The sequence below is a fragment of the Zonotrichia leucophrys genome, chromosome 15 (assembly GCF_028769735.1).
Source record: "Zonotrichia leucophrys gambelii isolate GWCS_2022_RI chromosome 15, RI_Zleu_2.0, whole genome shotgun sequence".
NCBI lineage: Eukaryota > Metazoa > Chordata > Aves > Passeriformes > Passerellidae > Zonotrichia > Zonotrichia leucophrys.
This window is the reverse complement of record NC_088185.1, coordinates 12,694,064-12,804,791: the sequence shown is the minus strand read 5'-3', so window position 1 is coordinate 12,804,791 and position 110,728 is coordinate 12,694,064. Positions and strand designations below refer to the sequence as shown.

At 60.9% G+C, this 110,728-nt stretch overlaps 13 protein-coding genes and 1 pseudogene across 15 annotated transcripts; 8 read left to right on the top strand and 6 right to left on the bottom strand.

Annotated features, from left to right (window-relative positions):
* Positions 1 to 4,462: 4,462 nt before the first annotated feature.
* SLC35E4 (solute carrier family 35 member E4) lies at positions 4,463 to 9,014 on the bottom strand. The gene is made up of 2 exons (XM_064727003.1): positions 8,132 to 9,014; positions 4,463 to 6,884 (listed from the first exon to the last, which is right to left on the bottom strand). Exons 1-2 carry the CDS (start codon positions 8,730 to 8,732, stop codon positions 6,457 to 6,459), a joined length of 1,029 nt encoding a protein of 342 aa, XP_064583073.1. The 5' UTR covers positions 8,733 to 9,014; the 3' UTR covers positions 4,463 to 6,456.
* A 563-nt stretch (positions 9,015 to 9,577) lies between these two features.
* Positions 9,578 to 13,075, bottom strand: TCN2 (transcobalamin 2). Its single transcript, XM_064726811.1, has 10 exons — positions 12,214 to 13,075; positions 11,561 to 11,750; positions 11,441 to 11,488; positions 11,228 to 11,361; positions 10,974 to 11,132; positions 10,723 to 10,898; positions 10,341 to 10,515; positions 10,059 to 10,251; positions 9,776 to 9,897; positions 9,578 to 9,686 (listed from the first exon to the last, which is right to left on the bottom strand). The coding sequence occupies exons 1-10, from the start codon at positions 12,269 to 12,271 to the stop codon at positions 9,625 to 9,627; spliced, it is 1,317 nt and encodes a 438-aa protein (XP_064582881.1). The 5' UTR covers positions 12,272 to 13,075; the 3' UTR covers positions 9,578 to 9,624.
* A 341-nt stretch (positions 13,076 to 13,416) lies between these two features.
* PES1 (pescadillo ribosomal biogenesis factor 1) lies at positions 13,417 to 21,184 on the top strand. Its single transcript, XM_064727001.1, has 15 exons — positions 13,417 to 13,530; positions 13,887 to 13,966; positions 14,247 to 14,400; positions 14,477 to 14,586; positions 15,291 to 15,462; positions 16,795 to 16,884; positions 18,076 to 18,192; positions 18,314 to 18,391; positions 18,759 to 18,848; positions 18,998 to 19,128; positions 19,256 to 19,381; positions 19,476 to 19,660; positions 19,746 to 19,918; positions 20,276 to 20,443; positions 20,711 to 21,184. The coding sequence occupies exons 1-15, from the start codon at positions 13,507 to 13,509 to the stop codon at positions 20,795 to 20,797; spliced, it is 1,785 nt and encodes a 594-aa protein (XP_064583071.1). The 5' UTR covers positions 13,417 to 13,506; the 3' UTR covers positions 20,798 to 21,184.
* Positions 21,185 to 23,994: 2,810 nt separating this feature from the next.
* Positions 23,995 to 30,532, top strand: GAL3ST1 (galactose-3-O-sulfotransferase 1). Of its 2 annotated transcripts, none has more exons than XM_064726975.1 (3): positions 23,995 to 24,299; positions 26,994 to 27,127; positions 28,354 to 30,532. In XM_064726975.1, the coding sequence occupies exons 2-3, from the start codon at positions 27,003 to 27,005 to the stop codon at positions 29,495 to 29,497; spliced, it is 1,269 nt and encodes a 422-aa protein (XP_064583045.1). In that variant the 5' UTR covers positions 23,995 to 24,299; positions 26,994 to 27,002; the 3' UTR covers positions 29,498 to 30,532. The 2 variants fall into 2 exon arrangements, with proteins under 2 accessions (XP_064583045.1, XP_064583044.1); XM_064726974.1 differs by lacking the exon at positions 23,995 to 24,299 and adding an exon at positions 24,846 to 25,770.
* A 1,797-nt stretch (positions 30,533 to 32,329) lies between these two features.
* LOC135454779 (uncharacterized) lies at positions 32,330 to 34,442 on the top strand. The gene is made up of 7 exons (XM_064727239.1): positions 32,330 to 32,467; positions 32,903 to 33,086; positions 33,221 to 33,335; positions 33,511 to 33,590; positions 33,857 to 33,951; positions 34,048 to 34,128; positions 34,213 to 34,442. The coding sequence occupies exons 1-7, from the start codon at positions 32,365 to 32,367 to the stop codon at positions 34,440 to 34,442; spliced, it is 888 nt and encodes a 295-aa protein (XP_064583309.1). The 5' UTR covers positions 32,330 to 32,364.
* A 397-nt stretch (positions 34,443 to 34,839) lies between these two features.
* MTFP1 (mitochondrial fission process 1) lies at positions 34,840 to 37,199 on the bottom strand. Its single transcript, XM_064726823.1, has 4 exons — positions 36,976 to 37,199; positions 35,698 to 35,825; positions 35,403 to 35,626; positions 34,840 to 35,044 (listed from the first exon to the last, which is right to left on the bottom strand). The coding sequence occupies exons 1-4, from the start codon at positions 37,106 to 37,108 to the stop codon at positions 34,969 to 34,971; spliced, it is 561 nt and encodes a 186-aa protein (XP_064582893.1). The 5' UTR covers positions 37,109 to 37,199; the 3' UTR covers positions 34,840 to 34,968.
* Positions 37,200 to 37,666: 467 nt separating this feature from the next.
* SEC14L2 (SEC14 like lipid binding 2) lies at positions 37,667 to 42,838 on the bottom strand. 2 transcript variants are annotated; one of them, XM_064726732.1, is made up of 12 exons: positions 42,740 to 42,838; positions 40,620 to 40,695; positions 40,492 to 40,535; positions 40,280 to 40,339; positions 39,991 to 40,179; positions 39,149 to 39,244; positions 38,943 to 39,003; positions 38,785 to 38,868; positions 38,555 to 38,661; positions 38,341 to 38,480; positions 38,089 to 38,258; positions 37,667 to 37,991 (listed from the first exon to the last, which is right to left on the bottom strand). In XM_064726732.1, exons 1-12 carry the CDS (start codon positions 42,791 to 42,793, stop codon positions 37,861 to 37,863), a joined length of 1,212 nt encoding a protein of 403 aa, XP_064582802.1. In that variant the 5' UTR covers positions 42,794 to 42,838; the 3' UTR covers positions 37,667 to 37,860. The 2 variants fall into 2 exon arrangements, with proteins under 2 accessions (XP_064582802.1, XP_064582803.1); XM_064726733.1 differs by lacking the exon at positions 39,149 to 39,244.
* Positions 42,839 to 46,719: 3,881 nt separating this feature from the next.
* Positions 46,720 to 51,291, top strand: RNF215 (ring finger protein 215). Its single transcript, XM_064726909.1, has 10 exons — positions 46,720 to 47,007; positions 48,037 to 48,168; positions 48,430 to 48,501; positions 48,573 to 48,658; positions 49,297 to 49,351; positions 49,744 to 49,848; positions 49,975 to 50,091; positions 50,171 to 50,308; positions 50,435 to 50,537; positions 50,654 to 51,291. The coding sequence occupies exons 1-10, from the start codon at positions 46,720 to 46,722 to the stop codon at positions 50,674 to 50,676; spliced, it is 1,119 nt and encodes a 372-aa protein (XP_064582979.1). The 3' UTR covers positions 50,677 to 51,291.
* LOC135454617 (coiled-coil domain-containing protein 157-like) lies at positions 51,162 to 56,377 on the bottom strand (annotated as a pseudogene).
* Positions 56,378 to 59,402: 3,025 nt separating this feature from the next.
* Positions 59,403 to 59,841, bottom strand: LOC135454616 (coiled-coil domain-containing protein 157-like). The gene has a single exon (XM_064726910.1). The coding sequence runs from the start codon at positions 59,652 to 59,654 to the stop codon at positions 59,403 to 59,405; it is 252 nt and encodes an 83-aa protein (XP_064582980.1). The 5' UTR covers positions 59,655 to 59,841.
* Positions 59,842 to 60,031: 190 nt separating this feature from the next.
* Positions 60,032 to 75,307, top strand: SF3A1 (splicing factor 3a subunit 1). The gene is made up of 16 exons (XM_064726928.1): positions 60,032 to 60,195; positions 62,187 to 62,299; positions 63,339 to 63,543; positions 65,458 to 65,715; positions 66,881 to 66,955; positions 67,473 to 67,623; positions 68,447 to 68,640; positions 69,216 to 69,333; positions 69,429 to 69,614; positions 69,914 to 70,035; positions 70,218 to 70,460; positions 71,345 to 71,555; positions 72,252 to 72,406; positions 73,338 to 73,439; positions 73,589 to 73,660; positions 74,656 to 75,307. The coding sequence occupies exons 1-16, from the start codon at positions 60,130 to 60,132 to the stop codon at positions 74,755 to 74,757; spliced, it is 2,373 nt and encodes a 790-aa protein (XP_064582998.1). The 5' UTR covers positions 60,032 to 60,129; the 3' UTR covers positions 74,758 to 75,307.
* Positions 75,308 to 77,718: 2,411 nt separating this feature from the next.
* On the top strand, positions 77,719 to 88,669 carry TBC1D10A (TBC1 domain family member 10A). Its single transcript, XM_064726888.1, has 9 exons — positions 77,719 to 77,965; positions 81,013 to 81,112; positions 84,156 to 84,263; positions 84,445 to 84,551; positions 85,200 to 85,314; positions 85,528 to 85,593; positions 86,574 to 86,763; positions 87,045 to 87,199; positions 87,373 to 88,669. The coding sequence occupies exons 1-9, from the start codon at positions 77,766 to 77,768 to the stop codon at positions 87,763 to 87,765; spliced, it is 1,434 nt and encodes a 477-aa protein (XP_064582958.1). The 5' UTR covers positions 77,719 to 77,765; the 3' UTR covers positions 87,766 to 88,669.
* A 1,327-nt stretch (positions 88,670 to 89,996) lies between these two features.
* CASTOR1 (cytosolic arginine sensor for mTORC1 subunit 1) lies at positions 89,997 to 95,540 on the top strand. Its single transcript, XM_064727100.1, has 9 exons — positions 89,997 to 90,177; positions 90,289 to 90,359; positions 92,525 to 92,718; positions 92,804 to 92,936; positions 93,625 to 93,748; positions 94,281 to 94,394; positions 94,480 to 94,562; positions 94,682 to 94,776; positions 94,855 to 95,540. Exons 1-9 carry the CDS (start codon positions 90,065 to 90,067, stop codon positions 94,918 to 94,920), a joined length of 993 nt encoding a protein of 330 aa, XP_064583170.1. The 5' UTR covers positions 89,997 to 90,064; the 3' UTR covers positions 94,921 to 95,540.
* An 8,549-nt stretch (positions 95,541 to 104,089) lies between these two features.
* LIF (LIF interleukin 6 family cytokine) lies at positions 104,090 to 107,118 on the top strand. Its single transcript, XM_064727006.1, has 3 exons — positions 104,090 to 104,108; positions 105,719 to 105,897; positions 106,052 to 107,118. The coding sequence occupies exons 1-3, from the start codon at positions 104,090 to 104,092 to the stop codon at positions 106,487 to 106,489; spliced, it is 636 nt and encodes a 211-aa protein (XP_064583076.1). The 3' UTR covers positions 106,490 to 107,118.
* The last annotated feature ends 3,610 nt before the right edge of the window (positions 107,119 to 110,728 follow it).

The following is a 110,728-nucleotide window of genomic DNA, read 5'->3' as shown; positions in this document are numbered from 1 at the left end:
CTGCTGGGCTCAGTGACAGCCAGGATCCGGGGCATGGGGACACACAGGGGTGAGTCAGTCTCCACTGGCTGCTTGGCCTGATGGAGCACCCTCCATGTTCCCTACAGGAATAGAACCATGGAACCATGGAATCATGCAATGGTTTGGATTGAAAGGGACCTTAAAGTTCATCTTGTTCCACCCCCTGCCATGGGCAGGGACACCTGCCACTACCCCAGGGTGCTCCAGGCCCCAGTGTCCAACCTGGCCTTGGACACTGCCAGGCATGGGGCAGCCACAGCCTCTCTAGGCCTCCCCACAGTCACAGGGAATACTTTCTTCAAAATATGCAGTGTAAACCTACTCTCCTTCAGTGTGAAGCCATTCTTCCTTGTCCTGTCTCTCCAGACCCTTGTCCAAAGTCTCTCTCTATCTTTCTTTCTCTCTCCATCTTTCTTGTTGGCTCCCTTCAAGTACTGGAAGGCTGCAACTAGGTCACCCTAAAGCCTTTTCTTCTCCAGGCCAAGCTATCCCAATTACCTCAGCCTTTCCTCACAGCAGAGCTGCTCCATCCCTCTGCTCATCCTGGTGTCTCCTCTGGACTCTCTCCAGCATCCCCAGCTCCTTTCTGTACTGGGGCAGCTCTGCAGGTGAGGTCTCACCTGGGCAGGTATAGAAGTGCAGAATCGCCCCTGCCCTGCTGCCCACGCTGGGGCTCAGCCCAGGGCACAGTGGCTTTCTCCACGGTCCAATCCTGGCACCCCAGCAGCAGCTCCTGGCAGCAGGGCCAGGCCAGTGCTGGTCCAGCACCAGCAGATCTGGATGCTCAGCTCTCCAGCCAGGATGGTGCCCCACGTTTATGGAAATGGAGTAGGAGAAACTCTGCTGCTCTGAGTACAAACGAGCTGTTGTGACCTCTTGGCAAGAAATCCAGGGAAAGCCAGCAGCAGTTCTCCCAGAGCCATGCTGGAGCTCTGAAAATAAACTCACATCTGAGGAGCTGGAACATGAAGTCTGGGCTGCTGAAAGTACAGAGGATTTGAGGTACCCCATGAGTAGTGAATTTTACTATTAATAAAATCAGCACAGTTTTCACATCTCATTTGTACCAGGGCCTTGACAGGCACTCCGAGACCACCACGTGCTCAGGGAGTGTTGTTTTATTCCAGCACAAAATGTGCTGCTGAGGCAGGACAGCAACTTGCTGTGAGTCAGGAGACTTGGAATGTCACCAGCACTTGTTTTTCCTAACTGGGATACAGCTTTGGGGTTTGAGACAGCAACTCAAAGTCCTGTCATCTGCTGCCTTCCAGAGAGGGAAAGAAGAGCACAGGCTCCAGCATCTCTGGTTGGGAGAGACCCAAAGATGTCACCTTGCTCTTCCCCAGCTTGACTGCCACAACTGTTTTCAGAAGGTGGTTGGGAGATCCATGGTTGTTGTTCCTGCCCATGGCAGGGCATTGGAATGAGATGAACTTTAAGGTCCCTCCCAGCTCAAATCATTCCATGTCTTATGATTTGAGCAAGCTGCTCCTTGATGGTGAAGAACCCCATTCCTTGGTGGGGTCCCACAGCTCCAAAGGATGTGAGGGGCTGGAGCCAGGTGGGGGTCAGGCTCTTTTCCCAGGGAACAAGAGGCAGGACAAGGGAAATGGCCTCAAGTTGCACAAAGGGAGGTTTAGGTTGGATATTAGGGGAAAATTCTTCATAGAAAGGGTGGCAAGGCACTGGAACAGGCTGCACAGGGCTGTGGTGGAGTCCCCATCCCTGTAACTGTTAAAAATATGTGAGTATGTGACACCTGGGGACATGGGTTATTGCTGACCTTGACAGTGCTGGGGGAAACAGTTGGACTTGGTGATCTTAGAGAGCATATCCAACCTTAACCACCCCATCTTCCTCTGATTCTAAGGCTTTTAAAATGTCTTTAAGCTCCTGTGATTTCACCTTTTAGAAACTCAGCTACTGAGCCAAGAGCCTGCTCAGGGCAGGGCAGGAGCCTGTGACACAGAGCCAGCCCTGAAGCCAGCAGTGAAACCAGCAGGGAAGCCACCAAATGGTCAAGGACAAAGCCTGAGGGGGATTTTTGGGTGCTGGAACAGAGGCTCAAGGGAGCTGAAGGGAGGCTGAGGGGTCATCCTGTCCATCTCCTGGCCTCCAGTCTCATCTGAGCAGCTTCAAATGCCCTCAGCTCTCTGGGCTGGGCTATCCTACAAGGAAAAATGCAATCTTCCTACATCTACCCTAAAAAAGGCTTTGCCATAATTCCAGCTCCATAGCCAGGACAGTCCCTGACACTGTTTGAGGACTGGGATGTGGGAGGTCTGAGAGCACAGCTCAGCACATCCCAGAAGGATGCAATTTCCTGGCTCAGGCTCCCCAGCTTAGCAAGTGTTTGTCCCTGCTGCAGATCCCAGCCCCTGCTGTGCCAGGGCAGACAGGCCCCAGGGCAGCAGTTAATCCCTGTCCTGAAACAGAGATCATTTCCACGCTGTGCTCCCAGGCACACTGCAAATCCAGCCTGGATTTCCTCTCCCCTGCATGGGCACACGCTGCTCCTGCTCCAGCCCCATCCCAGCACGTTCCATCACCACTTCCAGGGAAGGGTTCAGTGCTTCAGAGCAGATCCATGGAAACTGTCTGGCACAATGCCATAGCTGCCCTGTCCCACTGCACTCGGGTTTATTTCCCCCACCTTGGACTTTCACATTTCACTGGAACTCCTTGATGGAGAGGGACTTTGAGCAAGGGTGTGGAGGGACAGGACACAGGGAATGGCTTCTCAGAGGGCAGGGGTGGATGGGATTTTGGGAAGAAATCATTCCCTGGGAGGTGGGGAGGCCCTGGAATAGGCTACGCAGAGAAGCTGTGGCTGCCCCTGGATCTCTGCAAGTGTCCAAGGCTGGGTTGGATGGGACTTGGAGCAGCCTGGGATAGTGGAAGGTGTCCCTGTCCATTGCAGGGGATAGGATGAGATGACCTTTAAGTTCTTCCACCCAAAGCATCTTGTGATTCCATGATTCCTTGTCAGCCAGCACCTCCAAGCATGTGGAAATGCCCCCATCCCTCAGAGCTGTGACCCCTCCTCAGAAGGAGCCTCCCCTCCCTATGCCCATGTGAGGGCTGTGCCCGCTGTTCCAGCTGGGCTGGTCCTGCCCTGTGCCAGGGGCTGCTCTCCAGGAACGAGTCCCATCTGCTCCCTTCCCAAAATCCCCAGGGCTGGGATGCCTCTCCCTCATCCAGCCTGGCCGGAGCAGCACCAGGCTCAGCACATGGGCAGCTGTCAGAGGGGTGGGAAACCCAATCCTTGCTGGGGCTGGAGCAGAGGGATAACACCAGGCTGAGATCATGGCCTGGAATACCCAGAGAGAGGGTCACCACAGCCAGCCACCACTGCTGGGCTTTCCATGGCCAACACAACCCCAATCTCAGCAGGAATGCTGCCCTTGAGCCCCCAGCACTGTCACCACTGCACAGGGACACACACAGACACACAGGGAGCTGCAGGGCACCGGGAGCACCACAGGGCACTGGATCCAAGGTGGGGAAGGCAAAGCCATGGATGGAGCCGGGAGCCAGGCAGAGCCCAGCGCCAGCAAATGAGTCAGGGGGCTGGGACAGGCAGGAGCTCCTGAGCCGGCCGTGCTGCAGGTGGCAGCTTTGCAGCTCTCCCTCCTCCTTCCAACCTCCCCGCTGTGGAACAGCCTCTGGAATGTGAGCCCGGAAAGCAAACACGCTGCCGGCCAGAGCAGGGGCCGCTGGCTGATAACTGCGGCCCTTTGTGTTCCTTTTGGGATGGGCACCGCTCCAGCCGCACCTGGGGCACCCTGGCAAAGGTGGCAGCACGGTGGCACGCTGGGCACACCCCGGAGAGCTGCCCGCCCTCACCCGGGTGCTGGGGAGGAGCCGCTCCTCGGGTGCGGCTGGAAACAGCCTCAAATCCCTGCCCTAATCATGGAAAAACATCGCTGTTCGGGAAAGAGGGCGGGAACCAGTGGGGATTTTCCGGGGGAAGCGGGGTTGTGTTTTTGTGTTCAAGTGAGTCACCAGGCTGAGAGGGGTGGAACAAGCAATACATGGTGCGACTTTTGGGGCTGTCCTGGGCAGGGCAAGGAGCTGAACTCGATGATCCTGGTGGATCCTTCCCAACCCAGGATATTCCATGATTCCATGACTCACGGGACAGGATGCTCCAGTGTCATGGCACCCCAGGGCAGGGCAAAGCACCCAGCCCTTTTCCAGACACTTGTGGTCAGTGACTGCTCTCTGTGTCACTGCACTCCTCCCGTGTCCTGTGGGGTGTCCCAGTGCCAGCCCTGGGGCTGCCCAGCCACAGCTGTCCCGGCTGGAGCTGGAGATGCTGGACACAGCTTCCCAAGAGCTGCCACATCCTGAGGCACTTCTGTGCCTCACTTTGCTATCCCTGCACGAGGTGCTCCTCCCTTCCTTCCTTCTTGGCCAGGAGATCGCTGGGAGCCAAGGGTGGAGTACAACAAAAATAGAGCTTTATTTTGGGACAAGTGCAATCGGAGCTGGGTCCTTCGGCCCCGGCGTGGGGATACAAGTGTGGCAAGGCCACCACGGGCCTGGCAGCGGTGCCAGGCACACACACCGGGTGTCCCTTTGCCATGGCATGTGCTGTGTCACAGCCCAGCACTGTCCCGTGTCACAGCCCACCACTGTCCTGGAGCGATGGCAGCGGGTCCAGGCTGCTCCCGTGCCCTCGGCTGGGCTCTCACCATCTCTGCCACGGATGCCAGTCTGCAGCGAGCTGGGAGGGATGGGGACAGCTGTGGGGGCTCAGGGGCGTGGTGGGGACAAGGACAACATCGGCAGCACCACCGGCGGCCCCTGGGATTGTCACGACACGGTGGGGACAGGGACAGGAGAGGGGACACACCCGCCCTGTCCTGGGCGTTCGGTTCGGCCACGAGAACCGAGAGTACACAGAGAGCCAGGGGCCACTCCAGCCAGCAGAGCTCAGTAGTGACACACACACAGACACACAGACACACAGCCAGACACACAGCCACGTCTGTTTGCCCAGGTGGGACAGCAGCTGGATGCACGGAGCTGTGGATCCAGAGCTGTGCCAGAGCCACGTCCCTGGGCCCTGTGTGCACACAGGGACATGTGCAGAGCCAGTGCACAGCGGGACCTGCCAGCAGCACACACCTGCACACACACACACACACACACACACACAGCTGTGCACGCCCAGCCTGCACACACCAGCACACGTGTGCCACACAGACACTGTGCACACACCTGTGTACGGCCTGGGGCAATGCACGCGTGCCCACAAGCACAGACCTGCTTGCACACAGAGCCTGTGCACATCAACATGTGCACACTGACATGTGCACACCAATGCATGCACACAGAGCCTGTGCACACCAGCACGGGCACACCAACACATGCATACAGAGCTGTGCGCACCAACATGTGCACACCAACACATGAATGAAGAGCCTGTGCACACCTATGTGTGCAGTGTCATACACATCAACACAGGCATGTCCCACACAGGGCCATGCTCACACCTGCAGAGCCTGTGCACACCCACAGGCACAGAGCTGTGCACAGACCCACTCGCACCCAAGAGTGTGCAATTCCACACACGTGCACACATCATGTGTGCACATCAGCACGTCTGTGTGCACAGTGCTGTGCTCACCAGCACACCTGGACACTGTGCAAAGCAGGGTGTGTGCACTCACTTCTGGGCACACCAGAAAACACAACATGCAAACAAACATGCACACTGGCACACGTGTGCACCTCAGCAGCTGTGTGTGCACACAGAGCCGTGCACACTGGCACACACATGCACAGTCACACACACACTGGCACACACACGTGCAGAGGAGTCACACACCCTGGGCACATGTGCACAGTCACACACACCCTGGCACACACTGCATAAAGTCACACACACTGGCACAGAGTCACACACACGTGCAGTTACACACCCTGGCACACATGTGCACAGAGGAGTCACATTCATTGGCACACACGTGCACGGAGTCACGCACATGCACAGAGTCACACACACTGGCACACACATGTGCACAGAGGAGTCACACTCATTGGCACACACATGCACAGAGGAGTCACACTCATTGGCACACACGTGCACAGAGTCACACACATGTGCACAGAGGAGTCACACTCATTGGCACACACGTGCACAGAGGAGTCACACTCATTGGCACACGTGCACAGTCACACTCATTGGCGCACACGTGCACAGTGACACACCCTGGCATACACGTGCACAGAGGAGTCACACTCATTGGCACACATGTGCACAGTTACACACCCTGGCACACACATGTGCACAGTCACACTCACTGGCACATATGTGCACAGAGGAGTCACACACCCTGGCACACACGTGCACAGAGTCACACTCATTGGCACACACATGCCCAGGCTCCCCCAGAGCCCTCCCGGCCCCTCACCCCCCGTGGGTCCCTACTCGTGCCGCGGGTGCCGCCGCAGCCCACAGAGGCCCCAGCAGGCGGCCAGGAGCCGGGGCTGGTGGTACAGCACCATCCCCGCCAGCGTCAGCGCCACGCCGGCGTAGCCCAGCGCGCCCAGCCGCGTGCCGAACAGCAGCCACGACAGCAGCAGGTTGCCCACCACGGTGAGGCTGCCCAGCAGGTGCAGCGTCAGGGCCGACGTGAGGGACAGGAGGCAGGAGGTGGCCAGGTTGTAGAGGACGGAGCCCAGGCAGCTGAGCAGGACGCAGCCCCAGAGCGCGGCGTCGGGCCGAAGGACGCCCTGCCACGAGGGGCCCAGCTCCAGCGCCACGGCCGCCCCGAACAGCAGCACGAAGCTGGGCAGGGACGTCAGGCCCAGCAGGGACAGCGCGTCCAGACGGTCCTCCTGCAGCAGCACACCTGGGGGGACAGGGGACGCTCAGTGGGACATCCCACGGGAACACCCACCCGCCGCAGGGACACCCACGGGAGACACCCACCCACCGCAGGGACACCCAGCACCCATGGGAGACGGAGCAGTAAAGGGATCCCAAATGTCACTGGGAAGGGGAAAATGAAGAGGGGCAGGTCCTTCCGTGGGCTGGGGGTGCCCTGGTTTGGGGAGGTCCCAGTTTAGAGGTTCCCTGGTTTGGATGTGTCTCTGTTCAGGGGTCCTTCATTTCTGGGATTCCTTGGTTTAGGGGGTGTCCCACCCCGGATTCCGAGGGTGTCTGCTTTCCCAGGTGCCTGTGTTTGGGAGGGTAGGACAGGGCAGCTTTCCCAGCCTGTTTTAGAATGTTTGTCCCCATATGCCCCCCTCCAGGTCATCTGAGGACAGTGGGAACAGCAGGCACAGCAGGGCTGGCTGCCACACACAGACATGTCCTTACCCTCCCCAGGGCCACTGTCCATGTCCCACCAGGGGTGAAAGGGTGACAGAGCAGAGATGACCAGTGGTGTCCCTTGGGGGGCCACAGCACCCCACTACAGCCACGAAGCCCTTGGGGTGGGCACAGGGTTCCATGCCAGAGCCTGTCCCCACGGTGCCCCGAGCCACAGGCTCCAGAGGAAACACTCCCTTCCCCGCCAGAACCATCCCAGCTGGCTCCTCACTGCCATGTGCCACGGACACCATGGCCTGGGTGGCACTGTGGCCACCCTGGGAAGGGGGGACTTGCAGGGAGTCCACAGGGATGGGACAGGCTGGGTGACCCTGAGCCAAGCTAGGGCACCTCCATCCTCTCTGGCCCAAGGACACCACAGGGACACCAATGGTGTCACCACTGACAAACTAAAGTCAGGTCACCTCAGGGCACAGCCACAAGCACAACAAAGTCCTGAGAGGGGCAAGGGTGGCTCTGGGGTGATACAAGGGTGGTACCAAGGCCAACAGGGACAGCAGGTGGCACCGGGACTGGGGTGAAACTGGGAGCCAGAGTGCCACCACAGTAGGGGTGACACCGTGGCCACGGTCAAAGCACAAAGGAGGCATTAGGGTGACACCAGTGATAGGGTGAGGTGACATTGGGGCTGGGATGACACCAGGGTGCACAGAGGGTGGCAGGACGAGCAGGGAGAACCCCCAGCATCGGAGGTGGCACCGAGGTGCCACCAGCACCCCTGCGCCCCAGGGGTGGACATGCAGGACAGGGACAGGTGGCACTTACTCTGCTGGATGGACTTGAGGGCGCGGAGCACGGTGGCGGCCAGCAGGAAGCCGCAGCCGGGCTGGGAGAAGCAGAGGCCGCCGGCGATGCTGCAGGCGGCCCCGGCGCACACCGGCCCCATGGCCCAGAACTGCAGCGGGTGCGGCCGCCGGCCCCCCAGCAGCCCCAGCAGCAGCGTCACCAGCGGCGTGGTGGTGGCCACGGCCTGGGCCACGTCCAGCTGCACGTAGCTCAGGCCCAGGTTGCCCAGGGCCACGCTGGTGCAGAAGGTGAGGCTGAGCAGGTAGATCCTGGCGCGGGGCCGGGGGCCCGGAGCCCGTGCCCAGCCCAGCGGGTAGCCCACGGCCACGCCGGACAGCATGTGCAGCGCCGAGAGCAGCAGCGGGTAGCGGAACCCGTGCGCGGCGAAGATCCACTTGTTGAGGCCGGCCATGGTGGTGCCGGTGCCCAGCCAGGCCAGCACGCTGAGGGTCAGCGGCAGCGCCGGCCCCGGCGGCCGCCCCCCGTGCGCCTGCCCCGGGTCGGGCTTCCAGGGCCGCACGGTGCCCGCGCCCGCCGCGCTCATCGCGGCTTCATCGCCCCGCCGCGACCGCGGGCACATGGGCACCGGCTCCGCCGCCTCCGGCCGCCCCTCGCCGCTCTGCCCCGTCCTCCCTGAGCCCCGCGATGGCTGCCGGTGACAGCGGCGCTGGCGCGGCGGCGGCCGCGCTGTCCCCGGGTGGCGGCCGCGCTGTCCCCGCTGCCCGGGTGGCGCTGTCCCCGCTGCCCGGGGCTGCTGCTGGCGGGGCTCAGCGCCGGGCTGGCGGTGCCATGTGCCGGGAGGCGGCGGCGGCGGCCGGGGCGGGCGGAAAGTTTGGTGATGGCGGGAGCGGGGGCGGAGGCTCCGCCCCGCGAGGGCAGCGCGTCACTGCCGGGCGGGCGGGGCACGGCGGGCACGGGCACCGGGCACCCCCGGGGCACTCATTGGCACACACATTTGCACCGGCCCGCAGCGCCCTCCGTGCTGACAGCGGCGCCGCTCCAAACCCCGCCCGGCCCCGGCGCTGAGCCCCGAGCCCGGCCCGCCGCTGCCCCGGGGGTTTGGGGCCGGGTTAAACCCAGGGGGAGTCACAGATGTGCAGATTTGGGGGTGCCCCTCGGGCACTGCGGTGCCCGAGCCCTGGGACAGTGGGGGCTCAGTAACCCCGGAGGAGGATCCAGCTTGCTGAGGACGAACAGCGCTGACTCGAACTCCCCAAATTTTTGGCTGCCCCAAAAATGCTTTGGACACCCCAAAAACGGCTGCTCCCAGCGGCCACCTGCCCCATTCCCGAGTGGGATCAGGACTGGAGGAGCTGCTGGTTTTGGTGCTCCTGTAGGACACAGAGGATGGTGTGTGTCCCCTCCTCGTGCCCCGGGCAGATTTGGGGTGCTGGCCCACGGAAAGCAGGAGGCAGGGAGCCGGCAGATCCTGTGCCCACAGTGGGGGTTTCATTGCCATCACCCCCCACCCTCTACCACTCGCTGAGGCGCAGGATGACGGTCGCCCCATCCGGGGGTCTGTACTCGGCGATACCTGTGGGGACAACAGTCTGGGGTGAGACAGCAGCCACGGGGCTGTGGGGACCCCTGCCCCCTCCCCAGGGACCCCCACCCGCCACTCACCCATCTGCAGGGGGGTGCTGGGCGCAGACAGGACCTGCCAGTAGTTCCGCTTCTCCTGCCGGGCCTCCAGCCCCAGCACCTGGGTCAGGAAGGGGCCCTGGGGGGTGTCCTGGGTGTGGAACCTGGGGGTGGCACAGCGGGCTCAGGGGGGCGAGGCTGCGGCCTCGGCACTGCTGGGGGGGCACAGAGCGGCTCCAAGGGAGGTGTGAGCTGGGAACGGAGTGAGCCCGGCACAGGGCACAGGCGCAGGACACATGATCACCACAGGGTGACTTCCACACACCTGAATTCCCGGGGGTCCAGCGCTGCAGCCGCCTGCAGCACGTCCAGGAGGGAGGCGGCGGCGGGCACGGGCACCAGGCGGTCGTAGAGCTGGAGGTCATAGCACCAGGGCAGGGGACACTCCACCACCAGCTGCACCGTCTTGTTCCCCGGCACCTCAGGCAGGGGCTCCATGTCCAGGGGTGTCAGCGTGTCTGCGGGAAGCCACCACAGCACTGGTGACACGCAGCCACCCCTGTGGTGACACCGGCGCTGACCCCAATCCCGTTAGCCCAGCTCTCACCTGGCTCCTCCCCGCAGTGCCTGGAGGCGATGTCCAGGTAGGAGTGGCCGTGCAGCACCGGCAGCACCTGGGCCATGGTGGCGGCGGTGCCAAAGGCTTCCAGGTTCTCCAGCAGGGCAGCCATGGCCTGGCCGAACGCCGGCTCCGTCTGGCACTCGCCTGTGGCCAGGAACACCTGGGACAGGGAGGGATGGAGGTGGTGGGAAGAGGGAGGAGTGTTGGGTACCTGGGCACTGCATTGCTGAGCATCACCTGCCCCATGGCAGCTGCATCTGCCTGGGCACCCACATCTGCACCTGCACCCACACTCAGATCTGCAGACCCACTTCCCCCCATGCCCATTCCCAGTGCCAGCCCAGATGTCCCCTCAGGTGACACCCACCTGCAGGGCCCACGGGGTGCTGTAGATGTTGCCGATGATGCCGTCGGGGCCCTGGGCCTTGGCCATGTTCCTGCTGGCCTCGTGTGCAGCCAGCCGGAGCTTGGCCGCCAGCTCAGTCCCCACCAACCTCCTCCGCTCCAGGCAGGTGAAGGCCAGCGCCAGCACGGCCTCGGTGTCTGCAGGGACAGCCCGGTGTCACCCTGGAGTCACACACTGCCAGGGTGCCACCGCCTGTCCCCAATGGCCCTTACCCACGGTGTTGCCCCCGTGCCCGAGCTTTCCGTGCTGCTGGGCCGTGAGGAGCCGCTGCACCACCTGGTCCCGCACGCGCTTGCGGTGCACGCACAGCGCCAGCACGCCCAGCCCGTACTGGTAGTAACTGGTGACGGGGTGGCCTCGCTGCTGGGAGCCTGGGGACAATGTGGGGTGTCACCAGGGTGAGCTGGTGCCTCACGGCCCGACATGTAGTGCCAGGGGGGCACTCACCCCGCAGGGACACCCTCACCTGTCCACTCCTCCTCCAGGTAGTACTTGAGCCATGTCACCAGCGAGCGGTGGGGACTGACAGGGGGACAGGTGGCCTGCAGCCCCAGCAGGTACAGCGCCAGCCGCCCCGTGTGTGGGGGCTCATCCGTGCTCCTGCAAGGCACCGTCACCTCCCAGGACACCGCCCGAGGTGCCACCGGCCCCGAGGGGACCCCGGGACACCCACACTTACATGCCGCGCTCAGCGTCCCACCGGGAGCGGCCGTAGCCCTGCAGGCTCCTGCGGGGACAGAGTGTCAGTGCGGGGGACAGGAGCATCCCCAAAGGCCCGAGGGGGACCCCGGGCACCCACCTGCCGTAGGGGTGCTGGAAGTTGTCCTGCAGCCGCTCCAGGTAGCGCCGCTCCAGCCGCGGGTGGTGCTCTCGGGCCAGGCGCAGGGCCAGGTACACGGCGGGGTCCGGGTCCCGTTCGGGGTCCCCCGCCAGCCCCAGCAGCCGCGCACTGAGCGCCCGCACGGCGCCCCCCGAGCCCGCCGGGGGCTCTGCCCGGCCCGGGAGAGGCAGCGCAGGTCAGGGGCCCCGAGAGGGCCGAGACACCCCCCGGTACGGCCCTGCAGCCCCACAGGCCCCCCAAAGCTGTGCGGGGCCGCGGCGGAGGGACCCCCAACACCCACCCATCCACACACCCCCCAAATCCCATAACCGCCAGATTTCCCACCAAAAAAAGAGGAAGAAACAAGGAGAGGTGACATGGAACAGGAGCACAGAGAACCCGAGGGGGTGGCGGGGTGACACCTCCGTCCCATGAGGGGGTGGGCACGGCTGGCTCCAGGCAGAGGAAGAGGCGGCGGGGGTGGGGTTGGGGGGAGCTGAGCCCCGGAGAATTTGTCACCGAGGCGCTGGAGATGGGGCTCATCCCCCAGCCCCGCTCCTCGGGGACCCCCGAGCTCAGGGCGAGCCCCGGCCGGGGGTTCCGGGCAGGTTGGGGGCCGGGGCCGCACTCACCGCAGCAGCGGGCGGGCAGCAGCGCGGGCAGCAGCAGCAGCAGCAGCGGCAGCCCCATGGCGGAGCGGGACAGGGGACACGGCGGGGACAGCCGAGAGAGACGGGACGAGCCGGGAGCGGGGACAGCACGGGAAGGTGTGGCGAGAGGCCGTTTCCGCACAACGGGGCCGAGTCAGCACAAACGGGGCAGAAGTTGTGCTGAGGCGCGGCCGAGGGGAGCGGGGACAGCCCGGGGCAGCCCGGGACAGCCTGACCGGGACAGTCCGGGACACCCTGACCGGGGCAGCGCCGGCGGCCACAGCTCGAAAATAGACAGGGCTGAAACCCGGCCAAACCCGGCCCCTGGAAAGAATTGCCGTGCTCGCCTCCAAGAACGATTTAATTGAGAAAGCGGAGATGGATCAGCAGCTCCCGGAGCCGCGGGACGGGCGGGGAGGGGCACGAACTCCCCAAACATCCCTAAAGCCAGGGGTGAGGGAGTCCTGAGCCCCGAGAGGTGACACTCCCCTGCCGGGGGGTAGGTGCGGTCCTGAGCCACGAAAGCGAATCCCCGAACCAGGAGGGGACCCGGGGCCGCGCTGGGCTCAGGTCCCGCCAGCCCGGGGACACCCGAGCACGGAGGAGGACTGGGGAGCCGCTGGCACCGAGACCCCCCCGTGCCCGCTTGTTCCTCAAACACGGGCCCCGCTGTGGCCCCAGGGACCACAGGAGGGCAGCGGGACTCGCAGGCCCGGGCAGAGACCCGCGGCAGCCATCCCGGTGTGTGACCGACCCCTGAACCCAAGTCGGGCCTGTCCATCCTGCCTCGCTATATCCCGGCATGCTCAGCGCCAGCACGGCCTCACTGTATCCCAGCATGCCCAGTGACCCTGCCTCGTTGTATCCCGGCATGCCCTGCGCAGCCCCACCCCCGTAAATCCCGGCATGCCCCGCGCTATTATGCCGTGATATATCCCGACATGCCTCGCGCCTCCCTGCCTCGCTATATCCCGGCATGCCCCGCGCGGCACCGCAATTTCCCAGTGCTCTCTGCGCCTCAGGACCCCTCCTGCTAGGGCTCTGGGCTGCCCGTGACGCGCCTGACTAAGTCCCCCCTGCCGCCTGCCCCGGCCCGCCCGGTGCCCGCTTTGCTCTCGGTGCCCGCCTTGTTCTCGGTGCTCAGGCCGTTCTCGGTGCCCGCGCGGGGCGGTTTCGGTGTGCGCAGGCCCGGCGGCGGGCGCAGGCGGGCCGCGGGCAGCGCGGGGTCCTGCGCTGCGCGGGGCACGTGGCGGCAGCGGCGGCGGCGCTGGAGCCATGGGCGGGCTGGAGAAGAAGAAGGTACCGGGCCCTGCCCGCCCTCCGCTCACCGCCCGGCGCCTCCCCGGGCCGTCCCTTCCTTCCCGCTCCCTGCCCTCTCCGTGCCCCCCGGTGCTGCTCCCCCGGTGCCGCCTCTCCGGCCGCGCCGTGCCCCTGCAGCCCTCCCTGGCGGCGCTGCTCGCTCCCTCTTCCGGTGCCCGGTTCCGCTCCTGTCCCCGCGCTGGCCGTGCCCGGTGCCCCCTTCCAGCCCGCCATGCCCCGGTTCCCGTCCCTCTCCCTGCTCCCTCTCCGCTGCCGGGGGTCCGGGTGGCCCCGGGCCGGTTGCGGGGCTCCCCTCCGCCCCCCCGAGCTCCCCCAACGCCGCCGTCTCTCCCCAGTACGAGCGCGGAGCCGCCACCAACTACATCACCCGCAACCGGGCGCGGAAGAAGCTGCAGCTGAGCCTGCCCGACTTCAGGTGCGGCCCTTGCGGTGCCCCCCTTCACCCCCTTCCTGCGAACCCTCCGGTGCCCCGAGCTCCCCCGGTGCCACCCCGGGCAGCGAGGGGCGGTGGAGCCCGGTGTGGGGATGGCCCTGGGACGGCCGAGCTCCTCCCCGAGGGGTGGCCCTGTCCCTGCAGCTGCCCCGGGTTCAGGCTGCCGAGTTTGGGGTTCCCCCTGCATGGGAGGGGTCTGGGCTGGCCCAGGGGACACAGAGCAGCCGTGGCCCCCCTGTCCCAGCGCTGTCCCCGTCCCCAGGCGCCTCTGCATCCTCAAGGGGATTTACCCCCACGAGCCCAAGCACAAGAAGAAGGTGAACAAGGGCTCCACGGCCCCCAGGACCTTCTACCTGCTCAAGGACATCAAATTCCTGCTCCATGAGCCCATTGTCAACAAATTCCGGGAGTACAAGGTGAGTGTCCCCCCCGAGGGGCCCCCCTGGGCTCTGTCCTGGCCCACAGAGCCCCCATGTCCCCCTGTCCCCACAGGTGTTTGTCAGGAAGCTGCGCAAGGCCTATGGCAAGAGCGAGTGGGGCACTGTGGAGAGGCTGAAGGACAACAAACCCACCTACAAACTCGACCACATCGTCAAGGAGAGGTGAGGCAGCCCTGGCTGAGCCTCCTGCAGCACCCAGCCCTGGGCACAGCACTGCAGGGACCTGGAGCTGCTGGGGAGAGAACAGAGGAGGCACCAGAGATGCTCCAAGGGCTGGAGCTCCTCTGCCCTGGAGCTGTGGCTGCCCCTGGATCCCTGGCAGTGCCCAAGGCCAGGCTGGATGGGGTTTGGAGCAGCCTGGGACAGTGGGAGGTGTCCCTGCCATGGCAGGGGTGGCACTGGATGGGCTTTAAGGTCCCTTCCCACCCAAACCACCCTGGGATTCTCTGGTCTTCCACCACATCCATCCCTCTCTGGGAATCCACCTCATGTACAGTTTCTGGATTTATTGGTGGAATTTTGTGTTTCTGGGCTGGAGAAGAAGGAATGAGAGAGGAGCCAGCCATTCTGGGTGGCTCCAGGAGAACACAGGGAGCTCCTCTGCTCTCCCTGTGGGGTGCTTTCCTCAGAGGGCTGGTGAAGGGTTAAAGCTGCCAAGGCTCTGGTGAGGGAGGGGACACAGGAGGGAGGAAACCTCATAACCATCCTGAATGAGGCTGTTCCATCACTCTGTCCTATGCTGGGATGTGCAGGTGGATGCTGCACAGCTCCCATTCCTTCCTCCCCCTGGCTCTCCCCCAGCCCCAGCAGCCTGTGCAGGGCTCTGGGGCTGGCTGTGACCCCCGTGTCCCCCCCCCCGGGCACAGGTACCCCACGTTTGTGGACGCCCTGCGGGACCTGGACGATGCCCTGTCCATGTGCTTCCTGTTCTCCACCTTCCCCCGCACGGGCAAGTGCCACGTGCAGACCGTGCAGCTGTGCCGGCGCCTGGCCGTGGAGTTCCAGAACTTCGTCATCGCCTCCCGCTCCCTGCGCAAGGTGCGACTGTGGGGACAGCCAGCCCTGCCTGGGGACACTGGGGGGACAGGGCAGGGGGACACTGCAGGGACAGCCAGCCCTGCCTGGGGACACTGCGGGGACAGGGCAGGGGGACACTGTGGGGACAGCCAGCCCTGCCTGGGGACACTGCGGGGACAGGGCAGGGGGACACTGTGGGGACACTCAGCCCTGCCTGGGGACAGGGCAGGGGGACACTGGGGAATCAGGGCAGGGGGACACTGTGGGGACAGCCAGCCCTGCCAGGAGACACCAAGGGGTCAGGGCAGGGGGACACTGTGGGGACAGCCAGCCCTGCCAGGAGACACCAGGGGGACAGGGCAGGGGGACACTGTGGGGACACTCAGCCCTGCCTGGGGACAGGGCAGGGGGACACTGGGGGGGTCAGGGCAGGGATCCACCGGGATGCCAAGTCACAGATCCAGCCGGGGTGCCAGGGCAGGGATCCACTGGGGAATCAGGGCAGGGGGACACTGGGGTGTCAGGTAACAGATCCTATTGGGGTGTCAGAGCAGGGATCCCACTGGATTATCAGCTCACACATCCCACTGAGGGGATCAGGGCAGGGGGACACTGTCATGTTGGGTCACTGATCCCACCAGGGGGTCAGAGCAGGGATCCCACTGGATTATTGGGTCACACATCCCACAGGGGTGTTGGGGCAGGGATCTTACCCGGGTGTCGGGACAGGGATCCCACTGGGGATACAGGTCACAGATCCCATTGGGGTGTCAGGGCAGGGATGTTGTGATGGTGTTCACAGGGGTATTAGGATGAAGGAAGAAATGAGGATCTGACTCCATGTTTCAGAAGGCTTGATTGATTATTTTATGATATACATTATATTAAAACTATACTAAAAGAATAGAAGGAAGGATTTTATCAGAAGGCTGGCTAAGAGTAGAAAAGAAATTACTGACTGACTGAGACAGTCTGAACAGCTGGACTGTGATTGGCCATTAAGTAGAAACAACCACATGAGACCAATCCCAGGTGCACCTGTTGCATCCCACAGCAGCAGATAACCATTGTTTACATTTTGTTCCTGAGGCCTCTCAGCTTCTCAGGAGGAAGAAACCTAAGGAAAGGATTTTTCATAAAAGATGTCTGTGTCAGGATCCCACTGGGGGGTCAGGGCAGGGATCCACTGGGGTGTTGTGTTAGGGATCCCACTGGGATACCAGGTAACAGATCCCACCAGGGGTCAGGGCAGGGACCCCACTGGGATCTGAGGAACCTCCTGCCAGGGGCAGGGTGACAGTGACAGTGACACAGCAGCATTCCTCCTGCTGAGCCCGTGCTCTGTCCTGCCAGGTGTTCCTCTCCATCAAGGGCATCTACTACCAGGCAGAGGTGCTGGGGCAGCCCATCACCTGGATCACCCCCTACGCCTTCGCCCACGACGTGAGTAGCTGGGGAGAGCCTGGGGATCACCAAGGGGTGAGGGACTGTCCCGTGGCACATGGGACACACACATCACGGGGCCTGGCTGCAGAGGCACGTGGGGACACAGCAGCTGTCACCCCAGGATCCCCGGGGCTGCCGGTGCCAGTCTCCCCAGTCATTCATATGTCCTCAATCATTAATGTGCTCCTTTATCAGCCATTAAAGATTAACCTGTGGGAGCAGAGGGAAGGGATGAGTCAGACCTGCAGCCTCCCCAAAGGGATTCTGCAGTGTCTCCAGGGCATGGGGATGTCCCTGCTGTGCTGGGACAGCTTCCCCTGAGCCTTGGCAGGAGCTCACAGCACAGCAGGGCTCTCTCCATTCCCTCCTGCCATTTCCAGGGCTGAGCACGATTGGGGTCAGGTTTTGTGGTTTTATGGTTCTGAATCATAGAACCCTGGAATGTTATTAGTTGGAAAGGACCTAAAAGTCCATCCCATTCCACCTCTGTGATGGCAGGGACACCTTCCACTCTCCCACAATGTTCCAAGCCCTGCCTGGCCTTGGGCACTGCCAGGGATCCAGGGGCAGCCCCAGCTGCTCTGGGCACCCTGTGCCAGGGCCTGCCCACCCTGCCAGGGAACAATTCCTCATTCCCAATATCCCATCCATCCCTGCCCTCTGGCAGTGGGAGCCATTCCCCTTGTCCTGCTCTTGTCCAGTTCTGTCATACCATGCACTCTTCACCTTGAGGAGTTGGAGTCCCTGGACCAAACCCCAAGGTCCCCATCCATGGTGGGATGAAGTGTTCCATGTATCCAGGCATGGAGGGATGGCAGCAGGACCCTGGGGGGAGCCTGCAGAGCTCTCCCTGCCCAGCGTCTGGTGGTGGCTGTGACATCTCTGCACTTGGGGCAGGTTTAGGTTGGTTTTCAAGGAAAGGCTTTTCCTCCAGAGGAGCCTGCCCAGGCTGCCCAGGGAATGGGCACGGCCCTGAGGCTGCCAGAGCTCCAGGAGCCTTTGGGCAGCACTGCCAGGGATGGACAGGGTGGGGGTGTTGGGGGTCTGGGCAGGGACAGGAGTGGGACTGGATGATCCTGTGGGTCCCTTCCCAAATGGGGATATTGTGTGATCCTTCTCCCTGTGTGTGGGATGGGCCTCTGTGGAGGGGGGTCCTTTATCCCTGTGTCCCATCCCGTGTGCTGGCAGCACCCCACAGACGTGGATTACCGGGTCATGGCCACCTTCACCGAGTTCTACACCACCCTCCTGGGCTTCGTCAACTTCCGCCTCTACCAGTCCCTGAACCTGCTGTACCCCCCCAAGGTGAGCCCACCCGGGGTCACTGTGTCCCACCCTGCCGTGGTGGCAACTGGATTGGTGGAAATGAGAGATTTTTGGGATATCTGTGTTTGGGAGCTGCCTCCTCACCCCTTTTCCTCCCCAGATCGACACCCAGGCTGAGGATGAGCTGAAGCCTGCAGAGGGCAAGGAGTACGCCATGGATTCAGAGAGCTACCTGGAGGTGAGGGACACTGCTGGCACTGTGAGCTGTGGGGACACTGTGGCCTTCATGTCCTGCCCACAGCCCTCCTGGCGTGGCACTGAGGGACAGAGCCAGATCCCTGCAGAGTGGAGGGGCTGATCCCAAACTCCCTGCAGGGTGGAGGGGCTGATCCCAAACTCCCTGTTCCTGTAGGACAGAGCTGGGCTGGGCCTCAGGCACCACCAGCCTCCCCCTGCATGGCCAGGGACCTCCCAGAACCCCATGCTGGGGATGGGGCCTGGAGGAGCTGAATTCTGTCCAGGGCCTGGCTCTGAGAAATCCCCTTCCCCCGTGGGGATGCCCCTGTTCCCACCCCTGGATGTGACTCCGTGTCCTCTCCCTGCAGAGGCTCTCGGCTCTGAGCTCCAGCCTGGCCCGGGCAGTGGCTCCAGCCCACGAGGACGAGGTGGAGATGGATGAATTCCCAGTGGAAGGGGTAAGACCCTGGTGGGGGGCTCATGCCTGGCCTTGGGGGATCCTGTCCCGTGCCCAGGCTGGGGGACAGTTCCTGAGACCCCTCTTGGCCAAGGGGGCCTCCGAAAGGGCTGTGTGTGGGGAGGAGGCTGAGGGCTTTGCTCTGAGCAGGAGACAGCAGAGCTGATGGACGCCAAGAAGAAGGAGCAGGAGGCTCTGGAGAAGCACAAGAAGCTCTTTGAGGGGCTGCGCTTCTTCCTCAACAGGGAGGTGCCCCGGGAGCCGCTGGCCTTCGTCATCCGGTGCGTGGGGGCAGCCCTGGCCTCCCCCTCTGGCAGGACTTTGGGACCAGCCACCCAATGTCCTGTGGGTGGGGTGACCCTGAGGGTCCCACCTGCCCGTCTGACCCCTCGGTGGCGTTGCCCACAGGTGCTTTGGTGGCCAGGTGTCCTGGGACAAGTCCCTGTGCATCGGTGCCACCTACGACGCCAGCGACCCGTCCATCACCCACCACATCATCGACCGGCCCCGCCTGGACAAGCAGGTGGTTGGCAGGTGCGTGGGGCAGGGGGACCCTGCCCACAGCAGCCATCCCACAGCTGACCCACGGGCTCCAGAGGCTCAGGTGTGTCCCCTCTGCCCCACCCAGGTACTACCTGCAGCCCCAGTGGGTTTTTGACTCGGTCAACGCCAAGCTGTGCCTGCCCGTGGCCGATTATTTCCCCGGGCTCCTGCTGCCCCCGCACCTCTCGCCCTTCGTGACGGAGAAGGAGGGTGACTACGTCCCTCCCGAGAAGCTGAAGCTGCTGGCCCTGCAGAGGGGAGAGAATCCAGGTGCTGAGAGCCCCCAGAGGAGTTTGGGAGCTGGGCTGTGCCTACTGCGGAGCATCCCAAGGGTAACGATGGTGTCTCTTTGTAGAGGAAGAGAGTGAAGAGGAGGAGGAGGAAGAAGAGGAGGAAGAGGAAGGTGACAATGACAAAGAAGAGGAGGAAGAGGAAGATGAGTCTGAGAAAGAAGAGGAGATGAAATTACAGAAGATAGAAGAGCAAAAGATGGAAGAGCAGAAGACTCAGAGCACGCAGAGCAAAAAGGTGGGAGCCCATGGTGTCACTGTCCCTGCTGGGGGGTGTCCCTGTCCTGGGACCGCTGGGATACTCTGTCATGGAATGGTCTGGGTTGGGAGGGGCCTTAAAGCTCATCTTGTTCCAGCCTCTGCCATGGGCAGGGACCCTTCCCGCTGTCCCAGGTTGCTCCAAGCCCCGTCCAGCCAGCCTGGAACACTCCCAGGGGTGCTCCTGGCCCCCCACTCATGAGCTGCAGCTGCCATCCCTGTGGGGGCCTGGCTGTGAGGGCTGTGCCTCTCCCTGGCCCGCAGTGGAAGGGCTGGAAATGCCTTTCCCATGGAAGGAGGGGATTCCCGGTGTCCTGAGCTGCCTGGCTCCCCACAGGTGCTCCCTGTGAAGGTGACAGCGGGGAAGGTGCGGCTGGAGGACAAGCAGCGCCTGGAGCAGGAGCAGCAGCAGGAGGAGAAGCGCTTGGCCATCATGATGATGAAGAAGAGGGAGAAGTACCTGTACAAGAAGATCATGTTCGGGAAGAAGCGCAAAATCCGCGAGGTACGGAGGCTGGGCCCTCACCTCGTCCTGGGGCGGGCTCTTCCCAAACCCACTCATTCCTTCCACCCCTCTCTGTCCCTGGTGAAGGGTTGAGGTCCCTGCCAGTGTCCCCAGGCAGGCAGAGCTCCCTGTGTGCCCTCCCTGTATCCCAGCCCTGATCCCGGTCCTGTGGGGCCCATCCTCCATGTGCAGCTGGAGCTTGGGTGGGTCTGAGGGCTCGCAGCCCCTCTCCTGCTCTGACTGGGGGTCTCGGGGGTCTCTCCCCAGGCCAACAAACTGGCTGAGAAGAGGAAAGCCCACGATGCAGCCCTCAAGGAGCAGAAGAAGAAGAACAAGAAGGCGCGGCAAGCGTGACGGGGCCGAGGGCTCCTCGATGGTTTTCCACTGTTCTTTTGGGTGGAAAACCCCTGGCTTTGCTCCTGGGGCAGAAATGCTGTGTTTGAAACATTTCCCATCTGTAAATCCACCTGCTGCTCTGCCTTTGCCCCGCTCCTCTCTGCGGAGTCGGTGTTACAAGGACTGTCCTCTCCCTGCTGGTGCCACCTCTGTGTGAGGAAGAGGAGGCCAAGGAGAGCTCTGGGATCGTTCCATGTGAATTTGCACAGCCCTGGCTGCTGGAGCCTGGCTCCCAGAGCTCCCCGGGGCAGAGGAGTGTGGAGCCCAGAGCTGCTTCCCAGTGTCCACACAGAAAACCATATTCCCCTGTATTTTTATTTTTAATTAAAGAAGGTGATGCTTTTCTGGTGGTGTTTGTTGTCTGCTCCTTCTGCCTGGGTGTGGGGGAGGTCCCTTAGGAGGTGGTGTGGACATCCATGGCTGGTGCCAGGGTTGCTGATCCTGCTGGATGTGTTCCTGGCACCAGCAGTTACCCGTCAGTCCTGGGTTTTCCCCCAAAAACACCTTGGAGGCACCACAGCTGGGGACAAGGTGTCTCATGGGATTTATGGGCACACCTTTGTCCCCAAATGTGGTGAAGGCTCTGTCTCACTCTGAGGAATTTTTGGAGGACATACCTGGCACTGCCATGGCAACACAGAGAGGATCTGGAGAGAGACAGCCCCTGGAAGGGAGTGAGCTCAGACAAGAGCTGGGAACACCCAGACTTTCAGATTTCGTTTCTTTTTAGTTTCTTTTCCTAAATATTTTTTCCTTTTTTTTTCTTTTTTAAATTTTTTATTTTATTTAGGTGCTTTTCTCTTTTTACTGTTTCCATTCTCCCTGTTTTCCATTTCTTTCTTTTTCATTTTTTTGTCTTCTCCTTTTTCCTTTTATTTTTATTCCTTTTTATTCCTTTCATTTTTTCATTTTATTTTTCCCCTTCACTCCTTCCCCTGCTTTTTTTTCCCTCCCCCTTTTTTTTTATCTCCTTCCCCCTCGTTTCTTTTTCTTTATATATTTTTTTTCCATTTCAGAGGGAAGCCTTTTCCCTTTGTTTTCATGGTTTTCTCCTTGCTTCCCCCTCTCCCAAGAGAAGCAGGACCAACCCCTTCTCCCTTTTTTTTTACCTCCCTCCCTCTCTTTTTTTTTTTCCATTTCAGAGGGTTGGAAGGCTTTTCCCTTTGTTATCATGGTTTTCTCCTTGATTTCCCCTCTCCCAAGAGGAGCAGGACCAACCCCTGGGGCAGCCCCAGGGCTGGGGCTCCCCTCAGAGCAAGAGAGCCCAAACGGGGCCTTAAACCTTGGGAGCTCCTGGCCCAAACAAACAAATCCTGACCCCAAACAAACAAACCCCAGTTCTAAACAAACAAATCCCAGCCCCAAACAAACCAACCCTGGTTCCAAACAAACCTCAGCTCCCAAAACCCCGGCCCCAAACAAGCAAATCCCAGCCCCAGGCCTCGCTCCCAGGCCAGGCTGAGGGCCTGGGCCGGCCGGGCAGGGCCGGTGCCAGTGGGCACAGACTGGTCTGGCCGCCCGGAGCCTCCCCAGCCTGTAAAGGCTGTGTCCAGCCAAGTGTGACCCCTCAGTGTTGTCACCCTCAGCCTCCTCACCCAATCTTGAGGATCCACAGCTTCCTCAGGATTCACGGCTCCGGCCATCATGGCTCTCAGTGAGTGCTGCTTTGTACCCTCAAATCTGGGGGGGACAGGGACAGGGGTGGGTGTGAGGTGGTGGAGCCCTCCTGGTCACTCTGTGGGGCATGGTGGATGTGGGGATTGGGGGATTGCGGCTTCCCAGCTCGATCACATCGTCCCCAGGCTGTCAGCATTCCATGGCTGAGCTGCCACATACCGGCCGCTGCAGCTCTCTTCTGGCTGCAAACCCTTTACAACCCATTCCCCAGAAAATGGGAAACCTGGAAATACTCTGTGACCCATTCCAAAAAAAAAGAGGAGAGGGGAAACCTTTGCAATCCATCCCCTCAAAAGCATTGGGGAAATCTGGAATCCCTTCATAACCCACCCGCAAAAAGGGGGAAACCTGGTATCCTTCTGTGACCCATCCCAAAAAAGAGGGAGAAACCTGGAACTGGGAGAGGTGCCCTGCAGAGGAAGGGAGGGACAATTCCACAGCAAATCCTGTGACTGTGATAATGGTCTTCATCCCTCCTGTTGCAATGATGATGATGCTGATGATGGTCATGAAAATTGAGGTGTTTTGGCTTTTCTTGATCCAGGAGGGTTCCCTGTGCAGATTACCCTTGTGTGGGAACTGATGAGGCCAGGCAGGATGGGGCAAGAGCTGCCAGCTCACTGCAAGGTGATGTCCTCAAATCCTTTAGGGACAAGCTCTGAACCCCAAACACCTCCAACAAGGATGGTGAGCCCCAGGCATGGCCAAGGGGGTCAGCCCTTGCTTGGGGCCCCAACGCTGACACCACCCCCGTTAGTGACAGAGACTAAGGGCAGCAGGAAGAGCCAAGGCTGCATCCAGGAACACAAGAGCCCCTTTTCCACCCTGCCACACGCAGGGTGATGGACCAGTGACAGGGCTGAGCCCTCCTGGTGCAGCCAGGGCACCCTCTGGGCACCCAGTCGGCCGCTGTGACAAGAGGAGCGTGGAAAGGCCGGTGGCACCGTGGTTGTCCCACACTTGTCACACCAAGGTTGGAGATGCTGGAATATTGCTGTCATTAAGGCCATAAATCCATGGAAACATAGTGGGAGGGAGAAAAGAGGGCGGGGAAGCTGCGGGAGAATGAAGGGGAGTCGATGGTGCGTGGCCAGGGTGCCCCGGGGAGCAGGCGGCTGGGCCGGGGTGCGGGAGCTCCCCAAACCCCGGTGAGCTCTGGCTGAGCGAGGTGACAGCCAGGCCAGGAGCCGTCCTGTGGGACCGGGAGGAGGAGGAGGACGACGGTGGCTGCCGAGAGGTGGGTGCGGCCGCCCAGGGCCAGCCATGGTCACCCAGGGCTGTGGGGCCGTGCCGTGCTGGTGGCAGGGAGCCGAGGGGCCGGCAGTGGGGCCCGCGGGGACAATGTCCCCGTTGAGGCCGCGGTCACAGATGGAGACAAATGTCCCCGTTGTTCGCGGCACGGGCTGAATGGCTCCTCTGTGCCCCGGCAGTGGGTGGGGGCCGGGTGCCTTGGGGTGGCCGCAGGCACCCAGGGCCGGCCCCGGGGAGCCGGGCAGTGCCCGGCCGCAGCCCCGCGTCCCCCGCCAGCCGCTCCCACTGCTATCCCCTTCCCCCTTGCCAGGCCGGAGACCCAGGGCCGCGATCCCGGTGATGCCATAAACGGCGCCGTGCAGTGGGGAGGCTTTGGAAAAGCCGGCATTTGCGGGGAGCTGCCCGGGAAGAGCTTATTCCATGTCGGAGCAGCATCGGCACCCCCGCCCCGTGCCGCCCGCTCCCCCGGCACCCCGGTCAGCGCAGGAGAGCAGAGGCACGGCCCAGCGCCTGCGGTGCGGGACAGGAAAAGGTGATGGATACTGCGGGGTGAGGGGGTGCTTGGAGGGTGGCAGGATGGGGAGGGGGCAGCACGATGCTCGTTGGGAGGCAGTGGGATGCTGAGGGGGCCACAGGATGGTAAGGAGGTAGTGTGATGCTTGAGGGGGTGTTGGGATGCCTGGAGGGTGTTGGGGTGCTGGGGGGCAGTGGGATGCTCAGGAAGCAGCTCTATGGGGCAGGATGATGAGGGGAATTGTGTACCCATGGGGCACAGAGGGGACAGGGGGGTTGGAAGCAGCATGCCCGTGTGGGATGGGGCCTGTGGAAAACAGCGTGTCCATGGATTTGTGGGATCAGGAGCAAGCAGGTGCATGCGCCTTGTGTAAGGCAGGGGCTTGGCCCTATTAAAAAAATTGATGCTGTAGGGAAAGCCCAAAAGCAGACTCTGGAGTGCCCCCAGGGAGATGGGGAGCTCCTGGGACACAGAGAGGGGGCTGCAGGGCTGGGTGGCCTGGCCTGGCCTGGCCTGGTGGTACCCCTTGAGGAAATGCTGGGTGCAGCCGTGCTCTCCAGCTGGGCATCTCAGCTGGCTGGCGCCACGGGCACACCCCACCCGTGGGAGCCCCAGGAGAACACCCAGTGCACCACTCTCTCCTAACGAGCTATTAATAATTAAGCTGCTCACTCAAGGCAAAGTCAATAGAATATTTGGCTGGGGAGTGTTTGCCAGAACCACCCCTGGGAGGCAGGCAGAGTGGAGCGAGGCATCCCCTTGGCATCCCAGAGCTCTGGAATTTGGGGCTGTGTGGTCCTGGGGGCCTGGTGGGGTCCCATAGGGATCTATGAGGGTCCATTGAGACCCATCTGGACTCACTGGGATTCATTGGGACTTATCAGAGGGGTTTATGGTGCCATTTCACTCTCTCCTGTGGAGCTGGTGCCAGCAAAGCTGGTGCCAACTTTGCTCCCTCTTGGCAGCACCCACAAAAGTGGGTGTCACTCCAGCCCTCTCAAAGGGCCAGTGGCTTTTCCAGGTGGTGCCAGGCAGTGACTGTGATGGAATCACAGGCACCGACCGTGTAAAGCCGAACTCCAGCTGCTCCTGGAGCCGTCTGGCAATTCCCACCCACACGGTGCTTTTGGGATACTGTCAGAGCCACCTGCTCCCCCCGTGGTGTCACCGTACACCCCCACTCGCTCATGAAAACCATTCGGCAAGAGGCTGGATGCACCAGCCCGGCCTGATCCAGCGCTCCCGGCTCCAGGGGAAGTGGGGGGCGCTTGGATGAGCTTTTGGGGTGCCGCAGGTGCCCCTGTGGCAGCTCCCCCCCTGCCCGCGGCGCTGTGCCCAGCGCCGGCCGCAGCCCGGGGCTCCGGTTGCATTTTCCATTCATTATTCATCGAGCTGGAAATCTCGGCGGCACGAGGCGATCCGAGCCGGGGGGGCCGGAGCGGGGCAGCGGCGGCAGCGGCGGCGCCCCGGGATCACGGCGGGGCCGGGGGTGAGCCGGGAGCGGGGGGCTCTGGGGCTGGGATGTGCCGGGCTGCGATCCGCGGCTCGTGGCAGGGGGGTTTCATCCCGCCGGGATACCCGCGGGAGCTCTGGGGGGTGATGCGAGGCGGGGGTGCGGGGCCGGGGGGTATTTTTGGGGGTGTTACGCAGTGGGGGCGCAGCCAGCCTTGGCCGAGGGGCTCCGGAGGATGGGGAGAGCGGGAGCAGCGGGAGCTGGGGCGGGCAGGGGATGCTGCGCCCGCCGCTAAATGGGGGTGCAGGGCCGGGGGGGCTCAGCCCCCAGCTCGGGGGGGCTCCAGGGAGCGGAGCTGTGCTGTGGAGTGCTGCGGTCACGAGTGCCGTGTCCCCGTGTCCCCGCGTCCTGCCGCAGGGGACGGCGCTGCTGCAATGCGGTGTCACAGTGAGGGTGACCCCCGTGTCCCGGGAGGAGGGAGGGGACAGGGATGGGGGACACGGGGGGAGCGCTGGGGAGGGGGCAGCGGGCACAGGGACTCTGTGAGCGTGTGTGTGTGTGTGTGTGTGTGTCTGTGTCTCTGTGTGTGAGCATGGCTGATGTGTGTGCACATTTTGTGTGCGTATGAATGTACACATTGAGGGCTGTGTGTCCTGGCGCACACGAGGGGACGGGGGTGTCTGTGTGTGCCCTCTGTGTGTTTTGTGTGTTTGGGGATGCCATGCTGCCTGCACCTCTCTGTCCCCAGTTCCGTGTCCCTGGCCCCCACCTGGGGCTGCTGAGTCCCCCAGTGCTGCTGGCAGGGCCGAGAGGCCACATTGGGAGGGTACTGCAGCACCCAAACCATCCCGAGCTGCTGCAGCTCCTGCTCTGGCCTCCAGATTTTCCTGGGAAAATGGATCCCAGCACCCTCAGGGAGCACCTGCTGGTGCTGGTGGTGTCCTAGTGGAGAATGGCCTCTCTGTCCCCCAGTTGCCCGCTCTGCCCCTGGGCTCTCCATGGCTCCCCTTTCCCCCAATCCCAGCCCTGCAGCCTCTCCCACCCTAGGAGTCACTCGGTTTTCCCAGGGCGGGCAAAGGTTGGCAGGGCGGGCAGAGCCGCTGGGTTTGTGCCATAGATGTGTTGTGGATCACGCCAGGCACGAGTGGGATGCCTTCCTGGGAATTGCCATGCCTGTGACACGTCCACGTGCCTCGCTGGAGCCACACACCCCCAGTCCCCGTGTCCCTGGCACCAATGTCTCTCCTCTCTGGCTGCAGGTGACCAGGATGCTGTGGCATGGGAAGCCCTGGAGGTCCATGTGCAAGGGGCTGGTCCTGGGGACCCTCCTGACCAGCTTCATGTTGCTGCTCTACTCCTACGCCGTCCCCCCGCTGCAAGTCAGCGTCACTGAGTGAGTCTGGGGTCCCCACGTGCCCCCCTGCAGCTCAGCCTTCCTGTTCCACACCAGGAACCCCCAGCTGGACATGGAGGACATGGAGATGGCCCTGGGGCTTTCCAGGCCCTGGTGGCTTCACACCAAGATGTCCCCTTCCTGCAGTCCCCAACTCCTGGCAGGGCTGGGGACACCGTGGGGCACTCAGTGCTCCTGGGTGGAAAGGGGAGGGAAAGGGAGAGGAGAGAGGAGAGAGGAGAGAGGAGAGAGGAGAGAGGAGAGAGGAGAGAGGAGAGAGGAGAGAGGAGAGGACTCAAGTCTCAGATTCTTTCACTGCTCCACAGCACTCAGCTCCTGCCCGTGCTGCCTGTCATCAAATTTATCTCCAAGCTTGTAAACAAGGTCCACGTGCCTCACAAACCTGGCGCTGTTGGGTGGGGATCCTCATCAAGGATCAGTTTGGCAAGTTGATTACAGGCGTCCAAAGTCACTCGACTTTGTGGGCTCTGCCCGCTGCCTCAGGCAGCTCAGATAAGGTCCCTTGTGTCCTCACATGTTCCTCCAGGGCCCATGAACTCATCTGTGGGGCCAGGCTCTGGAATCATTTCCCTTTTTGCTGGGAGCTGAATCTTTCTTGGATCCCACAAAGTGTTGAGGGGTGCCAGAGCTCCACAGATCCCTTGAGGGGTTTGTGACTCCTGTAAAGGGTTGAGAGCTCCCAGACCTCGTCCATGGAGGAGTTCATGACTCTGTGAGGAGTTTATGACTTCTATAAAGGATTGAGAACTCCCAGGCCTCCTCCATGGATCCTACAAAGAGCTGAGAGCTCACTGGCCCCCCTGCATGAATCCAGGGTTGAGAGCTCCCAAGCGTCCTCCATAGATCCTACAAAGGGTTGAGAGCTCTCATATCCCATACAAATATTATCAGCTCCTCTCCATGGAGTTGTGGCCATGGAGAGCTCTCCTTGATGCACTTTTTGGCATCACCTCCTCCAGGACCACCATGGCCATGCCCATGGAGACCCCCTGCTCTATTTCCATTTCCAGAACCCATTCCCAGGCACAGCACCTGTCCCCAGGTCCAACACCCATTCCCAGGTTCAGCATATATTCCCAAGGCCCAGTACCTATTCCCAGGTCCAGAACCCATCCCCAGATCCAGCTCCACCAGCACAGAATATCCCAAATCCTTCTAAGTGCCAGTGCCCCTCACCATGGTGCTCCACCTCTTCTCTCACCCAGGATCCCCGTGCCCTTCTCCTGCTCCTCCCACCTGGCCCAGGCTCCATCCCTGTCCAACAGCTCGGGCAGCGCCTCGGGGTGGAGCTGCCGGCCCAAGCTCAACGTCATGTTCATGAAGACCCACAAGACCGCCAGCAGCACCATCCTCAACATCCTCTTCCGCTTCGGGGAGAAGCACCGCCTGAAATTCGCCTTCCCCAACGGCCGCAACGACTTCTACTACCCGTCCTTCTTCGAGCGCAGCCAGGTGCAGCACTACCGGCCCGGGGTGTGCTTCAACATCATCTGCAACCACATGCGCTTCCACTACGAGGAGGTGCGCAAGCTCCTGCCGCCCGACGCCACCTTCGTCACCGTGCTGCGGGACCCCGCGTACCTCTTCGAGTCCTCCTTCCACTACTTCGGGCCCGTCATCCCCCTCACCTGGAAGATCACCGGGGAGGACAAGCTGGACGAGTTCCTCCGGGACCCCCAGCACTACTACGACCCCAACGGGTTCAACGCTCACTACCTCCAAAACCTCCTGTTCTTCGACTTCGGCTACGACAGCAGCATGGACGCAAACAGCCCGCTGGTGGAGGAGCACATCCGGGAGATCGACCGCCGCTTCCACCTCGTCATGTTGCTCGAGTACTTTGATGAGTCACTGGTGCTGCTCAAGGACCTGCTGTGTTGGCAGCTGGAGGACGTCCTCTACTTCAAGCTCAACGCCCGCAAGGGCTCCACGGTGTCGCGGCTGACCCCGGAGCTGTACGAGCAGGCGACCGCCTGGAACCTGATCGACGCCAAGCTCTACCGCTACTTCAATGCCACCTTTTGGCGCAAGGTGGAGGCCTATGGGAGGGAGAGGATGGCCAGGGACGTGGCCGAGCTGCAGAGGGAGAACAAGAAGATGACCAGCATCTGCATCGACGGGGGACACGCCGTGGACGCCAGCGCCATCCAGGAGTCCTCCATGCAGCCCTGGCAGCCCCTGGGGGAGAAGACCATCCTGGGGTACAACTTGAAGAAGAAGATCAGCAAGAAGCACCAGAAGCTGTGCCGTAAGATGCTGACACCTGAAATCCAGTACCTGACTGACCTGGGGGCCAACCTCTGGATCACCAAGCTATGGAGCCACGTGCGGGACTTCCTCAGGTGGTAGGGGCTGGCGGGTGCCCCGCTCCCCTGGGGAAGAACCAGGTGCTTTCGTTTTTGTTACTCATGGTTCTCTTGGTTTGGAACTGGCTGGAGGCTCTGGAGCCCAGGAACTTTTGGGGGGACCCTCCATCACTTTCCTGCAGAGCACCAGCTTGGGCAGGAGAGTGGAGACTCTGCCTCTGTCAGCGGGGTCAAGGACTGGGGGGTCCAGGGGTGGTGTTTTCCTGCAGGATCCACTTCTTCCTTCCCCATGGAAAAGCTGGAGGAGGGATTTATGAAGGATGTGGCTTTGTCACAGCGAGTGCAGGACATCCATCACCAGGTTGCTGGGTGCAGGCAGGGATGTGCTGGGACAGAAGTGCTAGAGGGTTTCCCTTGCCCGGGGTGGGCAGAGATGCCCACAGGGAACCCAGCCCTCCAGGAGCTCCTCAAATCACCCCACTGAGCCCTGGTTTTGGGGTGTGGGAATGTCAGAACCTGCTGCACTGCCTCAGCCCTTGGGTGTGATGAGTGCAGCATGTTCTCAGCCCACCAACAGCTAGGCTGTGACCTAGAGGCACCCGGAGCCATTTGGAGATTGGAAAACCCATCCCAAAAGCCCCGGCCTTTATCAACAGGTCCCCATGGCAAAGGGCACACCCTCACTGCCCCCCTTCGTCCCAGTTAGAGGAGCCCGTGGCCCTGGTCCCCACAGGGGACATCCCAAAAGGCCAACAGGGTCTGGTGACAACTGGTGTGGGGAGGAGATGGGAGCGGGGGCAGTGGGACTGTCCCCATGATGCCATCCAGGGCTCGGTGAGGATGCTGAGGGCAGGGGCCATCCCCAGTGCCCACCCTGCCTTGGGGACAAACCTCGTGCGTCCCAGCTGGGCTGGATGACACTGGTGACACCACGTCCCACTGAGAGTGGCCCTGGCTGGGCACAGAGGTGGCACCTGTGGCTGAGCCATCCCCCAGCAAAGGGACCCCCATTGTCCCCCTACCTGTGTTCAGCTCCTTCTGTAAAGACCAGAAATAAAAAAATAATTTACTTTTGTAATATCATTGTATATTTGGTAGTTTTGGATATAAGGATGGTCCAGCTGGTCTCCAGCCATCTCCTCCTCTGGGATGGGATGGATGAGGCGAGGATGTTGTCACAGCCACAGCAGGAGGCTCAGCCAGTCCCTGCTCCTTCTGGGAGCTCCCCAGGGTCCTGGCACCACTGCCCCCTTCAGTCCTGGGGTGGGGGGCCCCATGTCACCCAGCAGTGCTGAGGAATGAGACCCTCAGTGCGAGTGGGGTGCCTGGGTCTGTCCCCAGTGTCCCTGCTGGGTATGGGGGACACCCCCATGGTGTGCAGGTGCCCCCAGGAAGGTCTGCTGGTTTCACAGGGACAACAGAGCCATGGGACCTGCCATCCCTGGTGACACAAACCACTGATGCCACCGTGTTCCATCTCTGCTGCTGGTGGGGAGCACCCCATTTCAGAGGTGGCCATGGGACTTGCACTGGGTCTTCTCCACGCTCCCTCTGCAGCCAGGCCACCAGGACAGCCCGCTCAGAGGAGACTGTGGGGGTGTTGGGGCTGTGATGGGGACACCTGAGGCAGGCAGGACCCAGGGACACGAGCACTTCAGCAGGTCTCTGTTCTGGCTGTGACCAAGCTGCTGCTCCCACGTGGTGTTCCTCTCCAGCAGAGCTATGATGGGACAAGGAGGGGTGCTGGGGACTGGGACCCTCTGGTGGGACCAGGATCACCCATGGGATCCTGACAATGGTGGGGTCCAAACTGGGGTGGGCTTAAGAACCTTGAGGTGGGACCAGGGACATCCAAGGGACAAAGGCTGAGTGATGGGACCAGGCCATGTGGTGACCTGGGATCTGCTTGGATCAGCACCATGTGCAGGAGTACAAGGACATGGTGGGAGCAGCACCATGCACAGAACCAGGACTGACTGGTGGGGATGGGACCTTGTGGTGGGATCTGCACCTTGCTGAGGACCAGGACCACAACAATGGCATGGGAGGCCCAGCATCACACCTGGGACCAGGACTAATTGGTGGGTATGGGATCATGCTCAGGACCACCTGCAGGAACAGTCTGAGTGGTGGCACTGGGGCTGTGGGATGGAATGGGGACTGGAAGATGGGCACAGGCTCTTGTGGTGGGGCTGGGAAGGTGTGAGAGGTGGGACCAGCCCCAGGTGTGGGGCTGCTGATGGCTGCAGAGACCCAGCAAAGCCCCCAGCCCCACCAGTGCCAGCTGGGACCCATTGACACCCAGCCCCAAGCCCATAAAGACCCCCAGCTGGTGGGGTGGGGATGCTGCTCACCGGGGATGGAGCTGTGCTTGTTGGTGCTGCTGCGTGGGGCTGTGCTGGAGGTGCCAGGTGACCAGGGCTGGGGTCCCCCTTCATTCCTCCCACTGGCTGTCCTGGGGGAGGTGGGTGGTGGATGCCCCTTGCTTTGCCCAGTGCTGGTTCCTGATGGTCACCTGGGGGCTGGCCAGGGTAGAGGAGCCTTCCTAAAATGATCCCAAGCTCTGAGGGTTGGGGCAAGGGGCTGCCAGGAGCTCCCCTGAGGTCCCAGCAGGGCTGGTGGGCCCTGGTTGGGGTGAGGGGGATCACAGGCACTGTGGGCTCTGTGGCTGGGCAGGGTCACGGTGCTGGGAGTGCTCCTGGTGCATTCCTGTGGTGCAGGGGTGGGGCTGGGCACAGAGGAGCCCCTAATGTGCTCCTGGGTGCTCTCCCTGCCTTTGTGCTGCTGTCCCCAACAAGTCCTGGGGACACCTGAGGACCTGGATGTCCCTGCTGTGTCTGGGACATGCTTCTGCTGGCTCAGCCCTTCCCTTCCATGGCTCCAGCTGCCTCAGAGCCCCCTGGTCACACGATGACAGCTCCAGTGATGCCCTCAGGCATGGGGACAGGGAGGGTTCCTGCTCACCCCCATTCTGAGGAGCCCATCCTGAACTTCACCTTGAGGCTCCTGGATGGTGAGTGCAGGAAAACACTGGGGGTGAGACCATGGGATGGGTCCAGCCAAGACCCAGGGCTCAACCAGCAGCAGTCAGTGCCTTCTCCTGGCTGGCCTCAGGACTTGGAGCACCAGGAAAGGTGGCTGTCCCTGCAGGAGCTCGCCCCTGTCCTTGTGGAGGGTGTAGGGCTTTGAGATGTTCCCAGTGCTGTGCCTGATGCCACAATGGGGTTTGGGCTCAGCTCTGCCCCCATGGGTGACATGGTCCCTCTCAGCTCCATGGGGAGTCCAGGAAGCTCTGGAGAGCAGGGAAAGCAGGACTGGGGGACAGAGCCAGGATGGGGGGTGGGCTCTGAAAGGGGAAGCTGTAGGGATGGTGGTCTGGGATGTGTCTGGTGCCCTCACCTCTGGTGGGACAGGTCTGGGGGTGTCACACTGAACCCACACTTCCCAGAGGACTCCAGTGCCACTCCAGAGAAGCTGCCAGTGCTCAGCCCTGGCTCTGTGATCCACCTGGAAGCCAGTGTCCACTTCAGTCCCAGCATCTCCATGAAGATCCAGGCGGATCAGTGCTACTGGACCACCACGGAGCAGCCAGGACACTCCAGGAGGGTCTTCATGGTGGTGAACAGCTGTGGGTCAGTGCTGGTGGGGCAGGAAGCAGGGGCTCCTTCTCCAGCCACCCTGGGGTCCTGCAGGACCTCCTGATGGAAAGGGATGTCCAGAGCCTGGAGACAGCCCTGGAATGTCCTGTGTCACTCTCCTGCCACAGGTGCCTGCACGGGGAGAAGCTGGGGAAGGTGTCTGTCCAGCAGCAGAGAGGGGGTTCTGTCCTCCAGCTCTCCATCCTGGCCCCCACGCTGGAGGGGGAGCCCAAGGAGGAGCAGGTGAGGTGGGGATGATGCCCTTGCTGGTGGGATGGAGGTCCCAGGGAGGGGCATGACCCAGGTGTCCCAAAACATTGTCCATCCTGAGACATGGTGCTCCTGCTGGGGTGGCCTCAGCCCCACGAGGTCATGCAGGAGAGCAGGGTCCCTGAGGAAGGACGTGGTGCCTCAGCAGGTCTACGTGCACTGCCTGCTGATGGCATGGGGACAAGGACGTGCCACCAGGTCCTGCTTCTACAGCCACACCATGGCCAGGTACGCTGGGTGTGTGGGGACACAAGCACCCCATGGGTGTGCTGGGGACAGAATTCACCTTTGGGAGACCAAGTCACCCCACTGTGGTCTGGATGTCACCTCTTATTCGATGGCAGATGGTGGCATCGCCACAGGTTCCAGCTCCCCCATGCTGCAGAGGGATTGTGGAGATGCTTGGAGACATCTCCTCTGGGACAGCACCATGTGGGTCTTGTGGTGGAGTCTGGGGACCCCTAGAGCCACCACCCAGTTCTGTCCTCTCCCAGCTGGCACAACGCAGAGGACCCTGTCCAGAGTACCCCATGCCACTGCTGTGACACCGGCTGTGCCGCTGCTGACACCCTCCATGGAGACATGCCAGGTACCAGGGCTGGGACAGGGTGGCCCCAGGTTGTTTTGGGGCCTTGGGAGGGCTCCTGGACCTGGGCTGGACTGCATTGGTTATATCCTCCCACAGCATTCCCAGGAGAGGGGACACTCCACCGGGAGACTGTTGGACCAGTGCTGGTGCAGAAGGAGAAGCTGCCATGGCACAAAGGTGAGGGACACCCCAACACTCTCCCATGTTCCCAAAACCCCCACCCCTTGTGGTGACCCCCAGGTGTGTTTGTGCTGTTCCCAGCCCCGTGCCGGATGGTGAAGAGGCTCCTGCTGGCCCTGGTGGGCAGTGCTGTGCTGGGGGGGCTGCTGGGGCTGGCCCTGACCACCAGGCACCTGGGCAGGGCCCAGAGGGGACAGCAGCCACCGAGGCACAGGTGTCCCTTCCAGGCTGAGCTGCAGAGCGTGGTGGGGGCCCTGCTCCTCAGGGAGACACAGAAACAGATGGGGCCAGAGCCTCCTTCTCACCAATAAACGTGGTTTTGCTTTCTCTAAAGCTTCTCCTGGTTGGTAGTGTGTGGATGCCACCAATGGATGGAAATGTGCTCCAACACTGGCAAGACACATCTCCAGGTTCCTGTGGCTTCCAGGTGTTGTGGCATCGTCCCAGCCTGCGGTGTTGGAGGTGGCAGCTCCTGGCTGCGTGGATTTTCTGTCCTTTGCGACCATGGATGTGGTGGCAGCTCCTTGGGGACAGTCCCCAGGATGTCCCATGAGGCTGTGGAGGTGCAGAAGGTTCCAGGGTGGGGACAGCAGGGCTGCTCTGGGCAGGTGGAGACCCCTGAGGGACTGGGATTCACCCAGACTCATCTGTCCCCCAGGTTATGACATGGCCTGGCCTTGGTGGCACCTCAGCATCACCCATCAGGGGTCATGTTTGAAATGGTTTATTAGGACCAGTGTGGGGCAGGGTGGCCACTCTGGGGGTCACCAGAGTGAGAGGTCACAGTAGGTGGGTCACAGCAGCATGCCTCAGTTTCCCCAGTGCATGGGGAGGTGCTCAGTGGGACGTCGGGGGCTCTCCTGGTGCTCCGTAAAGCTTGCGGAGGCTGGAATCCATCAGGAAATCCACAGTCCTGTGGCAGGAGAGGGCGTCAGCGGGGCCCGGGGGTCTCTGGGGCAGGGATGTGGGATGGGTGGGGCTGTCCTTAATATCCCCTGAGACACCAGCGCCACCAAAACCAGGTTTAGCACAGCCTCACTGTGCTAATCCCGGCTCAGCTCTGGATAATCCCTGTCCTGGCAGGGACATGTCCTGGCTGGACCCCAGCAAAGCCCCTTTGGAGTGGAGACATCCCGTCACCACCCTCTGCTCCCAGCCCCAAGCAGACAAACGTGCTCCATCCCTCCAGGCTGTGGGGATGATGGGGTGGTGGCAGCGCCTGTCCCCGCCCCAGGGGTGTCCCCAGCCCCGGGGGTGTCCCCGTTCGTTACCTGTCGATGGGGGTGATGATGAGGGGGATGGCAGCCAGCCCCAGGGCCGTGGTGGTCCAGCGGCGCACGGGCAGGGGCCAGCGGGTCAGGGTCCCCAGCAGGGCCAGCGAGGCGGCGCACAGCCGGTTGATGGTGAAGCCGGGGATGGCCACCGAGGCCAGGCTCTGCCACACGAACGTGTCCACCACGGCCACCCCCACGCGCGTGGGGTCCTGCGGGTGGGCCTGGGGGGATACGGGGGTCAGGGGAAGGGCAGGGATGGATGGGCTGGGGGGTGAGATAGGGTGGCACTCACAGTGGCGGCTTTGCGGCCCTTGTCGATGGCGTCGGCGGTCACGTAGGCGGTGGCCACGCCATAGCTGGCCCACACCACCGGCACCGGTACCAGCGGGCGGAAGGACTCGCCCACCTCGTTGGCATAACCTGAGGGGAGGGTAGGGTCAGGGACTGGCTGTCCCCATGTCACCCCTGCAGGGTGTCCCAGTGTCACCGGATGGATCTCGCACAGGGGGTGTTTGTGGTGCCTGGGTCCGCTTGGACCCGCTGTCACAAGGACAGCTGGGCTGGGGGTGCCTGCTGCCAGGGCTGGTGTCTGTGACTGCCCAGTGCTAGTGACAGTGCCCACTCTGGGCTCTGTGTCTGTGCCCAGTGCCTGGCAGGAACCAGTAACTCTCCTGGTGTCCAGTCTCCATGCACAGCGCCAGTGGATGATGCCACTAGCCAGTGTCCGTGCTGGTGACAGGTACCTGGTGCTGTGCCATGCCAGTGCACAGTGCCAGGGCCTGCTGCGTGGTGCTCATATCTGGTACTAGAACCCTGTATTGGTGCTGGGTGTGGTGCCCAGTACCACGGACCCAGCGCACTCTATGGTACCAGTGCTGGGTGTCAGTGCCCGGTACCATGGGCAGCGCCCAGCACCTGGGGCAGTGCAGAGCAGAGCGTGGTGCCTGGTACCCGACACAGTGTCTGGTGTCACGTTCCTAAAGCAGGGTTGTCAGTGCCCGGTTCCTCATGTGGTGCCTGATGTTGGTACCCGGTACCAGTGTCTGGTGAGTCAATGCCCGGTCCCCGGTGTTGGTACCCTGTGACAGGGGCCGGTGCCCAGTATCACTGCCCCGTTTGTGCAGCCGGTACCCGATGTCAGTGCCCAGGTCCCAGTAGTGGTATTTGATGTTAGTGCCCAATGTCAATGCCCAGGACCCCGTGCTTGTACCCGGTGTCAGTGCCCGGTGCTGGTACCCGGTTTCCGGTGTCAGTACCCGGTACCCAGTGTCAGTGCCCGGTTCTCGGCGCTCCCGTAGCTCCCGGCGCTGGTACCCGGTGTCAGTTCTCTGTACTCAATGTCAGTGCCCGTTTCCCGGTTTCAGCATTCACTGTCAGTGCCCGGTTCCCGGTGTCAGCGCTCAATGTCAGTGCCCGATGCCGGTACCCGCTTCCCGGTGTCAGTGCTCAATGTCAGCGCCCGGCTCCCGGGGCCAGCGCTCAGTGCCGGTGCCCGGTTCCCGGAGCCAGCGCTCAGTGTCAGTCCCCGGTGCCCGGTGTCAGAGCTCGGTGCCCGGTTCCCGGTGCTCACCCAGGTATCGGACCCACGTGTCCCGGTACAGGTCGGGCTCCTCCTGCCCCATGGCGCGCGCCACCGCTCCCGCCGCATGCCCCGCCCCTGGCGCTACGTCACCAAACCACGCCCACATAATGTTGATTTGCATGGCCCCGCCCCGTATGTTACGCTCCTGCTCCGCCCCTCGGGGCCGCGGGATGGCGGCGGGGGCGTGGCCTGGCCGCGCACGTGACCCCGCGGCCTTGCGTCAGCGGCGGTCAAGGGGGAGGGGCCGGGGCTGAGGGGGCATCTGTGGGGCTGGGGGCAGTTACGGGTCTGGAGGGGCAATTGTGGGACTAGGAGCCAATTGTAGGTCTGGAGGGGCAATTGTGGGACTGAGGAGTGTGTGTGGCTGGGGCAGCTGGATGGGGTGGTTGTGGTACTGGAGGCGGTTCTGGGGCTGGGTGGGTAATTTTGGGTCTGGGGCAAAGTTAAGGGGCAGGGGGGAGCAGGTGTGAGGCTGAGGGGGCAGTTGTGGGGCTGGGAGCAGCTGGGGTGGTTGTGGTACTGGGGGCGGTTCTGGGGCTGGGTGGTAATTGTGGGTCTGAGAGCACAATCTGGGGGGAGCTGGTGTGAGACTGAGGGGGCAGTTCAGGGGCTGGGGGCAGTTCGGGGGCTGGGGCAGCTGGGCTGGCTGCAGGGGCAGCCACAAACGGAGCAGACCCCGCTCAGTCCATCCCTTTACTCCCCAGCCCAGGCAGCAGCAGCGGTGGGTGCGGCACCCACATAAGGCACAGAGTTTGGGGGGGCTGCGGGCGCCCGGCCCCGCTCGGCCCCGCCTCAGTCCGGCAGCCCCGGGGCTCAGCCCCGGCTCCATCTTCCCGCGGGGCCGTCCTGGGGGCGCGGTGCAGCCCGGGGGGCTCAGGGGCTGTGGTTCGGGGACTCCCCCTGGATCTGCTGGGCCGAGGCGGTGTCGGGCAGCAGCACCTCCACGCTGTAGCTCACCTTCTTGGAGTGGAGGAAGCTGTAGGTGTTGTCGAAGCGCAGGACATCTGCAGGGGGACAGGGGTGTCAGGGTCACGGTGGCTCTCAGGGACTTGTGAGGGACAGGGGGGTCCCGCAGCGGCCCGGGGAGGGCTCGGCACTCACAAATGCCGGGCGTGGAGCAGGTGAGGGAGCCGTCCTCGGGCACCATGTGTGCGTTGTAGCGCTGGTTGGGGAGCACCTCGGTCATGTCGCCCGCCCGCTGCCGCTCCCCGACCTTAGTCTTCAGGTACACCCCGAAGCCGATGTCGGCGCCCTCGGAGCGGAACTGCCACCTGCAGGGAGGGCACAGCTGTGGCGGGCTGGGGACACGGGGCTGTCACCCACCCGCTCCCCGTGGCGCAGAGCCGCCCTCACCTCAGCACGCAGCCGGGGAAGAGGATCTCGTACTCGACCTGGTGGGACGAGCCCCGGTTGACCACGACCGAGTGCTCGTACTTCTGTGCCAGCTGGTCCCGCACGTAGTAATGCTGGGGCACGTCCCCCCCGTAGTTTATCTGGAAGGGATGGAGGATGTGAGGTGGGGGAACTGCCCAGCCCCCCTAAAGAACCCCACGGGGGCTCCTCCTACCTTGCTGGAGCACTTGGGGTCCCCATCAGGGTCTGTCAGAGTCCCCCCGTACTCCACCGGGATCTGCGCGGGGTCAATGTACTTCTGCAGGACCTCCTTCCAGTTGGCTGGGGGAAAGGACAGTGAGTTTGGGGGGGCTGCAGGTTGGAGTATCCCCCCTGGGTGGGGTGATAGCAGAGGGGGAATGCAGTCCCTCCATTTGGGACATGCTGGGGAGGGTCAGGACTCACATCCCAACACCACGACCTTCTTGCGCGTGTCCTCGCTCAGGAAGTGCTTGACCAGGTTGTAGGCCACGGGGAAGAGCTTGGGGGCTGGGGGCAGAGGGGGGTGTCAAGGGGGAGTCAGCATCTGGGTAAGGGCAGCAGGACCCCAGGGCCAAACTCACCCTTCACAATAAAGAGGCGCTTGAGGGACTCGGGGTAATTCTCCTCGAACATGGACAGGATCTGCAGATGGGGGAGCTCATGTCACCCATGCCATGCACCCAGCAGGACCCACCCAGAACTCTGGGGAGTGCAGGGACCTGCTCCTGCATCATCCAGGGACCAGCCCCTGTGGTCCATGGGAAGGGGGGTGGGCAGGAGCCCTCACCTCCCCATACGTGTCCACAGCTGGCTTCCAGAGGTGCTTCAGGCCCAGGCCCTCACAGTCGTACACCATCATCACCATCTCAATCTTCTTGCCCAGCTGGGACAGGAGGATGAGGGGGATCAGGCAGGACTCACGGGGAGGTTCAGGGATGGGGTGGCCCCAACAGGCTGGTCACACCAGCCAGAGCCTCCTCTTAAGCGTTGGTGTGGGGAGAAGGGGCACCGTGGGAGCTGGGACAGGGACCCAGGCTGAGGGACAGCGGGGACATGGACTGGTGGGGATGGGCGGGATGCAGAGTTGTGGGGTGGGAGTGTGAACCAGAGATGGACATATGGGGTTGGCAGGGACATGGTCCAAGGTTGGGGTGGACAGGACATGAACTTGTGGGGCTGAGGGAGGTGAACTGGACATGGACCTGTAGGGCTGGTGAGCGAGGACATTGGCTGGGAGAGATGGAGCAGAGATGGACATATGGGGATGGACAGGACGTGGACCAATAAGATTTATAGGGTTGTCAAGGACATTGTCTGGTAGGAATGAACCAGAGATGGGCTGGGGAGGACTTTGAGTTGAGGGACAGAGGGAAATGGACAGGACAGGGACCTGTAAGATATATAGGGCTGTCAAGGACATTGTCTGGTAAGAATGGACCAGAGATGGATATATGGGGCTGGGGAGGACATTGAGTGGTGGGGATGGGCAGGACATGGGCTGGCAGGGACACAGAGAGAAGTGGACAGGACAGGCACCCATAGGGCTGGGGAAGATGATGACTGGTAGGAGCAGACCAGATGTGGACACATGGAGCTGTTGGGGCCAGCAGAGTGTGGGCAGGTTCCCACCTTTTCACTCTGCTGTTCACACGCCAGCCGGAGCAGTTCACAGTCCCGGAACTTGTTTTTGATCAGGTCCTGCTTGGAGGCGGAGAAGAGCAGCCCCTTGCCGTCCAGCGGCCCGATGATCTCGTAGCGCACCGGGCTGCCCTCGCGGTCGTAGCCACACAGCCCGCCCGACATGTACTTCCGAATCACCTGTGGGGGTACCGGGGCTCAGGGCACCTCACGCACACCCCAGGGGACTCAGGGGGACGGTCCCCTCCAGGGCCACCCCCGGGAGCCCAGGGACACTCACCTCAGGTGGCTCCCAGGCGAGGATGTTGTCGGCGTCCATGTGCTTGCGGAGCTCGACGTGCTGCAGCGGGGGCAGAGCGGGCCAGGGTGAGACTTGGGACAGGGTGAACCCCGTGGGCTGGGGTGGTGCCCCTGGTGGCCCAGGGCGTGGGGTCCCACATCAGGTCTGTCCCAGCACAGCGGGGTGCCCCAAAATCAGTGTGCCCCTCTCACCTTGCGGAGCATCGCCTCTGCCTTGGCCAGGTCGAAGGAGCGCGCTGCAAGAGAGCAGAGCAGAGAGCTCAGACCCCGCCAGCCCCACGGGGGCTCCCCCCACCAGCGCTGCCCCACTTTGGGGTTACCTCGGAGCCATTTCAGCAGGAAATAGTCGTCCTGGGAGGGCAGGGAGGGCAGCACGTCCTGCACCTTCTCCCGGAACTGCGGGGACAAGAGGGACAGTTGGTGAAGGGGTTCCTGATCCTCCCCAAAAACCTCAGGGCTGGAGGTTTGTCCTTTCCTTGTGCCCCCCAAAAATCATGCCAGCCAGGACTGGGACATTGCCAGGGGAGATGGCCACCCTGTGCCCCTCCCTGCCCCACATGCAGCCAGGATCAGCAGTCACCTGGCAGGGGACTGTCCCCAGGCCCACTGGCATATTCTGAGTGTCCCCAAGCCCTTGCATAAGGTGTGTGGGCTGTCACCACCCTGCTCCTCCCAGGGTGTCTCACAGGGACTGGGTGAAGCAGTCCCCTCCAGGGGTGTCCTTTGGGATGGATGGAGGCTGTCCCCTGTGTACCCCTGCCCAGTGACACCCCAGTGGGCCACAGCCCCCCTGGCACAGGCAGGAGGGTGCCAGGGTGCAGGGCTGGGGGGCTGGGAAAGCTGGGGCCCCTCAGAGGGGGCACTGCAGGCACCAGGCAGACCAGGCCCTGCCAATGGCATCCCTGGGATGAAGCCAGTCACCAGCAGATTGCCACATGTCCCCGTCTCAGTGACACTCCAATGGGTCACAGCCCCGTGACACAAGCAGGAGGGTGTTGGGGTGCAGGACTGAGGGATTTGGGGTCCCCTCAGGGAGGGACCAAGCAGACCAGTCCCCACCAGTGGCATCCTTTGGGATGGAGCTGGTCACACTGTCCCCTGCTGTTTGTGACCCCCAGTGGGTCACAGCCCCCCAGCACAGGCAGGAGGGTTTTGGGGTGCAGCATTGGGAGGTTTGGGGTACCCAGAGTCTCCTGTCCATGTGGCCCCGCTCACCCCAACCAGGCCACAGCTCAAATCTCGGTACCAGCCGAGGCCCTCCCCTTAATGAGCCTGATTAGCTTATCTCCCGCTGAATTTAGGGGTAATTAAACCCGGGATTAGCTCCTTCACCCTGGGACAAAGCCGGTGGTGGTGGACGAACGGGTTCGGCCACTCGCCTCCGTCACTCGCCCAGGGCACGGCTGGCACCGGGCACGGTTTGGGCACCGTGCCCCACGCCTGCCCCTGCCCCCCGTGCTGGCACCGGCAGGGTCATCGCCCGCCAGTGGAATTTGGCTGGGGCTGAAAGGCAGCGATAAGATAAAGGCACGGGGGTGCCCTCTCGGTGCACTGAACCCCGATAACAGCTGGCACCCAAACCCCAGCGCCTGGCAGGGGTGGCCGTGGTGGGTGACAATCAGCGGCCCTGGGTGTCCCCGGGCCTGCAATCCCGGCGGTGAGGGCAGGAAGTTTTCCGGTCCCATGGGAAGGGTGGAAGAAGAAAACGGGCTCGGCGGAGCCCAGGCTGGTGGCACAGCCGGGATGGTCCTTCCCTGGTGGGCAGCACCTCGGGGGCTCAGCCCTGGGACTGGGCTCCAGGGTGGCATGGAGGTGGCAGAAGGGCACCGTCCCAAGGGCCCGCAGTGAGACAGGAGGTCCCCGAGTCCCGGGGAGGATGGGAAAGGGATGGGGGCCCGCCAGAGGGATGGTGCAGCCGGCGGGACCGCCAGGACCCACCCAGGACGGTCCGGCCCTGTGGGCAGTGCCATAGCGGGGCTCGGCCCGCGTGTTTGGGGTCCGGGCTGAGGGATGGAGGCAGCGGGAGCCTCCCGGGGCCGGGTTTGGGGGGCGGGGTGGAGGCTGAAGGCGATGGGACGTCCCCGGGGCCGGGAATCGGGGTGAAGCCGGGGGGGTTGGGGTGCGGAGCCCCCCGGAGGCCGGAGCGGAGGTGATGCCGCGAGTTTGGAGCCGGGGATGTGGGGGCTGGACGAGGCGGTGGGAGCACCCCGGGGCCGGGAGCGGGGGTGATGCCGGTGGGTTTGGGGTGCTCTGGGGGGCTATGGAGCCCCCCGGGCCGGGAGCAGAAGTGCTGCCGGCGGGTTTGGGCTGCGGGGTGGGGGTGATGCCGGTCCCGCGGCGGATGCGGGCGCACATCGGGAAGGACAGCCCGGCCCCAGCCCCGGTCCCGCTCCCGGTCCCACTCCCCCCGCAGCTCCCCGGCCGCTCCGTCCCAGCTCACCTGGGCCAGCACCTCCGCCTGCTGCGGGCTCAGGTCCCCGACGCGGCCGCTCATGGTGCGCTGCGGGCGGCTCTGCCCGGCCCCGGCGGCCGGGGAGGCTTCGAGCACCTCCCCGGGACCGCCCCCCGGCCCGCCCGGCCCGGCCCGGCCCGGCCCCCGCCCACCCCCGTGGCCTTGGACCCTGCCCGACCCCTGCCCGCCCGGTCAGCGCCCGCCGCCGCCCCGGGGTCGGGGATCGGGGTGCGGGGGGTGATGGAGGCAGGGGGGATATGGGGACACAGAGGGGCTTGGGGACTGTAGGGGAGTGGGGGGGCTGTAAGTTATGTGGGGGGTATGGGGGGCATGGAGGGGTATGGGGGGGTATTGGGGTATGGGGGGCATGGAAGGATATGGGGGCATGGAGGGGTATGAAGGGGAATGGGGGCATGGAGGTGTATGGGGGCATGGGGAGCACGTGGGACATGGAGGGCTGTAGGGTATGGGGGCTATAGGGGTATGAGAGCATGAGGAGGCACAGGGGGGCTTGGAGACTATAGGGGAGTGTGGGGGCTATAAGTGATATGGGAGGGTATGGAGGACTTGGGAGGGTTTGGGGTTTATAGGGGATATGGGGGCATGAGAAGGCTTAGGGTGTATGGGGAGTATGGGGGCATAGAGAGCCTTGAGGGTAGGAGGGACTTGGGGACTGTAGGGGATGTGTGGGGTAGGAGTGCATGGGGAATATGGGGGATGGGCAAAGGGGGGCACAGGGGGCCTTGGGGGCAGGGGGAACAGGGATTTGGGGGGGCAAAGGAGAGATGAGTGTAGGGGGCTCTGGGGGTTATGGAGTGTGCAGAAGGGTGGGGGCTCTGTGAGAGTTTGGAGGACACAGTGGGGTGGAGGGGGTGTGGGAGGACATTGGGGTATGGAGGGAGATGGTGATATGGGCCAGGTGTCAGGAGAGGGGACAGCAATGAAGGCAGTGACAGGGATGGGAGGTGGAAACAGGGATTGAAAGCAGGGCAGGGACAAAGTGAGAGTGGAGGGCGGCAGGGACTGGGGCAGGGTGCCAGGTAGAAGGGACAGGGATAGGAGGTGGGGACAGGGACAGGTTGAGGGCTCTGGTGCAGCAATTGGAAGATGGGGATCAGGAACAGGATGCCCATGGGGCTGTGTGTGTCCCATGGATGTCCCACAGAGCCTTGTGTCCCCCATGGACACATGGTTGTCCCAGAGAGCTCTGCATGTCCTATGGAACCCTATTTAACCCTATTTATCCCCTGAAGCTGTGGATGTCCCATGGGTGTCCTGTGAAGTTATACATGTCCATGGATAACCCATGGAAACATCCCGTGAAACCATACATGTCCCTGCGGGCTGTGGATGTCCCACAGAGCCACCTGTGTCCCATCTGTGCATGTCCCAAGGAGCCATTTATGTGCCATGGAGTCATGTGTGTCCCTTGGAACTGGGACCCATAGATGTCCCATGGCGCCATCCACGTTCTGTGACCCATAAATGTCCCCTGGAGCTGCAGATGCCCAGGAAGCCACTCATATCCCACTAACCTACGGATGCTCCACAGAGCATTCACACCCCTCTATGTCCCCTCTGTGGGGCAGCTCTGGCAGGAGCCACCCCCAGGCCCCATTTTGGTGTTCCCCCCACAAATCCACAGTGTCCCCACACTCCAGGCTGCTCCCGAGCCAGCCGTGCTCCCGGCTGTTGTTTATGGCACAGCCAGACCCGCTGCAATCGGGGTTTCACCGTGTGGTTAAACCGGCTCCGGCTGGGAGGAGGGATGTGCCCACCCTGTGATTACACCCCCGCACTTCAACCTGGATGGGGACACGAGGGACACGGGGACACACCCAGACCCATCCCATGGCACCCTGCAGCCACGGGAACCGGGTCCCACAGCCCTGAGTCCCGTTCCCAGCATGGCCCCTGCCAAAAGCAGGTCAGCCTGGGCCCATGCCGCAGCTAATCCAGCCAGCAAATCCCCCGCAGGCACATGGGCTGGGCACACGTGGCCACAGCAGGGCCGGGATGGGGCACCCAGGGGTCAGATGGGGCACCCCAGGGTCAGGATGGGGCACCCAGGGGTCAGGATGGGGCACGTGGGGGTCAGGATGGGGCACCCAGGGGTCAGGATGGGGCACCTGGGGGCAGGATGGGGCACCCAGGGGTCAGGATGGGGCACCTGGGGGTCAGGATGGGGCACCTGGGGGCAGGATGGGGCACCCAGGGGTCAGGATATAGCATGTGGGGGTCAGGATGGGGCACCCAGGGGTCAGGATGGGGCACCTGGGGTCAGGATAGGGCATGTGGGGGTCAGGATGGGGCAGGTGGGGGTCAGGATGGGGCACCCAGGGGTCAGGATGGGGCACCCAGGGGTCAGGATGGGGCACCCAGGGGTCAGGATGGAGCACCCAGGGGTCAGGATGGGGCACCCAGGGGGCAGGATGGGGCACCCAGGGGTCAGGATGGGGCACCTGGGGGTCAGGATATGGCACCCAGGGGTCAGGAAGGGGCACCCAGGGGTCAGGATATGGCACCCAGGGGTCAGGATGTGGCACTGGAGGCTGCTGGACACCCCCCAGGCTGGGGGTGCTGAGGGGTGTCTGGTGCAGGGGGCAGTTGTGTTTTGGTCACTTGGGTGTTGGTGTGTGTCCATGTCACCCAGGGTGCCCATGTCCCTGCCTGTGCCATGGCTGTGGCTGCCCATGTCCCTGTGTCCCCATGTGTCCCTGTATCCACACATGGGGATGTGGATATCTGTGTCCCCGTGCCTGTTCCTGTCCCTGTCACTCTCCTGATGACAGTTGGTTTCCTGGTCCCTGAGTCCATCTCTGTCCCTGTCTTGCTGTTGCTGCCTGTTCCCATTCCCAGTTCTTGTCCCTGTCTTGCTCCCGCTCCCAGTCCCTGCCCCTGTTTCCTGTCCTCCTTCTGGTCCCTCTCCCTGTTCCCATCCTGGTCCTGGTCCTGGCCTTTTCCCCGTGCTGATCCAACTTCCTGTTGTTCTTTCAGTGCCTCTCCTTGTTCCTGTTTTCCACCTGGTTCCTGTTTCTGTTCCCACCCTGGTCTCATCCTTGTCCTTGTCCCTGCCCCATCCCTGTCCCAGTGCTGGTTCCCATCCCAGTCTCAGCCCTTTTCTGTGTTTAGATCTCCATCCTGGTCCCAATTCCCTGTCCCTGTCTCTCTCCTGGCCCCTGTCCTCTTCCTGGTCCCCATCCTGGTCTCTGTCTCCATCACCTTTTTTGTCCCTGCTCTGCCAAGTGTCCAGCTTGGGCATGGTCCTTGTCCCCGTCTCAGTCTTGGTCCCTGCTCCCTGTCACTGCACCTCTCCTGCTCTCTGTCCTCATCCTGGTCTGCATCCCCATCCCCATCTCCATCCCCCCAGCCCCTATCCCTGTCCCAGTTCCCGTCCTTATTCCTGTCCCTGTCCTTATCCCGGCCCTTGTCCTGGTCCCATCCCGATCCTGGCCCCTGTCCTTGTCGTGATCACTGTCCTTGTCCCAATCCCTGTCCCTGTCCCGATCCCCATTCCGATCCCTGTCCTGGTTCCCATCCCAATCCCTGTCCCTGTCCCCATCCCAGCCCTTGTCCCGATCAATGTCCCGGTCCCGTCTCCATCCCGATCCTTGTCCTTGTCCCAGTCCCTGTCCTTGTCCTGATTCCTGTCCCTGTCCTTGTCCCCATCCCAGCCCTTATCCTGATCCTGGTCCCGGTCCCCATCCTGATCTCTGTCCTTGTCCTTGTCTCAATCCCTGTCCTGTCCCAATCGCTGTCCCGGTTCCCATCCCGATCCCAGTCCCGGTCCTTGTCCCTATCCCGATCCCGATCCCGTCCCGATCCCGATCCCGATCCCGATCCCGATCCCCATCCCTGTCCCGCTCCCGGTCCCGCTCGGGGCTCTCGGGCTCCCCCTGCGGGCGGTGTGTGTCGCGGCGGGTCCTCCCCGCCGGCAGGGGGCGCTGCGGGGCGCGGGGCGCGCAGCCATGGCGGCGGTGCGGGCGGCGCTGCTCGCCCCGCTGCTGGCGCTCGGCCGGGCCGGCTCGGGGCCCGCCACCCCCGCGCGGGTCGAGGTGGCCGTGTCGGGGCCCGGGGCGGCGGGGCCGGACGGGGACGGGGCCGGCGGCGGGGCCGGCAGCGCGGGCGCGGTGCCCGGCGGCTCGTACACGCTGCGCGGGGCCGTGCTGGGAGCGGGGGGCGGCCGGGCCGGGCCGGGCCGGGGCGGCCCGCGGGGGGAGCGGGAGGAGATGGAGATCCGAGGCCGCCTGGTGCTGGTGAGCGCGGGGAGACGGCGAGCGGGGCTGGGGTGCTGCTGGCACCGGCCAGGGACTGGGAGGGGAGAAGTGGGAACCGGAGGGCGCTGAGAAATACTGGGGGGCAGGGGAACGGTGGGGACTGGGGGCACCGGGAGACACTGAGGGGCTTCTGGCTGTGGGGCTGCGGGGGTGGTGTGGGGCTGTGGGTGCTGGGTGGCGGTGATGAGGGGGAGCGGTGGGTGATGGGTGGCGGTGATGAGGGGGAGCGGTGGGTGCTGGGTGGCGGTGATGAAGGGGAGCTGTGGGTGCTGGGTGGCGGTGATGAGGGGAGAGCGGTGGGTGCTGGGTGGCGGTGATGAGGGGAAGGCGGTGGGTGCTGGGTGGCGGTGATGAGGGGGAGCGGTGGGTGCTGTGTGGCGGTGGTGAGGGGGAGCTGTGGGTGATGGGTGGCGGTGATGAGGGGGAGCTGTGGGTGATGGGTTGGCGGTGATGAGGGGGAACGGTGGGTGCTGGGTGGCGGTGATGAGGGGGAGCTGTGGGTGATGGGTGGCGGTGATGAGGGGGAGGCGGTGGGTGCTGGGTGGCAGTGATGAGGGGCAGCGGTGGGTGCTGGGTGGTGGTGATGAGGGGGAGGCGGTGGCAGCTCAGAGACATTGAGGGACCAGGGCAGTGGCAGGGCAGCGGTCAGTGGGAGCGAGGGGTCACTCTGGGCCGGTGGGTGCTGGGATGGATCCTCGGGCACTGGGAAGGGAATGAGGCAGAGGAGGAGAGGGAGCTGAAGGGCACTGGGAGACACTGGGAGGCACTGGGGGGTTGGTGGGGAGGCCCAGGGACGCTGGGGACTGACCAGGGCAGGCAGGCGCAGCTCGGGTGTGCCAGCAGCAGGGAGGAGGTGCCCACAGTGCGACCAGGCCGTTTTCCCTCTGTTACCCACTCTGTCCCCACACTGTGCCCAGCTCCCCAGGACCCCTGGGGCATGGGGTGCTTTGGGGATGCCCTGAGCCTTGGGGTCCATCTCAGCTCTCCCTGTCCTCGCCACCCACCCAGGTGGGTGATGTGGAGCCGGAGCTGAGCGCTGCTGACGGCTGGATCGGGGTGGTGCCCGTGGGCACCGAGGAGCCGGCCGAGGGCCCCCGGGGTGCCAAGGAGGAGTCCTTCACCACTGCCGTTGTCACCAAGGTGATCCTCTGTGTGACCCTGTCCCCTGAGGGCTGCCGTGGTGTTTGCAGGTCACAAACCCACAGGGGTGTCACCTGGGCTGTCTCCTGGCCAGATCTGGGGGGTCCTGGTCTGTGCTTGGTGACAGCTTCTGACCCCTCTGGGGTCCCTTGTGACCCTTCACCATGGCAGAGATGTGCTGGGTGCCTCCTGCAGCAGGACAGGAGCTTGTTGGGGACACAGCCCTTCTGTCCCCTGATCGTGTCCCTGCTGTCCCTGCAGATGAAGCGAGCCCTGGTGCTGGGGGCCTCTGCCCTGCTGATCCTGGCGCTGAACCAGAACGCCATCCGTGAGGTAGGGCAGTGCCAGGGCGGGGCCGGGCGGGCTCTGCTGACCGCTGACCGCTGCCTTCCCTCCCGCTGCAGCTGGACGTGTCCCAGCTGCTGGCCAAGCCCGTCATCGTCATCCAGTCCTCGGACAATGTCACCAGGCTGCTGGGAGCGCTGCTGCGGTATGGCCTGGGCTGTCCCCTGCCTGGCCCCTGCCTGCTCCCTGCCTTGTCACTGCCTTGTCCTTGTCCTTGCTTTGTCCCCCAGCAGGCTGCCCCCCACCCTGGGGTCTCTCACTCAGCCCATCATGTTTGCTGGGGGGGTTTTGAGCCATGCCAAGGCCAGCTGGGGCTTAGATGTGTTTCTGGGGGAGATCTGGGTCAGATCCAGCCATTCCCCAGGGTTGGAGCCCTTCCATGGGTCCCCAAGTGGTGGCTGGCAGGTGGCCTCAGCCAAGAGCTTTAGGACTCTCAGTAGAAATTATCCAGATCTGTTGGTTCCTGTTGGCATCGCCATCCCCACAACCTCTGTGGGTGTTTGTTCTCACCACCAGCAGCAGTGAGACCCTGTCTGTCCTCCTGACATGTGGGACATTGGGATTGCTGCCATGGTGTCACACGTGGCTGGAGGGAAGAGCCCTGTGCAGGGTCAATGGGCACAGCTGGCGAGGGAGGGTCTTGCTGTCACCTCCCCTGCATGTTCCTCTGGTCCCCCTCGGTCACTGCCCATCCCTGTGGGGAGGGGGTGCTCCCTGGCACGGGGGAGCTGTGCCCAAATCCTGCTGTGTCCATGGAATTGACACTTTGCTCTTTGCTCACAGTGGGCTCCGGGCCACGGCAAAGATCACGTACCAGGCAGTGCTGCTGGAGAACCTGGTATGTTTGTCTGTCCTCCTCTTCCTCATTCCGCCAGTGGGAGAGCAGGGCATGACTGTGCCCAGCCAGACTTCTCCGATCCATGGGAAGCAGGAGCAGGGAGAGGGAAGGGAAGGGAAGGGAAGGGAAGGGAAGGGAAGGGAAGGGAAGGGAAGGGAAGGGAAGGGAAGGGAAGGGAAGAAGGAAGGGAAGGGAAGGGAAGGGAAGGGAAGGGAAGGGAAGGGAAGGGAAGGGAAGGGAAGGGAAGGGAAGGGAAGGGAAGGGAAGGGAAGGGAAGGGAGCCTGTGGGAACAGGGCAGCTGGCAGCAGCAGTGTTCCTCCTCCTGGGACACGTGTGCTCACACTGCTGGACGCTGCTGTGGCCATCAGCAATGCCGTGTCCTGCCTTGCAGGGAGTCACCCTCACGCTCTGGTCCACCTGTGGCCTGTCCCGAGGGGGCCTCTACGGGGAGTGGCAGGGGGTGATCTGCCCTGGGGAGAGCAGCTCGCAGGTCCAGGTATGGAACTGGGGCTCCAGTGGGGCTGGGAGTGGGGCTGGGAATGGGGCTGGGAATGGGGCTGGGAATGGGGCTGGGAGCAGGGCCAGGTCTCCAGCTCCTGTGCCCACAGTGCTGTCCCCACAGAAGTACCTGCAGCAGCTGTGGAACACCATCCTGCTGATCGCCCTGCTGCTCTGCACCGGCGTCATGGTGCAGGCCCAGCGGCAGTCGCGGCAGGAGCTGTCGGAGCGGGATGCCGAGGTGGGAATGTGGGAATGTCTGTGCTGTGTGCCATGCCCGGGGGGTTTGGGTGGGCTCTGACCCTCGGCTCCCCCCACAGCTGGACCTGAAGCAGCACATCCGGCGGCGGCTGCTGGCGCTGAAAACGCGGCGCTACCACCCTGGGAAGCCGCCCCGGAGCCGCGCCTGTGAGATCGACAGCTGTGCCGTGTGCCTGGACCAGTTCCACAAGAGCCAGGTGGGACTGCAGCCCCCCCTGGGCCGAGCCTTGGTCACTGCTGGGGCTGGGGTGTCCCTGGCAGGGGCTGGGCTGTGTCCCCGGCAGGGGCTGTGCTCACACGTGCCCTCCCTCCCCTGCTGGCAGTGGCTGCGGGTGCTGCCCTGCTCCCACGAGTTCCACCGGGACTGTGTGGATCCCTGGCTCCTGCTGCAGCAGACCTGCCCTCTCTGCAAGCGCAACATCCTGGGTGAGAACCGCCCTGACACCCAGCTGAGCCCCCCCTGACCCTGGGCACAGCCTGGGGAGCACCTGGAGCCTGCCAGGCTCCCTGTGCCAAGGCTGTCTGTCTGTCCTCCCTTGCAGGGAACTGCTGCACGGACAGCTAGCTGGCCCGAGGACACACTCCAGGGACAGACCCACGGCTGCTGCAGGGACTGGGAGGGGGCAGGGGGTGCCCAGTGAGAGGCACTTGCTGCCACAGCTGGGTTGGTGTGGCTGTGCCCATCACAGTGCCCAGACTCTGGAGAGGGAAGGACTTTGGGCTCTCCTGCTGGGTGTGAGTTGAGGGGTGGGGGGTCCAGATGGGCAGTGTTGGGGAGGGAAGATTGGGGCACCCATGGGTCTAACAGGTTGGGGGCTGAGGCAGGGAGAGCCCTGGTCCTGCTGTGCTCTTGCCCTGCTCACAGCAATTTTTCTAAGTCTTGGGTTTTTTGTCTATTTTCTGGTGGCCGTGGCAGGGTAGGCAGAGCATGGCTGCAGTGCCAGCCCCTCTGGGAGGTGGGTGACAGCTCTGCCAGGGCTGGGGCTGGCACGGCTGTGGTTGACTCATGGCCTCACCATGGGAGGGCAGGGGTTGGATGCTTTATTTATAATAATAACTTATTAGAAAGGATGGCACAAGCCAGCTGCAGAGCCAGCACGGTCACTGGGGACACACTACGGGTCCTGCCCCACAAGCTGCAATGTGGCACGTGTCCATCCCTATTAAACATGGAGCAAGGGCTGCCTGTGTGGTTTTGTGGGGCTTGCACGGGGCTCATAGTGCTGGGGAGGCAGCTCAGAGGTCAGGGCCAGCCTGTGCCAGTGGCTTGGTGGTTCCCAGCCCCTCGGGGCTCATAGAGGGAGAATTACTTTCCCAGGCTGTGGCTGTGCTGATGGGCTGAGGGTGGTTTGGACTCCTCTCATCCCAGGCCAGCTCTGCTTTCCTCTTCCAAGTGTGGCCACATCCCAGGCCCCTCTTGGGACTGGTTCCTGGCAGGAGCCAGCACAAACTGTGCCCTGGCATCAACCTCAGGGCTCCTGTGGGGATCCAGCAGCAGCGTAGCCAAGGGTGACTGATCCCAGTGCCCAGCAACGTCCCTGGAGCAGCTCCCCCAGGAAGCAGGCAGAGCCCAGCTTTCCCTTCCTGACGCACCAAGACCCAGTAACGAGGTCCCCTGGGCAGGGCAGGTGCTGCTGGTGGAAGTTTCTGTGTCAGGAAATGCAGAGTGATCCGTGTTTATTTGCGGTGAGCCCCGGTGTGCAGCGAGGGCAGGCTGAGCCCCAGGCGGCGCACTGGGAGCGACAGGCAGGGTTTGGCCTGGGGGGAGGGCTCTGCCCGGAGTCTGTTGGAGTGCTGGCTGCTGGCAGCTCTGTGCCAGCCCTTGTCCGCGCATCCTGGCAGCCCTGGGCTGTCCCCGCTGCTCCCGCTGCTGAGCCGCCTGCAGGGGGGAGCAGTTACAGGGGAGGAAGGGCAGGAACCTGCCCCAGCCCCTTGCTCTGGCTCCTACTCACCCACTGTCCTGCCTGCTGGCTGCCCTGAGGAGCTGGGACCCCAGCTGGGCCTGTGGGATGAGCTGGGGAAAGGAAGAGAAGGTGAAATTTCCCCCCACCAGCTTCAGCTCCAGTCACGTCCCTTGGCCACCACAGCTGGTGGCACAATGGCCACAGTGATGGAAAGGAGCTGGAACCAGCCCCGGGCACCTCAGGCAACACCAGTTAAACCACAGCAACCTCCCAGCAGCATGAGGAGCTTGGGCTTGGCCCTCCCAGGGTCCCCAAAGGATGTCTGGGGGCCGTGGGGTGGTTTTGGGGCACCCAGCTCACCTTGAGCACGCCCTGCTCGGCTGCTGCCTTCACCTTGGCCAGCAGAGCCTCCAGCTGGGTGTTCTCCCTCTCCAGCACCTCAATCCTGATCTTGTTGGCCTGGAGCTGACTCTTCATGTCCTCTGTTAAGTTCCCACTGCCTGCAGACAAAATCCAACAGAGCCCAGCCTGCTGCTGCCTGTCTGCTCAGAGGTGTGGGCACCCCTCCTGCCCGCCCTGGGCACGGAGCAGTGGCACAGCCTGGGGGGTGGCAGCTGGGACCCAAGCCTGTGGGCAAAGGAAGCTCTGCCATGTCCTGATCCTGCTCAATGTCCTGGCCCCGATGTGGGATGCACAGAGGCACACTGGGATGGTCACAGCTTCACACGGGGTCTGAGCCCTTCCTGGGTGTCAGTGGGAGTGTCTGGGGCCAGCAGGATCCCCTGGGAGCTCTGGAGACCCCAAGGCACAAACCCATCTGCTCCCTTACTCTCAAACTGCGTCTCAGTGGGCGTGTGGAGATCAGGGAAGAACACCAGGAGCCTTTCCCGCTCCCTCAGCTCCTGTGCCTGTTCCTGCAGCTGGGATGTGTTGGCCTGCAGCTCCAGGATGGATTGCTCCAGGGATTGCTTCTCCTGCTGCAGCGTGTCCAGCAGCTCCTGCATGGCACAGTGGGGAGGGGGTGAAGTTTGCCAGAGTGAGGACTCAGCCCCTCATGGAAGGCTCCCACCCTTCCCTGATGATAAGGATGTCCCATGGCAGTTGGAAATGGACAATGTGCAAGGTTCTAGCTGTGAGATCCCTGTGTGTGCTGGGAGCAGGAGCACCAACCACAAAGTGTGGAACATGTCCAGGTGTCCACGAACAGAACACTGGAGATGTGGAAGCACCTCAAGACGTCCCTTCCTGCTGCTCTCCTCTGCCCTGACTCAACCAGAGCCTTGTCTGGCACAGGGTGGAGGGAGAGGCCTCTTCCCCAGGGAATGCCATGAGGATGTGGCCATGTGGCAATGCCACCCTGGGTCCCAGAGTGCCCCTTCTGGGACAGCTCTGGCTGTGGGTGTGGGCAGGGCAGTGTGTGCCTGTCTGTGGCAGCCCTGTGGCACAGGCTTGTGATCGTATTCACAGGGGTCTGAGGAAGAGGGAAGAGATGAGGAACTGATCCCATGTTTCAGAAGGCTTGACATATTATTTTATGATATATATTATATTGAAGCTATACTAAAAGAATAGAAGAAAGGATTTCATCAGAAGACTGGCTAAGAATAGAAAAAGAAGGAATGATAACAAAGGTTTGTGGCTTGGACAGAGAGTCCGAGGCAGCTGACTGTGATTGGCCATTAATTAGAAACAACCACATGAGACCAATCCCAGATGCTCCTGTTGCATTCCACAGCAGCAGATAATCATTGTTTACATTTTGTTCCTGAGGCCTCACAGCTTCTCAGGAGCAAAAATCTTAAGGAAAGGATTTTTCAGAACATACCATGGCTACACAGGCTGTGTCCCACACCTGGGCACCAGCACTCACCTGCTGTTCCTGGAGCTGTTTCCCACTCTGCTGCTGGCTCTGCTCCAGCTGCTCGGCCAGCCGGGCCTTGTCCTCCTCAGCCTCTCCCAGGCTGGCCTGCATCTCCTCCAGCTCCCTGTCCAGGCTGTCCAGCTGCTGCAGCAGGGTGCTCTGCTTGGCCTGCAGGGACTGTGCTGGGGGTGAGCCCGTGTGGGGCTGTGCCCCCATTCCCACAGCCCTGCCAGGCTCTGGAGCCGGCCGTACCTCCTCGTGCCGGAGCAGGCTCTCCACATGGACCTTCTCCTTCTCCAGCTGCACCCTGCTGGCACTCAGCTCCTGCTCCAGCTGCACCCTGGTGGCACTCAGCTCCTGCTCCAGGCTGTCCCTCTGGCCTGTGAGCACCTGCACCTTCTCCTCCAGCTCCAGCACCTGGCTCCGGGCCACCATTGTGGTGCTCACCTCCTCCAGCAAGGCGGTCTTGGAGAGCTCTGGGGAGACAGAGCCACCATGGCCCAGGCTGGGCAGGGGAGAGAGGCTGGAGGAGCATGGAGGGGATGGGAGGGATGGGGGTGCTCAGCCTGGAGAAGAGAAGGCTCCAGAGAGAGCTTAAGAACCCTTTCCAGTGCCTAGAGGGGCTCCAAAAGAGCTGGGGAGGGACTGGGGACAGAGTGTGGAGGGACAGGACACAGGGAATCGCTTCCACTGCCAGAGGGCAAGGTTAGATAGGATAGGGGGAAGGAATTGTTCCCTGGCAGGGTGGGCAGGCCCTGGCACAGGTGCCCAGAGCAGCTGTGGCTGCCCCTGGATCCCTGGCAGTGCCCAAGGCCAGGCTGGACACTGGGGCTGGGAGCAGCCTGGGACAGTGGGAGGTGTCCCTGCCATGGCAGGGGTGGGATGAGATGGGATTTAACATCCCTGCCCATCCAAACCAGTCCATGATTCTGTGGCTCAGGGGCACCCCATGCCCTGCACAGGCCCTGGCAGAGGGAGGCAGGTCTGACAGGAGGCCTGTGACCCCCCCAAACCTGCCCCAGCATCAGCCCCTTCTGGCACTGGGTGATGCTGGGGTGCTGCTGTGAAGGAGGCCCATCCTCTGCCCATCCTCTCCCATCCCCACAGCTCCACAGCCCAGTCTGGGGGTGCTGGGGGCTGCAGGGCTGTGACACACTTGTGAGGCCAGGGGGAGGGGGATGTGTGAGCTCTGGGTGAGCCCCTTACCCAGCTCCTGCACAGCCACCTCCTTTGCTGCCAGCTCCTCCTTCAGGGCCGAGAGTTGCTCCTCCAGCAGAGCAGCTTCTAAACCAGAACAAAACCTTCTCATTAATCAGTTCCTCAAAAACAACCCAACCAAGGGGCAGCAAGCAGCCACACCAAAGTGTTTTCATCCAGTGACAGGACACACACAACCAGCTCCCACTGCCCAGGACTGGGCTCACAGCAGGGAAAATCCCCCAGCACCTACAAGAAGCACTGGTGGTGGTGATGGGGCCAAGATTTGCCCATGGACTCTGTTCTTCTTCTTGCAAATGCCCCTGGGCCTGGGAGGGTGTCAGCCCAGGACAGAGGGGATGCTGGGAACAGCTGGGGACAGCTCTGTACCTCTCCTGAGCTCATCCTTTTCCTCCTCCAGCCTGGCCACAGCCTTGGAGTGCTCCTTTTCCTTGGCTTTCAGGCTCTGCTCAGCTGCCTTCTGCTGCTCTGCTTGGATGCTCTTCTCTGCCTGCAGCTTCCTGGAGAAGTCCTCAACCTGTTTCTGCAGCTTGTCCTTCTGCTTGCCCATCTGCTCCAGCTCAGCCCTCACGGGGTTGAGCTGCTGCAGCAGCCCCTGGAGGTGTTTGTTGATGCGGGACAGGTCCTTGCTCTGCTCCGAGGCCCAGTAGCTCATGTCTGCTGCAGAGAGGTTCCTTCTCCCTGTGCCGTCCTCCAGCACCTCCTGGAACTTGCTGAGAGCTGAAGGGATGTTCTGGCTCTGGCAGATGCTGGTGATGGCTCTGCCCACCTCGTGGAGGCTGGCCTGGGCGCTGGAGCAGCTGTCACAGGAGCCCAGGGGCGACCCCGGGGTCTGTGTGGGGACACTGCGGGTGCTCAGAGCCGGGCTGGTGCCAGCCCTGGGCTGGGCACTGGGATCTGGGCACACAGAACTGGGCTGGGCATCCTCTGAGGCAGTTCCTGACTCCAAAACTTCTGGCAAGATGGATTTCAGGTGCTCCTGCTGACATTTCCCAACCTGGGGAGCAGAGGGTGGAGTGGATTGCTGTGTGGGGATCTCCCACCTGCAACCCTTCTCCCGAGGGAGAGAGCACAGAACAAAACCAGAGCCCGGATCAAAGAGGAAATGACCCATAAAAGCCTAAATCAGGTGTGGAGATGGGACAGCAATGCAGCCAAGGGACAGTGACTAAAGGGAAGCCTCAGCAGCAAAACCTCCTCCCCAGCTCCCCAGCATCCCTTCTGTCCCACCCCTGGATTTGCCCTCCTGGATTGTTGTGAGACTTTTCCATGAGAAAGATCATTTTGGGGAAAATAAAATGCAAGATGGGTTGCTTTTACCACCACTTATTTCACTGTCTTGAGGCAGCTCAGATCCACAGTGGGATCAGCAGAGCTGCAGCATTTTGGCAGTGGGAGAATATTTATTTCCCAAGCTCTGGAGGCAGCCCAGCTCACTCATCCCGAGGTCCTGGAGCAGGAGGGATGCAGTGGAGGGAAGAGACTCGGGCTGGGAGGGGACAGATGTGTGACACAGGGGCAGCACTCAGAGGCTGCACGCACATCTGGCACATCTGGCGTGGCGAGAAGCACCACGATCCAAACCCGGGGAGGGAGGGGAGGGCAGTGACTCAGCTCATGGGACGTCCCCTGACGTCCCACCTGGTCGCGGAGCTGCTGGCAGAGGGCGCCCAGTTTCAGCATGGAGCTCCAGAAGGTCCTGGCCGTGAGCCCCGCGGACATGCCGGGTCCCGGGCCCCGCGGCGCCGGCACCGCCCGCCCGCTCAGCAGCGCCTCGGCGTAGCCCGTGAAGCTCTGCAGCAGCAGCAGCAGCCTGGGAAAAGGGGAAACACGGTGGGAATGCTGGATGGGACCCCTCCCATCACCCAGACAGAGTGATGGTCCCTGCGTCCCTCCCAGCTCAGGATACCCCCGGTTTTATGGAGTCTTTGGGATGCTTTGTTCCCCATTGTTGAAGATTGCAAGGCAAGATGTTTTCAATTACCATCTGTATGGCAGATTACCTTTGTCAAGTGGGCAGTTTGCCTTATCTCTCTCTGAGTGACCACATTCACACCTCCCTGGGAGGGGACATTGCTGATAACAGCTATTGAATGTCCCTGCATGGCTGATAAGAACTACAGCATCCCATTGGGAGATGTGAGCCCAGAGGGAGGAGCCAAGCATTCCTACCCAGATATAATCCAGAGGTTTTCAGACACCAGCACGGCTTCTCCACTGGATTCCCAGAGGAACAGCAGCTGCCTCTCCTTCCACTGGATCTTCAGAGGAAGAATCCATCCTTCTCTACAGGATCCCTGCTCCAGCAGAACCACCCCTGACACTGCAGGAGGGCTGAGCCACAATTCCAATGGGACTGCCACCAACACCCTGACCCACAGGGTTTCAGGCTGGGTTCTGACTCTGTCAGTGTTGTTCTGATGTAGTACATCGTTTATTTTATCTTTTTTTCTTCCTTTCCCCTATTAAAGAACTGTTATTTTCTGCTCCCATATTTTTGCCTGAGAGCCCCTTAATTTAAAATTTATGGCAATTTGGAGGGGTGGGGAGAGTTCACATTCTCCATTTCAGGGGAGGCTCCTGCCTTCCTTAGCAGACTCCTGGCTTTCCAAACCAAGACACCCATGTACTTCCATGGTGCCAGCACCACGGCCTCATGCCCTGCTGAGCTTTAAAACTCAACTCCTTTCCCTGCTTAGAGCTCCCAGCACAAAGAAGCAGAGCCAGAGGTGGAGCAGATGGGACAGGCTGGTTAAACTGGCTCCCAAAACCTTGGAATCACTCAGACACAGCTGCACTGACAGCCCGGGGAGGCCAAAGCCCCTTTGCAGTCTGAAATAAATACAGCTCTGGTTTAAAAGATGAGCCATTCCCACTGAGCTGTTGGGCCTAAAGTCAGGATTTGCAGCAGCAGGATGCAGGAGGGTGGCATTGGTGCGCCTGGAACTGCCCAGGTGTGGATCACTGCGTGGAGCAGCCATGATTAAGCTCCCCCCAAAGATCTGGGGTACCTGTGCTGCTGCAGATCCTGATTTTAGGGCCAACAGCTCAGTGGGAATGGCTCATCTTCTAAACCAGAGCTGTATTTATTTCAGGCTGCAAAGGGGCTTTGTCCTCCCAGGGCTGCTGATGCAGCTGTGTCCGAGTGATTCCAAGGTTTTGGGAGGCAGTTTAACCAGCCTGTCCCATCTGCTCCACCTCTGGCTCTGCTTCTTTGTGGCCAGTTTGTGCTGGGAGCCCTAAGCAGGGAAGGGAGTTGGGTTTTAAAGCTCAGCAGGGCATGAGGCCGTGGTGCTGGCACCATGGAAATACACGGGGAACAGAGCATCCAAAAGATTTCATAAAACCAGGGGATATCCGAGTTGGAAGGGACCCAGGGATCATCCAGTCCAACTCCTGGCCCTGCACAGACACCCCAACAATCAAACCCTGTGCCTGAGGGCATTGGCCAAAGGCTCCTGGAGCTCTGGCAGCCTCGGGGCTATGATGTGGCACGTGGTGCCATGGGTTAATTGATAAGGTGCTGTTATGTCACAGATTGCACTTGATGATCTCCAAGGTCTTTTCCAACGCAGCTGATTCTGTGATTATTCCCTGGGGAACCTGTTCAGTGCTTGAGCACCCTCTGGGGGAAGAACCTTTTCCTGATATCCAGCCTAATCTCCCTGGCACAGCTCCAGCCTTTCTTTGAATCCCATTTCTGGTCACAGAGATCAGAGCTGTACCCTGGAGGAGCTGCAGCCCCACTGAGCTCTGACCTCAGTGTTCTCTGTTCCAGCTGAACACACCAGGTGCTCTCACCCTCAGCCCTCATTTGGGTGCTCTCTAATTAACACCTTTGAGTCCTCTCTGTGCTGAGGTGCCCAAAAGCTCCCCCAGGACTGGGATAACTTGTCACAGATATCTTTTGTGAAAAATCCTTTTTTTAGGATTTTTCCCCTTTCTGAGAAGCTGTGGCCTGAGCAACAAATGTAAGCAATGGTTATCTGCTGCTGTGGAATGCAACAGGTGCTTCTGTGATTGGTCTTCTGTGAATGTTTGGACTTACTGACCGCTGACGGCAGGGCTGTTCTTGCTTTCTGCCTGGACACAGAACTTTGTTATTGATTTCTTTTCTATTCTTAGCTTGCTATCATTCTGAGAACTTTTCTGTCTATTCATTTTAGTATAGTCTTCATGTAACATATATCATAAAATAATAAATCAAGCCTTCTGAACACGAGGTCAACATTCTCGTCTCTCTCTTCATCCTGCAAGCCTTGCAAGCCCTGTACCAATAACTCAGCAGGTCAGACACAGCTGCCCTTCTCACCTGTCAATGAGCAGCTCCAGCAGCACCACGTGTGCGTGCTGGCTGAACTCTGGCTCGCTGTCGCTGTGCCGGTAGCGCTGCAGCAGCACGGCGATGTCCAGCTCGCAGGACACCTTGTCGGGGAATTTCCACGAGGGGAAGCGCACGGCGCCGGCCCGCGAGCACACGTCGGCGATGGCGGCCTGCAGGTCGCGCAGGTCGGCCCGCAGGCTCTCCATGCAGCCGCGGTGGCCCAGCAGGTGCGCCATGGTGCGGGCCAGGCCCGGGAACAATGGGGCCACCAAGCCTGGGGTGCAGGCAACGCCCTACCCGGACAGGCTGCTGGAGTAACCCCTGGGCCCGGCGGCCTCCAGGAGTGCTGGGGAACCGGAGGGAACCGGGGCGATCGGAGCAATCAGCCGCAGCCGCGGGGCCGGGACTGTGCTAGGCCTCGGCGTCCCAGCCCTGTCGCCATGACAACCGCGCCCCCCTCGCGCCGCAATGGTGCATTCCTGCTTTGGTGCCGTCCCCCCCCTCCGGACTCTAATGGTACATCCCACAGCGGGCTCACTCCCTGTGCCCGCCCACTTCCCCCTGGCGGTGCGTCACTTCCGGCGCGCACGCGCGGCACAGCGCCCGCCGCCGCCATTTCGCCCCAGTCGGTGCCGCCGCCGCTCCGGCCCCAGCCCCGCCCGGCCCTCGATCCGCCCCGCCCGGCGCGGAGCCCCCGGTCCCGGCTCCGCCATGCCCGCCGGACCCGTGCAGGCTGTGCCCCCGGCGCAGCCCGCGCCCCCCGCCGAGAGCAAACCGGTGAGGGAGGGGTGGGGAGCGGAGATGGCGCGAACCGTGAGGGGGGAGCGGGGCCCTCACGGACCGGACCGGGATGGGGGAGCTGCGGGTTGGTCCGGAGCGCTGCAGTGACCCCCGTGCCCCGCTCGGGTGAGACCCCACCTGCAGAGCTGCCCCAGTCCTTGTCACAGCACAGGAGGGACCTGGAGGAGAGCCCAGAGGAGGCACCAGAGATGCTGCAAAGGCTGGAGCCAGGCTGGGAGAGCTGGGGGTGCTCACCTGGAGAGGAGAAGGCTCCAGGGAGAGCTCAGAGCCCCTTGCAGGGCCTGAAGGGGCTCCAGGAGAGCTGGAGAGGGACTGGGGACAAGGGATGGAGGGACAGGACACAGGGAATGGCTCCCAGTGCCAGAGGGCAGGGCTGGATGGGATATTGGGAATTAGGAATTGTTCCCTGGCAGGGTAGGCAGGCCCTGGCACAGGGTGCCCATCCTGGATCCCTGGCAGTGCCCAAGGCCAGGCTGGACATTGGGGCTGGGAGCACCTGGGACAGTGGGAGGTGTCCCTGCCATGGCAGGGGTGAGATGAGCTCCAGGTTACCTTCCCATCCAAACCATGCCAGCATTCCTTGGATCCTGCTGGGGCTGGGCAGGAGCTGAGCCCTTCCCTGGCAGTTCCCAGGAGCTGGGGGAGCTGCCCTGGCTCCAGGAATGATGTGAGGAAGGATTGAAAGTCTGAGGGAGCGTGGCAGGGCTGTGTGTCCCAGCTCCCTCCCAGATCCTTTCTCCCTTGGCCATTTCATGTTCTTTGCAGCCTGAGATGGGAATATCCATCCCTCCTCCATTCCTGAGATGGGAATTCAGCTCCCCCAGGGCTGGAGCTGCTGTCCTGGTTCTCACACAGCAGCATCAGCACTCTTGGAGCTGACAGGGAGCTGCTCTCACTGAGAGCCTTGTAAAGTTGTGATTCCCCCTAAAAACCCAGAGGCTTTTATGCACAGAGGTTACCAAGGCAGCTTGGCATCACTGTTAAATAAAGTATCTCAAGTGTGATGCTGCCCCATCTTTCTGCTCCTCAAGATGATGTTCTGAGGGAGTGGGAAGGAAAACTAGAAATGTTCCTGGTGCCTTTCTCTTAACACACTTTGGTAGGGTTGTGTTTATGGAATGGTTTGCATTGGGGGGGGCCTCAAAGCCCATCCAGTGCCACCCCTGCCAGGCAGGGACACCTCCCACTGTCCCAGGCTGCTCCAGCCCCAATGTCCAGCCTGGCCTTGGGCACTGCCAGGGACCAGTTTGCTCTGAGATCATTTTCTAGCTTGGATTCTCCATGGGTTTTAAGTTATCCCTGGATTTTAAGTTATCCCTGGCTGTCCCTGTTAGGATTATAAACATTTCCAGCAGACCTGTCCTGGTTTATAACAGCTTTTCTTGGAAGCTGCCTGGTGAGGAAAGAGAAGCAGCATCTTTAGTGTCCTGCAAAAGCAGCTCCTGGTTTTACTGGAATACAGAGCAATTCACAGGGAAGGTTCTGGGATTTTAGTTTGGATCCTCCTGTAACATCAGAAAAACACTGTTGGAGATTTTATCTTCAAAACAGCTTCTGTTGCAACCACAATGGCATTAAAATTGTGATTTATTTAATGTGGAGTTAATAACTCAGGTCCCACAGGCCCCTGGGAGGATACAGAACTTGCACAGCTGGTGAGGAATGATGAATTATTCCTGGAATGATGAATTATTCCTAGAAAAAGACTCCTGGCTCAGCATTTAAATACAGCCCTGGGGTCAAGGCTCATACAGGAAAATTGTTGTGCTTCCCATGGAGGCACCTTCCTTGTCCTGCTGTCCCTGAGAATCCAAGGAATTGGTGGGGTGGATGATCCAGATTCTTCAGCCAGCTCAGTGCTGAGGAGGAGGAGGGTGGATGAAGGTTCCTGTGTGCCATTGGGAGTGTTTGGAATGCCTGATCCTGACACCCCTTCACCTTTTGCAATGAAATTATCTTTATTACAGCCAGAAGAGGAGCCTAAAGAGGAGGCAGCCCCAGCCAAGCCTGTGGTGGGGATCATTTACCCTCCCCCAGAGGTCAGGAATATTGTGGACAAGACTGCCAGCTTTGTAGCCAGGTGAGTGGCACTGCTGGTGTCCCTTGCTCCTGGCATTTTCATCCTCCTGCTGCTCTGTTCAGCCCTAGAAGCTGCAACAGGTCCCAGTTTTGTGGTTTTGCATAAAAGATTTTAAGGATTGAGAAAAGAAACAACAATATTCTACTGAAGGGGGTGTAAGACACCCTTTGCTGGAGAAACTGATAGTAAATAAATAAAATCCTTGTTCAAATGTGCAGTGGGTGCTGCCATAACAGGGTAACAGGGCCTGTTCTGAATGATCTGAAGGGGAAACCAAATTCCAGGTGCAAAGGGAGCCTTGGATGTGTTTTAGTGCTAAAATGTGGGGTTTGGTTTCAGAGAATTACTAAACCTGCTCCAGTCAAACCCTTATTGTGTAACTCATCTCCAAAGTGCTGCCAAGGAGTGTTGGCTGCTTCTGAGCATGAGGGACTGTGTTTATCCCTCGGGATTGCAGAGCCCTCCTCTTTTGGAGGAGGTGGAATGTCTGAATGAGGCTGGGAGATATCCAGAGGATTGAAGAGGAACACCCTGTGGCCGCTGGGAGTTTGCTCAAACTGCTCTGAAAGAGCTGGCTCGTGCTTCAGGTGGGAGGAGGGGGTGTCACCTGGGCTGGGGCTCCTGAATGCAGCACTCTGGGCTGCTCAGGCCCTGCACTGGCTGATGTTTACTGCTTTTTTCCCTTATGGTTCTGGAACTGAAATTAGTCTTGAGAACTTGCTAATAGAGCAGATAAAATTGATGTAGTAACTTGTAAACGTCATAACTGTAAAGTTCAGTCAGTGGTGGAAATGGCCTTTGAGTGCAGACACAACTGTGGAGCAGTTGTGAGTGTGAATTTTTAATATTCACATTAAAGACAGAATTAAAAGAACAATTGCATCCAACCTGTGTGTGTCCAACTACTGGGAGAGAAACTCCCCTCATGTGAGAGAGAAAATGATCTTCCAAGGCTGGTGCCTCAGCATGTCCCAGTCTGAAAGAGACATTTACCCTTGAGTTGATGATGATCTGAACAATTTTTCTTCTTGCTCCCCAGAAATGGTCCAGAATTTGAAGCCCGAATTCGTCAGAATGAAATAAATAACCCCAAGTTCAACTTCCTGAACCCCAACGACCCCTACCATGCCTACTACCGGCACAAGGTCAGCGAGTTCAAGGAGGGCAAAGCCCAGGAGCCCTCGGCTGCCATCCCCAAGGTCATGCAGCAGCAGCAGAGTGCCCAGCAGCAGCTCCCTCAGAAGGTGAGGGCTCCTTTTCATCCCTTTGGGGAAGAATCTGCTCACTTTGGAGTGGGGTCACAGCCTGGGGTTGAGGAGGAAGCTTGAAAGTCAAGAAGGAGCACTGGTTGTACAGTTGTCAGAATGCCAGCAGTGACAGGCTTGGAGTTGAGTGTCTGGGGCTTTGTTTTGATGCAGATGTGCATCTCCCAGCTGCTGTTAACTGAAAGCTGTTGGAAACTGCCACATACAGTTTAATTGGTCCATGTTAATTAAGTTAGCTGTGTGTTGTCTTACAAAGCACTTACTCCAGGGATCACTTGGAATGTGGCAGAGGCAAGCCTTGGGAATCCCTTGCAGTTCTGTTTGGCCTTGTTGCATGCAGTTTTGTAGAAGGATCAACCTCCCCTTAAAGCTTGGGGTACAAAATGCTGCTCACCTTGTTCAGCTGTGCCTTTAAACATTCTGGGTGGGAAAAGGGCATGGAGTGAATCCAGGGCTTTTCCATGCTTGGCATGGCCAGCAGCCACACTGCTGGCCCTGGGAGGCCTATAGCAAAGTCCTGATACACTCCAGATTTGTTTGCTGTTGGAACAATATTTTTAATAATAAATTATACCTGATGGTTTCTCATCCTTGTACCTGCCAGGATGGCAACTGGCATTGCTTTCCTGCAGCAGCTGGAGGAAAAAAAATATTCTCCTGTGTGTTTGGTGACTGTTCCTTGCAGGTGATGCCTCAGGTTTTAGCTTTTGTATTTTTCAGATTCTGTTCTGCTTTAGTGTGTAAGTCTAGGCTTCATATTATGGGATGGTGAGCTCTGCACAGAGCAGGGAGACAAAACAATTCCTTCTCTAGCTGGGGACCAGGGACAGATGATCCAAATCTCAGCCCCAAGAGCACAAACAATATGGGCTGGAGAGAGAAAACAAGAAGGATGGGACTTGATAGGCTGGGACTGTAATTGGACAATTAACTCCAATATGCAAATGGAGCAAAATTTATGAAAATGAGAGACCCCATGACCTGTCATCCATTTTGTGGCCATTTTGGGTTGCACTGCCCAAGGTGGGCAGAATCCCTACTTTATCCTTTAGCCCTGTCTTCTCAGGAGTTCACAGTTTATTGCAGCCCTGAGACACGTGAACAGTCTCTGTTTCAGCCCACACATTTGAAGAATGAGTCAGAGCTCTTCAGTTCTTGGTCTCAGAGTTGTTTATTGTGTCTTATCTAGAAAAATTTTTCTCCTGTCCAGCCAAGGTCCCCTCAGCAGGACAGTTCCAGGCACTCTGCCTGCCCCCCAGGGCAGTGTTATCTCTTTATACCACAAACTGTGTATAACATGTTTACAATTACTTCCCAATACCTATCACCTATGTTAGACAGTGAGCTTCTACTCTAAACCAATCCCAAAGTGCCACCATCACAGCAGAAGACGGAGGTAGAGAAGAAAAAGAAGAAAGGCTGGACACACCCAAGTCCCTCCATCTGTCTCAAAACCCTATTCTAAAACCAAAAAACCAGTCCCTGCATCTTGTCTCCAAACCCCTATTCTAAAACCAAACCCAATCCTGATCTTGTCTCAAAACCCTATTTAAAACCCAAAAACCCCAAGTCCCTCCACCTTGTCCCCAAAACCCCTATTCTAAAAACCTCAAAATCTACTTTTTCACCAAGTGATAATTCTATTATTACACTACTTAAACTTCTGTGGCTTTCAGGTCTTCATACAAAGCTGGTAATTTGCTCCATGGGTCATAATCAAACCCCCAGGTGTTCTGGGCTCCGTGCCAGGGTCTCTGAGCCCCCTGGCAGGGTCCTGGCATCTCTGGATGCCCAGAGGGATGCACTGAGCTCCGACACTGCGTGGCTCTGTTCCAGCTCAGCCTGCCAGGGCACCCCAGGAGGTGACAGGGCTGTGTGCTCTCTCTGCTGCAGGTGCAGGCCCAGGTGATCCAGGAGACCGTGGTTCCCAAGGAGCCCCCGCCCGAGTTCGAGTTCATCGCGGACCCTCCGTCCATCTCGGCCTTCGACCTGGACGTGGTGAAGCTCACGGCGCAGTTCGTGGCGCGCAACGGGCGCCAGTTCCTCACCCAGCTCATGCAGAAGGAGCAGAGGAATTACCAGTTTGATTTCCTGCGCCCCCAGCACAGCCTCTTCAACTACTTCACCAAGCTGGTGGAGCAGTACACAAAGGTACTTACACAAAGGTGCTCCAGGCAGGGGATTCCTTCCCTGGAGTTCAGAGGGCTGACGGAGCCCTGCAAACCAGCCAGGCTGGAAATATCCAGGAATCCATCCTTGAAATCCTACTCTTCAGAGAGGATATTGTGCTGAACACAGTGGGCTGTCACCTAAATGTACCACACACTATTGTCATCTCAATAAAGTTTGTTTTCTTTTTTTTTTTAACCTGGAGAGTAATTGGAAGTTTATATAATAATGTATAATATAATCTATTATATTATATTCTAATATAATATTAGAATATAATATATTCTAATATAAAAGAATATGTACAAGTTTATTATTATATAAATATTATATAATAATTGGAAGTTTATATAAGAACATATAGTATTATATAATTATATTCTATAATAATTTTATAATATAATTATATATTATATAATATATAAATATAAAGATATAATATTTATATATCTTTAATATTGTTTTCTTTTATTTATATATCATATAGATTAAAAATAAATATAATATATAATATGATATTATATTATATATGATATACATAATATCATATATAATACACAATAGAAAATAATAATAATATATAATATAATATATTATTGTAATATATTCTAATATATATAAGAATATGTATAAGTTTATATATTATTATATAAATATTATTTATATAATAATAATTGGAAGTTTATGTAATAGAAGTTTATATAAGAATATATTGTTATATAATTATATTATTATATAATTTTATAATATAATAATTACAATTATATATAATATAATGTGATATATAAATATATAATATTTTATTTATATCTAATGTAATGTAATATAATGTAATATAATGTAATGTAGTGTTAATATAAATTGGAATTTTATATTATCATTATATTACGTTATATTACATTATATTGTATATAATGTATATATATATTATATATACATATAATAGGGCAGGGATATACATTTTAATATATATACATTTTAAAGGACAGGGATGAGCAGTAAGTAGTGAGAGGGCTACAGTAGAATAAATAGGATATAGCCCTGGGGGTCTGCTGGTATTTTTAGCAGCGTGGAAAGGGAATAATTGCACTGAAAGAGGCTTTGGCACAAAGAACTGTCACCAACTGTCATGCAAAATGTGTTTCAGATCTTGATCCCACCAAAGGGCTTGCTCCTCAAGCTCAAGAAGGAGGCTGAAAATCCCAAGGAAGTCCTGGATCAGGTATTCCAGAAAAAAATTGAAAAAAAGCTGAAGCATTTGGTTATGTTTTGAATTTTTTCTCTTTGCATGTTTTTGGCTTGTTGGCAGCGAATAGAGAATAAAATGGCTGTGTCACTTGCTGTCACTCAAGTACAGGGGGCTCAGAGTTGCTTTAGGCTGCAGCTGGTGTTGGTATTGGGGGTAGTTTGTGGCAGCACAGAGATCCTGCACGAGCCCATTTCCAAGTGCTTATAGAGTGGAATCCTGGAATATCCTGGGTGGGAAGGATCCCAGACCCCCAACACCCCCACCCTGTCCATCCCTGGCAGTGCTGCCCAAAGGCTCCTGGAGCTCTGGCAGCCTCGGGGCCGTGCCCATTCCCTGGGCAGCCTGGGCAGTGCCAGCACCCTCTGGGGGAAGAGCCTTGCCCTGAGCTCAGCCTGAGCTGCTCCAGCTGTTCTTCCTTTTCATTTGCAAACCAGCAGTGGGATGGCTGTGCTGTTCCTTGTCTGACACCAGGCTCTGTCTGCTCCTGCAGGTCTATTACAGAGTGGAGTGGGCCAAGTTCCAGGAGCGAGAGAGAAAGAAGGAGGAGGAGGAGAAGGAGAAGGAACGTGTTGCTTATGCCCAGATCGACTGGCACGACTTTGTGGTTGTGGAAACAGTTGACTTCCAGCCCAATGAGCAAGGTACTGGTGTTAAATGTTGTCAGGAAATGTGTCCTGAAGCGCCATTTCTAGGCAGACATTGGGGTTTGCAGCATTTTTATCCTTCAGAGTTGAAGGGAAAAGCCTTACACTGACATTTTGCAGGGCTGTGATGGTGTTCACAGGGGTCTGAGGATGAGGGGAGAGACAAGGATCTGACTCCATGGTTCAGAAGGCTGATTTATTATTTTATGGTATATATTTTATTGAAACTATACTAAAAGAATAGAAGAAAGGATTTCATCAGAAGGCTGACTAAGAATAGAAAAAGAAGGAATGTAAAAACAAAGGCTTGTGGCTCAGACTCTGTCCGAGCCAGCTGACTGTGTTTGGCCATTAATTAGAAACAACCCCATGAGACCAATCCCAGATGCACCTGTTGCATTCCACAGCAGCAGATAATCAATGTTTGCATTTTGTTCCTGAGGCCTCTCAGCTTCTCAGGAGGTAAAATCCTAAGGAAAGGATTTTTCATAAAAGATGTCTGTGTCACAAGGCTGTTTTTCTCTGGAGTCACTGATGTTCTCCTTGAAGGAAGTCCAGGACTGCAGTAGTGTCCACTTCTCCACTTCCACCAGGATACCAGATCTTGTCCCACTTTCTAGTTGTGCTTCCATTTATAAGTCACTTTATCTTCATGTATCGTGCTGGTGTTTGTATAGACCCCATCCATTCCCTTCCTTATCCTCTGGCTGCCAAGGATTTTGTTGCCGCTGCTTTCTGTTGAAGAATTGGTATTTCTGTCAGTGTGTGCTGAGTAATGAAATGGGATAGAGAAACAGAAGCTCTGTTTTCTGCATTGTAGGGAATTTCCCTCCTCCCACCACTCCAGAAGAGCTGGGAGCTCGAATCCTGATCCAAGAGCGTTATGAGAAGTTTGGGGAAAGTGAGGAGGTGGAGATGGAGGTGGAATCAGATGAGGAGGATGAAAAGCAAGAGAAAACAGATGAGCCTCCAGCCCAGCTGGATCAGGACACACAAGTGCAGGATATGGATGAGGTAACTGGACAATAGGATTTTGTCCCCTGAAGTTCATGTTGTTTATGATGGTCCCCACTTTCACTGTAAATAATTCTTCAGTTTCTTGAGGAAATGAAATTTCCCTCTGGTGACATCTCCAAACAACCTGTTACTGCCAGAATAAGGTTGTTTTTTTAATGTTTTCCAAGAGAGAAATCGAGTAATCTTGGCACCCAGTGGTGTGGATTTTATATTTCTGTGGTTTTGAGTCTTTCAGGCTATTTTGTGCCCAGAGTCTGGAGCACTGACAGATGACTCATCTTAGCCTCTGCCCACTGTAAGCTGTTTTTCTGGTAACAGGGAACAAGAGTGTGGTTAACTGTGAGCCCCTGTGCACAGGGCTGCTGTAATGTGGAAGCTGAGGAATATTTGCTTCCTCTTCTGGGGCTGCTGAATTTCTGAATCATGGTCCAGAGGAGCCATTGTGCCATAGGTGTCCAAAACAGCTCCATTGCTTTGAAGCTGCATAATCTGTTCTTAAACCCTGTGTAGCATGTTTCAAAAGAATTTGACCACTGGAACTTGGTTGTGATTTCTGTTTCCTTTTCAATAAGGGGTCAGATGATGAAGATGAAGGTCAGAAGGTTCCTCCTCCTCCAGAAACCCCGATGCCACCCCCACTCCCCCCCACACCAGATCAGGTCATTGTGCGGAAAGATTACGACCCCAAAGGTAAATCAAACTGAAAACCCACCTTTATTTCTTCCTGAAGAATCCCAAACCATTTGTTTCTAGCCTGAACCAACACTGTGCTTTTGTTCTCCTAGCCTCAAAACCGTTGCCACCCGCCCCGGCTCCGGATGAGTACCTGGTGTCTCCCATCACTGGAGAAAAGATTCCTGCCAGTAAAATGCAGGAGCACATGAGGATTGGGCTGCTGGATCCCCGCTGGCTGGAGCAGCGCGACCGATCCATCCGGGAGAAGCAGAGTGATGACGAGGTCTATGCCCCAGGTCAGCCTGAGCACTGACTGCACAGCCCCCACTGCCCCCTGAGCAGCACCGTCTGGAATGGAGCTCTCTGTGTGTGTGATGCCCTTTCTGGGAGAGTGAGATGAGAATGCTTGTCAGCTGGTGCTGGCCAGTATCTTTCCAAAAAAACAGAAAGTTGGACTTTAAAAGTCCTTGTGGTCCCTTCTGACTCAGAATACTCTGTCTGAAAAGAGCATCACTCAGCCACTAGGTATCAACTAATAGATCAGTTAGAGGCTTGTTTGTATTCCTTGAGATAAGAATTGCTCTTTTTCCCTCAGGTTTGGATATTGAGAGCAGCCTGAAGCAGCTGGCAGAGCGTCGTACTGATATCTTTGGTGTAGAGGAGACTGCCATTGGTAAAAAGATTGGTGAAGAAGAGATCCAGAAACCAGAGGAAAAGGTAGAGTAGAAGTTGGGAATTTGTGTTCAGTTGGTTGGAGTTCTTTTTATAATAGCTCCCTGTAGCATTGTGAGTCTCAGAGACTTGAGAGTCTTGAATTTTTTTCTTTCTATCAAGCTGCTCTCTGGATTTCTTTGCAGTCTGGCTGGGTTGGGTTAATTTGATTTATTTTACTCTCTCAGGTGACCTGGGATGGCCACTCAGGCAGCATGGCCCGCACACAGCAGGCTGCCCAGGCCAATATCACTCTGCAAGAGCAAATTGAAGCCATCCACAAGGCCAAGGGACTGGTGCCAGAGGATGACAGCAAGGAGAAGATTGGGCCCAGCAAACCCAACGAGATACCCCAGCCACCCCCTCCTTCCTCAGCCTCCAACCCCCCTGCCAGTGCCCAGCCCATCACATCTGTACCTCGCCCACCCACCGTGAGTTCCTGGGCTCTCAGAAGCCAATTACTGGGGCTGTAGTTAATTAGGAGGGGTCCTGATGGAGGGCAAGGGTGCTGGCATGGAAGATGATTTTGTGGGAAGTTTGTGATTTAAGAGTTTGGAAATATCAGAAGAACCTTATTGAGCTTGTTGTTAAAAATGGAATATAATATTTAGGTGGAGTTTTTACCTTAGAGGTATCAAAAAGACTGGGATCAGCTGGGCAGTGGGATTTTGGAGGCAGAGAATATGGCTAAGAAAGGGATGGCTGGGGGCCTGTGTAGGTGTAGAGTGATGTTGGACAAAAGCAGCCCAAGGTAAGGAAATGTTGCTGTAGGACACAAAAGAACACAAGCACACACTGCTGCTTTCAAGGTAAGTTTATTTTCTGACATTTATAGTTTTCCAAAAGTGACAGCGGATTGGAAGGTGACAGTGCCACCTCTCCAATAACACTAGACAAACTAACAGTCTATCAATTTTCTCCTTTTTTATAAAAGAATGCAAAACAATGAGTTATTTACAGAAAGTGTGTAAAAAAGTTCGCTACAAAAATGTTAACATCAGAAAGCTTAGAAAATCTTAAGAAATCAAAGCAACAAGAAGGGGTCTGCTGTGAGTCCCAAACAGCAATTTAGCAGAGGAATTAAGTGCCTGGAGGTCTGATCCCACAGCGGGGAGGGAAGGAGGACCCCTTTAATCTCTTAATGAGGTTTCTGTGCCTGCTCAGAGCAGCTTGGGTTGCCCATATGGTGGGGCCACAAGGCTCCCTGCAAGTTTTATACAGCAGAACCCGTGTTTCTGTGTTCCCCTGTTACTTCACCAGGGGCTGTGGGCAGCCCTGGGCATTCCTGCTGAGCAGCCTCACCTTCTCTCCCCAGATGCCGCCTCCGGTCCGTGCCGCCGTGGTTTCTGCCGTGCCCGTCATGCCGCGCCCGCCCATGACGTCGGTGGTGCGGCTGCCCCCGGGCTCCGTCATAGCCACCCCCATGCCCCCCATCATCCACACCCCCCGCATCAACGTGGTGCCCATGCCCCCCTCTGCGCCCCCCATCATGAGCCCCCGCCCACCGCCCATGATCGTCCCCACAGGTCAGTGCCTTCCGTGGGCAGTTGTTGGTAATTCCTTCAGAGTGGGCTTTGGTTTGGAGCCTTTTCCCCCTGTGTCCTGGTTCTGGTGTGTTACTGGCACTAAGTTGTGTTGTTAAGAGTTTGGGGGTGTTTGGTATGGCTCACCTAGTCCTGCTTTTGGGCTCAAGGCTCTTCCTGCACTATAAAGTGCAGGGAGTTCTGTGGCCCCAGGAGCCTGCACGGGTGAAAATTAAGAATGCAGGGTAAGGAGAAGCTGCCAGCACCTCAGTGGGTGTCACAGCTCCTTACAGAAGCTGCTGCTGCTGAGGAAAAGCTGTGTGCTGGCCCTTTTCCTCATTAGGTGCTTTGAAGTTAAAAAGCATGATGTAAGAAGCAATTCTTCCTTTTTTTCATCTTCTTTTCTTCCCTAACTGGAGGAGCTGGCACCGCTGCCTGCCAAATTGAGAGCGTGTTCTTTTTTTGCAAGATCTGCAGGAAGCTCTCATGCCTTGTTATCTCTTCCTGGAATGCTTCCCAATATAAGAGCTCTCTGAATGTTTGAAGTTTGCATGTTGCTGTTGGTTGTAACTTCCTCCATGTATTGTGGCATTTATTTTCAGCCTGTGCTGCTCTGCTCAAAGCGTTTTTGTTGTGAGGGGGTGTTTGCTGTGCACAGGGGGTGACTGTGGTTGTGCTGTGTGTCCCCATCCGTTGCAGCCTTTGTCCCTGCTCCTCCCGTGGCTCCGGTGCCGTCCCCGGCGCCGATGCCTCCCGTGCACCCCCCGCCACCCATGGAGGATGAGCCAGTCTCCAAGAAACTGAAGAGTGAGGACAGCCTGATTCCAGAGGAGGAATTTCTGCGCAGGAACAAGGTACACGTGTGGCTCAGAGTCCTGGCCTGCTCCACTCCAGCTCCAGAGGGGCTGCAAAGCCAATTCCATGCACAGAGGGGCAAAAATACCTGGCAAGAAAGGGACTGCCTGAGGTGTCTCCTTTCTTTTGTCATTCCTGAGCAAACCAAACTCCTTTGTCTCTTATTGGGAAGAGCTACCCAGGGTGGGATAATGCTCTTCTGTAATTAAGGGCAGTGAGAGGTAGGTTATAATGGAGAGAAGAACTAAAGTTGCTAATGAGCTTTTCAAGAGAGGAGGGCTAAGCTGGAGATGCAAAGAGATTAGAGTATCAGTGCCAGCATGATAGTAGGGTAATGTGGTGTATTCCAGAACAAGGTGAGCTAAATGTGAGCCTCCCTTCCTTCCTGAGGAGTGCCAGTGTTGCAGGAGGAGCTTTAAAGCCTTAGGAAGGGCTGTATGGTTTTTCTGGGAATATTTAAAGTAAAAGAGGAGATTTAGATGGGATTCTGGGAAGGAATTGTTCCCTGGGAAGGTGGAGAGGCTCTGGCTCAGGGTCAGAGAAGCTGTGGCTGCCCCACCCTTGTTTGGATGGGGCTTGGAGCACCCTGGGATCGTGGAAGGTGTCCTGTGGCCATGGCAGGGTGTGGGAGTGGATGGACTTTAAGGTCCTTTCCAACCCAAACCAATCTGATTCTGTGGTTTCGTGTGCACAGAGAAGCTGTCTCAGTGCCTCACACCCTCACCTGTGACACCATCAGTGTGTGTGGTGCTTGATAGATGGCACACAAAAGGAGGAGAAATCCAACCAAGTGTTTTATTGTGGGAGCAGTGGAGTAACTTGTAAACACATTTCAGTGTGTTTACTGAGGAGCCAAGATATGGAAATGAACACTCAGGCTGGAGCTCTGTTATCACAGCCCTGAGAGCCTTTATCTGTGTTTTCCCATAGGGCCCGGTCACGGTCAAAGTCCAGGTTCCCAACATGCAGGACAAGACAGAATGGAAGCTGAACGGCCAAGTGCTGGTGTTCACCCTGCCCCTCTCAGACCAGGCATGCAGCTCATCCCCCTGCCCTGCCCTGCTCCACTGCTGCCTGGCAGAGCAGCAGCTGGGAGCTCAGCCTGCTCCCCACACTGCAGCCCCACGGGCTGGGGAGCAGGACTGGGACAGAGCTCTGAAGGAGCCCTTTGATCCCCCCAGGTGTCTGTGATAAAGGTTAAGATCCACGAGGCCACAGGGATGCCAGCTGGGAAGCAGAAGCTGCAGTATGAGGTGGGTATAAGGTTTTCAAATGCTGGTTGTTTCTTCAGTGCATTCTCTCACATGACCTTTTCAAAAATAAAAATTATAATGTATAATTTAATGCACTCTGAGCTACTGGAAGAGCAAAGGGAATGTTTTTCCTGCAGAGCTGTGACAGATCTGCCCTCTGTTACAGCAGGACAGGTGATTAAATCAGTGGATTTTCACATTGTTGCTGCTGCAGATGAGTCCTCCAAGCTTGGTGTGGCTTTCTCTGAAATCAGCCTCTTGTTTTATTAGAGTTTGTTGTTTTGGTTTTTTTTTTTTTGACATTTAACTGCAGCAGCCTGCTCCCACAGCTCTGCTGTGTGCTCGGGAGGTGGGCGAGCTTTGGAACCCTGGCAGCTCAGGGAAGGCTTTCTCCAGAACAGGGAAGGGAAGGGCTCACTCTCTCTTCTCTCTCTTCCTCTGGGAGCCAGAGCTGTGAGAAAAGCCCCGTTCCTTTTTAATGACTTATTTCCAGTCATGCATGTGCCCAGGCAGGCACAACCTGCTGCCTAAGCAGTGAACTTTGTGCACTTGTCGCCTCAGAGTTCATCTGTGGGCAGATACTCTGTTAACCCTTAACAAGAAAGGGAGCTGAGCTGATTATTTTTAAGGGGAAAAAAAAAAAAAAAGGTGTGGGGAGAGTGGAACCTGGGTGACTCTTTATCTGTGTGTTGTAGGAGCCACATTGTCTATATTGGCTGGTTTAAAGGAAAGACTCCCTGCCCATGGCAAGGGAGGTAGATGGGGGATCTTTAGGCTCCCAAACCATTCTAAGATTCTGTACCCACCTCCAGTGTCCATCTTGGACACAGGAATCTCTCTGGGGGCTTCAAAACCTGCAGTCTCCTCTCATCCCCTGCTCTGAGTGCACAGCCAGGAGGGCTGGGATCTGGGTGGGATTCTCTGGGAAGGCAACACTGAGGTTTGTGCTCTGACTGCTCTTCTGTGTTGTTTTTATCCTTTTCTCCTCCCCTCAGGGCATCTTCATCAAGGATTCCAACTCCCTGGCTTATTACAACATGACCAGTGGCTCTCTGATTCACCTGGCACTCAAAGAGAGAGGAGGCAGGAAGAAATAGGAGGTGTGGAGCCCGGAGATGTAACGTGTCCCTGTTGTAACCCCAGCCCTCCCAGCCCTGTTTCCATTCTGGCCTTTTGGGGGCTGCATCCACTGCCCCCCAGCAGCAGTTTGAACAGAGGGACTCTGACCCCCACTGATGAGAAGCTGATGGAGCCCCAAAATGTGTCAGAGTAGTGCATAGTCTGTAGTGATCAATGCCTTGCTTGAGTGCAGGCTCTCCCTTGAATCCCCTCAGGAAAAGACATCATCAAGGTCATGGCCAGCTTAGTTTAGATCCATCTTTGAGGGATTTATGGTGGCCAGGAGCATCATCTGTCTGCCCTCAGCACTCACTGCTTCATTTAACCTCCTGCTAATTGAAAACTTCTTCTCCACACACTTATTAACCCCCTTGTTCTTGTTCTTTCCCTGTCTTGGATCTTGTCTGGACCCTGACTTGGAAGTTTTTCCTCCCTTGGCATGAGCTTGTGTTGCTGTTCCTGTTATAAAGGTCTGGGTCTGCTCTGGACAGCCTGTGATTTGTTTTAATAAACTTGGATCTCTCCTTCCTTGGATTTGGGGTTTTTAATGGGGATGTGCCTGGTTTCGGAGCACCCGGATGGGGAAATACACCAGGATTTGTAATTAAGCAGTTTACAGTAGGAAATCCTCTTAATTTCTGGGAAAAGCTACAAGAAAAGGGGCTTGTTTAGGTTTCCCTGGTGTTCCTCAGTCATTCCTGAAGGAATGCTTATGTGAGGGGGGGAAAATACTCTGAACTTAGCAAGAATTTTATTGGAAAATGTCATTTAACAATTATATCCTGCAGCTGGAATCTCTTGGTCCTGGAGAGCATCTGGGTCTGGAAAACAGATGATTCCTGGGCCTTCAGTCAGCATTTGATAGAAACACAACCCAGCAAAACTAATCCATGAAATGAGGTGCCCAGGAAGAGCCAGGTGTCTGGAATTTGGGTACCTCTGGTTTTTTTGGGTAACCCAAAGCCACACATTTATTATTATATATATTTTTAGTCATGCTCAGGCAGTATAGGAACATCCTGTTTACCTTATTCCATGCTGAGGAGGGGAGAGAGGGATGAAGCAGGAGGGAAGAGCCTGCATCCTCCTGCCTGTGCCGTGCTCCCCTGGGCTCGGGAGGAAGCCCTGTGCCTGTGGGGAAGGTGGCTGGCACTGGCCCAGCCCAGGTGTTCCCTGGCCACCGTGTCCAGCTGTTGTCTGTGGCAGGTCCCCACATGTCCCTGTCACAGCCTGCTCCCCTCCCTGCTGCAGGAATGCCTGGATGGTGGGTGCAGGCTGCTGCTGCCCTGCAGGAAGGCAGGATAATCACTTCCCTTCTCTCTCCAGAGCCAGACAATAGGTACAGGCCTGGAGAAAACAGGCAGTGAGCGGGGTTTTCCAGAGCGGATAGAACAAAACTGCCAAGGGAGCTCTGAAATGGAGAAGTTGTGTTTGTATCCGGGGCTGGGCTGGGCTGGGCTGAAGGTCACCCTGTGTTCCTCCTCCTGCTGTGCTGGGCACCAGGAGCTCCTGGTGGGAGCTGTTCCCTCCGTAACAGTTCCAGCCAAGCCCCTTTACCGGCACTCCAGCAAGAAAACTTCCCCCTGGAAATCACTTCTGTGGAGCCTTGCCAGCCTGTTTCCATCTAAATCCGAGGGATGAATGCTGCAGCAGACTGTGTGTGTGGAGATCTGCTACAAAACAAGCTCCATCACAGCCTTCCAGTTCAGTGCAAGGACTGGTGGGGCCTGGCTGCCAGAAAAATCTGGAAGTAGCTTGAGTTGCTGATTTTAAGGAGCCTCATTCCCTCTTCCTTTTGGCACGGTGCCACCTTGAGAGGAGTCCTTCCAATACCCCCTGTTCTGGGCTGTGAGAGGGAGGGAATGGAGCTCTGGGCTCTGGAGGAGGGATGGACCTGGCCCTGGCAGGCCTTACCCAGGACAGGCCCCAGCACATCCCAGTCTCCTCCAGATCCTTTGGTGTGTTATTTTTGGGAGAGCCAGGCTGGTTTTACCTGTCTGGGGTGCTGTGGATGGTGACTGTGAGGTGACACAGCGGTGGGATCTGCAGGGCAGGGACAGCTCTGGAGAGGGAAACACATCCCAGTGGCTGCCCCAGTGCTTCCCAGCACAACCCTCCTGCAGTCCCAGTATCCAGCCTTCCTGGAATGCCAGTGCCATCCCAGTACAGCCCCACTGTGGCTGGCTGGTCCTGCTACAGCCCCCTTATACAGGTCCCAGTACAGCTCTGCTGTGGCTCACACTGGTCCCAGTACAGCCGTGTTGTATCTCATACCAATCCCAGTACAGAGCATTATGGCCCATACTGGTCCCAGTACAGCTCATTATGGCTCGTACTGATATAACCGAGCTCGTTATATCTCATGCAGAATCTGGTACAGCCCAGTTCTGTCTCATACTGGTCCCAGTCCATCCTGTTATGTCCTGTACCGGTCCCAATACAGCCCTGTAAAGTCTCGTATTGGTCACAGTCCATCCCGTTATATCTCATACTGGTCCCAGTACAGCTCCATTACGTCTCATACTGGTTCTAGTCCAGCCCGTTATATCTCATACTGGTCCCAATACAGCCCCTTATGTTTCATACTGGTCCCAGTCCATCCCGTTATGTCCTGTACTGGTCCCAGTCCCTCCCGTTATGTCCTGTACTGGTCCCAGTGCCTCCCGTTATGTCTCGTACTGGTCCCAGTCCCCCCCGTTATATGTCCTGTACTGGTCCCCTCTCCCGCCCCAGCGCTGCCCCACTGCCGGCGCACGGAGCCCCGCCCCTCACCGACACCCGCCGGCACTTGACGGACAGCTCTCCTCGTCCTGACGACCAATCAGCTTCGGGGGCGGGCTGTCCTTCCCGCAATCTCGGAGGCTGATTGGTCGAGTCTCTGCTCCCGCCCAATGGCTGTGCAGGGAGGGGGCGTGGCCGGGGCGGGGCGTGGCCGCCGCCGTGTCCCGGCATGGCGGAGCGGCCGCGCCGCCGCTGAGGCGCCGCCATGGCCAAGAGCCGCGGGGGCGGCGGGCCCAGCTCGCCCGGCGGGCGCAGCCTGGCGGGCACCCGCGAGAGCCTCGCCGACCCTGGCGGCGATGAGCTTAGTTCGCTCGGCTCCGACTCCGAGATCAACGGCGGCGGCCCCGAGGAGCGGCGCGTCGATAAGTTCGGCTTCATCGTGGGCAGCCGCGGCGCCGAGGGGACGTGAGTGGGGCCGTGAGGGGGGACCGTGACGGGGGCCCGGGGCCGGGGCCGTGAGGGGCCGGGGGGACACTGGGGCACCGAGGCGCAGAGGAGCCGCCCCAGGCTCGGCCCAGTCGGCTCCGGCCGCTCGGCCCCCGCAGGGCCGGGCCTGGGGCTGGGCCGGGCCGGCCGCGGCTCTCCCCGCCCCGGGGGGTTTGTCCCCGCCGCCCCCGGGCTGGGCGCGGGGCTGCCGGGACCGCTGTCAGGCATCGCTCGTGCCCGCGGCCGAGGCCGCAGCAGCCGGGATGTGAACAAGGGAGCCGGGCTGGGACCTGCGGCTGTTCCGCCGGGAGGAGAGAAGGCTCCGAGCAGAGCTTAGAACCCGTTCTAGTGCCTAAAAGGGCTGCAAGGGAAGCTGGACTCCTGCCTTTGGGCAAGGACCTGGAGTGACAGGATAAGGAAGAATGGTTTCCTTCTGTCAGAAGGCAGGGTTAGATAGGATATCTGGGAGAAATCGTTCCGTTTGAGGGTGCTGGGGCCCTGGCACAGGGTGCCCAGAGCAGCTGTGGCTGCCCCTGGATCCCTGGCAGTGCCCAAGGCCAGGCTGGATGGGACTTGGAGCACCCTGGGACAGTGGAAGGTGTCCCTGCCCATGGCAGGGGTGGTGTTGGATGAGCTTTAAGGTCCCTTCCACCCCAAACCCTTCCATGATGCTGTGATGGCTGTGTGAAGAGCCCCAAAAGTGTTCCAGCTGTCCCATCTCCCTGTGAAGAGGGCGAATGGCTGGGAAGTGGTGTCCACCCCATTTGGGATCGGGAGCTGCCAGCACACGAGGTCAGTGTCTGGTCAGCTCCAGGCACTTACTCCCGTGGACTTTTGGCCTCTGTCAAGCCAAGGAGGCCAGGCCATGGTGTCTTTGCAAGGAGCCCTTGTTGGCAGTGCTGGGCACCATGGTCACCCCGCTCTGCCGGAGGAAACCCTCGGAGGAAGTGAGGCTAACCCGAGGCGCTGGGCCCCAGGGCGGTGCTGACACCCAGGAATGTGCTGTTGCTGTCGAGCTGGTTCGGCGGCGTGTTTGGCGTTTGCCTTCCTGGCCCTGCTTTCACAGCAACGCCCAGAGAAAGTCGGGGTGGCAGTGGGAGCAGCGCGTGGCAGCCGGGACATCGCCTGGAGCACACTCCCTGGGCTTTGCCCACCTGAGTGCTCCGGTGCCAGCCGTGCCTCAGTTTCCCTGTCTGTGAGGAGCACTGTTCACCCCCCGTGGCCTGTGGGTGTTTCTGGGTGCGTCTGTGGGGTGAAAAGGTGCCGGAGGTTGGAATGTTGGCGCTGGGCAAGGTGCATCACTCCGGGTGATAAACCTTGTCCCTCGGCGCTGCGGGAGTGGTGTGGCCTCTCCTTCCCGTGGTGCTGCACCCTGTCCTGAGCACACACCACATTTAGGGGACACTTGTCCTGGCTGTCATTCCTGTGCCTGTCCCTGGGGTGGGTGTCCCTGTCCCTGCAGCAGCAGCTCTGCATGAAGGCCGTGGTGCTGGAGGCCAGTGGCTGCTCCCAAGGGTGCTGACAGTCACTGGGGACTGAGGCTCCTGCAGCACCCCACAGATGGGCTGGGGCCCAATCCTGCCCTGCTCCAGGCCTTTATTGGTTCACTGTCTGTCCAGGAGGGGATGAAGGGGAATGTGTGACCTCCTGCTGTGGCTGCCAGAGTCGGGTTTGCACAGGAAGGGCAGGCAGGGTATCCGAGCATCCACGGAGGGTGTGAGGGCACCGCGAAGGGCCGAGCTGTGGGGATGTCACCCAGCGTGGATGCAGAGCAGCGCATTCCCAGCACAGGGCATCCCGTCACTTCCCCGCCTGGAGTGCCCCCACCCTCCCGCCCGGGCCATATGAAACGCAGCCGGTCCTCGCTCCCTGCCCGCTGCCAAGCAGCCATCAGCTGGGAACAGCTTCCAGTCTGTGCTGGCAGAGCTCCAGCCGGCCCGCAGCCAGCTCCTGCATCCAGCGTCCCGAGCTTCCCACGCCTCGCGGAGCCCCGGCTGGAGGCCAGCGCTGCCTCCATCCCCGTGCCGGGCTGGGGAGCTGCCGGCCATGCCTGGCCGTGCCGGGGAGGGTGGGGAGTCGAGCAAAGCGGATCCTTTGGGAGCGGGTTTGCTCTCGGAACAATCGCGCTCGCCCCGTCCGAGCCGCTGCGGTGGGTGGGACTGGGCTGGAAGGGCTGGGCAGGGCGCGGGGCAGCGCTGCCAGCTGGATGCGGCCCTGGGCTCACCCTGCCGCGGCTTTCCGGCTCGGCATGTGCAGGGAGGGAGGGAGGAGGCAGGGCCTGCATGTCCTGTGGTGGGGCTGGCTGCTGGAGGATGCTCAGCACCAGGCTGCTGGCCTCGGGTCCTCAGGAAGGATCTGACTCTTCCTGAGATTGGCGTGGCCACAGGACAGTGTGGAGCAGAGCCTGGGAAGGCATCGAGTGTGCACTGATGGCTTGGAGGAGCGTCTGCTCTCCTTGGGTGTCCCTGCCTGGGCCTGCCTGTCACCCATCTCTGCACAGATGCGGTGCCACGGGGCTTCAGCATCCCCCCAGCATCCCCCCAGCATCCCCCTGCCTCAGCAGGGTTAAATCGGATTCCCTGGCTAGCCTGAGCCGTTTCTGGAAAACACTCCCCTCCCTCCTAAGGGACCCTGCTCCGGGCTCGGCGCCGGGCCTGGAGCGGCGCCAGGCGTTGGGAGCGCAGTGTGAATGACACGGTGCTCATGGCCCCGGCCCTCTCCGTGTGCAGCTGGGCCTGCCACAGGGATCAGGTCTTGCTCATGCCTCACCTTCCTGCCGTGTCCCCGGGGATGCTGCAGCACGTGCTGTGTGCGGTGCAGGCTGCTCCCGAGAGCTTTGAGCTGCTCTGCTGCTGCAGTGACTTCACTCACGGGTGGCAAGCGCTTCCGGCAGCTGCGAGCGTGTCCTGAGCCCTGTGCCCTGAGGGGTGCAGCCACCTGGGCATGGGGGGCACCCAGGGGGCTTAGCACCCACCATGGGGAGGGCCAGGCACCCACTGACCGGCCTCTTCCTCCCGGTCCCACAGGCTGGAGGAGGTGCCCTTGGAGGTGCTGCGGCAGCGAGAGTCCAAGTGGCTGGATATGCTCAACAACTGGGACAAGTGGATGGCCAAGAAACACAAGAAGGTAAGTGACAGCCATGTCATCTCTGAGAGGTGGCAGTGAGGGACAGCCAGGCACAGCAGTGTCCCTTTGGGGCAGCCTGGTGTCACTGGTTCCCTGCAGAGAGGCATCTGTGTGCCTTTGGGTGATGCTGTTGGCTTGAATGGGCTGTTCGCTGCCCTTGGAAACTGGAACTTGGAGCCCACTTCTGCCTCCAGCTCTTCCCTGCCGGGCTGGAGCCTTCCTAGGGCTTCTTTGGCTGCCTGCAGGCAGCCATGGGAATTGTTTGCTCATGGAAACTTCTGTTCTGAGCATCTTGCAGACCAAAAAAAGCTCGGTGTAGGAAATGTTTGAGTCTGACGCGCGTGACACTGGTCTGTGAATGGGGGTCCCTGGGAGACTCCTGGTGTGCTGGCTCCGTGGCTTGGTTTGCTGGGCTCCCTGATCCCTGAGCCTGCAGATGAGGCAGGAATTGGGATGCAGCAAGTCCAGTCCAGGGTTGCTGCTGTGTGGCTGCTGGGAGCAGTGAGGCTGCTGGCATGGGACAGCAGTGCCAGAGAGTGGCCAAAGGGCCTTCTCCTCATCCTCCTCCCCACGCTGGCAGAGCCTCCTCAGTGTGCCAGAGTGCTGTCCCTACTGGTGAATGACACCGGAATCCCTCATCTGTTTCTTTGCTGCTCTTAAAGGATTTGGGAGAGTTTTCTGGGCCATGGCAGGTGGGCACTTTGTTCCACGGGCAATTTCCACCATTCTCCAGCCGTGTGCCACAGGGTGCCCTCTGGGATGGGCAGAGGGCTCCAGCTGGCACAGCAGCTCCCTTGTGCTTGGCCCGAGCCTCTGGGAGTCTCCATGGGGCTGATGTGCTGTATGGTCTGTCCTGCAGCACAAATCCATGCCTGGAGCTTTGGAGAGGCTGCTCTGGAATGCTGCTCTGTGCCTGTATCCCTGGGGCTGCTCAGGGAAGGCTGCCAGGCCTGGCCTTGGATGCTGTCAGCTATCCTTGGTCTGGCAGGAGCCTGCTTGGTGCAGGTCCCTGCTGCTCTGGGGGAGCTCCCTGAGCCTCTGAAAAACCCCAGCACTTTTCTGGCTGCCTCACAGGGTTGGCAGGCAGCCCGTGGATCCCTGGGCCAGCTCCTGCCGGGCTTGCTCACACCTGCGCTGCTCCAGCATCCCAAACGCTCCCTGCCTGGCCCTGATCCCAGCAGAGCCTGACCCCACATCCCTCCTGGTGCTGCGCTGTGCCAGCACCGCGTGCTGGGAGCAGGGCAGACGTGTGGGTGGGCAGCTCCCACTGCTCTCCCAGCCCGGGCAGAGCTCCAGCTTCACCTTGCTTTCAGCATCCCTCAGCCCAGACACACTCCCAAATCACAGTGGGACTGGGGGGGTGATGGCAGCACCCCACGTGGTCCAAGGGGATGAGCTCTGCTCATCCAGCTCTGCACAGCCAGCTGGAGGGGCTGCCCAACCAAAACCCAGCGAGGCAGTTTCCTTCCTGGCAGCTCAGTCAGCAGGAAGGGGAGCTGGCTGGAAATGGGAGCTGTCAGCAGCCATGGAGCTGCCCACAGCAGCCCTGGGCATCGTCCGCTGTGTTTCCTGCCACACAAAGGGACCTGCCCGTGCAAACAGCCAGTGAGGGAGCAGCAAACCCCCTGGGGAGGTGATGGTGCTGTGCTTGGAAACAACCACCTGCTCCTCAGCTGCTCCAGCAAGCAGGGAAACAGCCCTGGGCAGGCAGGAGAGGATTTGGGAGCTGTTGGCTATTGCTCTCAGAGCTCTGGCACAGCTGGCATGTGCCAGCCGAGCAGGGACATGAGGAGGGGAGGCTGTGCTGGGGTTTGCAGGGTGTTGTGGGGGTCACTGTGCTGAAAGCACCAGGCTTGTGGGGCCCACCTTGCTGCATACCCTGGCTGAGGACTGTGGGGAAAAGGATACATAAGGTTGTGGAGCTGCTGGAGAGAGCCCAGAGGAGGCACCAGAGATGCTCTGAGGGCTGGAGCCAGGCTGGGAGAGCTGGGGGTGCTCACCTGGAGAGGAGAAGGCTCCAGGGAGAGCTCAGAGCCCCTGGCAGGGCCTGAAGGGGCTCCAGGAGAGCTGGAGAGGGACTGGGGACAAGGAATGGAGGGACAGCACACAGGGAATGGCTCCCAGTGCCAGAGGGCAGGGATGGATGGGATATTGGGAATTGGGAATTGTTCCCTGGCAGGGTGGGCAGGCCCTGGCACAGGGGTCCATCCTGGATCCCTGGCAGTGCCCAAGGCCAGGCTGGGTATTGGGGCTGGGAGCAGCCTGGGACAGTGGGAGGGGACCCTGCCCATGGAATGGGTCTTTAATGTCCCTTCCAACCCAAACCATTCCATCACTGTGTGATTTGGGGCTGCTGCTGTGATGAGGAGTTGCAGTGGGATGTTGGGGGCTCTGTTTTGGTCCCTGCTGGTGCAGGCAGCACCAGGGCTAAGCTGGCTCAGCTCCCCACGCAGGGTAGGCACCGACTGCCTCGCCTGGACTTTGGTCCTGGCTGGTGCCCAGTGCCAGGAAACCAGGGGCACAGGAAACTGGGCATGGAGCTGGCTCCAGGGGCCTCAGGATCTGGCCATGCACGGAGGCAGAACCAGACCTGCCCTTCTGCCCAGGATGAGCAGGTGGAAAGGCTGAGACACTTGTCAGGGTGCACATCCCTGCTTTCCATGGCCCCACGGGGGTGTGGGGGGCTGGACTGGGGGTTAGGAGCCTCTCCTGTGTCCTCAGTGCTTCCCATGTGGGACAGAGCCACTCTCTCCCCACCTTGACTCCAGAGTTTGCTTTTCCAGCTCCCAGCAGGATCTGCCTTTGAGGCAGTGCCAGGCTTGTTTGGAGCTGTTTGCAAGCCACAAAGCCTCTGCTGGGCCTCTGGCAGCTCCCCCGTGCTGCTGGGGCTTGACTGCCATTCCAGCTGGCATCCCAGGGGCTCAGGGACACTGCTCCTTGTTTGGGATCAGCAGGGGCCTGGCTGCCCCCTTGCCCCGGGAGTCTCTTTGTTTCCAGCTCTCTGTGTTTGCCCTGACGCTGTGTCTGTGTGTCTGTCCCACAGATCCGGCTGCGCTGCCAGAAGGGGATCCCGCCCTCGCTGCGGGGCCGTGCCTGGCAGTACCTGTCTGGGAGCAAGGTCAAGCTGGAGCAGAACATGGGCAAGTTTGATGTGAGTCCTGCTGGGAGCCCTCCTGCACCACCGGGGAGCGGGCACTGCTGGGGTGGCTCCTGTCACCAGGGAGGGGGCACTGCTGGGGTGGATCCTGCTCAGGCTTGGGTGTATGTTGGCATCTCAGACATCTTGTGGGGGGTGTCAAGGGTGTTGCTCACCCCAGTCTTGCCCTCCCCAGGAACTGGACCTCCTCACAGGAGATCCGAAGTGGCTGGATGTGATCGAGCGGGATCTCCATCGGCAGTTCCCCTTCCATGAGATGTTTGTCTCACGTGGAGGCCATGGGTATGTGGAGCTGCTGTGTGTCCAGCCCTCAGCAGCCATGGATGGGGTGGGCACTGTCTGTCCAAGCTCATGGAGCCACACTCATATCCCCAGTGTCCTCCCCATACTCCCACAGTCACAGAGCATCCACTGGCTGAAAACAGGATGGCTCAGGCCAGCTCTGACACCCAGTGGGGTGGGAATTGCCATGACAGGAGGGCAGAGGGAGGAGGTGGCAGCCTGTGCCCTCCATTTCACCAGGAAAATGCTGCTCCCAATGTGTTGGGGAGCAGCTGTGCCCCTGTGCTTGCAGCTGGGTCCCTGTCTGTCTGTGGGCAGGGTGGTTGTGTCCATGCCTTGAGTCCCAGATCCAGGCAAGATCTGCGCTCTGCTGTGTCCTGCAGCCCTGGGTTTGTGTGGAGAAGGGATCCCAGACAGGGACTGAGCCAGGCTCAGCCTGGCATGCACGGGGAAGGCTGCTGGGCCACATGGACGCCATGTGCCCGGCTGTGTGTGCCGTGTGTGCCCAGCTGTGTGTGCCCAGTTATGCGTGCCGTGTGCCTGCCGTGTGTGCCCAGCTGTGTGTGCCATGTGCCCAGCTGTGCACACCATGTGCCCAGCTGTGTGTGCCGCATGCCCAGCTGTGCCCTGTGCCCGGTGTCCCCGCAGGCAGCAGGACCTGTTCCGGGTGCTGAAGGCGTACACGCTGTACCGCCCAGAGGAGGGGTACTGCCAGGCCCAGGCGCCCATCGCCGCCGTCCTGCTCATGCACATGCCAGCTGAGGTACGGGCACGCGGCTCGGGGACAGAGCTGGCACCTCCCGGGGGGTGTGGGGCCCCTTGGGGAGTGCTGATGAATGGGGTGCCCACCTCAGGGCAACCCAAAGCACCCCAGGGGTGCTCTGCTGCTCCCCACCCTCTCCCGTGGTCCCTGGGAGCAGGGAGGGGGCTGCAGGGATGTGCTCTGGGTGCTCACCTGCTGTCCCTTGGCTTGCAGCAAGCGTTCTGGTGCCTGGTGCAGATCTGTGAGAAGTACCTCCCTGGCTACTACAGCGAGAAACTGGTGAGTAAAGGGCTCATGGTGCTTTCAGCAGTGGCAGGGACCTGCTGCATCTGGTTTGGGGCAAACCCCAGGATCAGTCTGGGTTGGGGATGAAGGGATCAGGAGCACCCTGGGGAGAAGGACTTTGGGGTGCTGCTGGATGAGGGTTGGCCACACCCTGGTTGTGTGTCCTGGGCTGAGCCCCCCGTGTGGGCAGCAGGGGAGGGAGGATTCTGTCCCTCTGCCCCACCCAGGTGAGACCCCACCTGCAGAGCTGCCCCAGCCCTGAGCCCAGCATGGGAGGGACCTGGAGCTGCTGGAGAGAGTCCAGAGGAAACCATGGAGCCCCTCTGCTCTGGAGCCAGGCTGGGAGAGCTGGGGGTGCTCACCTGGAGAGGAGAAGGCTCCAGGGAGAGCTCAGAGCCCCTTGCAAGGCCTGAAGGGGCTCCAGGAGAGCTGGAGAGGGACTGGGGACAAGGGATGGAGGGACAGCACACAGGGAATGGCTCCCACTGCCAGAGGGCAGGGATGGATGGGATATTGGGAATGGGGAATTGTTCCCTGTGAGGGTGGGCAGGCCCTGGCACAGGGTGCCCATCCTGGATCCCTGGCAGTGCCCAAGGCCAGGTTAGACTGGGCTTGGAGCACCCTGGGACAGTGGAAGGTACCACGTGGCAATTGGGTGGAATGTGATGAGTTTTAAGTTCCCTTCCAACCCAAACCATTCCACGATACTGAATCTCCAGGCCAAAAACTTGTCCAGCTCCTCACCCTGCGAAATAAAGGGTCTGGGGAGGGGCTGGGTATCCCCAGAGTCTCCCTATTGTGCCGTGGCTCCCAGAAGCATTTCACATTCAGGGATGGGGGTCTCAGTGCAGCATCCATGGGACACAGCTCTGCTCTCATATCAGCTGCAGAGGGTTGGCTGCCCCTGCTGGGGGGCACTGGGGGCTGATCCAGGGCTGGGGTGCTCACTGGGATGCTGCTCCCTGTCCCTGCAGGAAGCCATCCAGCTGGACGGACAGATCCTCTTCTCCCTGCTGCACAAGGTCTCACCTGTGGCCTACAAGCACCTGAGCAAGCAGAAGATCGACCCCATCCTGTACATGACGGAGTGGTTCATGTGCGCCTTCTCCCGCACGCTGCCCTGGAGCTCCGTGCTGCGCGTCTGGGACATGTTCTTCTGTGAAGGTGGGAGCTCCCACCATCCTCCTCCTCATCTTCCTCCTCATGGGGTGGCTGCACTCCCCACGGCCATGGGACCTGTAGCAGGGCAGCTTTGGGGCAGCCGCATGCCTGGGGTGGAGGTGGGCTGTGTTCCTGGGGCTTAGGAGGTGTGTACATCCCAAATTCTCCCTCTTGCATGTCCTGTTAGTGGGGCAGGGATCTGCTGTCCCACAGCATTTGAGGGACATGGTGGCAGTGTCACCCTGTCTTGCCTGGTGCTCACTGCCTCACGTCTCCTCTTGCAGGAGTGAAGATCATCTTCCGGGTGGGCCTGGTGCTGCTCAAACACACCCTGGGCTCCTCGGACAAGCTCAAATCCTGCCAGGGCCAGTATGAGACCATGGAGAGGCTGAGGGCCCTCAGCCCCAAAATCATGCAGGAGGCCTTCCTGGTGCAGGAGGTGAGGTGCTGGGGGCGGTCTGGGGGGCCAGTGCTGCCATCTGGGCTGTCCCTGGGTGGGCGGAGCATGGGCAGCAGCTGCCAAAAAGTTTGGTTAGCAGTGGCCTGTGCCCTGAGGGGGATCCCACAGCCAGCCCCGGTGGCGCTGTCGCTGATGGCCAAGTGTCCCCGCAGGTCATCGAGCTGCCGGTGACGGAGCGTCAGATCGAGCGGGAGCACCTGATCCAGCTGAAGAAGTGGCGGGAGACGCACGGAGAGCTGCAGTGCAAGTCCCCCCCGCGCCTGCACGGCGCCAAGGCCATCAGCGAGGCGGAGCCCGCGCCGCGCAAGGCGCTGGAGCCCGTGCCCTCCATCATCGTTTCCCCCGGGCCCGCCCCCGTGCCCAAGGCCCGCAAGAGCAAGGAGAAGAGCCGGGAAAAGGGCCCGGCCAGTCCTGCCAACGGCCCCGGGGCCGAGGGCAACGGGGCGCCCGGCACGACCCGGGAGCTGCTGCACCCCCAGGTCTCCCCCCACCACCAGTCCAAGGAGAGCCTGAGCTCCCGGGAGAGCGAGGACACGTACTTGTAGGGCCCGGCCCAACCCCGGGCAGCCGGGCTCAGCGGGGCTGCGCACGGACCCGGGCGCGACGACACCGAGGGGGACCCCTGGCACCCGGCGCTGGGGGCTCTGAGCTGGAGGGATGGGACAGGGGGGCCGTGAGAACAGCGTGGCCCTCTCGGGGCATCCGTGGAGCTTGGCCAGGTGTGGTGACCAAAGGGGACACCGTGGGTCTGCGCTGGGTGCCCACCCCGCAGGGTGCTGGCACCACGAGCGGTGGGAGCCCGGGCAGGGGGTGGCTGAGCCACCCGAGCTCCCTCCCCACACTGGGGGGCTGGGCTGCCCCTCGGGCCCCTCTCCCCGTCCCAGAGCCCCTCGACCCATCACCCCCCGGGTCCCCCCTGTGGCCCCCACCCTGCGCCAGCCGGGCAGCCCCAGCCCCGGCCCCCGAGCACTTAGGCCTGGCACAGGGCACTGGGGGTACACGAGGAGCCCTGGGACCCCTCGCCCCCTCTTATCTAGTGAGGATATATCAAGCTGTAGCCCTTTATGTAGTACCCAACTTACCTACTCACTGAGCCTATTTATTATTCCTCCGAGGCAGGACAGGGACCGAGGCAGGATGCGCTAGAGGCAGCGGGATTTGATGCCGAGTTTTGGGGCTAAAGCCCCCCCATCCCATCCCCTCCCACCCCCAAGTTCCCCACAGCTCATGGGGAGTGTTTACCCTGCCAGGGCTCACCCCACCACTGCTGCCCCCCCTGGGCCCCAGCACAGGTGAGACGGGGTGGGTGAGCAGCAGCCAGGTGCTCCCTGGTTGTGGGGTCCCCTCTGCCCCCCCTGCCCTCCCGAGGGTGGGTGGTGGGTTTGTAAAATAAAGCGGGAAAAGCAGTTTTGTACAAAGGGGTCAATAAAGCGAGTGTGTAAAGGCGCAGCCCCGGCTCCCACTCTCTTGGCCTGGGATGGGGGTGGAGGGTGGCAGGAGGCAAGGGTGGTGTCACCTCACACTTGCTGCACCAGTACCAGCTTTGGGGGGCACCTGGACCCTACCCATGGTTCTCTGTCCCTGGAGGGCACCCTCCTCTGCATCCCATTTGCACTGGGCACTGACCCTGGCATGCAGCCTTCCCTGGCTCCCATCTCCCCTGGCTGCCCTTGTCCTGGGGGGCAGGTGCTGGGCAGTGTCCTGGGAAGGGCCACGCTGCTGTCACTACTCTGTCACTGCTCTGTCGCTGCTCTGTCACTGCAGAGGGTGGCCCAGCCCTGCTGTCTCACCCAGCCTTGGGGCTGCCCGTTTGAAGTGGAATGGGAGGAGACGGAGACCTGCCCCAACTTGTGATAGTGGTGGCTGCCCAGTGCCATGGGGTGCACTCCCGTCCCAGCACCCAGGCCTTTCCCCCTCTCCCACTGTCACAGCCACTCTGTGGCCGAACAGAGCCAGGGAACCCCTAATTAACCATGACACCCCAGAACTCAGCTTCCCATCCAAAATGGTGCCCAGGCCATCTCTCTCCTTCTGGCAGGCAGGAATTCTGTCCAAACCTTCATTCCTCCCTCCAGAACTCCCTTTTCCTGGGGGTGGTTCTGGTTTGGTGAATGTTGAGCATATGGGGCCCGGTTGGGTGCAGGGGCTGGGGGGTGAGATGGGGTTGGCAGCGCCTCCCAGAGGGTCTCCTTGGGCACCCCCAGGGCTGCAGTTCGGGGGTACCCCGGGACTCGAGTTGGAGCTGCTCCAGACACCCCGGGAGGCTGAATTTGGGTGGGTTTGGGCACCATGGAGTTCTGTACTGGGGCTGGTTCCGAGACTCCGGTGCGGCTATCCCGGGACTCCGGTGCGGGCAGCCCGGGCCTCTGAACCGGGGCTGCTCCCGAGGCGCCGGGCCCGGCTCGCTGCCTCTCTCGCGGTGCGGGGCGGTGCCAGGCCCGTCCCGGGGCGGTGCCGGGTCGGGTCCCGGGGCGGTGCCGGGCCCGTCCCGGGGCGGTGCCGGGTCGGGTCCCGGGGCGGTGCCGGGTCGGGTCCCGGGGCGGTGCCGGGTCGGGTCCCGGGGCGGTGCCGGGGCGGTCCCGGCCCAGGCAGGCGGTCTCAGGGCGGTCCCAGCGAGATGCGGAGCGTTCCCGGATCGGTCCCCGGGCGATAAGGGCGGTCACAGGGCGGTGACGAACGGAGGCAGGGCGGTCCCAGGGCGGTTCCGGGGCGATGCGAGGCGGTCCCGGGGCAACGCGGGGCGGGCCTGGGCCGGTCCCGGGGCGATGCGGGGCGGTTCCGGGGCGGGCCCGTGTCCGCCCTTATAGCGGCGGCGGCGGCGGCTCCCGGGGCGGCGCGGCCGCCATGGACCTGCACATCCTGGAGCACCGGGTGCGGGTGCTGAGCCTGGCCCGCCGCGGGCTCTGGCTCTACACCCACCCGCTGCTCAAGCTGCTCTTCCTGCCCCAGCGCTGCCGGTACCGGCCTCCTCCCCCCACCCTCCTCCTCCTCTTCTTCCCCCCCCGACTCCCGGCCCCGGGAGACGCTGGCGGTTTTGAGGTCGGCAGCACCGATTTTTTCTGCTTCAGATGCAAGTTCTTCAGCCTGACGGAGACCCCCGAGGACTACACGGTCATGCTGGACGAGGAGGGCTTCAAAGGTACCGAGCAGGGCGGGCTGGCACCGCGGGCACCAGTGTGCGCGTCCCCAGCCCGGCTCCGCGCCTGGGCCGCAGGGAGCGAGTCCCGGCTTGTGCTTGGCTCCCTCGGAACGTGCCCGTCCCGTCCCCTCGGCGCCTGCGCCGGGGATGTGCCGGCTTGCCCGGCGTGGCTGCCCTCGCTCCGACAGCCCCTCCCGGGCAGAGGTGCCACCCCCGGCTCGTGGCACCGGGCAGAGCTGCCCCCGAAGCCCCGGTGCTCCCGGCAGGCGCAGGCACCTCCCGGGATGCCCGCGGGCAGCGCTCCAAGCTCTGGCAGCGCTCCTGTCATCATTCCCGCGTCCGATTTCATCCCGTCCCTCCTCCCTGCGAGGGCCAGCTGGAGCTTTGGCAGAGGAGGGCAAAGCGCAGGCCCAGCCAGGCTGGCAGGGTGAGCCCTGTCCGGCAGCAGGGTCAGCTTTTGGGGTGTCCTGGGGCGGTTTGGTCCCTTCCAAGCCGGTCCCTGTCCCAAGGAGGTGCCATTGGTGACCCGGCGTGTGCCGTGCATCACCCTCGCCGCCAGCCCTGCCCCGGTACCGGCCCGACGGGCCGAGCCGGAGGGTCCGGATCCCGGCCTGTCTCCCCACGCCCAAACCTTCCTGCCTTGGCCGTGACCCAGGGAACGAGGGGCAGCGCTCCGGCCACGGGCACTCACGGCCGGGTCCCAGGCTCAGCTCCTTGTGCTGTGGAGCGGGACCGTGTCCCGAGCTCTTCCCGCTCCCCGAGCCAGAGCTGTTCCCCATGTATTGTTTTATTTTGGGGCCTGCACACAAATATCCCTCAATCCCGAGGGGAGGGCGGGAAGTGCTGAACAATGGCCCCGCAGTGCCCTGTGAACCCCCCTTGGCTGGGGGCTGCCGGTGTCCCCCCGCTGCCGGGCTGGAAGGGGACCCCCAGCAGAGGAGAGCTGCGCCCCCCATTCCCTTGGGATCAGGATAAAGCCCTGGGCTGGGTGACACAGGGACAGCGAGGTCTCCTTGCATTCAGCCTCGCCCAGGGTGGTGTTGAAAAGCAATTAAACGCTGAGCTCTGGGACAGGTCCCCATGTCCCCGAGTCCCTGTCCCGCCCCCCTGTTCCCAGCACTGGGCGCTGGGCCGGAGCCGAGGCTGTTCTGGCGCTTCCTGCACAGGAACAGGCGCTGGGAACACCCGCCGGGCCCTGGATCCGGCCCCGCTCCGCCCTGCCCGGCCGGGTTTGGGAGCGGGGTGCAGAGCCTGTCCCCTCAGGGGTCCCCTCAGTGCGTGCTGGACCCCCCGTGTGACATCCCCCCCACCACTGGTGTGATGGGTCTGGGGTCTCAGCCGGGCTTGGGCACCGGGTGCCCACGGAAGGGCTGGGGGCTTGTGTGACCTCCCATGGGAGCTGCTCCCACCTTTCCTGCATGGGAGGAGGGGACTGGAGACCCCTGGGGGCCCTGGCCCGTCCCGTGCTGGGAAGGGGAGCCCAGAGAGGAGGGGACAGCCTGGCCCAGTCCTGGGGTGCCCCAGCAGTGCCAGCCCCGCTCCTGGGCAAGAGGGTGGGAGGCAGGAACAGCTGGCCTATGCCCACCCTGCCCACACCAGCAGATCTTTGGGAAGCAGCTGTGCCCCTCTGCCAGCCTGGGCTCTCTCCACCATGTGCTGGGACCCCCAGGGCAGTGGGGTGACCCTCCCTTGTCCCCTCCAATGCCCTGTGTGCATCCCTAACATCCCTGGTGATGGGCATGGGGCTGGGGGCTCTTTGGGGGTAGAGGATGAGCTGGGCAGCCCCACGGCCCTAGTGGTGCTGGTTTTGGGGTGCGATGCCAACTCCCCTGCACCCAGCCTGGGGTGCTGGCACAGGGAGGAGAGAAACCCCCCACATCTTGGGGTTTGGGGAGCTTAGCCTTGGCCCCCCTCATCCCTATGGCCAAATCCCAGGGTGGAGCAGCTGAGCCCTGTCTGGCTCATTCCACCTGTGGATCTGCACCCCCAAACCAGCATCCCCACACCTGGGGCTGATCCCAACCAATGTCCCACACCTGGGGCTGGTCCTGCGTGGGGGCTCAGCCAGGGGACAGTGTGGCACACGGTGCCTGAGCTGGCCCTGGCTCTGTGGCTGTGCCCAGCCCTGCAGAGCCACCCGCCTCAGTGTCCCTTGTCCCCTGCAGAGCTGCCGGCCTCCGAGTTCATGCAGGTGGCAGATTCCACGTGGCTGGTGCTCAGCGTGGTGTCCAACGGGCGGGAGCCCCCCGGCTGCCAGGCCACCGGTGTCACCAAGATCGCGCGCTCGGTCATCGCGCCGCTGGCCGAGCACCACGTCTCGGTGCTGATGCTCTCCACGTACCAGACCGACTTCATCCTGGTGAGTGACACAGGGCACGGGGACACCTGGCTGGCTGTCCCAGGGCCCTGAGGAGAGTGGCAGTGCTGATCCCGCTCCGGGGCAGGTGCGGGAGCGGGACCTGCCCGTGGTGATCCACACGCTGGCCGGGGAGTTCGACATCTACAAGGAGGAGGGTGGCGAGTGTGTCCCTGTCACCTGTGATGACGTCAGCAATGGCTTCCTCAAGCCCAAGCCACGTGAGTGACACTGGGCTCTGTGTCCCCTGGGGCCACCCAGGTGCTCCAGCACAGCCCATGATACCCATTTCCTTGAGGGGCCTCCAGAGCCACCCTGTCCCAGGGCCACCCAGTCCCCAGTGAGATGATCCAGATGCCACCAGTAGAACCCACATCTTTGGGGGACCTCCCAAAGTGTGGCCCTGTCCCCAGACCACACTGTCCCAAAGTCATCCAGTCCTTGCCAGGGTGCTGCTCCCTTGGGTGGTACCCATATCCTTGAGGGACCTCCAGAGCCACCCTGTCCCCAGGGCCACCCAGTCCCCAACGAGATGATCCAGATCCCACCAGTGGAACCCACATCTCTGGGGGACCCCAAGGCCACGCTGTCCCCAGGCCACACTATGCTGCTCCCATGGGTGGTTCCCACATCCTGGGGGACCCCCATGGTCACCCTGTCCCCTGCCAAGGTGCTCCTGCTCCCACCAGTGGTACCTACATGTCTGAGGGACCCCACTGCAGATGCTCCAGTTCCCACTGGAGATGCCCATTTTGGGGCCATCCAGTCCCCACCGAGATGCTGCAGCTCCCAGCCGTGGCACCCACATCCTTTGGGACTTGGGGCTGCGGGCGCGGTGGCCACGGGGTGGCACTGCGGGACTGTCCCCGAGCTGTCCCCAGGCCTGACGCGCGGCCGTTCCCCCGCCAGCCGCCAGCCCCACGCTGCACCCGGTGCAGAGCCCCCAGACGCGCTTCTGTGTCCTCACGGTGGCCCCCGACACGCTGCCCGCCATCGCCACCATGCTCATCGACGTCCTCTTCTACTCCCACAGGTGAGTCCCGGGGATGGGGACGTGGGGGTGGCCTCTGGCCTGGTGCCACCTGAACTGCGGTGACTCTGCTCCCTGCCATTGGTCCCAGCGGGTGTTCAGACTCTGGGTGTGTTTTCCAAACTGGTTTTGTCACCCACAGTGAGGGGTGGGAACCCTGAGGTGACACGAGGGACAAAGCCACCATTGTACCAAATCCCAGTGGGAGATTAAAGCAGAAGGGGGTGGGTTTGGGAAAGGCAGTGGGAACGGTGCTGGGGGGAGGGAATGCTCCTGTTGGGGTTCTCAGTGTCCCCTGGGATGGGGTCCCTGCTGGTGCCATGCTCCTGCTCCAGAGTGACCCTGTCCTTTTGAGAGTGCCCCAAAACCTGGTGTCACCTGTGAGCTGCAGACCCTGTGGGGACACCTGCTCCTGTCCCTCTCCCCCATCCTGCAGCACCCAGCACGATGCTCAGACACCCAGAGCCACCACCAAACCCTTCTCCTCCCCATTTTGGGGGTGTGACCCCTCTGTGTGTCCCCTTGTCCCTCGCAGCCCCCCGTGGGATGCAGCCCCTGGCAGCCAGGACCTGGACTCCATCACCTTCTTCTCCTTCTCCCTCATCGAGGGCTACATCTCCATCGTGATGGATGCCGACACCCAGAAGCGGTAGGTGCCACCCTGGGGCTGTCTGTCCCTCTGTCCCTGGCTCTGGGGGCTCGGGGAGGGGGTGACACTTGCCTTTGTCCCTCAGCTTCCCCAGTGACCTGCTGCTGACCAGCTCCACGGGCGAGCTGTGGCGCATGGTGCGCATCGGGGGGCAGCCCCTCGGCTTCGGTGAGTGTGCCCGTGCTGGCCGTGTCCCCTCCTGTGCCACTGCCACCCAGGGGGTGCTGTGGGGCACTGCTGTCCCCGCATGTCCCCGTGGCAGTGACCCGAGGCCCCTTTGTCCCCAGACGAGTGTGGCATCGTGGCGCAGATCGCGGAGCCGCTGGCGGCCGCCGACATCTCGGCCTATTACATCAGCACCTTCAACTTCGATCACGCCCTGGTGAGCCCTGCCCCTCCCCGGGCACCCCTGCCAGCCTGGGGTGTCCCCTGAGGCTGACACCCCCTCTGTGCCCCGCAGGTCCCTGAGGAGGGCATTGCTGAGGTGATCCAGCTGCTGCAGCAGCGGCAGGAGAGCGGCAGATAGCGGCTGGCTGTCCCAGCGTGGTGTCCCCAGGCTGGCTGTCCCCAGGCTGGCTGTCCCAGCGTGGTGTCCCCCTGCTCCCCACCCCTGTCATTAATTGTTCACTTTAATGATCCCCCAGCACAGAGCCGGGCTCAGTGTCGCTCCCTCTATGCTGGGGCTGTGGTGGCTTTGGGGACGTGGTGGCTTTGTGGCAGTGGGCACAAGGAGAGGGGCAGTCCCTGGTGCCATCCTGTCCCTCTGGCCTGGCCTGGGTGGGGTGGGTGGCCCAGGTGGAGGGGACATGGGAAAAATGCCAAAGAGCAATGCTGTGCCACCGTGGTGCTATAGGGGACAGCCTGGGGCTGATGGCATGTGTCCCCTTGGGAAGGGAGCGCTGGCCACGATGCTCAGGGACAGCCCTGGAGCAGCCCCATGGAGGGGAGAGCACTCCTGGAGCTGGGCTTACCCCTGGCACCTCAAAAATCCCCAAGGGGGCAGTGGGGGGCTCTGGTTCAATGCCAGCCCTGGCTGTCACCTGTCAGGGAGGGGTGACAGTGGCTCCCAGCCCCTCATGAGTTGTATTTTCACATAGTTTTTGATAAGTCAATAAAATTCTTATTATTTTTATTTCTGTGTAGCCCAGGGAGGTTGCTCACAGCTGGTCTCTGTGTTGGTGGCAGGGCCTGGGATGGGACAGGGGGACAGAGTTGGGATGGGACATGGCCACTTTCTCTGCTTGTATTTTGGGTGAAAAAATCGCTTAAAGCTGCAGCCCCCGGCAACTCACTGACCCCGGGGAAACCCAGGCCCACATTTATGCCCTCCCCCTGCCCCACACCAGGCCAGACTGGGGGAAACTGAGGCAGGAGCTTGACCCCAGGCCTGGGGGTGTCCCTGCCACACTGCCACCGTGCCCCCACATCCTCTTCCCTTGCTGGCAGCTCGGCATCCTGTGCCAAAGTGGGGTGCACAAGGGGGGTGCTGCAGCCAGGGGTGCCCCCAGAGGGACCTGGCCGTCAGCCAGACCCAGCAGGAGCCTGGTGGGGACCTCTGCTCCCATCCTGTCCCCAAACCAGGGATGATCCTGGCGGGACCTCTGCTCCCACCCTGTCCCCAAAGCCATCCCCTGCTCTCCCTCATTCCGAGCAGGGCTGTGCCCCCCTCCTGGCACGTCGTGCCCACGTCAGCCCCGGGCTCTTGCAGCCTCCAGCTTCCTGCCAGCTCCACGGGCTCTCTCCTTCCTGTCTCGCTCCCTTCTCCGAGTCATGGGACGCCGCTGACGCTCCCGCGATGAAGAAACTGCTGCTGGCCCTGCGGTCACCGCAGCTATTTCTGTCCCCTGGTATTGCACAGCCCTGGCCACAGCGGGGTGGCCACGCCATGGGGTCCTGCTGGCCCAGCCCAGGGGGTGACAGGGCCATATGGGGGGGACAGGGCCAGCTGTGGGCAGAGAGAGCTCTTCCTGATCACCCTCACGGCAGGGCATGGATGGATGGATGGATGGATGATCATATGGATAGACAGGTTAATGCATTGCTGAACAGGTGGAGGAATTCATGGATGGATGGATGGATGGATGGATGGATGGATGGACGCACAAGTGGACAGCTGGTGAACAGCCTGTTGAGGCAGCCTGAGGGATGGACAAACTGCTGTGGAACAAGCAAGTTCTTCTCCTGGTTCCTCCACCCCTTCAGGACTGTCCTGGGCACCCCCCGGCCCCACGGAAAGGCTGCGGGAGGAGGAAGAGGAGGAGCCGTCACGGGCGGTGGGTGGAGGAAGCAGACTGCAGGTCGTTGCGACTGGGCAGGGAAATTCTGGGAAAACAAAATACTTCTAAAAGTGAGTGAGCGCTGCATCCTTCTTCCTGGAAGGAGCTGTTAACTTCTGCCTTGTGTCCCTGCCCCATCACCGAACTCTCCGAATGCGTAAATTCGGCCAGGGTCACCAAAATCCACGGGATTGCGACACCTCGGCACGCTGAGCGGAGCCATTCACCTCCAAGGAACGGGAAAACCCCTGCGGGTGCGGTCTCCGCCTGCAAGGAAGGGGAGCCCGAGGGGACAGAGGGGACTGTCCTGGCGCTGCGGGCTGTGCCGAGGCCGTGGCAGCCCCAGGGCTCTCCCAGGGCAGCGTTGCACAAGGGACAGCGCTGCCTTGGGCAATACCCGGCGCCCTCGGTGTTCCCGTGGGTGCTGCCGGGCGCAGGGGCTCAGCCTGGGGCCCCCACTTGGTTCAGCGCCCGAATTTGTCACCCAGAGGTGAGGGTGGGTGTGAGCAGGGAAGGAGCATCCCCCGGAGCATCGGGCAGTGCTGGGATGCCGTGCCGATCCCACACCTGCACCTCCCTCCTTGCCAGGGTGGATTTTTGCCTCCCACAGTTGGATTTGGGATGCGAGTCCCCCGTGGTGGCACATGGGTGACATCCCTGTCCTCGCTGCCAGCCGGCCTCTTTTGCATTGGGGTTTCGGGGCAGCCGGCGCTGGTTTCAGTTCAGCCTGCCGGGCGCTGAGGGCGACACCAGCGTCACCCAAAAGGTTTCTGTCCCAAGAACCAGGAGCGGGGGTCCCGCCGGACCCGGGTGGCACCGCAGCCTCCCCGCACGGCCCCGGACTCCCTCGAGGAACTGACTCGAAGAACATCCCCATCCACCCAATCTGCCGGCTCTTTGGGACAGAGCTTCTTCCTTCTCTCACCCTCGAGGGGCGGGGGTTACTCGGGTGCGCTTTTAAAAGCGCGCTTCCCCCTCGCCGAGCGCTCAAGGAAGTGCCTGTGCCAGCCCGGGCGGACACCCTGCCCGGCCATGCGGTGCGACGGGCGGCCCTGGGCACTGCTGGCAGGTACGTGTGTGCCCGGTGTGCCCCCGCGTGTGCCCGTGTGTCCCCTCTCGCGGGGCCCCTTGACCGCCAAGGCAGGTGGCACCAAGGCTGTGCCGCGGCGCTGTCGCCTCCCTCGGGCGCTGGCGGGGACAGGGACGGGGACATTGCCCGCTGTGGCACACGGGGAGCACTGGGAGGGAGGGGATGCTGGGAGGGGACAGCTTGGGGACCGATGGCGGAAGGTCAGGGGTCAGCTTGCCCAAAGGGACAGAGGCTGTGTGAGCCCAGTGCCACATCCGCAGTCCTGTGGGTGACAGAGGGACTGGGACAGTGACTGGCAGAGCCGGACAGCGGGACTGGATCCAGGAGTGTCGCTGCTGTCCCCTCCTTGGCGGGGGCCCGGGCTGCAGGGGGAGCTGCTGGAGCGGCTGCTGTGGTTGTTCTGCACCTTCCTCATCCTCCTCTCGATGGATGGATGGATGGATGGATGGATGGATGGATGGATGGATGGACGGACCCAGCAGGTTTTTGGCGCAGGGCCTGTGGTGCAGGCAGCATTCCTGGCACGGGGGTGGTGATCCTGTGAGAGAGGGCTCTGTCCCTGCACCCAGCGATGCCCCAATGGCCTCTGACTCCCTCCTCTTCGTCCCCAGCTGTCACCAAGGGGCTCCTCATCCTCTGGGCGGTGCCGGGCCAGGGGGGCAGGTCCCCGCTGGCTCCCACCGTGCCGCAGACGCAGGCGCTGGTGCGGCTCATGGCCGAGGACGCGCAGGAACTCTTCACCTTCTACGTGAGTCCCCCTCCCCAGGGCGAGGGGTCGCGCCTGTCCCCCCACAGGGCAGCCGGGGGCGCTCCCCGTGCCGCTTCCACATCCCTGATCCTCAATCTCTGGGCAGGAGAAGGAGCAGCACCTGGACATGCACAGCATGTGCCGCACCAACACCCGCCCCGCGTGGCTGCAGAGGGCGGGCAAGGGGCCCTGGGGGCTGCGGCGGCTGCGGAGGCCGATGGTGCACATGGAGCAGGCGCTGCAGGACATCATCCGCCACCAGCGCGACCTCCACCCGCCCGAGGCCGAGATCCTTCGCCGCTTGAGCAGGACCCACCGGAAGGTGCGAGCGCTCCTCAGCAACCTGGCGGGGCTGTTCCCGACCCCCAGCCCCCGGCCCGGCCGCCGGCCCCTCCCCAGCCCCGCGGCATCCCTCGGCATCTTCCGACAGAAGCTGCAGGGCTGCCAGACCCTCTGGAGCTACGCCCGCTTCATGGCCGAGCGCAGCGCGGAGCTGAGCGCCGGGAGCCGCCGGACGCGCCGGGACCGGGCCAGGGGGAACGGGAGACCGGCCCGGGGCTCGGAGCGGCCCGCACGGCCCTAGGGCAGCCCCGCCGGCACCTCCCGTGTGCAGCTCCATCACCTCCATCCGTGTGAGGCGATCCCAGCCCCATTCCCAGCGTGGAGAGGCGTCCGACGGCCGGGATGCCCCGCGGAGCCGCTCTCGCTCACCGCAGCGAGGGCTCGGACGGACGCACTGACAGCATCTCCGGCTCCTGCGGGGACCCTGCTGTCCCCGAGCCGCCGCTGGGCTGCAGGACAGCCCCGGCTGGCTCTCCCGCACCCCGCCCCGCTTTCCCCGCGATCCAGGTGGTCCCGGTGGAGCCGGGGGTCCCCCGGGTGCTGTTCCCTGTTCCCAGGCCCTGCTGGATTTTCCAGTGATTCAATGGGTCGGCTGACACAGCCTGACTCAGAGCTGCTCGCCCAGCACCCGCCGCTGCCACCGGCGGCTGTCCCCGGTGCTGTCACCCCCGTGCTGTCACCCCGCGGCCAGCTCTGCTCCCGGGGAGCAGCTGGGAGTGCAATCCTGGGTCTCTGCACGGTCTGTGTGTCCCTCTGAGCTCGGTGTCCCCCAGCTCGGTGTCCCTTTGCACATCCCTGTGCCCTCAGTGTCCCTCTGTGCTCGGTGTCCCCCAGCTCGGTGTCCCTTTGCACATCCCTGTGCCCTCAGTGTCCCCTCTGCTCTCAGTGTCCCCTGTGCTCTCATTCATCCCTGTCCTCTCCGTGTCCCCCCCGTGCCACCACAGCCCTGACTGTGCCCAGCAGGGACTCGGCCTTGGCCACTGCACTGTGACAGTGGGTGACAGCCCCCACTGCCTCCCCCCTAATTTATACATTATTATTTGTTTCTGTCTGGTATTTATTGATCGTTAGAATTAATTTAACTCCTGCAGCTTGCAGAAGTATTTAAGGATGTTTCTAATATATAAATATCTATTTTATTATATTTTTTGTACAGTGTTAAAGTATGAACATCAGAAGGATTTATTTATGAATATTGATATTTTTGGTACACACAGAGAAGGGCAGTGCCCCCGCCCATGTGGCACTTCTTTATTTTTGTACAATGGCAGAAGGAAATAAAGTGCTGCCACTGAGACGCCGTGTCCCTGTGTCCCTCTGTCCCTGTGTCTGTCCTGGTGGCTGTGGGCAGGGAGAGCTGAGCTGTGGTGGCCAGGCTGTGCCTGGTGTCCCTGCCAGGGCACAGGGGATGTGCCATGGGGTGGTGTGGGGCATGTGGGACAATGCAGTGTGACAAATGGCATTGGCACAAGCTGGATGTGGCCTGTGGCATGGCAAACAATGTGACACACGAGGGGATGTGGCACAGGACGCAGTGTGGCACAGGGCATGTGACATGACAGGCTGTGGTGTGCCACCACAGGGGATGTGCCATGGAATGGCACAGGCCACACGACACCTTGTGCCACATGTCCCAGCCCCGTGTGGGCCACCACCACAGCCACGCTGAGTGCAGTGTCCTGCACTCTGCCCAGGGCCACCACGGGGACCGGGCCACCCGCTGCCACCTCTGAGTCAAAAATCCCAAGACCTGGTCATGTGTCCCCTGGAGTCACTCGTTCCCTGGTGCCGTGTGCCCGAGCACCCGGCACCGAGCCTGACTCAGTCCTGGCAGTGCCACCAGCACGGCCACCACGGCCAGCCGGGGACACCCGTGCGGGGACAATGTCACCATGAAGCAGCCCGGGCCAGCTCGGTGTGCTGTGAGTGACCGTGGGAGTGACCGTGACGGTGCCACCCCCAGGGGTGCAGGTACGTGACCCCCGCAGGGCTGGGGCACCCCAAGCACGGGGTGACACCAGCTGAGTGTCACTGCAGGGCTGCTGGCTTCTCTGGTGTCCCCAGGGGACACCCAAGGGAACCCACACATGGGAAAAGCTGTGGGTGACACTGCTGGGGTGGCACTGGTGGGCTGCAAGGAGTGGGTTGGAAGGAGTGGGGTGGCACCACTGGGGTGACATCGGTGGGCACAGGGACGGGGGAGGCAGCCCCAACAGGGACCCATAGTGAGCCGAAGGGGGATTCTGTGCCCTCCATTACTGAGCTCTGGATTTCCAGGGTCAGGAGCTCCTGCCCCGCTCAGCCCCTGCTCAGGCCCTGGGAGGGCTCCCCGGGCACCCCCGGGCACCCTTGGGCACCCCTGATCCCACCACAGCCTCGTCCCCACTCCTGGGGGACACCCGGGGCTTTTGGTGTCCCTGGAATCGGGGTGTCCTTGGAATGGAGGGGTCCCTGGAATCGGGGTGTCACTGGAATCGGAGTGTCCCTAGAATTGGGGTGACCCTGGAATCGGGGTATCCCTGCAATCGGGGTGTCCCTAGAATTGGGATGACCCTGGGATCGGGGTGTTCCTAGAATTGGGGTATCCCTGGAATCGGGGTGTCCCTGGAATCGGGGTGTCCCCCTCCATGGGGACGCTGCGGGATGGGGACCAGGAGGGGAGCCAGAGGGGGATAAGGATGGGGCGTGGGGGGCAATTATGGGGTGGGGCAGTAATGAGGGGAGCTGGGGCAGTTCTGGGAGGGGCTGGGGCAGTTGTGAGAGGGGCTGGGGCAGGGGGGCAGTGATGGGATGGGGAAGGGCAGCAGGGGACAGCGGCTGGCTGGGGACAGGAGAGGTCCGGGGTGGGGAAGGGGCAGCTGCAGAGCGGGGATGGGATGGGGCAGTTCTGAGTTGGGATGGGGCGGCGGGGGCAATTATGGGATGGGGAGAGGCCATTCCGGGCTGGGGCAGCAGGGGGCAGCACGGGGACAGGGATGGGACCGGGATTGGACCGGGATGGGACGGAGATGGGAACAGTGAAGGGGACAGGGGTGGGACAGGGACGCGGAGGGGGCAGCATAGGGACAGGGATGAGGCACAGGCCGGGGACAGGGATGCGGCAGAGAGGCGTCATGGGGACAGGGGTGGGACAGGGACGGGGTGGGGTGTCTGCCATGGAGCTGAGGACAGCGGTGGGCAGGGATGCTCAGGGGGGAGCGCTCGGAGGGGCCCAGAGGAGCAGCAGCGGCGGCCTTGGAGCACCCGGGGCTTGTGCTCTTGTCCCTGGGCAGGTCGGTGGTGGGGACGGAGGGGGCAGTGGGGACACTGGGGACGCTGGGGACGCTGGGGACAATGGGGACAGCTTCCCCCTGACCAACCTGCCCCAGGTCCTCCTGGGGCCCCCAAACCCCGCAGGTCCCCCCGGCCCTCAGTCTCTCCTGGCAGGGAGGGCTCCCCCCGGCCCCTTTCGGGCTCCCTCCCTGGGACCCCGCCCCTGTCAGGGGCTCCTCCTGCTGCCCAAGGTGTCTCCACCGGCATTGGGATGTCCCTGCTGCCAAAGGGATCGGGGAAGGGAGATCCTGGGCATCACCTCCCCTCCTGGTACCTCCCGCCCTGGCATCTCCCGTTCTGCCCTCTCCCTGGAGCAGGAATTTGGGTTTTCCCACCGGAGCATCCCCCCTGCACAGGTCCAGTCTCCCCATGAGTTTGCCTTTTTCCCCGGAGGAACCCCATCCTTTAATGCTAACGCTTTTTCCCCAAGGCTGAGCTGCAGGTGGGGACACCGGTGCCACCTCGGTGACCCCACCATGACCAGGGGTCCCACAGCCCTCGGGGGACCCCAGAGCCCAGCTCAGCTCCAGCCTAGGCTCAGTCACCCCTGGGAAATCCAAGAAAGGGGCAAATCCATGTCAACCCCTGCACACAACCCCCCAGGGCGTTCCCTATGCCAATAATTAAGTGCTATTAATTCCTCAGCTAATTAGGTGCGTCAGGCCATCAGATATCCATCAATATGTGATGTGCTTGCTCCCCATATCCCAAAACCACTGGGATGCGGCTGCAGGGAGGGAGATGGAGCCCATCGTCCCCGCCCTCCATAGTCCCCAGCTCATCCCTGGTGTCCCGCTAGGACCAGACTGGGCTAAACTGGGCTGGGGCATCAAAGCCACCAGGCTGCTCCTTGCACGGGGAAACTGAGGCACGCAGCGGCCATGGACCGACCCAGCAGCACAGAGGGGTCTCCTTGTCCCCCTGGCCGTGTCCCCCCAAGGGAGGACGCTCGGGGTCGTGGTGGCTCTTGCGCCACCGTTCCTGGGCTGTCACCGCGGGTTCACCTGCCGGGGCACAAACTGGCTAAACCTGATTAAAGCTTCAGTCCGGCCCCGTGAGGAAAAAATAGAGAGAAGGACAAAAAGAAAATCCATTTAACCTGTTTTGCACCCAAATCGGGCAGCGAACAGCCCCGCAGTGTCCCGGTCCCATGGAGCCCCCACGGGACCGTGACCCAGCGCCCTCCTGTCTGCTCCAGGCCGGGGACAGCCCGGCCGAGGCAAGGGTTAACACTGGGGGGGCCGGTCCGGCCTCTCCCCTGGGTGGGTTTGTCCTTTTTGCCGCAGAAAACCCACCCTTGACTGATAATCCTTGTGCCCGAAGGGCTGAGCCCGCGGCGGGCTGGGGGACACCGCGGCCATCCCGCCGTGCCCGAGGAGCGCGGCGCCCACCGCCCCTTCCCGCGCCCTCCATCCCTCCAACGCCCCAAACCAGCCCCAAACCAGCCCCAAACCAACCCCAAACCAGGCTGGTTTACCTCCTTCATTTCACTGCCTGCTCCGGCGGCCGGAGGGGGCCCGGGGGTGACTGAGCTGAGCCCCGGCCCCGCGGCTCCTCCTGCCCTCGCCTCGACACCCCCGAGCCCCACGTGCGGCCGCGCTCCTCCCCTGGGGGGCTTCGATCCATCCCCCCAGCCCACCGCATTCATCACTTCCCCGACCCGCGCGTAAAACAAAACAAATGCACTGTGTCATCAATTATTTGATAGAACTTTTTATTTCTAAGACTTCCTGCGATGTGAATGGGAACAGCGATACTCGAGTCTCCCAGCCCCCCTCTCTCTCCTCCCCTCTTACAACACAGGAACTCTGCCTGCCGGAGACCGGTATATAAACCCCGAGAAGTCCCCCAGTATGAACATGAATTTCTGAAAACTTCCTCTGCCAACACCAATCCCTATTAAGTCGCTCCCGGGACGTTGCTCACAATGAAGTTCGTACCGGCAGGTAAAAAAAAAAAAATCAAAAAAATCCGACTTTGGGGATCCTATTTCCCCTTCTCCCCCTCCCCTTTTTTCCTCCCCCTCCCCTCCGTTTGCCGGTGATGCTCGGGGGCAGGCGGGGCCCGGCTGGAAGCGCCGCTGGAGCCGGAGCGGGGCTCCCGCCGCGCCGCGTCCCCCCCGGGATGAGCATCTCTGGGAATTGGCAGCGGGAGCGGAGCGCGGCTCTGGCGCGGTCCAGCCAACATCTGGACACTTATATAACTGGAAATGCTTCCAAGGGGAAAAAAAAAAAAAATATCAAGGAGGGGGGGATTTTTTTTTTTATTTTTTGTACTTTTAAATACTTTCCCCCCCCTCACTCCTGCTTATCCTCCTTGTGGGTCTCCCGACGCCTCAAGCCGAGCGGTGCAAGGATGGGGAGGCTGCCAAGTGCAGGAGGGGTCGGAGGGAGCAGCCCCCGGCCCAGAAGCCGTTCTGGGGGTCCCACGGGGCAGCTCCCACCGGGGACTCCCCACCCACCCCCCGATCCCCGGCACACGTGGGGCAGAGCCTGACCCTGCCCAGCTGTGGATGGGCGGAACAGCGGCGGGGGGACAGCGAGAGGGGCTCCGGAGGGGTCAGGGGGTCTGATCCATCCCGTGGGGACGCGCGGGGGAGAGGGAGGGAGCTGGAACACGCCCAGGTAAGTCCTGTCCCACCTGGGCAGGGTAAATAAATCCAGGCTTGGGTTATCCGGCACCGGCGGCACGTCCGAGGCGCTGACAAGTGCGGGCGGCTTCGGGGCCCGTCACGGCCCGGGGGCTTGGCCTGGAGCGCGGGACCCCCACCCTGCTGGTGTCACCCAGGTCACCCAGCGGCGGGGACACCCAGGCCGCCCTCCCCGAGGCTGCCCAGCGGAGTTGGGGGCTCCAGGCCCGGTTCGGCCTCTCCGAGCAGGGATGGATCCCGCTTTGGGGGTTCCCGCCGATCGGGGCTCGCAGCGCCCCGCTCTAGGAGGCTCAGCCGGGGTGACCCAGCTGCCGCAGGCTCAAGGGTCCCCTTGTTCCGCGGCCAGGGATTTCCTGGCTGCAGTCTCTGGCAGCTGCGTCGTCTCTCCCCAGGGCTCCTCGGCGCTGCGCCGGCTGCTCAGACGGGGAAACTGAGGCAGGCGGTGGGGCCGGGGGCGGGAGGAAGGAGGGAGGGCACGCCGAGAGCAGGTTTCCTTGAGGGAGCCCCGCTGAGTCAGCCGGCCCGGGGTGGGGCCTTGTTCCCGAGGCGCCCGGACCAGGATAACGGAGGAAAAAGCTTCTTGCACGTTTGATTAAACACCCCAGGTCGCCACCGGGCCGCTTGCGAAATGTGGGAATGCTGCGGGGCCCTCCGCCGGGAAGGGAGGCGGGGGAGCGCCTGCCGGGGGGCAGGTGAGGGCCACGGCAGCGGGACGGGAGAGCGGCACGGCCGGGACAGAGCGGGGCTTTGGGCATTCCGGCTGGGCTGGACGCACACCCGAGCGGGATGAGGCCCTGCTCCAGCTGGACACCCTCCCCTTGGGTGCCTGGGGCTGGGACCATCCCGGGTGGATGCACCAGCGGCAGCCAGCACCCCAGGGTGACAGCGGCCTCTCTCCCCTCACAGGCGTCGTGCCCTTCGTGGCCCTGCTCCTGCTGCAGAGGCGGCCCGTGGCCGGCCGGGCGCTGCTGGTGAGCGGCTCGGGCTGCCCCAGCCACGGCCTGTGCCGCTCCAACGTGCAGGAGCAGACCCGCAGGCAGGTGGCCGTGCTCAACGCCACCGCCCAGGAGCTCTTCAGCCTCTACGTAAGTGGCGCTCGGGGACAGCCGGGGGTCACGGCCGGGGGGCGGCTGAGCCGCAGGTGCGGGGAGGGGAGGGCTGGGGACACGGCAGGGATGGCGGCACGGGGGACGTGGGGTGACACGGGGGACGTGGGGTGACACCAGCCTCTCCTCGCAGCTGAAGTGCCAGGGAGAGCCGTTCAGCAGCGAGAGTGACAAGCTCTGCAACCCCGCCGGCATCTTCTTCCCCGCTTTCCGCGTCAACCGGACGAGCGAGAGGAAGGAGGTGATGGTGGCCATGTACAAGCTCTTCGCCTTCCTCAACGCCTCGCTGGGCAACATCACGCGCGACCAGGAGGAGCTCAACCCCATGGCCAAAGAGCTCCTCGAGAGGCTCCACAACACCACCAAGACCACCCGAGGCCTCATCTCCAACCTCACCTGCCTCCTCTGCAAGAACTACAACATCTTCCAGGTGGACGTCAGGTACGGGGACAGCTCCAAGGGCAAGAGCGCCTTCAAGAAGAAGCAGCAGGGCTGCCAGGTGCTCAGGAAGTACGTGCAGGTCATCGGGCAGGCAGCACGTGTCCTCCTACCTCATCTCAGCCCTTCATGAGCGCCCGCCCCGCCTGCGCTGCCTCTCTGCTGCTCGCCGGCCCCGCCGCTGCCTCCCCAATTCCCGCCTTCCTATTTATTACCCGGAGCCCCATCCGCCCTCCGGTAATTTATTGGCCCTTGACGGGGTGAACGTGTCAGCCCGGAGCGTCCGGGCAGGGCAGAGCCAGCACCCAGCGGGACGAGGCAGGGCATCCCCGAGGAGCACGGGCTGGTCCCGGGATGTGCCTCAGCCGTCCCCTGGCTCCCACCGGGTGTGGGGAGCCGTGGGGGTGGCAGCAGGGCCGGGCTGTCCCCTAAGGACGGTGTCACTACGGAGAGCACGAGGACAGATGCCCCTGAGCACCATCTGAACGCCTTCGCTTCCCTGGAGAAAGGATTGTGAGGAAGGACATGGGGATGCAGGGACATGGGGACACGCTTCCTCTGCACATTTTGTGTCTGGGCTCCCCTGCAAGGAGCCAAACTGAGGGTACTGGTGGCTGTGCTGGCAGGGGCTGGGTCCCACCGTCTGGGACAAAGCCACCTGTGTGGGACAGTCACCCCACTGTGGAACATCATCCCCCCGCGCGGGCACAGCGGGGCACGGAATGTCCTCTCCTTTGGGAAAGCGCTTTTCCCATTGGAAGGGCTCTGAATGTACTAACGGCCAAGAGCTGGGCTTTGCACGGCTGGATCCAGCCCTGGTGTGGGGGCGTGGGACAAGGGTATGTGGGGACATGGGACACGGGGACACAAGGACATAGGGATGTGGGACATGGGAACATGGGATATGGGGACATAAGGACATTGGGATGTGGGACATGGGGACATGGAGATGTGGGATATGGGGACACAAGGACATGGGGATGTGGGACATGGGGACATGGGACTTGGGGACACAAGGACATAGGGATGTGGGACACGGGGACACGGGGAAGGACCCCAGGCCGGTGGCAGGTGGCGCTGGCTCGCTCCTGGCACCAGAGCTGGCTGTGTGTGTTATTTATTGACTCCGTGGAAAGCCCAGCGTGCACTGAGACCTGACTATTATAGTTTAATTGTTAATAATAATTAATTATTATGATAAGATTTGTGGTAATATATTGCCAGAACTCTATTTAATTATTTATTTTTTTTACACTTATTGCTGTACTTTTTTTAAAATAAACAAATACAAACAGACTGCATTTGGCTGCTTTTCCTTGGGTGCCTTTTGTGCTCACCCTCAGACACCTCTGCTCCCCCAAAACACCTTTGGAACTGCCCCAAAACCCCTCAAGGCATCGCTGTGGATCAGCCCCCTGTCACCTCATTCTTTCCTTCCTTCCCACCTGCTATGGCATGGCTGATTGGAAACATATTTTTCCAGGTGGAGGGAGTGTTTAAATTGACTCACCAGCTGCTCAAAAGTGCTGGGATGATGTGGGACCATCGTGGTGCAGGGATTGTCCTGGCACGGGGAGCATCGTGGTGTGGGTACCATCGTGATGAGGGCACCATCCCAGTGTGTGGGAGCACCTCGGTGTGGGGAGCCCCACTCTGGCAACCCTGGCAGTTCCTGGGGAAGCGGAGAAAGGCTGGGAAGAGGCAGAGGGAGCAGAGTGAGCATGTGCGAGGTGCAGGGGACACACCAGATAAAACCAGAGCCGCTTCCCAGGCTGTGCTGGGAGAGGCTCAGCAGAGCTTTGCCGGGGCCAAGACCACCTAAGGCTGCAGCAGTGGCCGGGTCCTCGCATGGGGCTGTATCGGTTAACAAGGGCCTGATTATACAGGAGACGTTAGAGCAGGATGATGAAATTTTCCTCCTCCTCCGGAGCCCTTGGGCCACTGGCCAAACCTCCCAGGCATGAGACAGCAAGCGGATGAGCTAAGATCCTGTGTGATCATCTCTCGTGTCTCAGAGGAGCCCCGACCTAAAGATCACCACAGAAATTCAGAAGTTGCCCCCTAAGCCCCTCTTCCTCTGCCCAGTTGTGCCCTCCAGCTCCTATGGGGGGTTTCCTGGCATGGGTTTGACCCCAGGCTGGCATTGCCTTGTGCCAGTGGCAGCCTCGTGCTGCTCCAGTGGTGACAGCAGGGCCAGCTGTGCCCATTTCCAGCCTGGCCCTGCTGTCCCTTGATGGAAGGGGCGAATGCCAAAACAGAACGAGCTCCTCCATCCCACACCCAGGGACATCCCTGCATGCCATGGTGTCTCCCCATGCATGATGTGGCTTTCTTCCATCACCCAGCCTGCCGCCAGGGAAGGGATCCTGGCTGTCCCCAGTGTCCCTGCCCTGGAGGATGCCCATTTTGGGGTTGCAGCCCATTTGTGGGGCCCGTTTCCTGCCGGCCCTCAAAGCAATACAACGTCCCCCAAAACACAGGCACTGGACAGGGTATCATCAGTTTAGGGTGGGCATTATGCCCCGGGGCCAGTAGTGCAGCACTTGTCTGACCCCTGACCCTGCAGCTGGGGACACACAGGTGTCCCCATTGTGACCACGGCGTTACGTGGCCAACATTTCCTATGCTGGGAATTCCAGCGCTGCTCATCCAGACGTAGCCTTTCCTTGTGCCAACATGCACATCTCGTTCCCGCCAGGGATGCGGAGGGTGGTGCCAGGGGGTGCCACCCACCCGCCCCGGGCAGCTCGGGGGCTGGCAGGGCCCGGGGGCAGGGCCGGAGCCGGGAGCGGGGCTGGGGACGCTGCGAGCCAGGAGCTGTGCACATCTGGATTTCTCACGCTTGCGTTCAACATCCCTCCTCAACCAGATGGCAAAAATAAATAAATACAATAAATCAAGCCTCCTGACATAAATCGGGAACTCACGCCCCGGCTCTGCGTTTCATGAGTCTCACTGGAAGACAGTCAAACACAGGCGAGGACAATGGGTTCACATCTCCCCTGTGCCGGGTCATTCTCAGTTAAGGCTCATTAGCAGCAGGCGGGGGTTAACTCTTCCTTCGCTGGAAACGCGTGGACAAGCCCCTAAAATTCCCCAAATCGCTTTCTCTCCCCTCCCGTGAGGTTTTGGAGCCGGGGCCGGCGGTGGCCCCCGGCCCGTGCCATCGCGCCAGCGAAGAGGATGCGCTGCTCTGCTCACCCCAGGCTCGAGAGGGATGGAAAGGGCCTTCAATTACCTCAGCCAGCGGCTGATCCCACCCAGCCGGCGCCCCGGGGAAGCGGGCCAGCCCCGCGGGCCGGACCGGGAGCCCCGCGAAGGAACCGGCGCTGCGGCTTCCCCGGCGGCACCGGCAGGACCCCGTCAGTGACTCCCCTCCGGAGCAGAGGAGCTGGGCTGGCTGGGACGGGAGCCAGGAGGGGCTCCGGGGAGCCATCCCTGCGATGGGAGCGATGCCCGCGCCCCGATAACGGAGCGGCCTGACCGCGGGCCCCGAGCGGCGGGTCAGCGCTGCCTTCGGGGAGCGGGATACGTGAGGAGCTGCTCCTGCCCGCGGTGAAGTCAGTGCCGCTCCTGGGTGTGACTGACTGACCTCAGCCCTTGGCCCCGCGGCGCGGATCATGTGCTGCTGCCTGACGCCGCCGAACCCGGCCGGACGGGCCCTGCGCTGCCCCGGGGCCACGGCCAGACGGGACTTGCCGTCCGCGGGGCAGGTGCGGGGCTGGGGCACCCCGGCCGCTCGTCCCCTCTGCGGCGTGACCCGCGCTGCATCCCCGGACAGAGCCGGCAGGAGCATCCCAAACCGGGCTGAGCTTGCCGGCAGAGCCGGGGGTGGCAGTCGGGTCGTTCCCTGAGAGATCCAGGTGGAGCATCCCGCCTTCCCCCGTGTGCAGCCAGGCTGGGTCGGACCCACGGGTGCCCACGGCAGGGCCCTTTCCCCATCCAGCGGTGCCCCAAGGCTCGCACCGGCCAGACGCGTTTGGCTGGTGACCATGTCCCCTGCAGGTCCCCACGGCGGGTCCCCGAGGACGGGAACATCGCATCCCCAGGGCCGGCTGGAGGCTCCATCCCGGGCTGGCCGGCGGCCCGAGCACGCAAAGCAGAGCCGGGCCCATCTGAAACGCATTCGGGCACTGTTGCTGCAATAGCAGATGCTCCTGCGGGTCGCCGGCCACATCACAGCCCGGCCGAGCGGGAACCGCACGCTCACATGGGAAGAAACAGTTCTTGTCCCAAACGGCTCGAACTCCTAATTGGGGACCAACCGTGACAAATAAACAAGACAATGGGCTGGAGGCGAGACGAACGCAACCTCTGTCGCAGGACCCGGCTCCGAGAGCCGCCCCCGTGCCCAGCAGGGGACCTGGCACAG

Coding starts and splice junctions, on each gene's coding strand:
- MTFP1 (XM_064726823.1), bottom strand. CDS start 37,108: ATGCAAATCAACATTATGTGGGCGTGGTTTGGTGACGTAGCGCCAGGG. Junction 35,826..36,975: donor CACGTGGGTCCGATACCTGG/GTGAGCACCGGG, acceptor CCCTCCCCTCAG/GTTATGCCAACGAGGTGGGC. Junction 35,627..35,697: donor AGGGCCGCAAAGCCGCCACT/GTGAGTGCCACC, acceptor GTATCCCCCCAG/GCCCACCCGCAGGACCCCAC.
- LOC135454616 (XM_064726910.1), bottom strand. CDS start 59,654: ATGGCGCACCTGCTGGGCCACCGCGGCTGCATGGAGAGCCTGCGGGCC.
- LIF (XM_064727006.1), top strand. Junction 105,898..106,051: donor AGGAGCTCTTCAGCCTCTAC/GTAAGTGGCGCT, acceptor CTCTCCTCGCAG/CTGAAGTGCCAGGGAGAGCC.
- RNF215 (XM_064726909.1), top strand. CDS start 46,720: ATGGCGGCGGTGCGGGCGGCGCTGCTCGCCCCGCTGCTGGCGCTCGGC. Junction 49,352..49,743: donor CAGTGCTGCTGGAGAACCTG/GTATGTTTGTCT, acceptor CCTGCCTTGCAG/GGAGTCACCCTCACGCTCTG. Junction 50,092..50,170: donor TGTCGGAGCGGGATGCCGAG/GTGGGAATGTGG, acceptor CTCCCCCCACAG/CTGGACCTGAAGCAGCACAT.
- SLC35E4 (XM_064727003.1), bottom strand. CDS start 8,732: ATGTGCCCGCGGTCGCGGCGGGGCGATGAAGCCGCGATGAGCGCGGCG. Junction 6,885..8,131: donor CCTCAAGTCCATCCAGCAGA/GTAAGTGCCACC, acceptor CTGTCCCCCCAG/GTGTGCTGCTGCAGGAGGAC.
- SEC14L2 (XM_064726732.1), bottom strand. CDS start 42,793: ATGAGCGGCCGCGTCGGGGACCTGAGCCCGCAGCAGGCGGAGGTGCTG. Junction 39,004..39,148: donor CTGTGGACACGTATGGGGAG/GTGAGGGCTCCT, acceptor CCCCATCTGCAG/ATCCTGTCCATGTTCGAGGA. Junction 38,481..38,554: donor ACCCCAAGTGCTCCAGCAAG/GTAGGAGGAGCC, acceptor CATCCCTTCCAG/ATAAACTACGGGGGGGACGT.
- CASTOR1 (XM_064727100.1), top strand. CDS start 90,065: ATGGACCTGCACATCCTGGAGCACCGGGTGCGGGTGCTGAGCCTGGCC. Junction 94,395..94,479: donor GATGCCGACACCCAGAAGCG/GTAGGTGCCACC, acceptor TTTGTCCCTCAG/CTTCCCCAGTGACCTGCTGC. Junction 94,563..94,681: donor GGGGCAGCCCCTCGGCTTCG/GTGAGTGTGCCC, acceptor CTTTGTCCCCAG/ACGAGTGTGGCATCGTGGCG.
- PES1 (XM_064727001.1), top strand. CDS start 13,507: ATGGGCGGGCTGGAGAAGAAGAAG. Junction 14,401..14,476: donor ACAAATTCCGGGAGTACAAG/GTGAGTGTCCCC, acceptor CTGTCCCCACAG/GTGTTTGTCAGGAAGCTGCG. Junction 19,661..19,745: donor GCAGAGGGGAGAGAATCCAG/GTGCTGAGAGCC, acceptor GTCTCTTTGTAG/AGGAAGAGAGTGAAGAGGAG.
- TBC1D10A (XM_064726888.1), top strand. CDS start 77,766: ATGGCCAAGAGCCGCGGGGGCGGCGGGCCCAGCTCGCCCGGCGGGCGC. Junction 77,966..81,012: donor AGCCGCGGCGCCGAGGGGAC/GTGAGTGGGGCC, acceptor CCGGTCCCACAG/GCTGGAGGAGGTGCCCTTGG. Junction 86,764..87,044: donor GGACATGTTCTTCTGTGAAG/GTGGGAGCTCCC, acceptor CTCCTCTTGCAG/GAGTGAAGATCATCTTCCGG.
- GAL3ST1 (XM_064726975.1), top strand. CDS start 27,003: ATGCTGTGGCATGGGAAGCCCTGGAGGTCCATGTGCAAGGGGCTGGTC. Junction 27,128..28,353: donor CTGCAAGTCAGCGTCACTGA/GTGAGTCTGGGG, acceptor TCTCTCACCCAG/GATCCCCGTGCCCTTCTCCT.
- TCN2 (XM_064726811.1), bottom strand. CDS start 12,271: ATGGGGCTGCCGCTGCTGCTGCTGCTGCTGCCCGCGCTGCTGCCCGCC. Junction 10,252..10,340: donor GCACTGCGGGGAGGAGCCAG/GTGAGAGCTGGG, acceptor GGCTTCCCGCAG/ACACGCTGACACCCCTGGAC. Junction 9,898..10,058: donor CTGGACCCCCGGGAATTCAG/GTGTGTGGAAGT, acceptor TGCCACCCCCAG/GTTCCACACCCAGGACACCC.
- SF3A1 (XM_064726928.1), top strand. CDS start 60,130: ATGCCCGCCGGACCCGTGCAGGCTGTGCCCCCGGCGCAGCCCGCGCCC. Junction 69,334..69,428: donor GAAAGATTACGACCCCAAAG/GTAAATCAAACT, acceptor TTGTTCTCCTAG/CCTCAAAACCGTTGCCACCC. Junction 73,661..74,655: donor AGCAGAAGCTGCAGTATGAG/GTGGGTATAAGG, acceptor TCCTCCCCTCAG/GGCATCTTCATCAAGGATTC.
- LOC135454779 (XM_064727239.1), top strand. CDS start 32,365: ATGACAGCTCCAGTGATGCCCTCAGGCATGGGGACAGGGAGGGTTCCT. Junction 33,087..33,220: donor ATGGTGGTGAACAGCTGTGG/GTCAGTGCTGGT, acceptor CTCCTGCCACAG/GTGCCTGCACGGGGAGAAGC. Junction 33,336..33,510: donor GGGAGCCCAAGGAGGAGCAG/GTGAGGTGGGGA, acceptor GTGCCTCAGCAG/GTCTACGTGCACTGCCTGCT.